This window comes from Strongylocentrotus purpuratus, unplaced genomic scaffold (genome assembly GCF_000002235.5).
Source record: "Strongylocentrotus purpuratus isolate Spur 01 unplaced genomic scaffold, Spur_5.0 spur5_scaffold_4, whole genome shotgun sequence".
NCBI lineage: Eukaryota > Metazoa > Echinodermata > Echinoidea > Camarodonta > Strongylocentrotidae > Strongylocentrotus > Strongylocentrotus purpuratus.
This window is the reverse complement of record NW_022145610.1, coordinates 26,512,358-26,656,536: the sequence shown is the minus strand read 5'-3', so window position 1 is coordinate 26,656,536 and position 144,179 is coordinate 26,512,358. Positions and strand designations below refer to the sequence as shown.

Genomic DNA, 144,179 nt, shown 5'->3' with positions numbered 1-144,179 from the left:
AAACGCCGAACATACCCCGGTGTGTGCAGCTGAATATACAATGGCGCCTTATTTTGTTTACAAGCGACAGATTCCTTTATTTTTCGTATCGCTGCATTTGTCATCAAAATAAAACAATGCGCGGGGTTTAAAGTGAGGCAATAGATTTTACATTTAGTTATAATAATCATTACTTCGAATGTTTCCAAGCTTTAAATTTTGATAATCTTGTCGAATCAAAGTTTCAACTTTACAATAATGAAAATAAAGTTAGTTTTTAAAATCAATGAATATCTACTTTAACAGGAATTCAATTTCCTAAACATTGCGCATGCCACCTATATTTATCAATGGAGGTTTTTTTTATAATAACGATACGCGCATATCGTGGACATATCGTGAGAGAATGGGAAAGCGTGTCTGTTTTTTGTTATAGGGGTGAGAAGACATGAGCCCCTGAACGCTGGCGTACTAATGGGGGGGGGGGGGGTGTTTCTTATGCGATAAAAGTGATTTACAAATGTTGCTGAAATGACATGATTTTCTGGTATTTTTTTTTCAATTCATTTTTTAAGTCATACATTTTTAGGCGTTTGTTTAGGCGAAAAATATGCTTATTTAGAAGCCTTTATGTCATGGTCTGCAAAACGGCTGGGCTCGGGGGGTTCGAGCCCCCCTCACTCTTTGAAAAATTATGTTACAGAGAAGAAAAAAAGTGACCTGCCAATGCCACAAATGGGGTATCAAAATATGCTCATCTGACCGTAATTAAATACCTAAAAACCCCGAGATTCCGGTGGCTCTGCCCCCTGGACCCCACGAAGGGCCCTAAGGCGGACCCCTGGATGCTCATCTGACCGTAATTAAATACCTAAAACTCCTGAGCTTCCGGGGGCTCTGCCCCCTGGACCCCACCAAAAGCCCTAAGGAGGGCCCCTGGATGCTCATCTAACCGTAATTAAATACTTAAAATCCCTGAGCTTCCGGGAGCTCTGCTCCCTGGACTCTCCGCCAATTAGTGACCTGCCAGTGTCACAACTAAGGTATCTAAATAAGCTTATTTACCACAATAAATCAATGTATCTACCTATTATTTGCTAGTTTTTCTAAACTACGGTACCTTCGAGAACTCTCGAGTCAATGTGAACTGGCCCACCGGCCATTCCCTCCACAGCGATGATTCCCTCATGCATGCGCATGCCCCCAGCCCCATACATCGCCTTCACGTGCGCATCGCACGTCCGCCATTCATCCTCTTTTTATTCTTGCTCTATCGTTAGAGACATCGTATACAGCTGAGTCACATTAAAATCAAGGATTTTGTCCTTTTTTGGTTGGGCTTAGCTCTTTTTACGTATTGAATTACGTCCTCATTTTAATTTACTATTAATTTGGTGGTACGGGTTCCCTAGTCACTTTTTTATTTTTGCGGCAATTTGAATTTCATTTCTGCTCCGCATATTTCCTTTTTCACGATCGTTAATACAGGCTTCGTTACGCCCCTGGTTAGGGCGTTGGGTCTGGGCGTTATACGGCCATTGGTTGGGTTGGCGAGTAATTTATTCATCGCCTTTTGTTCCAACTTAGTTCGTTTCGCTTCTTGGTTCACTGCTTCAGCAGTGCGTCCTTTTGTTGTGTTCGTGATTGTTGGATTTATTTTTCGCGCATGCGTTGGGTTTAGTTTGATATAAAAACATTTTAAATGAAACTGTAATTGGCTGGATAATTTGGTGAGCGGGGAGTTTTCGAATCTCGCTCGCTCCTTTTGTCTGGCGTTTCTCTTTGTTTACTTTGCATTTTATTTGAAACTGGTTGGCTAGAAAAATTGGTGAGCGTGGAGTTTGTTAATCTCGCTCGTTCCTTTTGTCTGGCGTTTCTCTTTGTTTACTTTTTTGTGTATTCAGGTTCGTGATGGATGCATCGGAGCCTGGTACTCGTGTTTCTCCTCCAGCTGGTGCAGCTACGGGAGGGGTGTTTGACAAGCCGACCACTCGTTTGTGTGGCGGCAGGTGAGTTAGAGAGCGCTACTATAGCGTCTCTCGGACAGGCTCGTTTATAATTACCGGCTCGATTTTGTCGGGCTCGGTAAGACAGCCAATATTGGGACCCGTGGTCCCAGCAAGGGGGGCGATCGGTTTACCGATCGTTAGCCCCCAACGCATGATAGAGAAGGACGTCATTGGTCTGCCGGCCTTTGATGTTCATGCTCTGGGGAAGAGTGTCGCCATTGCGGCCACTGACACTTGGAACCCGATCACTGGCTTTGCTCCCGCTAGTGACACGTGCAACAACTTGAGCGATTCCGCAGTCCTCGAGACTAGCTTGAATCCTCAGGGGCCGGTTTCCTCCCGTCGGGTGGAAGTCGTAAGAGACTTTCCGATTGGCCCACTTGGGTACTGTCCGTCAATCTCGAGTGTTTACTCGAGTGTATCCGCAGCACTCCGTGCCACCTTGATCACTCAATAGTAGTACACTCTTGCTTGCTCTCTCGATCCCGTCACAGTCGGGTGCTTTTGTGACAGGCAAATTATATCTGACCGCCTGCTTGGCGGTGCCGCCCGATATATCCGGACCCGGACCCGGCGGTTATCTGATATCCGATGGTTTGCCGATTCGGATCCGGTTTAAGCCATGAGTGTCTCAGTTTGCCTTTTGTGCAGCTGCAGTCACTCAGAGTGTCGTCATTAATGCGACCTCTGACACTCAGGTCTCGATCACTCGCTAGCCAGTGATGTGGGCTTTTTGAGAGATTCCGCAGCACTCTGTGCAGCCTTGGGTCCTCAGGAGTGGACTCCCTCCCGTCCAGGGTACTGTCGGTCAGTCTCGAGTGTCTACTCGAGTGAATCCGCCGCACCCCGTGCCGCCTGGATAAGTCGGGAGTAAACGTGCAACAACTTAAGCGATTCCGCAGTCCTCGAGACTAGCTTGAATCCTCAGGGGCCGGCTTCCTCCCGTCGGATGGGAGTCGTAGGAGACTTTCCGACCGTGGTACTGTCCGTCAGTCTCGAGTGTTTACTCGAGTGATCCCGCAACACAACTTGCCGCTTTGATCACTCAATGGTAGTGCCCTATTTCAAGCTCTCTCGCTCCCGTCACAGTCGGGTGCTTATGAGACGAGCAAAATATATTTATATCCGTCGCCTGCTCAGCAGTGCCGTCCGATATATCTATATCAGTTTACCGGTTTGGTAAATAACTAAAATATACGCTCTTGCTCGCTCTTTTGCTCCCGTCCGCGGGTAGGCATGGAGTATAGCCATGTCCCGGCCATGTCTCGGTCATGTCTCTTTCTGAGTCGATGTCTGCCTTGATCTGATACTAGTTGCCTGGATAGTGTTCGATATTTTTGATGGCCCCTTCTGGTACCCAGACTGATTTACATGTTGCTGATTCTCAGGTTCCTGGAGCTGCCCCTCCTATCTCAGTCTTAATGATTGGGTTACGCTCGCCCACTCGGGGCCAGGTTCTCCACATCGTTGAGTTTGAGGGTCAGGTGGGTGACTCTCAGTCACTAGTCAGCACGGCTCCCAAGCCCCGCGTGGTTTGGCAGCCGACGTACAGACTCTCTTTGAGTCTTCATTACCGGAGGCCTTCACTCTGGCTCTGCAAGGTGCGGCCCAGGCTTCTCATCTCCTTCCGCGGGAATACCTCTCATGGGGGTTTGCCAGTCCGGTGACGGGTACCTTGTGTGTAAGGAGGGTTTCCCTTCTTTGGTGATCTCCTCCCGTTCTAGTCTTAACGGGCGCCGCCCTAGGGTGGGTCAGGTATGTAGAAGTAATCGCACTTAGCTCCACCTTTAGGTCAAGCTTTGTGTCTTAGGGCTTTGTTGCGATCCAACGGCTCCCAATTTTGTTGTTGGGAGTGGCCCCGGTTTCACCCACGTCATGGTTTAATCCAGTCGTGGAACGCAAAGATCCCTGTCAAAACGGAGGCTCCCGTGTCTTGATTGATGAGCTTCTGGCGCAGTGGAGCGGGTCAGTCCCGGTCACACTGAGTTTATTTCGGGGTTTACGAAGCCTAGTATGGACGCTATTCTCGCTTCTTCTCCCGTACCTGCGGGTAAGAAGCGCAAGTGTTCTGACGTCCAGCTGCCGACTGGGTCTAGGTAGTGAAGGCTGGGTTAAGTGTTACGTCAGTTGGTGTGTTCTCTAGCCGCTCAGGCTGAGCTTCGTGGTTTCTTGATGATGTTGGTGTCTGGGGATACCAGCCACCACAAGACCCGAAAGGCATTTTGGGTTTGGGTGGAGGCTCAGCATCTGCCCCTTCCTGTGCCTAAGCTGGTAATGAGCCGGCCCTGATCACACCTGGCTTTGGGTTCGTTCAGATTTCGGGTGTTGTTACTCCGGCATCCGAGACATTTTTTGGTCCGGGTTGCCTGGAGCTGTTGGCCTTCCTCCATGGGCCGTCGGCTGGTTGGTGGGAGTTGGGCCTGTAGTTTCTGCCCTTGCGGTTGTCTGCGGCATCTGCAGCAGGGTTTTCAGTTGAGTTCGCCACTCGACAGAAGGTTGTCGACCACACGTAAGCCTTTCGCACCATGCTCTTGCATCCTCTGATGCGGTGAGGCGTGGTCTAGTGGTGACCATGCTGAGCCTATTTTAGCTCAACCTTCAAGCTTTAGCAAGGCCCTAGAGCAAGCTTCGAACGAAGTTATAGTAGGTTTGTTATGATGTTAATTGAGGCCTTCTAATGTCAGGTCTCTGACTGTGACTTAGACGGAGAGAGCTGTAGTAATTTCTAGACCTCAGCTGACCTGTTCTCCAGCCGTTCGCACTGGGCTTCGCGCAGTGTCGAAGTAGCTTGGTGGGCGACAGGGTTTACCCTGGTCTCATCGGGCTGGTCTGAAGCTCAGTTTCGCTCGTCTGGTGAAGCCGGTACCCATTTTGGTTTGGGGATCGTCTTGCCGAGTTCGGCCTCGGAAAGGCTCTGTTCGGTGGTTGGCATTTCTCCTCGGGCTTTTTGCCCGTTGGTGATGGTTAAAGAGAAAGTTGAGTTCTGGCAAGAGGTGAAAAATAATTTGTGAGCGTTATCATTCTTATTATGCAAGTGTGGAAGAACATCAGATTAGACATGTTCCCTAAAAAGCATGGATCTTCAAATGCCTTTATATTCTAATATGTCATGTAACATCGTAAAAATCCAGGGTAGGATTTTTACACCACGTGTTCGTGTAGTCCCATATACATCTTTCTGTGTACAGTGTTTGTAACTTTACCAAGACTTGGCCAAATTTCTTATCATTTTGATGATTCCAGAACCTTGCAATACACGCAAATTCTTATATGTTAGATGATTAACCTTTTCTGGTCGATTCCACACCGTTTCTTTCACAATGCAATCGCATGACCAAAACTCAACTTCATCTTTAAGCTCTCTTCTCCAGCTTCTTTTGCTAACCCTCGAAGAGAGGAGTGGGTACCTGGATCGGGACTCACCCTTCCCCTCTGTGGGTTTCGGGTTTTTCCTAAATGACGGCTATGGCTCTTCTCGCAGATGAGTTGAGTTGAGTTTATTTTATTTATACACGGTAAAAGCCCGAAACAGTTCGCAGACTGGTTTCAATCAGGGCCGTGTCGATAAAAAACAACATAATCATGACATATAAACAAAAGTAATATAACACTGACAGATTCACAACCATAACACGACAATAATAGGAAATAAGCTAAAAACACTTTACTTAATTAGAACTATATTGGTAGACCCAAAAGATAAACAATTAAATAAGTTACATATATGATCATCATAATCTGTTTGCATATTTATATATATATATAAAGTAAAAACAAAAAAAAGTTTAACAAGATTATAAATAAGTTAAAAACATATTATGTATTCATGTTAAATATTAAATAATCAAACTTTAAAACAATGAACAAAAGAAAACACACATAATGTAGAATGTGTAATAATTGTGAAATTAAGACAAATGCGTATTCCATATTAAGTAGAAGTAAAATGAAGTATGGAATAATAATAAATACTTAAGAGCATTATGAATATGGATCAGTTAAATACTACATAAATAATTGTTTTTGTTTTTAAAGAGACAAAAACAAAAAACAAAAAAGCTTTGCCATCTGTGATAGGTCTCATTGAAGCCTGGTCATTCGGCTGACCAGCCCTTGAGGGCTGTTGTGTCGCCTTTTTCGGGGGATTTATCTCTTGGACTCAGTTCCCCAGCTCATTTGGAGGGTAATCAGTGTCCGTCGCTGATGTTTGGGGCAACGGGCTCCCCGGCGAGTTTCCGTTTCTGGATGGTTTCAGTTCAGTGTTCTGGTTTCTGTCCCTTTTGCTGCGGGCATCTGTTCCCTCTCCCGCTGAGACCGGACCTGTTGTCCCAGTCTATAGGGGATTTTCTGTCATCGCCCCGCGGTGCATACTCTCTATGGCCGCTAGGCCGGTGTCGGGGATACGCTATGACGTCTGGACTCTCTGAGAGAGCCTCGCAGTTTATAATCTAGAGTCGTAGGGATTCCACGAGGACCCTTCACAACTCTCGTTAGGAGCCCGGCTCCATTTGGTGTGAAGTCCTCGGGGTCTCACACGTAGACTATGAAAGGTGTCATAGCTGGATGTTGATTTACTTGTTTGGCAAGGGTAAAGTCCTGCCGCTTTTCGTGGTTATCTTTCGGCCCTCGTCGCCTCTCATGGCTGGTTTCCGGACGGCTCGGGGGTTTTCTCCCGTTTCTTGTTGAAGTTACTGCGTTCTTTTCTGCAGTGGCCGGCTATTCCGAAGCTGGCTCCTGCTTAGAGGTTTCTGAAGGTTTTGGACGTTTTGGCAAAGCCTCTTTTTGTGCCTTTGTCTAAGACCTCACTTGACGCTGAAAACTCTTTTTATTATGACAATAGCTTCTGCACAGCAGAGGAGTACGCTCCATGCGCTGTCTACCTTCTCTGGCCATATCAAGTGGGAGAGTTGGGGAGTTCGGTTGGTCCCACGACCTTCCTCCGGACCGATGGTGGTTTTCCTCAGTCCTCTTTCGGAATTCTCGGTCGCTCAGGACAAGGTCCGGTGCCCCATCAGGGCACTCATGTTGTTCTTAGATAGGACTAAGGTTCATCGAAAGGAGGTCCAGTTGTTCCTCATTTCGCGGGAGGTCCTTTCTTCTGCGTCTCGAGAATCGATCTCCAGATGGATATTGGACGCTATTAGGGCGGCGGGTTATGAGGCCCTGTTCGCAGAGGGCAGGGCCAGTGCCCATAATTCCAGATGTAGTGGTACTTCCTGGGCAGTGTTCCAGGGAATGGGTTTGGATGACATTTTGGAGGCCACGTTTCGGCGGTCTCCCAATTCCCTAACGTCTTTTTATCTTCGGGGACATCACCTGCCTTTGTTCCCCAGTAATCTCCTTCTTGTTCAGGACATGCCTCCCGGTTCACATGTGTGCTGGTCTAGCAAATAATAGGTAGATACATTGATTTATTGTGGTAAATCAGAAAAATCAGAACTGATTTTATTATTTACTATATAAATCTATGTATCTACCTATGTCCCTCCCTCCGTCCCCTCTCCTTGCGGGCAACATGTCCAAAGCTATGTCTTTGGAGGCTCGTGAAAGAGGATGAATGGCGGACGTGCGATGCGCACGTGAAGGCGATGTATGGGGGTGGGGGCATGCGCATGCCCGAGTGTGACGTTTTCAAAGAGTTCTCGAAGGTAGCGTAGTTTAGATAAACTAGCATATAATAGGTAGATACATAGATTTATATAGTAAATAATAAAATCAGTTCTGATTTTTCTGATCTCACCGTAATTTAATGCCTAAAACCCCTGAGCTTCCGGAGGCTCAGCCCCTTGACCTCCTGCCGAGGCTCAGGCCCTGGACCCCGCGCCAATTTACGCTCTACCTGATCGTTAATGCTCCACTTTGAAAAAACGTTCCGCGGGACCTGCATGTAACGTGTTAGAGTGGTGATGCAGATTTTTCTTCTGTCATTCCCCCCCCCCCCCTCTCTCTCTCCACCCCTCTCTTTTCTGTTCCCCTTCTCCCCATTTCCCCATCCCCTCTCTCTCTCTCTCCCTTTCCCCTCTCTCACCTTCTCTCTCCCTGTCTCTCCCTTTCTCTCCCTTTCTCTCCCTTTCTCTCCCCTCTCTCTTTTTATTTGTCTCTCTCGATCACCACTTTCGGAGGTCGCAAAGCGAGTTAACTGAACATTTCTGAGAAAATCCTCTTGGTTTATGAGGTTTTAAGAATGAAGTAATCATTATGTCATTTTTACTTCTCGTTCGTAATTTTTTGCGGAGGGGGGGGGGGGGGTGGGGGTGGGGGGTGTTTTACCTTGACCCTTAAAAAAATTGCTAATGCAGCAATTACTGATACAATGTTATTTCATTTCCGTTTTGCAGGGGGATATTGCGAAGAATGCTGTGAATGTGGAGACGTCATTGGATGCCACTGCGACTCTGCCTGTCAGTCACGTGACGATTGCTGTTATGACTATACTCCACACTGCTCACAAGGTCTGCGTCAAGTACTAAACGCTTTGCATTTGTTTCCCGATATTTGATCCTGGAAACTTCAACAACAAAAAATTCTTCTCTTTTACCTTCTCTTTTTGTTTCCTTTTCTTTTTTCTTCCATCGCTCTCTCTCTCTCTCTCTCTATTTTTCATCTTTTAGTCTGTCATATTATTTTAATATATTGCACATCCTTGACAAAGCCTGGAAGAGTCAATGAAATGTTAACTTGAAATGCTGGACAATTACTGAACTTGTCAAAGGTTTTAACCAGCGTTTGTGTAGTTGTTTGTTCTAGATATTAAAGCATGTTAATTTTATAGATATTAAACAATGTGTCGACCTCATGTATGACATGTAATAATAATACAAATAATGATATTAATGACAATATTAATAGTAATAATAATGATAATAATATTAATGATAATGATAATTTTAAAAGTTAAATAATAATAATAATAGACGAGATGATTGACTTAATTAAAGCTCTGTTGTTATTGTAGAGCAATGCGTTTTCTCAAGCATTGCGTAATTTTTTCCGTGTTTGAGGTTCTAAATAATCAAGTATGGTATATCAAAAATAAAATTACAAATAAAAGTGTTGCTGCCAGAGAGATTTCTGGAGTTCGGAATTTTTATTCTTAGTGATTGATGAGTATTTTCAAAATCAGGTCGCCGTTTGATCGTACAGTGTGCATTTGGTTTTGCATTGATTGACAAATTGAGAAAAAATAATGATAATCAGGGGCGGATCCACGGGGGTCGTTAGGGGGTTTAACCCACCGTTATTTGATCAAAAAGGTTGCAAGCTCGTCATTACCTAAAATACACATGTGAAACAAGTCGAAATTTGGACTCAGTTTGCCAAGCGATTTTAAGATTATAGGTCAAGCACACGAAGGATAAGAAACATGAATTATCATAGATCACTTCTGCTTCGTTCATTATGTCCATTTCATCCAACCCCCCACCGTCATTTTCCATTTAGTAAAAGCAAACATTTAGTCGAGGTAAGCAAAAACATGAATATTCATGACACACCATGGACTATTCGGTTATTAACAGAGGGGTGCAATCGGTCATCACGTCAAAGTCCCCTAATTGCCACCAAGTATTTCATATCATTATATAGTTTAGTATGTTTCTTTTACTCACTCATGACTTATTAAATATCAATGGTGGTTTAAAGATATGTAAAAGAAATTTTAGTTGATATTTATAAACAAAGGAATTTATATTTAGCAAAGCAATCTCACATACAAAATTACTATCAAGTGTCGTCTGCTACGCCGATTGTCGCCTGCTTCGTTTAAGGCACATATTTATCGTTTGGACTGTAAGGTATACCAGGGAGATTTGTATTTTCCTGCGGTACAACGTATAGCAGAAAAATGTTGTATATGCGGATCCTTTTAATGATTACGTAATGGAAGTGGCGAGACGCCACGATTCCGCGAGGCGGTATGGTTTGAATAACTTAGGCAGACGAAAGTTATTGTATTGAGAAGGAAAGGAATGTTCACACCCAATGGCATACACCAGGTACCCTGCAATACAGTGGAACATTCTAAGAAATTGAAATTTATCTACAAAATAGACCTCTTGAATCATCTGAGACGTAATTTACCCTATTCTGATGACTTCAATGAATGTCAAGATAAAAATGGCTGCGTTTCCATCCAAAAATAAAACTAGTTTGCAATTAGAAATAGTCCATTTCTCGATAATTTCACAAAATATATTTGCCGCCGCATTCAATATGACGTCATTGACAGCTGATTGGCTAGTTTGGTAGTGACGTTGAACGAGCTATGTTTGTGCTGCATCAATATGCTCGAGTTATCCTATTCTGAATTCAGACAATCAATCGAAAAACTGATTCCTAGAAAAACAAAGAGAAACATAAACTCACATTTTCCAATTTTTCTGAGACACAATACAAGTTATAAAAATACAATATAAAGTTATAAACGATAAATGTTACGTTTTTTACAACTTAAATTGAATTGTTTTATTATCATGAAAGTTCTCTCATACTTTCAATATTTGATATTTCCATTTAAATGTTTGTATTTGTACAATGAAAAACAAAAGTGATTAACTAAATTGACATAAAAATAAATAAATTTTCTTAGATTTTTTTGTTCAAGGTCACTCATGAAAAGTTTGCTCTAATTTACAAAACCGTAATTTGATGGTTTTCTCTTAATTTTTTCATCCTGATTTTTTTAATATGTAGTTTCAGAATATGACATAATCAGAAAATTATTATATGGGTCGAATTTTCATACTTTTGGCCTTAACTCCCCTTTAATGTTTTTTTTTTTCAGTTCGTCTTTTTCAAAGCACGGATAGAGGATATAACTACGCGTCTGGTAGTGTGGAAGTTTTCGCCAACGGGAGCTGGGGTACCGTTTGTGATGATGGATGGGATCTTAAAGATGGTCATGTCGTCTGCAGAAGCATGGGGTTCCAACGGGCTTCTTATGCCTACTATAATGCCTACTTTGGACAAGGCACAGGCGGTATACATCTTGACAACGTCGACTGCTATGGACGGGAATCAAGCATTTTGAACTGCTCCCACGATGGTCTTGGAGTCCATGATTGCACTCATGCGGATGACGCAGGAGTTTACTGCAGTACTTATTCTGGTACCGAGATCTATTATCAAGCTAAATTTCTATAATATTAATATCGTGGTCATTAAGATATTTAGGTTTCAGAGATACAAGTCTCATTACAGCGCCAACAATTAATGAATCTTGTTAAAAAACTACTTTTAGTACGTTGCCCCTGCTATAAAAACCGCCATCAAACATAAAACAGGTTGGTATTTACTAGTCATCTTTAAAAGAAAATATTATATACAAAGTAAAACCATGGATGTATTAACAAAATGTCAATGTTTTTTCACATTTAAGTGATCTCAAGACTCACTTAAAAGAACTTGGTTATTTTCGTTTCAGCCGGATACTGTCAAGGGTGCTGTGACTGCGGTTTCATAGACAGTGGTACGTGTTTTTGTGACGTTTCCTGCCAGGAATATGATGACTGTTGCAGGGATTACGAGTCATTTTGCTCAGAAGGTATGTATATTAATTCACTCTTATTATATCGACTTATCCATCATTCAGCTGACACCATGTATATAGTCATATCAGTGTTAATATATATTAATTTGTTAACACGATCATACATTCATTGTCAACATTTTTAATCCTCAACCTCCTCACTTATAGTCGTGAGAAAATGGTAATATTGAAACTATATGCGAGATAATTCACAGCGATAATTTACCTTTGTTGTGCCTTTGTGTTAGTGCATCTCCGCAACGGTTCTACCTACATCGAAGGCAGAGTGGAAGTATTCTCTGACGGAGTCTGGGGGACCGTATGCGACGATTTTTGGGATATTAATGATGCTAAGGTCATCTGCAAAAGTATGGGCTTCCCAGGCGTAGAGGGTGCCTTCTCTGGTGCTGCATTTGGAGAAGGGACAGGAAACATTACTCTGGACAACGTCAACTGTACTGGAGAAGAATCAAGAATACTTTCTTGTTCGAACAACGGTCTCGGTGTCCATGATTGCTCACATGCAGATGATGCAGGAGTAAGGTGCTCTCTTACTAATGGTAAACTCCGGTTTATTTTCTCTTGAACTTAGCGTAAGAACATTAATCGGCTTTATCCCATTCATGACGATAATGATAACAAGATGAAGTTCTCTAAGAAATACTTTCTAGCAATTAATTTGTTCTAATACTGTATATACATTTTTAAAGGTGAAAATTGAAGGATAAACGAACGTACCACCAGATGTTATATCGCATTTCCTTCTGTCCCTTTAACAGATAAATTGCTTCCGCTTGACACAAGAAGATTTTATTTACTAATAAAAATATACGTGACTTATATGGATATTATCTGCAATAATGGTTTTCATTGCAGCTGAACTGGATAAGAATTTTGTTTTAAAGGTTCTTTTGAGTTAAAGGCCGACATTAAGATCATATGCCCCCGAAATGCTTTCATTTGACGTGTTCTTAGCGTATACCTTTCACATTTTTGTAATGAACATGGACAGGGATTATGATGTTATTTCAAGTAGCCAATAAAGTGTACTTTGATTAATCACTTAACAAGTAATCCGTATTGATTAGTAAAACAATATATTAATGCACGAAAGCATGAATCATGTTTGTTTTTCCAATTCTGCCTTGAAACCACACCATTCTCGGGGTGAGCCGATAAAGATATTTTAACCATAATGTCATTCTTTCCCCTTCATGTTTACCCATTTTGCCTCAATTTGTTTTTTTTTGTATAAACATAAAACGATGAAACTTTTAATTTTGAGATTATCACCATATTTACACTTTTTTTTTAAATTATTTATTTTGAATTTTCAATTTATATCCATTGAGTCATACTTCACTGGTTTACGTGTTTTGAGAATACTATACTAACCGTGTATATAGAAAAATCACTGAATATTGGACAGACGGAAACAAAATCATAATTATACTATGTGCCGTTTGTGTAACATAACTGTTCTTGGCTTATTTTGTGTTTTGTAGATGAGAATGTGTCGCTCATATATGGAAAAACGGAGTTGTTGACTTCCCCAAACTATCCTGACAATTACTACGATAACACTGTCTACAACTGGTTAATCACGGCTCCATCGGGGTATCATGTTCTTATTCGACTCTTATATATAAGCCTTTCACCATGTCGTGATCTTGTTACGATTGGTACTGGAGATTCACCAACCTCTTCGGATAGTGTTCAGCTGGCCTCCCTGTCAGGCTACGAGGAACCTTCAGACATAAGGTCCATTTGCATTTATTAAAATTCTGTTTTGCTTTGAATTGTTTCGCCGTGAATTAAACCCGGGTCCATGGCTTAGAACGACAATACCATATGTATCACTAAATCACGGAGTGGTTAATCATATCTTGACGTGGGGGGGGGGGGGGGATGGCTTGCCTTTTCATAACTTTTTCCTTTCAAGTGTCTACCAACTTTTGTGACCAAGTTTGCAAAATCGGACTATCTGTTGCGAGGTCACCCAACATTTCGTAGTCACATGTCGGGCCAAAATTTAACAAAAATTGACATTTGTATACATTATTGTTAAAAAATACTAATTTTTCTAAATTGCTCTGTAACACTACGAATTGTGTCTTTCATGCCTTTTTCTTGATCTTGTATGCTTTCTCTAAAAGCCCAGTCAATAAAGGGTTAAGGCCGAAAAATTCATTTAAATAATATCGTGCATTCAATTGATTTCTCTCATTATGTAAAAAAAAAAAAAAAAAAAAAAAAAAAAAAAAAACACCCATCAACATGATGAGAAAGAGGCGAATGCAATTCGTCACATATACAGAAATGGAGGGCCATGACCGCCCATGTCTGTGACGAACCTTGCACGTGGTATTGTATATGTTTTTCATGTTCTTTTCATGTTTGTTCTTACAGATTATACACTCCTACTGGTTGGATTCAATTTACCAGTGATGAGTCTGGCATTAGTGGCGGATTTCAGCTACAACTAAGTAGCGTGGATTCAACAGAAGGTGAGTACAAGAATTACTTTCTTGTTAAGATAGGTTCGCAATCTCCCAACACGTTACCTTATAGTCTAGGACAGAAACACATTTGCTTTATATTTTGCGTGATGAAAGCGTTTTGGCTGCTTTGTTGAATACTGGTTACACAATTTAAAGATTTATCAAATGTACATGTTTCAAATATTGCACTCACATTGTGACAAAGAACATTATTAACATAGGCGTGGTCATACGGGCGGAGCAGGATGATCGTTTTTTATTGAAAATGAACACCTAATCGCCGTCGTATTTACTATATATTAAACCCGCGTCTATAATATGGGCTAACTTTTCGTATAGCTCTGATTTACCCTTACGATATTCCATACTAAAACATACAAGGGGGGATCTCGTAAAAGCACTATATTGACTATTCTTAATGTGAGGTAAGAGGCAGAGTCATAACAAATAACCGCTTTATGGCGAGTTATGAGTGAGAACGCGGTACGTGAAAAAAATCATGCCATTTTAGGCTTCCAGCAGTTCAGGATGTGGCAGTTTACACTGAGCAATAATAGCAATGTTGCATAGACTTTATCCTTGGAAAATTGACAACGTTCTCATATATTTTGGTGTGAAATCGAGCAGTTCAACAATTTTAAACAAATTATGTTTCTAATGTCTTCAAAATTGTGTTTACTTCTTGTTAGCCCCAGCTCGTCTGGTAAACGGTAGCTACCCTAACGAGGGACGAGTTGAGGTGTACAGCAACAGCCTCGATACATGGGGCACTATCTGTGATTATGGTTGGGACACTATGGATGCTACAGTCATTTGCAGGAGCCTGGGCTACCCTGATGCAGTCAGCAGCTACGGAAGTGCATTGTTTGGAATGGGTTCTGGTCCGATTCTACTGAACGATGTCGACTGCGAAGGCGATGAAGACAACATATTTTATTGTCCATATGAGAGCGGCGATATCGACTATTGTACACACTACGAAGATGCAGGCGCCATGTGTTATCCTAACGGTGAATATTTATGTATGTAATTTAATAACGGAACAAATTAAAGCTCAGATATTATTTCATCGAAAACCCCGGTCATTTTAACTTATTTTGCATTTGTTACATCAGTAAAATGTTCCCCATCAGATGTACATTATTTATTCCTATTTGATTTTAATTTTTCTTTTATTCAAGTAGTAAATACATTTCAGAAATTCAGCGATTTAGATTTATCATGTAATCCCTGTTATGATAGAAGGGTGAGATTTGGGAGACAAAACATTTGTGTATTCAATCCTAGTTGCGTTTACTTATGCTGATGATAAAGGTCTACAAAAGATAGATAACATCTTTTTATGAAAAGACGTGCTCATTTATTTGCCTAATTCCTACTTTACCCTAGTCCGCCTCGTGAATGGCAGTAGTTCGAGCGAAGGTCGAGTTGAAGTCTACCATGACGGCATCTGGGGAACTGTTTGTGATAACTACTGGGGTAGTCCTGAGTCCCGTGTTCTCTGTCGTAGTCTTGGCTTTCCCGACGCACTTGAATCTTTACCCAACGCTTATTTTGGCGAGGGTACTGTCGACTTACTCTTAATGGTTTCATACTGCAATGGCGATGAAAACAGCATATTTGACTGCTGTCATTATGGCATTGGGTACAACTACTGTGGTCATGATGATGATGTTGGTGTCAGATGTCAACCAAATGGTATTAGCATTTTTTGTTTCATTTGTCATATGTAATTGCATATGTTGGTATAACGTGTCCTATTTAGCTTTAAGACGGACACCTGCTCCGATATTCGCTCCGCTGTTAATTACTTAATTACAATCGTATTCTGAACTTAACCCCTTACCTAACATTACACGTAACTGTATGGATATGTACGTGTTAGTTGGTGGATGTGGGTTGGTAATTAGTGTGGGCGTGTGCGGTGTGTGTGAGCCTATACGGTGGAGATTTTAATGTCAGTTATTCCTGAACAAAAATATTAAGTTGCCCCTATTAATGGGAGAAACCATTCTCGTTTTGTCACGTGGGCATGCAGCTGGAAAAGGTAGGCCTACTTCGAAATCTTCTTTATTGTACCTCGCTGTATAAGATCCGTCTTTATGTTTGTCTTTGATCTATTGTCAAAAGATGCTCGTTATTTTGGTGCTTCTTTGTCCCCAGTTGGTTTCTTGATTTTTCTCGGTTTAACAATTTTTTTGAATCCATGCATGTTACTTTGGAAATGAAATAATAAAACCAAAATAAATTGGAGGTATTTTCAAATGAGACATAACAGCTTTTACTGAATGAAATATTTTTAAGGTGGAACGGCAAACACTTACTAAATGAAAACTTTGAAAAATTGAACCGGAATTTACAATATCCATAAACGAATGTCCTAATATAAAGGCATCATAACAATAGCAATGGAGACAAGGGACAAGCACGTTATAATAAAGATCATTCTAATTTGAATGCAGAGTTTAGCCTACCTGTTTTCTGGTTGTTTCTATAGTTCGGCTGGCCGGTGGCGGGAGCTCAAATGAAGGTCGAGTAGAAGTATACCACGGTGACACATGGGGAACTGTCTGTGATAACGGATGGGGTATGGACGAGGCTCGCGTTATCTGCAAAAGTTTAGGCTATCCTGACGTGCTTCAGGCTTACGGGAACGCTTCCTTCGGACAGGGCACAGGTGACATTCTGCTTGATGAAGTCGACTGCATTGGTAACGAGTCCAGCATATTCTACTGTTACCATGGCGGCGTAGGACTCACCTTCTGTTCACATCAGGATGACGCTGGAGTTCGATGTTCAACTGGTGGTAGGCAAAACACACTATTAGTCTGTGATGATATACTTCTGACTGTTTATTCATGAATCAGTTCAATAGTATTAACTATATCACAAACTAACCTATTCTGATGAGTTGTGATGATTCACTTTTCAACGTATTTATTTTTCAATTTTAAAACAGTCAATGCTATCGTGATTAAATGTAAACTGTTGCATAATGAGACTGTATCATCTTATTAGGAAGACAGTAACCCAATGTCGAATGAGGTGCATGATGTACGTCATTTTCCCTCATTCATCGACTTTGTTTCAGTTGGCATGCTCTTTTACTTCCTCTCGTTAACTCTCCCCTCTCTCTTTCTCCACCTCCCTCTTTCCTCTCTTCTTTTAGTGACAACACCTTCTTATTTGACAGAATTTGACACCTCCACATTCACACACACCTCAGGTGAGTGAAAGTGACTGTGTGACACATACATGTTGAAGATTATATGAATGACATGAATTCAACTGCAAAAAAAAAATCTTCGAATACTTTATTATTGCATCCCCCCCCCAAAAAAAAGGTGTCTTTAAAGAGTTAAGATAATAATTCTTATTTTGAAATTTTTGCTATGAATCGTTAAACAAAACTTGTGATAATATTTACATAGACCATACGAATTTTCTGCTGACCTTATTTTGCCTTAATTGTTGTTCGGGCTGTTCAATTGTCATTGTTTTGTAATCTTTAGTTTGTATAGGCCCTCTCAGAAGGATAGATTAAATATTGAGACTCTGAGAGAGTTACCCTTCAAACATGTTAATATTATGAGTCACTGTAGAGAGACAAGGGATCAAATTTGGGATTGTCGGGTCAAAGGTCAAAGGTCATAATGATGAACTAACATGTAAGCGTAGGCTTCTCATCGTGATATTTAAAGGTAATACAAAGTTTTGGAAAATTTTGAAAATTGGGTGGATAGTGATTCTTACTATTTTTGTATATTTGGATGCCCCTGTGGATGTATGATAAGCACTAGAAAATTTAGCTCCTAAAAACACTTGAATTGAAAACTTGAATATACAAATTTACCCGTGCTCCCGGTAAATTTTGATAAATTTCAAATAGCGGCTACGGCCGTACAATGGTAGCTCAACTATGAAAATCTCAGAATATGTAGTTGTGATATATAATTTTCAAATGGGAATAGCTAATCGGTCGAATTTAGTCCCAAAAAAAAAAAAAATTTTATAGCTTAATTTATATCTTGACCTTGAGAGGGAGCTATAGTACATAAAGAGTTAATTATTCACAATTTTATAACTTTAGATTCGATTTCAACCGCGACAACGATCACTGAATATTGTAGGATCGCATATGCTTCCAATTTGTTCATTTGAACCAAATACCAAAACTTTATATTACCTTTAAAGAACATTTTGAGCCTTGATCTTAACTGAATTAATGCGGAGGCATTGTGGAGATATTACGATATATTTGCATAAAAAATGAGTATTTGATTTGTGTTCATAATAACAGAGAGTCAAGTGCGACTCAAGAGGAATACACAACTCCTAAAGGTAGAATTTAATTTCACTTTCTTTATTTGCTGATTGACATGACGTATATACTAGAGAGAATATAAAAAAAAAACACCGGATTGATGCAATATGATGTTCAGCCCTAAACGATGATTGAATTCAGTACCTTCTCATATAGCTGATGAACAAAAGATTCTCTAAATCCACAACCTTTTTTCAGATAAGGCATATTTAAAACTAAGATGCACGACTCTGGATCAAATTCCTTCCCCCAGCACTAGCGTCTAGGCATGAACCTGTTTTTTTCATAGATGAATTCCTAAAAATCATGATTTTATTTCAGATATCCCGCAGTTAGAGAAAAATTATTACAAAATATGTCACGTAATAGGTATTCAAAATTTTAAATGGTAAGGGGTTGCCTGCATGGGCAATATGCTGTTTGCTTTTCTATGATATCTTGGAAAGGTTACATCTTTAAATCTAGATTTAATTTTCAGATCGACAACTTTTTATACATACAGGCAATTTGTTTTGTTTCTTTTTGTGTTTTTTCCTTGGATTTTGGCTGTGCCAGTGAGGATATTATCATGTTTGATATCTTTATATGTGCAGCCACGCGTCTCTATAAATTGATTTCCACTTTCTTTAACAGAATTCAAAGACAATAAATATCTGCACTTTCTTCCCTTTTTTGTTCTTCTTTTTTTGTTAACAGAATGGTCGCCTGGGACAACCATTCCACCTCCAAAAGGTATACAAATACGAATAACCAGTTGTGTTAATTTTTCGTTGTATTAATAAAATATTTAGGCCGTTAATCTAGTTAATATTCGCGTATCTGATAATCACACCAGTTTATTCAAGATGTCTCGATAAAATATGTTTAAAAAGTTTAGCTTTTCTTTAAAACATGGAAATGCTTTCATGGAAAAAAGTTCTAATAGGCGTATAATGATTATCTTTTTAATTTTTAAACATTTGAAGTTTTGCACTTTCATATCATCTCGTGCACAATTATAGTTTACAAACTAGACATGTAATCGCGTCATAACGATATGCGTTCAATGACGCACGAGATACTACGTTTCAAACGAAAGAGCTTCTCTCGGACTACCCAGAGTAATTTGTAAGAAGTCTGTAGCTATGTAATAGTGGAGATAGGTAGGGCGAAATGAGAAAGGCCACCAAAACGGCCCGGAACGGACGAAATGGCGCCTGGACGGTCACGCATGAGGGATTCCAGAAAACTAAGAATTTAATGACCTTGAAGGAATGTTAGAGACTATGCCTACGAAGTTTGAAGAGAATTGGCATAGAGGAAGGGACCTAGAAAGGGCTCACAAGCACTACGTGCAAAACCAATGGGATTTGGTGCATGATGAACATGTGATGACGCGTGCTGTGGCACAAACGGCCGCCCATACTAACACAATCATGCAGAGTATAAAATGGCGTCTAAAATGTCCCCCTTGACAAATTTAAAAAATCCGGTTTCGAGAGGCCCTGCCTTTAAAAACCCAGAATACGCTTGCAAAATTTCAAGGAAATAGAAGGAGGTTAGGGGGGCGAAAAGCAGTGTGAAAAATGACGTCATAGCCGATAAGTGTTATAACTTGGCGGAAACTCAGCAAAATTTGTATAGTGACCCTTGTTCAAATGCAATTTACTCAAGTAATTCTGTAATAACATATGACATATTTGGTATCATTGGAAAGAAAACTTCATTGTGGTCAGTTAGACACCATCCTCACCTACCTACCTACCCCCCCCCCCCCCCCGCTGGATCCGCCACTGACAGAGCCTTTCTTCGTAATAATCCTGTATGCATGTGCGTTAGCTTTTCTGGTTTGGTTGGCCCATAGACCAGGATTATCCCATTCGCATTAACAAAGGAACCACTGGTTCCCGAAGGAAATGGGTGTAATTTCCCATATTCACGAAGATTATTATAGAAAGTAATAACTAGATAATAATATGAATGTATCACATTTTTTTTTGCTTCGATTTACTCTTTATCTTACTTTTCTTTTCAATCCTTTTGTAGCCTCACTGGAATGCGATTTTGAGGTTGACGAGTGTGGATGGGAGCAGGACACTTCAGACGATTTTGATTGGACCCGGCATAATGGCTCAACACCCTCATTCTCGACTGGGCCTGATGTAGATCACACTTTGGGAACTGCGTGTAAGTTTGTCAAAATGGTGAAGATTCACACGTATTGCACCTTATAAAGACTAAAAAGAACCCCAATTCGCTAAGATTATATTTTGCCACTGGTTTTTAAAGTAGATGTCTTTAGTCTGTGTTTTTGCATGCTGAACACCTCCTTGTATATAAGGCTCGAAACAGCAAACGCATTAGTACTTATTAACATGCAATTCACATGGAATTATCCTCCTATGTCAAGCGCTCTTCTCAGTTTTTACAGTAACTTAAATTTATATATATAACGGGCGTTCCCAACACAAGGATTTCTTTCCAGGTTTCCCCTCCTTCTGATTTTAGATCTTATTTTGTGACCGTACTGTCATAATTGTGTTTTTTCATTGACAAATTAATAAATCGTCGCTGTTTTCACGAAGTGACGGTGGTGAAAAAAAATTGTATTCACTTTGCGTTACGATTTTCCTCACTACCGTCACTTCGTGAAAATAGGGACAACATGTGAACTTCAGTCAATCAGCCAATAAGTTAAATCAAAGCTTTTCAAAATGTATCATATTATTCTCAGAACGCCATATTCCAAATTGATTAATTCACACATGGCTAATGTGTCGTGTGTCATGAAGACTGGAGTCTCATGACACAAACCTTAGACCTCTACCAACGTTTAAAGCAAAGACAAAGCAATTACTTTCAAGCTCGAAAGACTCATTTTACAGAAACCTTTTGTTTATATACAGTGGGCCACTACATGTATACCGAGGGATCATGGCCACAAAGTCCCGGTGATTACGCCATCATGCGATCACCCGACATCGTCGACCTCGCCAACACGGACATCAACGTCTGTTTCACTTTCTGGTATCACATGTTTGGGCTTGACATTGGAATCCTCAGCTTGTATTTCACGACGTCGGCGACGAGCATGAATCAGAACGATCTCGTGTGGGCGAAGAGCGGCGAGCAGGGGAACCGTTGGATCGAAGCAAACATACCGGTGACGGATTTCATCTCGACTTCGAAGGCCGGGTATTTCGCCTTCGAAGGCAGGACTTCCAGTTATACCGCTGACATGGCTATAGATGACATCACATTAGGATCGTGTTCTGGTATGAATTCACTTTTAATTCACTTTCATGATTTCCATTTCAAAAATAAAAATCATGGCATAAGAAGAAAGGGAACTAGACAAACGAAGGAACTTCTCTCGGACTATCCAGAGCGATTTGTAAGAATTATGTAGTTTCTGTGATAGTTGAGATAGGTAGGGCGAAAGAAAGGCCACCAAAACGACCCGAAACGGACAAAATGGCGCCTGGACGGTTACGCATGAGGGATTCCAAAGAACGGAGAATACAGTGACCTTGAAGGGATGCTAGAGACTATGGTTATGAAATTTGAAAGTAAACGGACATGAGAAAAGGGTATAACTAGTGATAACAAGCACTTCGTGCAAAACGAATGCGATTTCCTCGGCTGACGAAAATACGGAGATTGCAATTATACCAGCTCCTTAAAAGTTAATACATGACTTACAATGCTTAATGGAAGCAAAATTTCTGAGAAATGAATTAGCAGAAATAAGGTAAGATTTAAGACGATAAATTCCAGACCAAGAAAGCATACATGGTAAAATTGGCCATGCGTGTGTCATGTCATTTATTGCAATATTTCTGCACGCTAAACACTAGGGGTGTCTCACATCAGAGGCAAATGCTTACGAACGTTGCGAATTTTGGATTCACCAACTTTTAGCGATGTTTAGCGACAATGAGCATCTCATTTGAGCGAATGTTTGCGAAAGTGTTTGCAAAAGTCAGTTGGCGACAATAAGCGAATGTAAGCAAATGTTAGCAACTATTTGCCCATTCTTTGCCACTACTTGTGAATGTTTGGGACCTTTTGCTAACTCCTGGTACTCAATGGATCGGTTTTTATATAGGAACCATATGTTAACGTACTCGCTAGCATTAGCGATTCAAAAGAACTTTAGCGACACCGTCTGACAACTGTTTGCTAAGGATTACGACTGTTCGGCAAACTCTTGCCGCTGTTTGCGGGAAAATAAATTCGCAAAGAAATTTTGAACATTTTTTGCGACGGAAAAAACTGTTTGCGAACTTTCTTGCAACCTTTTACAAATCCTGGCGAATCCCCAAATACGCTACATTCGCAAGCATTCGCCGCTCATTGAGATATCCCCTTTAAAGATATTCCATTATAATTGCAAAAGAAATGCAGTAGGAGGAAGAAATTCCTGTAGAAAACCAAAATTTTCTCTCGGTTGAAAAAAAAAAAAATAAGTACCAAAATGCCCTAAAACAATTAAAACTGGCTAGGGCATGAATTTAATATGATAAATACCACATTATTTAAATTTTATCTAACAGGTGAGAATGTGACCCTCGTTATTGGTGAAACACAAAACATCACATCTCCAAACTACCCTTCAAACTACACTAACGACGCATACTACAATTGGTACATCACTGCTCCACCGGGCTACTATGTTCTCATCCACTTTCTGGATTTTAACACTGAAAGTTGCTGTGACTATCTACAAATTGGTACTGGAGATTCACCCACGTCTTATAATAGCGTTCAACTCGCTTCTCTGTCAGGGTCTTCACTACCTTCAGATATAAGGTTTGTAAAATATACCGTCAAATTCTTTCTGTATGTGTGTTATTTGCTAACATAGACCTATCTAGCTATCCACAAGTATCCACATTTCCAGGAAATGTTCGAAATACTTATTTCGGGAGACTTTGTTCAACTGTAGCCTTGTTTGAGGGACACACACTGCCACTCCAGCAAAGCAAGGGGGTCAATGCAAATACGTATTAACCTTTAGCGCTGCACTACGTGTTAATAGGCAGCATTTGCACACATGAATAGTCAATACACTTATAATACACAAATGCACACATGAATAGTCAATACACTTATAATACACAAATGCAAGTTTGACAGTAGACTTACAATTTGAATTTTTGAATTATTCTTTCTAACGTCGGTAAGTTGAACAAATTGTGTTTTACTGCTATTTAGGTGTCATCAATTGTCACTAAAGTACCGATTTTTTAGTAAAATCAGTTGATTTGTGTACAGTGGTGTTTGAAATGTGCAGAATCAATCATGCATCATGCAGTGTGGGACACACTGCATGATGTTGAAATGAAATTGTTTATGCAAAACATGGGTACATTTAACAAAAAAAGATTAAAGTACTTCCTTGTTTTTTTTTCTTCTAAATCACACGACTGGAAAGGTAAAAATTGACCAACACTTTTCCTTTTTTTTAACTTTTTTTTTTAATTCAAGTTTTTTTTCTCTTAAATTGTACAGTGGGAGTATGGTATGCATACTGTTGGCTAGATAACATGTGATCTGGCGATTGTGAGCATCCACTCATGCAAATCAGCGGTCTCTGCTAGGGTTGTGGCTTCTGTAATGCTCCCCTGATTGAAAGTGCTATGTTAAGGCCCGGTCACATATAGGGGACGCATGTGGAACGCACGGCCCGCGCATTGAACTTGTCCTTTTTTTTCTTGATATTTTGCAGTGATATTTCGAGTTGCAATACGCAGTGCACCTCGAAGCCGGATTTTTGAAAATCGGCAAGGGCGCCAATTAAGACGCCATTTATACTCTGCATGATTGCGTTAGTATGGGCGACAGTTTGTGCCACAGCACGCGTCACCACATATTCATTATGCACCAAATCCTATTGATTTTGCACGCAGTGCTTGCGAGCCCTTTCTAGGTCCCTTCCTCTATTCCAATTTCCTACATACTTCGTAGGAATAGTCTCTACTATCCCTTCAAGGCCACCGTATTCTTCGTTCTCCGGAATCCCTCATGCGTAACCGTCAAGACGCCATTTTGTCCGTTTCGGGCACTTTTGGTGGCCATTCTTTCGCCCTACCTATCTCCACTATCACAGAAGCTACATACTTCTTACAAATTACTCTGGATAGTCCGAGAGAAACCCTTTCGTTTGAAACATACAATCACGTGCGTCCTTGCACGCACATCGTTGTGACACGATTGCATGTCTCGTTTTATTGTGTATTCATCAAACTTAAGTATGCAACTTTTCCTCTACAAAAGATCAACAAATTCTATATATCTTCACTCTTGCATAGTTTTCCTTTTAATAGTTCTATAATCGTAGACGTCTGCCTCGTTTTGACCAGGGAGACGCGATGGCTTAGTGTTTTTAAAAGAGCAGTGACCTCGGGTTCGAAACCAAGTCAATGTGCCAGTGCCCTTTGGTAAATTAAGTTAGTAATCCTCATTACCAAGTTTCTCGGAGAGGACTTAAAGCCGTCGGTCCCCTGGTCGCTTACATACAGGCTTACATGTGATTTCGCAAACGTCAGGCCCAAAACAATCAAACCTACCAGAGGACGCACTCTTGTTAGTGAGTGATATTACCGTGTATCGGAATGGTGATGTCATATTGTATGTTGATCTTTGTAGATTGATGACACCCACCAGCTGGATGAAGTTCACCAGTAATTCGAATATAACCGAAAAGGGATTTCAGCTGGAAATGAGCGTTTACGAAGCAATAGAAGGTACATGTGAAAGACTTTCAAACATATCTAGTCCGCTTTGCTTTCAGGATATCCAGCTACAGGTACATTGATATTCTGGCCAGGGAGTTAAATGAATGGAGATCCCGTCCCAGAGGCCCTTTAAAATTCATCCGTGGCACCGCGCGTCTTTTGTTTACCCTACCGTAATCCCCTAATCCCCCTCCGCGACCGCACAGCTCCCTGGTAGCACTAAGTGCTCCCTTTACACCCACAGCCTAGACCAGTGAGCACAGCGGCTTATGCGTTGCTGACTTGTACTCGGAGTGAAAAATTGTGATGAAGTGACAACTTCTAACCCTCATCGGACAAATGTGCAAACATATATAGTGACACAATTTTATTTAGTTCTTTGGGGAGATAAACCTTTGGACTACGCTCCTAGATATGTACGAATTTCGGACATTTTCGTAATATGTCAATAATTAGATGTAAGAATCATGATGATGAGAACCTTGATTTCCTTGGTCGATTTCGCTGGTTCAAATGGCTATGTCTTCAGTAGAGTTATCCGAGCACGAACAAAGAATTTGATAGAAATTTGCATTGGTCATAATGTTGTGTATCCTGTATTTTATATATCATAGCTATATACAACTTCACTGAACATGACGTCATTTTTGTGGTGCCACGCATGAGTTCTAAGCTCAATGCCTCCATAATTTTACGACCGAGTGAAAAGAGAACTTAGGGAAGCAGACGACGTTTCGCAACGTTTCGTAATATTTAAAATGCCAGAGGGGATCTGTGGTCTGATAAAGGCAGCTGTTGATGGATTTGATGGCTGGAGAGGGTTTATTTCGTATTGTTAAGCCGAATTAATCCTGCATATCTTTCCTCGGGGAATTCTCTCGAGACGGTATCTCCATCCATTCAAACTCCCTGATCTAGTGGATCAATATTCCGGACTGTGAACCACAAGGCAAGGGCACTAACGTCCTTCGACAAACCATACTCTATCCAGGCGTTATCTAGTGAATGGGTACGTAGTAGGATTTATTCCTTGAATGCACCGAATTCTAAGGTTGCCGGAGCCAAAGCCGGGATGTTAATATCTGAAGTCCTTTCGAAGCACATGGGGATGTTATATCATAATTTGATTTGCGCTCAACAAGAACAGCACATTAGGCCTAGAACTTGCCATTTTAATCAAAGACCCAGACCTTAAACTAAAACTCCAAATAAAAGACAGATTTGCCACTTGTTTAGGCATTTTTTAGAACTAAGGTTCCGCTGCACTAAGTTATGAAAATTTCAACTTGTTTCAACACTTGAATTAACTATGTATTAGGAAAATTGTTTAATTGCGCATAAAGCTGTCTCAGACGGCTAAAAATGGCAAACAAGACCATCATTGTTATTGGCTGCAGTCCATGTTGCCTTAAAATACAAGATGCGACTTGGAAACAACATTGTTCCAAACAAGTTTTGGCTTACATCTGATTTTAATTTGATCCCCCCTTTGTTGTTGTTTTTTGAAAAAAAATATAGATGAGACCACGGCATGGACTTCCATCACATCTTTATTTTATACTGGTAAATATACTTAATAATAATAGTGTCTGAATTAAATTATCATGTGAACCCTAATTGTAATATAACCGTAGTAACTGTAATCTTTTAAACCTCCAATCTTCGACGTTGTGTACTTATTTTCGTAGTTGTTTTTGTTTTCTTTGTTTGGGACTTTGTTCATTTGATTTATCAGTGAGCTAGAAATAACAAAGTTCTGTTTGTTTAATGTAATGCTTGCATTTCTATAAATGTATCAAACGAATTCGTTTTCACTGGCTGCCTGCCTTAGCAACAAACACCACACTCCGTTTCGTTGAGGATCAGCCATGCATGAAGTTTTTTGTCCTTCTTTGTTTTTAGGGTAGACAGCCAGTGATATCACAAGTTAGGACTGATTACGAAAAAGAAGTCAGTAAAGTAAACATGTTCAGATTAGTTCCAAATTTACATCTTAATGTTTCAGTAAAATAAATTATTAATTGTCTTCCCCATGTTGCAGTAACGTCTGATCCCGAAACAACTCGCGACTTTGAAGGTAATTTCTGATATGATTTTACTCTTTGTTATCAGCAGTGTACAATATTTGTTATCAAGTTCACATATCATCATAGGCATTATCGCAACTCACAAACGTAAATACCCCCTCACACTTTCTTTTATACTTTGAATACCTGTGACCTCACGGTAATTGATAACTTTCGTTTCTACAATTACTTCATGATATTAATTGGAAATTGCAATGCTGGCCTAATTGTATTTTTTTACTCAACAAATATTCAAAATTAGAAGACGAGTTTGACACTTGTTTGGACATTATATTAAGAAAAGATCTACTGGTATAAATCCTACAGCCAATTTCAACACTTTTCTGGAAGCGTACGAATATTGTTCAAGTATGCATAAAGCTGTCTTACTGAGACAGCTGGATCTGAGATCGCTTGAAACAGTCTTCGAAACCACAAGTCTCTTAAGCTGTAGCTAAATTAATTGTTGATTTAGATCATCATTATGCACCCAGGAAACAAACCTTCTCCAAGACAAGTTTTGACTTACGTATGATCTTCATAAACCTTCTGTTTTATCTTATTGTTGTTTTATTGTCAAAATATAGATGAGACTACGGCATCGACCACCACAAATATTCCTACCACTTCAGGTAAAAATACTCATTATTATCAAGCAGACCAAATTGTCAACATGACTATAACTTCGCGAACGTTGGAAGTGGTACATTTCATAGATAATTAGTTGTAGTTGTTGTCTTGTGGTGTTTTATTCTTTCTGAAATTAGATGAAAGAATTCGGATTTAAATCATCAAAGCCACTGACTAAGCTTGGTATGCAACGGCCACTTTTTATTTGGAAGAAATTGCGACTTCTTTAGACGTTACAATTTGATTAATTCAAGTGTTTTGTCCACAGAAGTCGGATAAATAGTGAAAATAAATAAATCAAGAAACATTTAGTCATTTATCGTGTGCTCTATTTGCTTCGCCTGCGTTTATAGACATAGTCGGATTCTTGCCAAGTCCTTTACCGGAGATAGATCTTGATTGAGAGGCTAGAATTATTCGGTGACGTAAAGTTGCTCTTTTTCAAGAAAGTTTATCAAACCATGATTATTATTGTTTCTTATTCTTTATTTGTTCTATGTCCAATTTGTCGATGCCGAAATACTTTCCCACTACTATCAATATTCTAAGCACTTAAACTTCTTTGAAATGATAAATACATCCAAACTTATTCAATTTGTTATAGTTTCCACGTATCTATCGCACAATTTTTGTCCTCATATATATACTTCGGCCTGTATTCATGTACCATGTGAACGAACTTTCCCTAATAAACAAAAATATATAAGGGATCTGTACTATTTAAGTCCACAGTCTCTGGAAAGACAGAATTGTTCTTTAGACCACCTTCTCACTGGGAACAAGATATACTCATAGGATCTGAAAGCAGGCCAGAGTTTTAGAGTCCGTTTTGATATTGTAACATCTTAAAAGTGAGATGCTAAATACATGTAAAACTAAATACTGGTCTACGCTATCAACGACTTAGCTTAATTATACAAATACAAATACTGATTGTTTCTTTGTGTTTTGTGGATGTTTTTTCTTTCTGCGACAGAGTCATCAATTCCCTTGCCCATCATCGGCGCAGTTACATTAGTTTCTCTGCTTGTAGTTGCCATCGTCATTGTCATTTGTGTATGTCTGGTGTGCAGAAAAAAGAGGCGAATGCACATGTGAGTCATCCAAAGATGAATTAATACCTTCTTTATATTTCACATAAATATGTACACCTTATTGTCAAACAACAAATTCGTTACAAATGTTTTGAAAAGGTGAAGTATATGATTATCAACGTGAGACCAACAAAATTTGCTACATATTTCTGAATTTTAGAACACTTGAGAAAAGAGACTTTTCTTCCTTTATAATAATAAATCTCTTATCGATTCATCCACTATGATGAACAGGGAAGAAGGTCTACTTGACGATGATGTTTTCCAACCAGACTACATTGAACTTTCACCAACACCTAAGACAAAGAAAAAGAACGTCATCCACAAGAATAGAGTCTCCAGGTAAATTCAATCACACCTTGTAAAGTCTCCAGTAACAACATCAGCTATCCCTTAGTAATGTATTAATATTGTGTTTTAATATTGCAAATTGAAAAAGTTTGAGAAATAAACATATATACTCTGAAATTAATCTTCTAATTTCTATTCACCATGTTTGATCAAAAGTTTACAATGGACGATTACATGTTCTTGTGTTTTAAATAGATTAGTAAACTCATTTTTGGAATATACATCTGTCATATTGTGTCTTAAAATCCTGCTTTAAACCCAGACATACTGCTTTATTCATCAAATATGATTATGCTGGGGTCAGAATTTGAAGATCCTTCAACCACTTTCTCCATCTCTCTTAACCTAACTCTCTTTTTCTACCTCCGTTTCTAATGTTGTATTTACTTAATTGCCTTTAAAACTTCGTAAGACCTAACAAAGTTTAGAAAATTATATACATTTATTCAAATAGAATGTAATCTCTTATCGACCCCACTTGATTAAAATTTCAATATATGATTACAATATTTGAACAAATATAATCATGATAATCTTCGTTTTTCTCACAAGGCCCGTTCTCTTAGCAAATATCGAGACCCATTACGACTGGTTGAAAGCAGATTCTGAACACAGATTGATGGAGGAATATGATGTAAGTACACACTTGTTTTAAGTCTTAATTTCGTTTTGAATAAATCATCTAAACCACAGAAGTATTATCTTTTGGATTACTAATCGGACTATTACTTCTGCCACCATTCCTCTTTAATTCAATAGGATATTCAGGCGGTGGGCAGCATTGTGCGAATGGACCAGGCAACCAATGCAGAGGTGAACAAGACAAAGAATAGATTCAACAAAATACTACCGTGTAAGTATCAATGTATGTATTACTTACTATTAATTATTAATCATAGTAATACGAATGATGGTCGGATTTATCAAATCTCTTGTCTTTAAAATAACACTTCTTTTTACTGTCAAAGAAATTCATCCATTTTGATCAACTTACGGTACCGCACACTATTATACGACCTGACAACCATCCCATTTCGAAAGAATTTGCAATAGCATTAGATAATGAATATTAAAACATGTAAACCGTAATGATCGCGAGGATCTGAGCATTCATATGATTTATACAATGTAAACGTGAATGGATTTCAGGCTCTTTGAAAGAGTAAAAGCTAAATCGGCCCAGAATGCAGTGACATCAGACTAGTAAATAAATCCGAGTGTGTATGATCTGAAGCCGATTCGGGTGTCATCTTATTAGAAGAATCAAATGCACTAAAATTCTGGCTGCTGGTATTATTATCTTTATTTAGAACCGAAGTCAGAAATATGATGTTTCTTTTAATACATTTCCGTACTAATATAATTGCAATTTCTTTGTAAATCAGATCACAGGAAGATTGCGTAGTGTGCGGTGGGCTTGAATTAAATAATGAGCAAACAGAGCAATATACAAAAATGTGTGATCTTTCTTAAGCTAGCAACACTTCCCCATCGAATAAATAGCAACTGATAGGACTGTTATGTTTCGTGAAAAATTGGCAATTTCTGGAGGTGCTTGTTTAAAGTTATTAATATCACATAGTCGTATGGATAATTACAAATTAACAGTTAAATTCTATTTAGTATTCTACATAGGGCTATACGAAAAATTAGAATAACGCTTCTTCCAGGACGGTTGACGTGGTAGACTCAAATATATCATAATATATCACTCTCAACACCTTCCCTATATTTATAATCACTGACAGAAGGCAGCCCTTTAAAGTGTTCTCTTGCAAAAAATATTCATCTATGGGTTTCAGACATCTGCTTTCCAAACCATATACTCTTCCCCTATAACGATATAAGTTGGGTCTCACAAATAGTAATACTGCTCTTCGTGCGGGTCCTACATTTATTTTTACCCCAGCAGTCGCCATGTACCCATTTACACATGGATAGAGAGTGTCGAATATGGATTAATGTGTTGCCAAATGATGTTAGTGCCTGGTTGGGATTAGAACCTCAAACCTTGGATTGAGAGTCAAATAAACGAACCACTTCACCAACAACACCTCACATATGGTTTTGCTTAAGGAAGGAGATGATTACGAAATCTTAACTTCCTTTTTATTTCATTCAGATGAACACTCTCGTGTAAAGTTGATGGCACTGAAAGGCAAGTCTGAGACAGACTATATCAATGCCAACTATATACCAGGGTTCAACTCACCGAGAGAATATATCGCATGCCAAGGACCTCTACCAGAAACAACGAATGACATGTGGAGGATGATCTGGGAGAAGAAATCAACGATCATTGTCATGATGACAAAGACTGTTGAAGGAGGCAAGGTATAATGCAAGAGAGTCATATCTGTCATAGGGGGTTAGGAAATTCAATGTTGATAACAAGTTGAACTAACATTTTATAAAGAAACTCAATTTCACATCTTTATTTATGAGGTCGTCATCATTTTTAAGTTTAATGTTTCCTAGAACAAAAAGCATGAATTTGTTTGCTACATTGGTAAATCCTCCTTCGTTCTGTTTAAAAGGCTCGACGGAATAGTCAAATTAAGATCTGTATATAATCAAAATGGAATTACATATTTTTGAAGAATATGAGGATATTATCTTTGATCAAGCGCAGCTGTGCAACCATAGGGTATATTTCATAATTAGAATATAGCTCATGTAAATCATGTATTTTGTGCATAAAATCTAAATAATTATGTTTCCATCTAAGATCGTATTTGTAAATCAAAGAACAACCACATATAATCAAAATGGACCGACATTATGTTTGAATTCCGTAATATTGCATGTCGGTGTAGTGAAATTAGCAAACGTAGAAAACTGACATACTACGTTTTACAATGAAAATAGTATTTTTTTCCTTCTTTAATGAAGGAAAATTACACATTCTGTCACTTCTTTCCAACAAAAATTTAAAGCTATCGTATTGTTAGGTAGGTTCAAAATGGTGTAACTATCGGTGATCCTTCCCACTACATCTTTGCAGGACAAATGCCATCAATACTGGCCAAAAAAGAAAGGTCGTTCGGATACTTACGGTGGTAGTTTGGAGGTCTCCCTGCAATCAGAGCTTGACTATGAACATTGGATAACCAGGACGTTTATGTTGCAAAAGGTATCATGATTGTTCTCTCTTTGTCATCTGTACTCTATGCTCCACCATTTTAACAATGTGATGATGTTTATTTAAATCAATTTACATTCGAATCCGAGTCTTTGTTTTTTTAACAAGCGGGTAGGAAAACTGTCTGCGAAATTCTCCGAGATACTAGAGAACCGTTTGGATATCAAATACAATCGTGTTGTTGTGGTGGTAGTGGTGGTGGTAATTTTACCTGACTGCTTAGAAAGCATAAATGCTTGTTAGTAAGCAACCAGAGGACCAACGGATTTAGGTCCTCTCCGAGGCTTGTGTTTATGTAACGCAAGTCCAGGCAATAACAATTACAGTAACACCAGTATGATGAAGATCACCCGAAGCTGAAATATACTCCACTTTAATCCTCAAAAAATTATTTTATTTTGGTGCTCTCCCGGCCGAGGGGGATTCCACCTCTCCACCATCCTTCCCCTTGGAATTTCGGCCATGGAATGATCTGAAAAATGTTTAAATTGGCATACAGATATAGAGTATTCATAAAGAATAAACCTATGAGGTTATATATCTCAAATATCTTTCTAATGGTTATTAAATTATCGCTAAGTAACTATTTACATAAATGCTTCGCAGTACCCTTCAGTTAATATTTGTAATTATTATATCAAGACTCTAGGCGATAAAGTCATGAAAGCTCTCGCAAAATCATCTAACGTCGGCCCTTATGTAGAAGGTTTTGGGACAAGCGATAATAAATTTTGGGCTTCTCCATATAGTGTTTAAAAATATCATAGATAAAAAAAAATGTCCCCAGGAAGGATAGCTTTTCAAATGCCCTCGTATTGGAAATAATCGTGACAAGAAATAGCTGAAGTGTTTGGACCAAACTTTCATGACAGATGTGTGTTATCTTGTGTACAAATTTGTGTGTACAGTACACGTGACTGGGTCAATTTCTTATCATTCTGATGATTCCAAAACCTCACAATGCAATTATAATTAAGTTTTACCGATCGCTTCCAGTTTATTTTACAATGCAGCCGCATAGCCACAACTTCAATCAATCTTAAATTATTTGATTACTTTGTTTTTTCCATGCAATCCACAGAATAAGATGAAACGTGAAGTGATTCAGCTACAGTTCACCTCCTGGCCTGATCATGGTGTCCCCGAACAGACAAAACCTATGCTAGATTTCGTGAAGAATGTGAGAGAACGCATCCGCAACAAGTGCGTCATAAAGCCAGTTATTGTTCACTGCAGGTAATGGAATTTCCTTTTCTTCCTCAATCTCTCTTTATCTTCTTTTCTTCCGTTCTTCCATTCCTTCTCCGCGCATTTTTATTATTTTTCTTTGTTTTGGCATTCTTGCGCATCTCTCCCTTCTGTTCACGTATTCCCAGTCTATCTTTGTTTCGTCGTCTCTTCTAGCAGACTTATCCTGTTTGCTTTCTGAACTTTGCGCACTTAGCAACTGTTCTGCCCTTTTTTTTAATTTTGAAAAGCACTGGTTTTGAATTAATGTTTTATTATTTGCCAAAGACAAAGGCTTAATGCTCCCCCAAATCGATATTTAGTATTTCCTACGGTTCTTTCATCACTTTTTCTTTACGTGTCTATTTTTCGTCAACCACCTCAGTACTAATTTTATAAATAGTTAGCTCTTACAGATACAAAATCATTACCACAAATGTTATATTACACACCCTACCAAACAATATATGTACAATATATATGTATGTATGTTTATATAATTATATAACGTAGAGAGAGAGAGAGAGTTAAGTTACTTCTATTACATTGTTAATATATAGAAATAGAATGTATTTGAATGATTTCCTCTTTTATTATGTCGTCAGATATCCTGTATCAGAATAGGTATGACAGAAGCATCATTTGTTTTAGATCTTAAAATTATACTTTAAATCACACCCATTTAAAAAAAGCATTGATTCTTTTCACTAAATTACCCGCCCCTTCCCTCATCAGAAATTTTCAATTCATTTGCATAGTGCTGGTGTGGACAGAACAGGAACAATTTTCCTTTGGATTTATAAATTAAATGTTTTAATTAGATCTTTTAAAAAAAACATTGATTGTTTTCTATAATTACCCGCCCCTTTTATAGTGCTGGTGTGGGAAGAACAGGAACATACATAGCACTGGACCGTCTAACACAACACATGGAGGATAATGACTTCGTAGATGTCTGTGGAGTCGTGTGTGAGATGAGAATGCATAGGAACTACCTAGTACAGACTGAGGTGATATTTTACACATTAGTATTGCGAACTTAAAACTTAAATTTGTTGTTTTATAAAACGGGTCGGCAATATGAATGTAAGTCGAGAAATAAGCAACATACCTGATCAAAATGCCAAGAATCACACAGTCATGGGGTCGCCATTTGCATTTAATCACATTACAGTGCATATACGATGCCAAACAGTGTTGTGCGCGTCTCGTTTGAAACTACGTACAATTCGTAATACCTAAATGTTGTACGCTTCAGATATACGCATACGCACATCTCAGCCGTGCATCATGGGAACTTCTTTGCACGATAGGCGTGGTAGGAAAGTAAATGCGCGGTCACGTGGATGCTGAATTTGTCACTGGTCAGCATTTATTTCTGCAAAAGTGTCTGACTCTGAGCGTCATTTCACATAGATACCATAATTGTGCTTACTAAGACTTATAAAATGGCCAGTAGTATTTGTTTATGTTGTTGTTCTTCTTTCTTGTTCCAGTTTATTACTAAAACCTATTCTAATCCCTCAATATTTTATTTTTCAATTGCAGACGCAGTATATCTTTATTCACGACTGCCTGATGGATTACTTTTGCTCTGGTGTAGCTCCATGAAGTGGAATTCGTTCGAACATGACTGCTGCAGCTGGATTAATTCGATTAATTTGCTGACCTTAATTCGCTGTCACAAATTTTGAAAATCTGATACTACCAAAGGAAACATGAAATTATCCAAAGACCAAATTTTCCTTGGAATTGGATGTGAAATTAAGAAAATATTGACAAAAGATCTGCATAATTTGCTGTCTTTAGCGTACGTTCTGGAAAGTGTAGAACTTACCGACAGGGGTCTAGGAATCTTAATATCGAGAGAAGATGTATTCAAAATTTGAAGTAAAAAGTGATACCAACTAATTGGGTGATATTTTGCCTTGCCAATTATGCAATTATCTAAATTATTCTCGTCAGTTGCAGCGCATTCCGATCCGGCGTCGAATTTCGAGATCGCGATATCTTCGGAATTCTCGACGATAACATTCTAGTTGCAGCAACTTGTAGTCTAAAATTTTGCGTTCCATTTGAATATGATTGAACTAAATACATTGGTGTAGAAGTATGAGAAATCAGGGATCGAATATCACATTCCTAATATTTTGTTTAATATCCGCGAACTTTGGCCACCCCATCATACATTAAACCAGAGAAATAATCGTCATAATTATCGATAACATTTACTGAAATATTTTCAAGCCGAATGTTTTATCAATGTTTTGCCAAAATATCATGCTGTCGTATTAAGACAGTGTAATGACAGGTATAAATTAAAACTGAAGCAATGCTTATGGTTATTCTTAGATAACGATGGTTAGTACTTATCAGAATTGCGTTGATGGTTTTGTTTACCAACAATTGTTAGGTTTATGTAAAGAATGCAACCCAGTATTTTGGACTTGATTTGATTTAATTTGATTTGAACTCAAATATCCACAAATTATGTTCTACAATATTTAGTAGAACAAATGAATTATACAAGTAACAAAATACTGATAAGTATGTACGCATTAAAATAAGTTTACAGAGTACATTTAAGTTTGAGAATAAGACAAAATATTATATATTGCTTGATTTTAACTGACTTGCCTATCAATGTATGCTCGGTGTTGCACCCATGTGCCCAATTGTACTTTTTGAGAGACTTTACTTTTATGATTATTTGTGAGACACATTATTTTGACACGAGTAAACATCTTCACTGCTTGGAGAGAAAAAATATGATTGTTTACTTTTATTTACCTTTACACTCTATGTTAACGTAGAATAATGGCTGCTTGTATATTATGCTTTAGCTACTTAAACTGTCTTAATTAGGCGATAGGATTTTTCTTCCCCTAAACCCCTTCTACTTATACACACACACACACACACACACACCCACACCCACACCCATCGTCCCCGCTCTCCGCTCCCTTCCCCCACGATCTCTCTCCCATCACTCGTTCTCATCTCTTGATGAAACTTTTCTTATTTTCAATGTGACTAGCCCATTGATGCATACTAAGTTAATGAGCTACCTATCAAATGTATTTTAACTACGTACACATGTGTGTGCATGTGGGTGTGTGTGTGTTTGAGAATAGACCAATTAGATTTTAATTAATAGACCAATTAAATTCTACTTGATTCATTACTTTGTAATCAAATAAAAGTAGATGATGCACGTCTATGTATAGCTTTCATTTAATTTAAGAACCGTCAGTATAATTATGTAATTACCAAAGAGCATACAGCATGTAAAGTATTTGATATTGTGTCGTTAATAGGAATGTACCAGTTTAGATATTTGAACAAACCTTTATAATAGTAGTTAGCAATACTATTCGTTTTTCCTCGTTTTTCATAGCCCTATGATATATATGTTTCTTTGTAACTGTTCTATTTCGTACGTTTGCCCATTACTCAGAGTATATTAATATGATTGCATTGGATCCTTTAAATGTATCGAAGATGATATTGTTAAGACGTAACTTGGTATAAAAATTTCAATACCGAGGTTTTTTTGAAGTAGAACTTTTTTGCTTGAACTCCTCATTATTAGGGCAAATTATATGTCACGTGAGAGGGTGAATATCTAGGCAGACTGTTGATAAATCAACACATTATATTTATGATTATTGTTATTAAATAGTACTTTCCAATCTGCTAGTAGTGAATTCTGGTTGTGTCAATTATGATAGTACATGTATATGACTGTAATGGTGTTAAAAATATAACCATATCTTAATCTCTAAAATCAAATGCGTCTGTAGTTATTATTGGATTGAATGTTATTTATGTATGTAGGATTTTTCAAACAAAGACAAATAAGAGAGAGAAAGAGAGAGAACAAAAGAATGTGGGAGATACCTTAACATGGATAGTCCAAAATGATGAAACGTCTCAGTACAGACTAAAGAAATTATGTTTGAACAAATATGACCGTAATTGTAGTAAAATTGAAACTATTTTGAGCACTGAATATGAATGATATGAGCAATTTAATGCAGATGAGACGAGATGAGGTTTGGCAATTCCAAAGAAAGATGGACGATGGCAGGCGAAGGTGAAATAATACGTTGTGAATATTCAACATATTAAAGGAGCTGAAGTTTTGATAACATTTTTTTAACATTCTACCTCGATTGGGATGCTTTAATAACTCTGTAGCAACAACTTAATGTAACACTGCCTAGCTAACATTGTATAGTGCTCGAGGTATCTCTCTTTTCCTACACTCAGCAGAAAAGAAAGTGGACACTTTATTGTCCAAAATGTTTATGTAAACCCGCAATCAAATATAATAATATAACCCGCTGCAAAATCGGTCAGTTTTTGCAGGTTTAGTGTTAGGTTTAGGGTTAGGGTTTTAGGGTTAGGGTAAAATGACAAAGAATGACCGTTTTTGCAGCGGGGCCGAGTTGTCCCCAGTTCCGAGTTAGCCCAGATCCATATATATATATATATATATATATATATCAAATTGAAGGAAAGTTAATACTCTACCATCATCTTTACTATGATCAAGTTTTTAACTTTCAAGTTTGGAAAGGCACATTGGTTAAACCGTTAGAAGGTCTGATTAAGAAAATTGCAAACATTTTGAAGATGTGCATCATTCTGTAAGATATTATTGTACAACAATGAAAACAAAGAATGAGAAACGATGATAATGATTTAGCTCTGGATGTCAACTGTACTCTGTGGACTGCATGGTTTGACAAGCATGGTCAAGATGCCACTCGTGTTTTTCTTGAGTTTTTTTACTTTTTTCGTTATTTTAATTTGACTCTACAAGATGGAAATGCTCATCAACATTTGGATGGCCAGATGTCCCATTTTCGCAATTTTCCTTTAGACTAATATATTGTTAAATGGCTATGCTAAGTCACGCGTGAATGGTTTGATTCCAATTACATATCATCTTAATGAGGATTGATTTATGTTTATATTTTGACATATGAAAGATAACTTTATATTGAATATTTATTAAAAATCTTAATTACAAGTTATGTCCACTTTTTTTTTCTCTCTTTTTTTTCTGAGTGTATAATGCCATTTACCCAGATGCTATCAGAATATAGTACTAGTAACTTACCGTTTTGAAATTTACATTTTCCGCTTATGTTACCATTGTGACAAATACCAACAGAACTACACATTAGTGTGTTTCATCGAATTTTGTTAAGCGTAAATTTATTTAATTCAACAGTGTCAAATAGCAATACATGTCTTTCAAAATTTATTCTACATTCATGCAAATCAGGACATAAACCTTAAAATTTCAAATTTGTCAGATCATATCAAACTTGGTGTCGAATTAAACCTAGACCAATTTTTTTTGCAAATATGACAAAATTTAGACATTTTCACAATGCTGAGTGTTGAAATTTGCACAATCAATTAACATATTCTCGAAATCAATATTTTACACAAATTATGACGAACTTCCAAAGAAGATAAAATGTTCGATTTATATGACCTGTTTTCTCAAATATTCAAGTGATACACAATGTGTAAACAATAAAGGAATCAATGTTAGCATGAATTTCTTTTCTGCACAATGTATTATGTTTCAGTAACCTTGGAAAATTATACGCCAATAGTTTGTCATTCCTTAACGCCCAAAGCATATAATTTCAAATTATTTCTGAAGAAAAGTATTATAGATTTTAGGTATATCAAGTTTACTTTTACAAAAAAAGACATATAATTTTTGTTTGAAGAAATATATCATATGCGAATTATGATTATGATTAAATCTGTAATTCCGTATCAAAATGATATTGTGGAATGTAGAATTCAAAATTGAAATTTGAAAAATGATTCCATGACTTTCCATGACCCCTTTTTGTCTTTTCCATGACCAGACAAAGTACCATTTTTTGTATGGGTTGCGGCATATTAAATAGCGGCTTATGAATACCACGCCAAATGTCAATTCAAACTGGAAGGCTGCCATAGCCAAACACGGCCCATGCTCACGATCAATTTCCATGACTTTGGGGAACTTTTTTTTCTTCATTTTCCGTAAATTCCCATGAACTTCCAGGTTTTCCAATGACAGTGGGAACCCTTGGAATGACATCACATTGATTTTTGTTCACAAATGAATTCAACCCTGAATATATTTTTGATTTAGTTTTATATCTCAGACATTTTAAAACTAAACTGGAGATGATAAACTCACCTTCTCAGTTTGAAAATCCTATCTGCTTTGATTGTCAAGAAATATTTTTGTTTTGGTGTACAAAACAAATAGGAAAAAAATTGCATTATCTCTCTGCAACTTTTGATTTCGTATATTTCAGATCTGCATATTGGTCTAGATGATATCATCAGATAGAATAAATCATAAGGTAAAATTACTATAAATTGATATAAAATATGATACAAACGAGGTTCATAAAACAATAAAGTAATTACGAAATGAAATGGATTGAATGATTTAGTCCATCTGAGTGCCTCTCTTAGGCTTGTCAGATTCATTTTACAGAGAAATCAAAATTTTCAAAACAATTATTATTAACAAAATGTGATTTTATGAATAAACTTTGCCTAAATCATAATAGAACAAAAACTCTATAGTAGAGCTATTTCTACCACAGAAATCTAAGGCCATCTTGGAATTTCAAATCATTTACTCAATCTTTTTATTACACCGCATTTTAATAACTTTTTTACACTACATGACTTTTATACATAATGTCCCTTTGAATTTCAGAAGTCGTTCCGTAATAATCATTCCGTAAACTGTATCATTTCACATGTTGCTTCATATTTCAACTGCTTTCAAACAGATTTCCATTTAACTTGTGACACGTCAAATTTACTATACGTCAAAATACCATGGCAAGTTCGAATACAGTTGATATACTGTACATGTAGTCAAAGTTCACATAGTTTGAGCAAGGAATGTTCTGGATGAAATTAAAGGTCGTGTCCTTTTTTTATAAAATTTTCTTAACTTTAACTCTAATCCAGCCAATAACGTTATTATCCATATTTAGCAGTTTTATCTTGGCTAGCTTAGGTCATTCTAAAACTGAGTAAAAGGTAGGGTTTTTTTGTTTTTGTTAAGTAGAGCGTACATTTGTGTACGACGCTGGGCCCCTTTCATGTTAAAGTCAATTACACTTATTAAAAATTCACATTATGTTTTGTATTCATTTTCGATTCAGAAAAAGCAGCGAAAGATCATACAACTGCATTTTTAACCTTATACTAAGTAGGTTTACGGGAGTCAAATGCATTTAAAAAAAAATAATCTTTCAAATTGATTTACTCCTTTTGACGTCTATATGCTGAACAATTTTGACAATGGGTAATAATGATCACACAAATATTGATAACAAGTACAAAGAGTAACTGAATAATATGTTGATAACATGTCCTTATCAAGTACCTGTAGAACTGCATCTTTACATTTGACAGTATTTACCCTATATATCTGTTTAGACAAATATGTTACGTACATGTATGAATTCATCTGTCATTTGTTCTGCTTTTATTTAAATATTAGTACTTTGATAAATGATAACTTAATTAGATAACTATTGAAAATTGTTTTTCAGTAGTTGATTTTATCTTTTGCTATCTTTTCATTTATTTTGCTGCAGGAAGGAAAATTCTTTGTCACAGTTTAAAATCTTGTTTACTCATAACCATCCTTTGGCATTCCATATGAACCACATTTACGAGTAGATCTATGAATATGTTTTAGTTATGAGAGGATACAATAATACAAGTATATTACACGTACAGAACAGGTACTATCTAAGTCTTTGATCAAAAGTACTTTAGGTCAATGTTACAAACCAATGAGACAATCGAGCGGGATCGCTTACATATATTTTTTATCTTTCAAAAAAGCTTACTACAATCGTCATTTAGGAATGCTTGGGAACGTAATTATTCAAGATAGTTTGAGTTAAGAAACAATCAGAATTTACCACGTAAATAATATCAAATGTATCTTTATATTGATTAATATAAATACCATTCATAATGGGGGGAAAGAGAAGAATACAAGAGATATAATTGGACCTGGAATTGGCAAGTAAAATAGTACTTTTTCCATACTAGTGTTTTAGATCAGTAAAATTGAAACCTTCCACTAGGTAGACCATTGCAACATGGTAATTTCCTACTGTGATTGGGGGAGAGTAGGCTAAGAATTCCCAAAACAGACAATCAAGAAATCATAGGGTCTGAATAGAAATCAAAGAATCTTAAAGACAAAGTGGTGATAATGGTGATGATCTTAAAACTTCACTCGCTAATTCGCTTTGCTATACACTTCAGGATGCTATACACTTCATGAATGTTAAGATGAATACAAATTTTACAGTGTCAAGTTTTAATACCTTTTGTCTAATTAAATGTATATGTCTATGTCTATGCTACATCCATTTAGTCACTAGTAAATGAGAAACTTAATGTAAGGAACACAGTGAAGGGAGTTTATTTACTTTTCACGTGAGATATTATTGTAAACATCAGCACAATACCAATATGTATAGCGCATGCATATTATATAGGGCGTTATGTACATTTATATACTTTTTAATAACATGGTGATTTTGAGATAAGTCTAGTTGTGCTGATTGAAAGACCTGAATTATATAAGTTTCTAAACTAGAGGTATTTCAGAAGGTACCCTTCTCCTTTTTCTTTGTCATTTAGCTCCTAGTTTCAAGAAGACCTCGTATAAATGATTGAGGACTATCAGAACAGTTCACTTACACATAACAATACTCAAAAATGAGCTGACCAACAGCAATATGTCGTGTATATGAATTGTAAAAACCGATAATCTAATCGTGGTATCACTTACACGTATTTTGCTCTGTACTAAAAAAAATCCGAAATTTCTATTTTCCCTAAAAAAAAATGTTCAATCATTCATGCACCCTATACGTTTTTTACATTACCACTATATGAAACAAATCTATTCTGTTATCAATAAATGAGAAAAAGAAAGTTTATGACATTTTCTGTACAGAGCAAATTGGACAGGACCTCGCAAGATACGTGTCAGTGTTGTCAATTTGTGTTTCACTGATGACAACTTTTAAAATTTATAACTTTCCTTTTTTAGTCGAATATTGCTCAACTTTTAACTAATTTGTTTCTATCGTTTTTTCTACTCGTATTAATACCATATTGTTATCAAGGTGAGTTCACCTTTTAAAGAAAAAGCACAAACACTTTTATTTTTCAAAAAGAAGCATAGAAAAACTATAATCTTGAGCAACAAGTAACCTAAAACATATTTCTGACAAAACAATCTACAAAAATAGCTACAAATATTAATATTACTCTGGAAAAGAATGTCAAGTTTGCATTGCATTTTCTATTTCCTCCAAATTATCTTTAATGTCACAATCTCCAGATAGCAATAACTAAAGAAATTCATTTACTTGCTGTTTGGGATATTTTTTTAATAATTTGTACAAAAGCATGAAAAAATACTGTTGGTTAATCATATTGACTTTCAAGACATAATGGGTATTCTGAATCATTCCTGATTCCTTGTATGAGCTTATGTGCTCTCAGCAGCACCTGCTATAATATAAGGTGAATTTCATATGAAGAAAACCTGTTTTTATTGCTATGTTATTGCAGCAGGATTTATAAATGATTCGGATGTAATAACTTGCTTAAGAGTGTTTTCTATTTAGGCATTATAGAAACATGTAGATCATAAAGATGCTTATTTAATATGGTGAAGTAACTTTATATGACTTAATTATTTCCTTGTTTCATCGATGGCTATATAATTATGGATACACCTGTATAAGTATCTGAACTTTAAAAAGTATGTGTTTTTAGTACTCAGGTAGGCAGAAAGTTTTTAAAGTAGGCTACATACAGTGTACGAAATATAGAAGAGGAAAGCCCAGGTCATACCTTATGAGATCAATGAGCAGACTCATGCTCATGTGCGTTCACAGGTAATTGAAGAAAATGGGTATTTTAGCCATAATTATTACAGTCCACTGAGTGGATTTTGTTCTCAAATTACTTACGCAAAATTTTCATTGAGAAACTATGGAAACAATATTATCCGCAACAACAAATCGGATTGTCCAAGTTCACACATGGTGGAATGCAAAATAATAAAATTGAACCCATATGCATACACTTGCGCATTGTATAAACATTGGTATAACAGCATTGGATACACAAAGTACTGTACATCACAATGCACAAGTTAGTGCTTCTGCAGGACCTAACCAGTATGTTCTACGTCATATTGTGAGTCATTTCATTCTGTATGTGAGAATTGACTTTTAACAGACTGTTTCCTACTATCTCTCTTCGTTACGCTCTTGATTCGGTAATCCCCGTGGTGTTTGGAGGAGACCATTCCCACATAACCAGATGACTCAGAATGCTGTACCAGCCGCCTGGGTCCGGACGGTCCGGACGGTCCGGCTTCATCTTCTTCATGCACATCATCCAGTACAGATGTATCTATCACTACTTCTGTAATTGGAATGTAAAATTCGGCACTTTCTACCAAATCGCAATCCACTAGGGCCTTTTCTAGAGAATCATTTCGGAACTGTGGTTTTGTTTTCTTCAGCCACTCCTGTAGCATTACGAGAGTGCCCGTGGAGTCAACCGCCACGCCTCTCACATTTGTCGAAGCATATCGCATTGCCTTAGCGTGTGAAAACCCCAATTTCATGCTTAACTTTACTACTATATTATTAGGGATCTCTTCCGATAGTTCCAACAATTTCATTTCTTCCTCTGGAGTTGTCCCACATCCCTCAAAAGATACCGTTGAGAACGGACTTTAATTGACAAAGGAGGAAAAGAAAAGAAAGAAAAATATGTTACCAACCCGCATACTAATTTTTCCTCAATAAACTGCAAGGGCACTTACAAGTATGTCAACGATTAGTTATAATACATTATATGCGCGTTACGATCTGTCGGGATTCCTAAATTCCTGTACAACTTTCACAGAAAACAAAATTTGTTTAAAGCTTATGTCTGTCACTCGTCAATTACTCGAATGAACCATTTTCCTTCCAAAAATATTAAGAAGAGAGGCCACACACATTTCCCCCTTTTTTTCAAAGTGTTTGTGTCTGTATGCCAAAAGGGGAATGATGGTATGGTGTTTCCACGCATAAGTATTCAAAACGAAGATTGTAGAACTAAATGACAAAAACGAAGTGCAACATAGTAGTGTCTATGTCATAATAATTGGATGTATATCTCGCAGTGACTATAGAATATCATGATTTACCTAGAAAGTGAAAAGTCATTCTTTCATATACATTTTTCACTTGCTACTGAAAATTGTTGAACAAGTTTTTCAACTGAAAAGTCAGATTTAATAAAAAATATTTTGCAACGGTGATATAAGGAGGAATGAATTACATTTTGTCATTGGTGTGCAGATCCAAACGTAAACGCTTATTGTGCAGGGATGTTAGTCAGATACCTTTGTCTTCTTTGAAATATCCAGGGTACTACATTATAAACACCTCAATACCCTTTTTGCTTTAATAATTCTCCATGAAATTTTTACTAACCCAAATGCTAAGCAATTAAAAAAAAACTGCTCCCACTTTCTATGTCAACCTATAGCACCAATATCTGTTGTGGGAGGCTGCACTGCACTTAGTCTGCTGCACTTATAAAAGGAAACATATTATACGGAATGGCAACGACTGCTAAATAAATCATGTCCCCCCATGAAACGAATTGAAGATATATTCTTTGAAATACTCACTCCGGAGCAACCTGCTGGGGCATGGTGGGCTCAGGTTCTACAACGTAAAGTAGGGAAAGATGATTACTCATGAGTTAAATAAGAATCGTGTTGTGTACATCATAAATATATCTTTTGCGCCATGTTATCTTATAAGATACGATTTGTTTTAAATGAATAAGTGTTTACACAGTATTTATTGAACATTACTGAAGGTAAACATGCAGAACGGTGAAATCGAAATTTCCAAGATGATGATTATTGACGTATTACCGAATCCATTTACATAATGTCCATTACTATTTTAATTTTAACCCCGCTTGCAATTACTCACCAAGAATTTAATTACTTATAGTCAGAGTTAGATATATATACATATATATATATTACATTACCTTGCATCCGAACTTCGAAGAGTGAAGTCTCCAGTTTATGTGACCCTTGAAAAAGAGTTATTCTGATGTTCTTTGAACCGTACTCCTCTTTACCGAAATCCAACTCAAAGCTTGTTTTGTTAGACTTCCTTTCCCGCAACCTTGTATGAGCAATCTATAGGAATCACAGATTAAAAAAACTTGAAGGCTTTTTCTTTTTTCATTTGTTTTCATATTATATAAGATATACTAAAAAATATATAGCAAGTTATGTCCTATTAATCGCTACTGACCTCAGATAATTAGAATAACGGTATTAGTTGTATAACATATAATTATACAAGACCTCTGCCAATAAATCCCATAAAGAGTTGCGAAACGGCAACAATAATGAAAATGTTGGGAGTTTTGTCATTAGTTTTTATTCCAGTGTAATTTAACATGGAAATTATAGCTCCTGAAATGCTCTTATATATATGACAAAAGGAAAATTTAATTTCTTTATCTGGTAGCAGACGTTTGCGCAGTCCAAAGTATGCCTACACATAAACGTGCGCACTGCTATCTTATTTTGTGATCTTCAAATCCAGGATCTCATGATGCAATTATTCTTATTTATGGGGCGGTCACACATAGGAGACGCGCATTGAAAATTTAAAATTTTGGACAGTGCGCTGTCGTTCGCTAAGTGTGCGTCATCATTCGTTAATCGTTCGTCGAGCGCACTGGACCAACGCTATGAATTCGACGTCATTCGCTGTGTGCGTCGGGATTTTTTTTAGCATGCTCAAAAATGTGCATGAAGCTCGACGCATGAATGTAAACGCCAAAAGAACGCCAGATACGCGCAGAGCACACGCTATATGTACTCGTTGTAATAGTTCGGCGGCCGAGCTAGGTCTTGCAATCGAACGCCTAGTGCACACCTAGCGCATATCTAGAGCCCGTCAAACGCATGTACAGCGAACATGCAGCGAGAATGAGCGTGTTGAACGAGTGCAGAACGTGTATGTCACGTCTCTAGTGCACCCAACGTTCTTCTTGCGTCTGCCTAGCGTAGTGGGGTTCGGGGACGCCGGTTTAATTATCTTGGGTGGCATCTTAAAGAGCTCAGTTGTATACGTGTTGTTGCGCTACTTTGATACGACGACAAACGCCGCTTTTTATAGCCACATTCACGTGGCCGCTGCCGTTCGCGCGCTTGCTGCATGTGCTTCGAGCAAGCAGTGCATGCGTGGACCATTCGTCCCGCGCTAGCAACACACTATGCATTCGCTGTCAGCTCGCTAGCTTCTGACAAAAGTTGGGCGCACAACGTTGCAGTGACCTTATTTTACGATTTTCAATGAACGGACAGTGTGTCGTCTATGTGTGACCGGGTCTTTACATATGCACTTGAACTAACCTCCTCCTTAATTTCTTTTGCACCATCCGAGCATACAATCGTGAGGTCCTCATTCAGCGTGTCCATTGATACCTCGGTAGGTGGTGCCGCTTTGCAGAATTCTTGGTTCAGATGCTCGTGCTCCTCACAAATTTTCTTGTATATAAGGAGAAAGAGAACACGTTGTATATGAATGAGTCGTATCTTATTAATCCAAAATATATTTGGAGAACATTGATATTTGTTTGAAAGAACTGTTTGATTATCTGTTAGTAAAATGAACAAACAAAAAATTCAAACTGTCATGTAAAATGGAAAACTTAAGATCTATGCATGAGCTGATAAAGTTATTTCGTACAGAAGTATAACTTCCAGTGAGACACAAACATGGTGTGTGCCCTTTAAAGTTATGTAACCATTACTTATTCATGCATAGATAGATAATTAACTAAAATACGTGAACCTGTTAGAGTATTCTTGCTAAAAGCGCATAATTCTATTTACCATGATCATGGAGCATATTTCTTGTAGACTTTTCTGTGGAGAAAAAAATCCTTCTAAAAAACCTGGGCTAACTACGATCTGGTAAATTTCATGCGTCTGATATTTTCCACTATATTCCACTAATCCAGGTCATAAACCCGACATTAGGTCTTAAATCATACCTAAAATGAGGGATAAACCCGGTTTTGAAGAAGAAAATAAACACAAAGCGTCAAGTTTAAATGTGGGTACAATACGGGCCGAGTGTTTGCCCTGGGATGGATTCCAAAAATCATTGTTGTTCTCACCGATTCATTTCTTTTGTACATTTGATAGAAGAAAACCTGGAGTATGGGCTTTCTTGACCGCGGCATGATCGATGGGTGAAAAGGCAAGAACCCGAATTTCACACCTCGAAGCTTTTTCATGCTGATCCTGAACGTCGAGAAGTGACGAACATTCACCACGACTGAGTCGTCTGTAATGGTGTAGTCATCTTGAGATAGTTCTTCTCGGGTGTAGTCGGCTGAAAACAAAAGTAGATTGTGATGACAATACTTGAGTAAGTAAAGCAATTAATTCAAATGTGTCACCTCTACCCAAATGATACAAATTTGCCTTGCACAATTATAATGACAATGGTTGTGGGGGGACTTCCTATTGTACCAACAGCCTACGAAACCAACAGTGTCGTGACACTTCAGGGAAGCTGTCAAAAGGCCCGCTCGAGATCTTCAATGTTGAACTCTTGTTCGACATTGAAGGTCTCGGGAACCTTGAGATATCCTTTCAAAGGCCGAGAAGAACCGACATTATCGGTCTCGTGGGATTTAGCCATCGCTGTTCAATTCAATTTGTATTAAACAAAATATATTGACCTGTTCCGTGACTGGTGTAAAGGATTACTTCAGTTTCATCTGTTATATTGTCTAGACTCGTGCAGTGAGGCACCGTCAGCTTGACTGGCTCATCGAAGGTCAAGCCAGAAGGAGTACACTGGACTGGAGGTGATGCCTGGATTTCCTCCTCATCGCAGATCAATTCTGGGGCATGATTTGGAACCTTGACTGTGACAACTTCACACGTCTCTTCTCCAAGTGCACCAGGAGGAAGAGACACCTGTACATCTCCTTCTCCGAGTTGAATGTCGCCTCCCTCGCTGTCCATCGTCGTAAAGGAAAACGAGTCTGCTAGACCAGGTTCTTGTTGAATTGCTGTATGGGAAAATCCAGAAGGAGGCAATTTGAACTCAAATTAATAAGAATTTTACACAAAAGGAAACCTAACGTCTGAACGTAATTGTGACATTTAATACAGTTTTCCAGTCCATCTCTTAGAACTAAATACAAAGGCAAGCTACATGATCAAGTGTTGACATCTTAAACCATCAGATATGAAAATCTTGGATTATAGATATCAAAAGTCCCTGTCAAGGTACAAAAGGTTCTTCTGGATTTATTCATAGAAAATATATGTTTCTGTGTACTATGATGGTCACGTAACGATAAAGTGATGTATGGGGATAAAAATCCTTCGGAATTAACTACCACAAGTTGCAATACGCGGGGTCCTGACATAACTTATATCAAGATTTTTGTAAAAGTTATCATCATGGTGTTAATTACAACACATGTAAGTTCGATATCATGGTTTTTCTGCAAGTCAAGCCACGTTATCACATCCTGTTTTATTTGATCTTTAGATGACTGTTGAAAAAGACGAATTAAGGTTCTGAAAGAGCTTCTAAAAAAGGCAAAAAACCTAAGCATCCATCTAGGTATTAGCTCGGATATTTTCACATGTAACACCTTAATTTTTAATTCTTTAATTAAGTAAAATTTGAGATGAAGAACACTAGTCTTTACCAGTCGAGACTATTTCTGCTGGTTCGGTAAGATGCCTCGCTTGAAGAGCACGGAGGAGTTCATCTCGTTTCCCTCCTTTCTCCACCCACTTTGAAAGTAGCTCGATTGTAGCATCCCATAGCCTTTGTTTTGTTGGTGGTGATGAGCTTTGGTCAATCTGACACATGACATCTTTTGCTCGGTATTCCAACTTCGACGCCATTTTGAGCAATGGGGTCATAGTGTATATCTCCGTAGACAGTTGCTCGAGAAGGACATCGTACTTCTTTGCTGCAAAATCAATAATAATTTATAGAGACAGAGACGCACACTCAAGAGAAGAGAAGGAAAAGGATAATAGACAGAGTTGTAGATAGACCAACAGAAGAAGCAAAACAAAACAAAACAGAAAAAGGTGTTATTCATTCATTTATCAGATTTCCCCTAAGAATCATGAACGTTTTTCTCCAAACTTTCCTTAAGCTATATGTGGTACAGTTACAGGGAAATATATCTTAAATATCTTTATAATTACAAATGCAATTTTTTTTTTTTTATTCATTACAAAAGGAAAAGTGTTTTTTTTTGTTTTTTTTATTATAACCCATTTTTAATCATCTATGGCTATTAAAGGATGTTTGTATACATATAGCCATAGCTCATCGCCATTTCTAAAGTACAGTATAGATATCGGTTTTGTACTTTTCCCTGAACAAATACGTCCATATTCTGGAATTGTCTTCAGAATTTTCTTCTTTGCTTTTTCATTTCCCGTTTTCTCCCGAGACCATGACTTCAAGATTTGGAGAGCAAGGCTCCTGTGGTCTACGAGAGGAAGTGCTTTGGCTATGATGTCATGTTCCAGTCTGAGTTCCTTGCAGAGTTCCCATAGGTCCGAAACGCTTCCAACAGTGTTTGCTATGTTATGCAACTCATCCCGGGTTGGTTCACCACCGGACTCATCATCCTCGAATCCAATGTCAAAAAGGAAATCATCTTCACTGTCAAGGATGACTCCATCTTTTTGAAATCTGAAAAAAAAGACATCATTGTCATGTTAAAAATAAGGTACATAAACAATTTGGGTTCAATATTTACTACATATTCCAGAAATATTGATGATAAATAGTAATCCATGAAAATGTTGTAACATTGGTGCTTCTGCGGGGTGTTCGAGGGCACGTGCAACCCCAACACTGCCCTCCACCTCATGTTATAGAATGGGAAACATACAGGGAAAGGAAAAACAAAGAATTACAAAAACGCAGAAGGGAAGATGAGGCCTTAGAAGATGATCGAACCCCCTCCCACATTTACCCCTTATCAGTGGCCTGGTAAATTTGAATGTTATGCAATTGGTAAAACTTGTGCCGTCCTTCCCTTGATGCCAGTGCCCCCTCAGCGGCTGGTGACTCTCTTTGACACTGATATATGACGTACATTATGTTTAATATGTCGGGTCGCAGTCGATGACACATTCTATTGTAAAATAGATTAAATAAAGTAACTACAAGCTATATGTTTTGAGATTTAATGTAAGAATAAAAACGAAAAACTGTAGTGCTAACCTTGAAAGGATTCGTCGAATATGTTCATCGCTGGCTGGCGAGAAATGCTAGCAGAAAAAACATAAATCAGCTGAAGACAGGAAACGGGAAAAGAATTATTGAAAAACAAGACGAAATATTGAAAGAAACCGTTGATTTTTATAGTAAGTTGTATACTAAAGAAGATATTGATGTTAAAAATGCAGAAGATTATATTTTTTCTCAAAATATTTCATCTCTCTCTGACGATGAAAATAAAATATGTGAAGGTTTATTAACACACAGGGAATGTAAACAAGCTGTATTCGCAATGAAGAAAAACAAAACTCCAGGCTCTGACGGAATAACCGCGGAATTCTATCAGGTGTTCTGGAATGAGATCTGTGATATTTTAGTTGCCGCTCTTAATAACGAGTGTTATGCTAATGAGAAAATGTCGGATACTCAAAGGAAAGGAATAATTACTTTGATATACAAGAAAGGGGATCACCGAGAGCTGAAGAATTGGAGACCGATCACATCGCTGAATAGTGATTATAAAATAATTGCAACAGTGCTTGCAAAACGTTTTCAAAAAGTAATTGGTAAAATTATTCATGAAAATCAGTCGGGTTACATAAGAGGTCGTCTGGCGGCTTGTAATGTAAGACTTACTAAAGATATCATTGAATACATGACAAGGAACGGTAAAAACGGTGCTCTTATGATGGTAGATTTTTCTAAAGCTTTTGATGTAATTGATGTAACTTTTATAAAAAAATGCCTGAGTAAATTTAATTTTGGACCTGTTTTCCAGAAGTGGGTAACAATTTTATACACAAATATTTCAAGTTCTGTAATTGTAAATGGTTGGTTATCTGAAACTTTTAGTGTTCTGAGAGGAATACGCCAAGGGTGTCCCCTCTCGGCCTTATTGTTTGTAATGGCCGCTGAATTAATGGCAAATAAAGTGAGAGAAAATAAGGAAATCAAAGGTCTAGATATTGATGATAAAGGTATTGATCTGAAATTGCTGCAATATGCAGATGACACCTTATTTTATGCATCTGATATAAATTCTTTTGAAAATATTTTAATCGAATTAGAGGTTTTTGGCATAGTTGCAGGACCGAAGTTAAATAGAGAAAAAACTGTCTTGATTTGGATTGGAACAGCCTGTCAACGATGGTCGTTATCTTGTTTTGGCTTACATTGGACAGATGAGCCAGTAAAATACTTAGAACATTATATCGCACCTGATCTGCAGTGTGCTTTAAAGATAGATTGGGAAAATAAATTAGAAAAAATGCAAAAACTGTTAGATAACTGGAGAAAAAGAAACCTGACTTTGTTTGGAAGACTGACTATTATCAAATCACTTGCAATTAGTCAAGTTATCCATTTAATGATTGTTGATACAATACCGTCTACTTTTTTGATAAAACTTAATAGCCTGATATTTAAATTTCTTTGGAAAAGTAAATTTGAAAAGGTAAAACGATGTATTGTTACTGAGGATTATTGTGAAGGAGGAATACGAATGATTGATGTTAAAAAGCAGATGTTTAGTTTTAGGCTGAAGTGGCTTGGGATGCTTTTAGATAATACAACAGGAAATTGGAAAGACATATGTAAACATTGGTTTGACTGTTTGGGAGGGCTGCATCTACTGCTCAATTGCAATTATACTGATTATACTTAAAATCTCTTAAAACTTAGAAATGTCCCATATTTGTATATAGAAATATTACATGCATGGTACCTCATAAACAAATACACATCAGCTGAATGTCAGACACAGAAACATGTCGACGAAAATATTTTATGGTATAATCAAGATATTGTTTTTGAAAAGAAAATGTTATTTTATGAAGACTGGTATAAAAGTGGTATTATATACTTAAATGATATCTTTAAAAATGGTACTTTTGTTTCAGTAAATGAATTATTTATCCGCCTTAAAACTAGGAGAAGTAAACAATTTTTGATTTTTGACTATACAAAGTTACAAAAATCAATTCCAAAAATTTGGATAAATGATAAGCATAGGGTACCTTTGGTTTTCAAAGACCATAATTTCTCTATCCCTCATTTTGTATTTGGAAAATCAGTTAAGCCTGTTAGTCTTTTGAGTAGTAAACAGTGGTATAATATGATTAGTTTTGAACAAATTAAAATAAATAAATGTTGTTTGTATTGGGAAGATGTCTTGCAGAAGGACGTTTTAAAATGGTCCTCTGTTTTTAATAGGAATTTGATTGGGATAAAAGATTTTCGTCTACGTGAATTTAATTTCAAGCTTTTATATAATATGTTACCAGTTCGTAACAATCTGTTCAAGTGGGGTCTCTCATACGATGACCTTTGTTTAAAATGCAAAAAGACTGAAGATGTGCTTCATGCTTTCATTTCATGTAAGGCAAATGAAACCTTCTTTGCATATTTAAAGGACTTATTTCCACGTGCTTTCAATCTTAGAATAGAGATAGATATTGTTTTATTACTCAAAATGAATTCGCAAACCGAAATCGATTGGATAATGACTATTGCTTTTTGGTCGATTTATAAAATGATTATTTTTCGTAATAAGTATGGGTATGATAATAGAGATTTGAGTTTGATTTACTTGTTTAAGAGAGAAATGACTAACAGAATAGAAATAAACGAACATTTGAAAGTACAAAATATGAAATTTCCTGCCAATTTGCTTAGTTATATTTGAATAAATAACTTGTGCATTATTGATGTTCCATTGATTTGCTGAATTGTAAGCAAAATTATGTTACTGTTTGAATATTGAATAAACACCTCTAAGAGGCAAAGAGAAAAAAACAAAAAACTCTCTTGTATGAAAAATTAAGCTTGTCCAGTTGGTTCAGCAAATAAATCATTCATTTCATCAAAATACTACACTCACCTGAAATTTATTATGTTTGAAGTGTGGCATCACAATGACAATGTTGTCTTTCTCCCTCACAGTGAGTTTCACCCCCATCACATTATGACAGCCCCTAGAAAAATAAGAGTACATCAAATCAAAAATGTAAATTAGTGTTGGTGAATCAGCAAAGGGTGAAGAACAGAAAGAAATAACAAAGAGATGAAAAGCAGATACATGTAGTACAGAGGATAAAAAACACCAACAATGATGGAATGAAGAACAAGATTCTAGAAAAGGAAAAGAGAACAGTCTCATACATTTTGATTCATGAGGTGGTATCCCTTATGCAAACTTTTGAGAATAAACTTTGACCTTTGCCATAGATACCGTAAGTAATATACTGTAACATGTCAATATAAAATCTTACACTTATATTTAGGTTCTGTAACATATTCCTACAAACTGGAATAATAATCTCATTCACCTACAAAACACAAGTACATGAGTACAAAAACAGTATATGAGTACAAAAACAACACATGTACAAAATACCATATGATAATTCAATTTGAAATCCAACAGCGGACAATGTCAAGAAAAGTCGGTTACCAATTTGAACTTTAGGAGGATAGAGCTTCTTGAATAATTTTTTTTAAAATGATCACCGAGACATTCATGAGATGGATGACCGATGAAAGAGCTGCGGCCCATTTCATGAAACCTGTTATCTATAACAAATACTAAATTTCTATGACAAGTTTGCTCTCAGCCAATCAGATGCCATAATTTCAGTAGCTTATAACAATAGCTTGTAACTTGTTATTGATAACATTATTTTATGAAACAGGCCCCAGAGCAGCATTCAGCTATATGACGTACCCTATTCTGACCAAGCAGCTGAGTTCACTGAGGATACGAGATGGATGACTGGTAGGGATGATGTGTTTCAGAGCAAACTCCTGGTTACAGTCTGGAGTCTTCTTCAGAGTGGCTCTATACACAGAACTGAATGTACCTGTAAGAAAGGGGAAAAGATATCATATCTTTATCTCTCCTGCTGTATTTTAGTGTTGTATGGATACAATTAATTCCCTAGGGGCATATCAAATACTTGAATACAGTTTATTCAATCTTGATAGTTTTGCAATGTACCACTTCTGGATGAATTAAAACAAATATATATTAATAAATAAAAAAATCAATCAATCAACAAAATATTAAAAATGCAAAGCTGACCCAGACTTACATGTAGAATTTTAATTGAATTAAATTCCTTTCTTCAAAAAGATACTAGTGGGTGGGGGCTATTTTTCATGTGATCAGGTCGTGGTTCACAAGTGATAAAAAACAACAACGAGTCAAAAATAACAATACATTTTACCTAAGCTAAATAATGCCTTATTTGATGGTTAACAGTAATGTTAATGTTCAAACTTCACTTCTATTAATAGTGGTGAATATTTTCTTTAAAGCTTCTTGAGATGCATACAAATCATTTCTTCTATAAACATCACGTAAGTATTCTCACCTTCTCCTATTTTGTCAAGCACTGTGAACAACTCATCAATTTTGGGAACAGCTTTCAGCATGGTGCTTATATCTGCCCGTATTTTCTCTGAAAAGAAGAGCGAAAATGAGAGACTGAAGTCAATTTTACATCAGTAACGCCCCCTCATTGCATTAGATAAGGAGAGATGAGGTACAATATGACAAAGAAAACATAACAGGTTAAATTGTATTTTGTTTCATATTCATCATGACTTATATTATTTAAATAATTTAAATAATCGTAAACAATTTGTTATTATTGATCGACAGTCTTCTGATTTATGTAACATTGTGACTGGAATTCCTCAAGGGAGTATCCTTGGCCCCCCCCCCCCCCATTGTTTCTATTATTCATTAATGATCTTCATTATGCTTCTAGTAAATTGTCCTTTATATTATTTGCTGATGACACAAATATGTTTTTGTCTGGTAAATCTGTTCAGCAACTGAATAGGAATTTGAAAACAGAATCGGAGAAGGTTTCATGCTGGTTTTATGCTAATAAATTAAAAGTCAACATGACTAAAACTAATTATATGGTGTTTAAAGGGAGAAATATCAATTTCGATGTTGATGAATTACATGTGCAATTAAATGATAAATATTTATCCAGAGTCTGTTCAACAAAATGTTTAGGAATATATGTAGATGAAGGCTTAAACTGGAAGACACATGTTAACCACATTGCCTCCAAGATTTCAAGTGCAATAGGTATTCTTTATGTTGTGCATAAATTATTTCCTTTGCCAATCTTATGTAACCTTTATAATACATTGTTGCTTAATGTCGTATGCAAATATTGTTTGGGGCAACTGCTCAGTAACCCTTCTGAATAGACTTTAAGTTCTTCAAAAGAAAGCCATACACTTGATAACCAAATCTTCCTACCGAGCACATACTGCACCCCTATTTAAACGGATGAATATTTTAAATGTTAATTCTATATATATTATGCAGCTTGGTCAATTAATGTTCCAGCACAAACATAACAACTTGCCACCTGTCTTTGATGACCCTTTTATACTGAACTCTTCTATTCATTCATATGCTACAAGAAATGCAAATAGTTTCCATATACCCATAGCTAAGACTTCTTTTTTACAAAAACGGATACCCTTCAATGGACCTATGTTATGGAGTCATCTTCCACCTGACATCAAACATTGTTCTTCATTGTATTCATTTAAGGCTAAATTAAGATTATTAATAAGTAACCCATTCTTTACAACATTCACATATAGGTAGATGCACTCCCCCCCCCCCCCCCCTTGTCTTTGATATTTTTCTCCCTCTTCTTTCTTGTTATTGGTACCACCTCATCATTTTACCTTATATTTACTCTTAAGTTTTAATTGTATAATTTTTTTTCTTTCATTATTGGGGGTAGTCCTCGACAAATCATTTTTGATTTTTGACTACCCCTTCCACATTTGCTGATTTTTTCTTTTTAAAACATACATTGCTTCAACTGGAGTCGTTTTATATATAATGTACATGTTTTATTATTGTATTGTACATATGTATTTTATTTTATGTAGCTCCCTATGTTTTGCATTTGTGGAGAAATAAATTGAACTTCAACTTGAACTTGAACTACTCTTCTTCATGAGTACATTAGAAGTAGAACTAATTATGGTTGGAGTTTTTAATATAAATTGAAAGGCAAATTTTGGATGATTTGCACTTCTTATCCATTCACTGTGATACTACTGGGAGGTTGTTAATGTATCTTCTTTTTGGTAACGATGAATGTTCATGTATTTATAAAAATAAAAAAAATTGTGAGACAAGTTCGTTCGTTCGTGAGACAAGTAACTTACAGTACTCCTTTCATTGTTCATCTTGATATCAACATTATTCCCTGATACATAACCACTGCACATGTATGAATCTATTTTAAATTTCAAGAAAAAAAAAGAAAAAAAAATCTTTGTTCATATAATATCAACTCCAGTAAATAAAAATGCATAATAAAGAAAACTTGGGTGTTTTGAGTCTTCACTCTTCAATGATAATTACAGGTAGGAATGAATGTCCCAATCCTCCCCCCCCCCCCCAAAAAAAAGGAGTCCAAATGAGTTACCTGTCATTCTGACTGGGCCCTTGAATGATGATCTCTTCCGTTTCTTACATGTAGTCATAACCGTTGGTGTTATAGGACGTAAATCCGAATCCATCTCTCCTGCATCCACATCAACATCGAGGGCGCTTGTGGAGCTCAAGTTGTTCTTTTTGCCAAGCATGATGCTGTGAGGAGAAAGAAGGCCTGGATACATTGTCTGAACCAAAACCATAATTATCAAATCACTCTGTCTATTTAATGACTCTGTAATGCAATGTCCACTGAGACTTGCTCAGCCAGGTCATCCTATTAGTATTACCCATTTAGACCCTAACCCTAATTTCCTAAAGACCAGGGGGGGGGGCATTATGGCCCCCTCCACGATTTTTCTGATTGTTCAGGAACGCATAGATGATGGATGGCGCCCCGCCGCTCGCTGACTTTCTCTCTCTCTCTCTCTTATTCTTAGTCTTAACGACTTAACTCTTCCTCTTCTTGTAATTTATTGCTTTCTTCCTTTTCAGTGATTTCAACGCCTCCTTCTTGAACTTTGAAGTTAGATCTAATTCTTCTCCACCATCCACGATCACGAATCAATTGATCATGATGTTTAATATTTATCACAATCCGCCATGTTATTTTGTTAATTCAATAATTGTGTAACTTTGTAATGTCGGCAGCATGCATGCCATGGTACAGTGTATAACAAAGCTTAGCTTAGTATAATTGGGGCGAGGCCGAGCTACGAGGACAGTAGTAATCCATCGGACTCTGCTGGCTGCATGCCGCCGGGAGTCTCGGCGTATGGAAGTAGGAGACCGTCAAAAACATGGATATACGTCGTGTCGTAATTCGAATTGCCACACTACCTAAATAATTACGTCGTGTAGTAGATCTAGACTCTAATTTGAATTGCCACACTACCTAAATAATTACGTCGTGTCGTAATTCGAATTGCTACACGACGTAATTCCGAATTACTGCCCAACGATTTAACGTCATGACGTTAAATGAATTAACTACACGACGTTAAATAATTAAGGTCGTGTAGCAATTCAAATTACTACACGACCTAAATAATTACGTAGTGTCGTAATTCGAATTAACACACGACCTAAATAATTACGTCGTGTTGTAATTAATTACTGCTCAACGATTTAACGTCGTGTAGTTAAATCATTTAACGTCGTGTAGTTAATTAATTTAACGTCGTGTAGTTAAATCAACCAATGAGGTCTTTCGTAATATATGCGATGCGAAGATCATATTTGCGCGCCAAAAATATGTATACGATGCGCGTTCGTGCGCGCTATAGTAGTGGCCGGTCTTCGCATCGCATATATTACGAACGGTCTCATTGGTTGATATAACTACACGACGTTAAATGAATTAACTACACGACGTTAAATGATTTAACTACACGACGTTAAATCGTTGAGCAGTAATTAATTACAACACGACGTAATTATTTAGGTAGTGTAGCAATTCGAATTACTACACGACGTAATTATTTAGGTCGTGTAGTAATTTGAATTGCTACACGACCTTAATTATTTAACGTCGTGTAGTTAATTCATTTATGACGTTAAATCGTTGGGCAGTAATTCGGAATTGCGTCGTGTAGCAATTCGAATTACGACACGACGTAATTATTTAGGTAGTGTGGCAATTCAAATTACTACACGACGTAATTATTTAGGTAGTGTGGCAATTCGAATTACGACACGACGTATATCCATGTTTTTGACGGTCTCCTGCTTCCATATCGGCGAACAAGCTACGCGCTACGCGATGCCAATAACGTTTGAGCTGACGTCTTTGCTTCTCGAGACTCGACGCGCGACGTAGGAAAAAGTAGGAAAAAAAACCTGCGTTTCACACGTCTTCACACATCAAAAACTCCACAAAATTACAATTATTATATATTTATTGTTATCTGCACTTACCCTTTCATCTGATTTTGCAAAATTTGCAGTGAAAAGGTCCCTACTCCAGTTAGACTTTGTCGGCAAACGAAAAACAATCTCAATTTACAAACCTACGAATTTCCCGCGTTTGGGGTCAACCGGAAATTCATTCAGCTCGCGGTCCATTTAAATTCAGCGTCTGAAAACAAATAAAATTTGGGGCTATGGTGTCTTCAAAGAAACAAACGAGAAATGGTAGTGTAATATAGGTGATATATAGAACAAAAATGAGATCAAAGCTATAGAACTGCAATGTAATAGAAAAATGTGTCATATCATAGCAGAATAAATATCCAATATCCTTTTGAGATTATACTAGGCCTATTTCGGAAGACACAATTCTATGCCATTTAGCAAAGTTATTTTTAAACATGCTCACGCTATTCTTAAATTAAATTCTTAATGTACAAATTGAGAATATAGATAAACACATTCTAACTAATTTAATTTCAACAGCTTTTGGACAGGGTTTACTGTTTCAAAATTTCGGTAAATCGCTCATTTCAATCATTTGACGCATATTGTTAAATTTATACATAAGTATGGCCATTTTTAAAGCTAAATGTTTGTTCTTTACTGTCATGCCACATGTCGAAAGTTTTTGTCTGATATCTTAGAAAAATTGATTTTGATTTCAGAGTTTAAACAAAATTTCTTGCAATAATGATTCGTAAATAATCCATGCCTATCGCCAAACTATATAAATGAGGATAAATTTACCTTGAACATCTTCAGGGTAACCACGTAACTATGAAAGACTCTGCAAGAAAAGTGTGGGGGGGGGGCACTTTCCAGGAGTAGCGCCTCCTGCCCCAGTGGCAGGAGGTCTGATGCAATTGAGATGAAGTACTTCTTCATCGCGCCTGCAGTTTTTTGTCTTCTAATAGTCTGGGTCGTTTACATCGATATTAGGTGTAACTATGTAGGCATATTGCTCCGATTGTCTCATTTTCGCTCGCGTGAACATTGCCAGCACAAACCACTGACCTCTACCTCCTACACGAATCATCGCACATTCCCATTCACTATACGTTACGTACTAAAAGGCTGTATTGTCTGACCATTCATGAATATTCATGTTTTTGCTAAACTCGGCAAAATGTTTGCTTTTACTAAATGGAAAAATTACGGTGGGGGGTTGGATGAAATGGACAAAACGAAATAGGCAGAAGTGATCTATGATAATTCATGCTTTTTATGTTTCGTGTGCTCGACCTATAATCTTCAAATCGCTTGGTAAACTGAGTCCAAAGTTAGACTTGTTTCACATGTGTATTATAGGCAATGACGAGCTTGCAACCTATTTTGAAAAATTACGGTGGGTGAACTTTCAAAAGTCAATGAGACATGAGATCTCCAATGAAAGAGCTAGTGATAACGTACGTCGGGGTGGATGTGCTTTTCGTTTAAACAAAAAATGAAAAAAAAAAAAACGTCCATAGGCTAACATGTTAGGCTGCTGAATCTGACCATGCTCTGACGATAGGGGGCGTTGTGAAATGAGACTAAACGGAGCCATATGGGAGAATCTGTATTTCTCCATGTTCTTATCTTGAATTCGCGATGCCAGGCTTCGCTTTCTAGTGCATGAATAAATCATCGTCTGTCATCAGGTGCGTAGGTAATTTGTACCCATTATTGAGAGGAGGGGTATAGGGGTGATCCAATTGAATAAGTATATTGAAAACTTTTACATAATGATGATTGTGTAACATGTATCCTCAACAGAAATTACATCCCCCCCCCCACCTCAAAGCTTTGTAATTTTTCAAGTATGTGAAAAATTTATTTGTTCCGATTTATGTGTCATGACAATAATTCAAGCTTACATCTAAAAGCATTTAATAAAGGCTCCAGTTCAACGAGTCAATCTTTTTCATTCTTGAGTTACGAAAAACACACAAAATGAAATTTACAAAGGGTATGAATATTTAGTTCTTGTCTGTACATTAAACCAAATCCACGTTGTTTACCAATCAGAGCCAATGCAAATTATGCAACTGAAAAGGAGATTTCGCGATGATCTAGCAAGCTTTTCCAAACTAAATTTGAATTTGCTTTGTCCTCTTTGATAGTAGTATTATTATTTTTTAAATGTTAAATTGTCAAATGCTATTTTTTGCACAGTCCCACTCTCCAGAGTGTCGAAACAGTTTTGCCGCCTTTAAGGTAAATGAGCAATTACTGGGCATGTGCACAGTCATGGTTTATGGTTTGCCACCAGAAATAGAACAAATATTGCGTGCGGAAAACGGGGCATACAAGGTGATTAAGCAGTTTAATAGGGAGAACAAACAATAATTGACACAAATTATAGCATACAATAAAAAGATTAGAATGTATTATGACAATATTTTACCCGCTGCGTGTGCAAAATCTGCAAAAACACGGAATGATCTTCCAGAACCAGTCGAAGGGTCTATAGAAAGGGCATAAGAAAGTCATGCGATGTCACTACGGTGAAAAGGTGAATAGGTGAATAGGTGATCGATCGAATCGACCACCCCCGCCTTTTGGCGGCCCCCAAAAGAAAACGGGGGAGAGCGACAGAAGAAAATAGCAGAAAAGAAAGAGAAAAGAATGTTCAAAATAAGTAGAGAGAAAAAGAAATGGGATTTTTTTTTCTCTCGTTAGTCTGAGTTAAGGGTCGGCAAAGTACTGGATGGGATCGAAACCCCACCCCACCGCAAGTTTTGCGTAATCCCTCAGGGGAGGCGAATAGTCCGCGGCACTCCCTTTTTATGCGTCCTAAATAAAGTGAGGGGGGACGACGAAAGAAAGAAAAAAAAGAGAAAATCAAATAAAGGGATAGACGAAAAGGAGAGTTAGTTAGAGAGAGAGAGAGAGAGAGAGAGAGCAAAAGAGAGAGAGAGAAAAAATAAAAAAAAGAGAAGAGCATGAATAAATATGTACATACATATTACATTGCCAATGAGTGGGCTCGACATGTCCCTACGAAGACTTTGGACGAAAGTAGAATAGTACAAAAATTCAGTAGGCCTAATAAGAATTTTGATGCCTAACGAAATGAAATGGGCTTTGTGGAGTCCAACGAGAAAATTCTAATTTCTATCGCTCGGACGGCCTTCTTGAAGATTTAAATATTAAAAAAAACTTATGAGCGCCCGGGGTTCCGCCCTGGACCCCAAACAGGGGCTCTATCCCTAAAGCACCACCTAAGGCGCCCCTGGACCCCATTCGTACAGACAGAAGTGATCTTCCAATACAACATTTTTGTTCTATATAATTGTCATTGAGAGAGAGAGAGAGAGAGAGAGCGTTCGTGTGTGCGTATGTGTTTTCGTGCGTGAGTGTGTGAGAGAGAATCGATTTCCAACGAAAAAACAAACAATTGGGGCCCTTTTAGGGGCAGTGCAAATTTCGAAGTATAGTCCTATATAAGAGTTTCTATTTTGAAAGCTATAAAATAATTGCTAAAACTCGAGAGCGTCCAGGGTCTCTGTCCCTAGGATCACCGGCAGGGCTCTAAGCAGGGCTCCCACTTAGCCGAGTTGGAGCCTCGAGTTGTGGCGAACTGGCTCGATCTTATGGCAAGCCGTTTTATCATTAAAACATATTTCTTGATATCAAAAAACATTTTTTACGTTGTAAAGCAATAGTAATTCTTAATATCAAGAATTGAATTCGAATTGAGTGACCGGTTTTACCAAACCCATTTTCCCCAATAGAATGTATCTTGATAATCAGACAGGCGATCGGTTCGTAAAAGTCATGGGGTTCCTGACTGACCTAAAGGTTTATAATTATCATTGCAGCATGATTTCGTTTTAGAATCTGAGACAAAGTTACCGGATCCCTTTAAGGTGGCTCTTGGACAAAGGGTCCTATGTAGTTAATTTGCAACGTCTTCTCGGTTTCCGTTACGTTCCAAGCGATTGCCGATACCCAAGTGATGACCTTTTCCTGGCGCTGATGAAATATTTCATAATCTTCCTGGCTGAGCCCCCTCAAAATATCACGCCACTGTAAATACTGCTTTTATTTGTTTAAACTTAAAATCTTGTTCACGTTTTAGGGTTAGTTTATAGGTCTTGTTTGAGATACTCATCGATCAAACGCATGTACGTGTCATAGTATCGCTGGTCTAGCACTGCTAGACAAGCGTTTTCAAACGGGTAGGATTGCCGCGGGATAAGTTTAGCCACATATAAAAAATATTTTAGAATAACGACGATTTCGTAGAACACCGAATATTATCAACCTCGCTGAGAAATTGAAAAATCTCTTCCTCGCTCGCTACACTCCCTGGCATAATTTGGAAACAGGACGATTTCAGGCGGCGAAGTGTTGCAATGCCTCCATATTCGGGCAACGAGCTGATCGACAGCGAGGTCCCTGAATATATTATATATCTTTTATATCGAAAATACATTTTTACCGCTGGTTCGCCTCACTAGCTCGCAACATTTAGAAACGGAACAATATTATTCTTGGCAACGAGATGCCCGAATATCTTCATATTCATGTAATTTTGGCGGCAAGGTACCGGCATACATCCTTTTATATCATAATCTAGTATGTAAATTGGGATTGGAGTGACGCGAATTTCATTTTTTATACTTCTGAAATAGGTCCCGTGACTAGAGTATGAGCTATAAAATTGTAATGAACTGTATTTGTTTTTCCTCCCCCTTCTAGGTACCAATCAGAGTATAAGATAAGCATTCGTCAGCCAAGTGTCAATGGCCTTTTATGACGTGTGTCTCTCAACGGAACACGAACTATTTTTATATGATTATGTTGCGTCAAACTTCTCGGTCATTTTATGCCGCGAAAAAAGATAACAACGAAGTTGCTCTCTTCGTCATTTCGTTACCACGATGTTCTCCATCTCATATTGCTAATATTTTGTAAAGAAGTCCAAGATTAAGGGCAGCTGTTAGTTCTTCCATCATTAAGGACCAGCCGGGGTAAGAATGACACAAGTTCGTTATACTTCTTTAAAACAAATTACGATAAATTGGTCTTTGATTTTTCGTGCGATTTTGGGGGCATCGTAGGAGGCTACGGGCCACAATGTTTTTGTACAGAGTCTGCTCGGAGATTGTACGGCAATCATGCGATTTCAGTGCAGTAGCCAGGCAGTCATCGCAGCCTCTGCACGGAAATCGCACGGAGTCCGTACAGCTTCCGTACATACGCTGCGCGGAGAACATACGGTGACCGTGCAGCCGCCGTGCCATTTTTGAGTGTCCGAAGCCCCAGTATATATGCACGTTCGGCGCGAGGCCTTCGCGCGATGCGCGAGCGGGGATTGTGCAATGCCAACTACGACATATCTACGGGCTACGGGCTTACGATTTTTCAAATTTGTATAACTTCTCGCGCAACAAAATCGTAGAGGTCCGCCGCCCCCTGCCTCCGCACGGAGGCCACACGAAAAAGGGGATACGGGCAGGATACGGGCTCCTTAGACTAATCGCAGGCCAAATGTAATCCAGGCATTTTTGCGGCTGGTCTTCGGCATATTTTCACGAAGTGACGGTAGTGAGGAAAATCGTAACGCAAAGTGAATGCAATTTTTTTCACTACCGTCACTTCGTGAAAACAGCGACGGACTATAGTCAATCAGTCATAAGGAGCCGTACGACATCGCACGGAAGTTGCAAGGAGGACATGCGAATCTTAGGAGTTGGCCTTCGAGCCGACCGTAGCTGCGGACACACCCAGGGGACACACCCGTGCAGAATGACACACGGCGGGTTGTGACCATAATTTTGTTAGGCCAATTGCAAATGAGGCGTCATTAATTTTGCCTGATCTGGGACTGCATGCATAAGCGATGGCGGCTTGGCTTTTGGCGCTATGTGACAGTGATTTACTGTACAAAAACTGAATGCAAAATAAAAAGTACAAGTAGTACATTAATGTAAATTAATGGTAGCATTTGACTCCTATGATATTAGACAGACTTTTCCCCATCAGCTGTGTGAATATCAGTAGACGCAGATATTTCTTTGGTAAATAAAACAGTTTACAACAATACTCTGCAAAAAATCCCCAGATACTTCGTCTATTTGTAAAAAAAAAAGATTTTGGTTTTAAGTATAACTTTCAAAAAAGATAGTCTAGCCGATTGCGTATAACGTCCGTGACTAGTTGTTGTTTCCGTGTTCGTGTACATCATTACAATGTTGTTCAAAGCTTTGGAATGAGCAATATGAACAATTACTATTTAGTTTATGACAGCCTTATTGACTGTGTTCATATTTTTTCCAGATAGAGACGATGGATCTCTTTGACGCAGTCAATCAAGGAAACGAACAAGAGGTGCAGAAATTTCTCACGCAGTCAAGTGCTGGTATAAACGAAGTCGACGAACAAGGTTTCACGGCATTACATTATGCAGTTAAAAAGTAAGATTTAAAGTGAGATTTATCCATTCAATCATCAGTTCATTAATTTAGATGCTGTATGCACACTAAGCCATAAGGGTGCAATAGGGGTGCAGATTTTCATCCACCTACGGGTCTTTGGTAGAGGGTGCTGCTATTCTTGCAGAATTGTACCTTTATTTCTTAGTGTGTGCATGGGAGAGTAAGACAGAAGGTAAATTGCGAATATACAGCATGGGGCATGAAACCGAAAGAAATTTTGATTTAGCAATATTTTAAGGAGATTGGTTTGAGGACCAACAGATATTTCGATATTATGGCGAATAAGATTTAAATTCCTTTTCTTGTTTCCCTTAAGCTAACGTATTGGACAAATACTTTCTAAGAATCAACAAGTTGCAATTTCAACAGCCTTTTCCACCCCTTCTAAAATGTTACACTGACATGGTAATTAATCCAAATATAATTTCTGAATGCAATACAAGAGATTATTAAAATTGCCCTAGAGACGTTATCTAGTTTATGCGATTGTGTTTTCAATGGAATGGCTGTATCTATTCATACACGATATGCGATACCATGAACATGATGAACAAATCTTCTTTTTTTAGTTGTATTTAAACGGTTCCATTATTATATCAGTACATTTGATGTACGAGAGATACAGTAACGAATACTGCGCATAATATCCACCAGAGGGGATGCTGAAGTGCTGTTATTACCCTGGCTAAGCCAAGCTACCATAAGGTGCTCAAAGCATTTAAGGAACAAATATTACCAGGTACCAATTTACTACACCTGCGATTTTTCAAATTTTCGAGCCCCCCCCCCCCAAAAAAAAAAAAAATTGTGTTCACTACCCCCCCCCCTATTAATTTTCCTATTACATGTATCTTGTTTATGAAAGTAAATACGTACATTATGTTATATGTCGTTTATTAGATGTTTAGACTTTTACCATTAGTAACAAAATTTAAAAAAAAGACTTCTCATAATTATAAAAAGAGAGATGGAGAGACAGAGACAGAGACAAAGAGAGAAATAGAGAGAGAGAGAGAGAGAGAGAGAGAGAGAAAGAGGGAGGGATGGGAGGGAGGGGGAGGGAACGAAAGAAGAAGGGAAAATAAAAAATATAGTAATTACAGGTATGCGTAAACACAATCGCGTGGCTTGGCATATTGCCCGGTTGCCAAAGAGATTTTATTAGGCGGCGATCGCCATGTAATGTAAAACTTACTTCTTTTTTTTAACTCAATCGATTTGACATGAATGATGTTGTAAAGCGTTTGGAAATTCAGACCAATGCATGTCAAGCATGTATATTATAAAGTTATGCAGTTCTCAACAAAAAACATCATCGTTCTCCAGTGTGACCTTCATTTTCCTCAAGCGAGGTTTTTTATTACCATTATATATTTACATTAATAAAAATTACTCAATGATCGAATGAAAAAAAAACATTGGCTAAAGATTGTAGTTTATTCAATATTCTTCCAGCTTTGTATTATTTTCTTTGCTAACACATTCATAATGTTAAAAACAATCTTAGCAACGACTTTAAAAAAATAAAAAATATGCGGGTAATTAACAGAACCATTAACAATATTTTAACGTGACAATTATTAATTGCATATTACGCATAATTTTAATATTAGTCAGGAGAGTATATTTCTTGTTTCCTATGTCCTAATCTACAACTTATATATTTTGGTTTATTGTTCTATTTGGCATAGGTGAAATATCAAGTTACATATTATTTTTCAAAAAATTATCACTTCCTTGCAATACAACAAAAAGTGAAACGTTGAATAAGCTTTTCCGTATTAAAGCGTTGCATACATTATTATTTATATTTTGCCATTTATATACATTTTCTTTTGAGGCTACAATCCTATGAATCATCTCGAAATGGAATTGTTTAATTTTATTATTACGAATTTGCTTTAATTTAAATAAAAATACATCTTTCCAAACAAAGTCATGATATAAATCTAGAAAGGAATTCGAAATATAAATGACAATTGGTTTTCTTGCCGTCTTCCGTATTCACAAACGATAGAAATCTTTCACTTTCATAATAAAAACATTTACTTTATCCAATTTTTACAAGATTCGAAATATCACATTCATCTTTGAAATCATCGACAACACTTAATCTACCTCACCAACACTGCGGAATTGCTTTCTTTAATTTTGTATATTTAAAATCAAATAAAAGCTGATGTTCGATCACTTTTTTTTGTTAATGTAGAGTCATTCCAAATACTATTTGTAATCAAATTATGAATTTTCAATAAACCGGCATCTTGCCATTCTCGAGAAAATAATTTTTTTTGTTAAAGGAAATGTTACTTTTTTCCCCAAATAATTTCATTTGGAATATTTCTTACTTTAAACATATCAATGAATCTTATTTCTGACCGAGTACAAAAAAAGATCTTCACCAAATTCTGGCAAATTATGTTTAGTGCATAATAATTTTTTTTTTTTTAAATAAATATATTGCAATTAAACTATGAGCAAAGTGGCTTACCCCCTATTTCATTTGACCAGTATCTAAACATATTTTTTTCTAATTATAGCCATTATCATTAAAGAAACGAGATATCAATGTCAAACGGAGTGAAGATTTTTCACTACCGACATCGGTCATATTCTAACTACATTACCTTTTTTTAATAGTTTTTTTTTGGAACAAAACAATAGTCTATTCAATATCTGTAAAACACATTTTGGTACTGGTACAACAGTTGCGGTATGCACAATTTGTGACGCCGCTAACATTTTCAAAATAATTATTCTACCATAAAAAGTAAGATCTCTCATTTTTCATATATGTAATACGTTTCGAATTTCATCAATTTTTACTTTTCAGTTTAAATCTTGTAATATTTTCTTATTTCCGAATAAATATACTCCTACATGTTTAACAGGTTGAACCGTATACATAATCATTATCATGAAAAAAAATCATCTACAATATCCAGTTTCATAAATACTGTCTTATTCCAATTTAACGGCTTTCGGACCTGCATAGTCTCCAAAATCATTAATTTAATTCATAACATATTGTACATCATTAACATAATTCACACATAATATCGTATCATATGCATATTGGGAAATGTTTAAACTGTCGATACCTAAATCAACATTGAATAAATAAATCCCTTTAATGGTTTTAGTTTGTCCTTTTTTTACATGCTAATATTTCCACTACTATGATAAAAAAAAGTTCTGCCGATAATGGGCAACCTTGGCGAACTTCTCTTTCAATAATAAACTTTTTTTGAAATCCATCCATTATTAATCACACGAGCAATGACGTCAGTATAAAGGGTCTTTATCCGGGTGATAAAAGATTCTTTAAAATTGAATTTGAGTAATACATGAAATAGGAAAAAATGGAATACATTGTCAAATGCTATTTTTTTAATCCAAAATGAATATAATCCCTGAACTATTGGATGTCTTTAAATAAACAATCACATCTTGTACTCACCGTATGTTTTCTGCTGCGGATCTTTTCTCTATGAAACCTCTTTGATCAGTTTAAATGATAATTATTTATGAAACAATCAAAAGTGTTTTAGACAGTAGGCCTACTCTTGACGCAATTTTATAATCAGTATTTAATAACGAAATAGGTCTCCAATTGCCTGGATAACCCCTAGTCCCCTTCATAAATAACAATGTTATTAGACCCTGCCTTTGGGAAGAGGGTTATTTTTGGCTTTGTTACCCCTCATTTTAACTTGCAATAACCAAAGCTTTAATTCTAACCAACAAACTTGTAAAACTCCGCACTACCATCACTTCCAGGGGCATTATCATTGTTCATGCATTGTAATGAGTCTTCACATTCCTTTTCACTTAGTAACCCTACACACTTAAATGGCTCTTCATCAGTCAGAGTACTAACAATTAAATCTTTAAAATATTAATAAACATAAACACTCGTGAATTCATTAACATACACTTTTTCAAAATATCTATGAATTTCCTGTGAAACCTTTTCATCATCCCTTATAATTTTTCCATTTAAAATGTAAACTTTCTATTTCCCTTTTCTGCCCATTGCGCTTTTTCAACTGTCACAAATATTTACTTGCCTTCTCATCCTTTTCAATCTATTTTGACCTCGATCTTACAAACGCCCCTTTACATGTATGTGTATAATATATATCTATTTTCTTCTGTGCTTCATTTATCTTACCAATAATATCTTCATTTGAATCCCTGTCTAACTGTTCAAGGTAGCCAAAATTCTCCACTTAGTTTTAATAAAAGCACGTATTAAATCAATTTTCGGGTTTCTGTTAATTAAAATTGCGACACCTTTCGAATGATTGGATCCATTATTAAACAAACGTGTACCCGTCCACTCGTTGCAAATAATCCTTTCTAAAGGCCGTGAGACCAAAACGTTTCTTGCCAAAAAATAATATTGTATTTTCGATGTTTAAGCCACAAAATTATTTTATTCCTTTTTAACTTTTCACGAAGAGCTTTAGCGTTCACAGATATGACATGAACAAATGGATTCATATTATTGATATAAATTCTACGTGTTCATATTTTAATATAAAGTAACCTAATTTCTATTCTTTAGTTTATACAAATGCCCTTTTATATCTAACCATGTAAAATGTATGTCCAGGGTCATGCAATATAATACAGATAACGTCCTATTTCCATTTCCGATATTAAATCAGATGGCTAAATTATTTCTTTTTGTAGGAGAGAATTTTAGTTTCGTTTTCTCCGATCTTCTCGATTCCCGGGTAATTTTCGATTGCAGGGGTTATGATAATTTAGGCGTTTGCTTTCATTATCTCCAACTGAAATGTGACAGAATAAAGGCCGTGAAGACACTCGTTTTCTTATCTACCTCATAATAAAGATGCTTATCATGGCCATTCTGGTTAGTAAGATGTGATGAACGAAATCTTTTTATTTGAGTTTATCAAATATATCGAAATTCCTTCTTCATGGATTATTGTTAAAACAAATATCCTATGAATGATAAGATGCTCATTTAACATGTTAGACATGTTAGATTTATGATGAAACGAAATGACTATTAATATGACATGGATGAGATATCACTCAAATTCAGTAGGTAGATATATTTCAAAATACGTGAGAATACACACGTCTGCGTCGTATAGTGTTTGTTTTTGTTGTTGTTTGTTTACTAATTCCTTCGTGTAATACTTCATATCCCTATCCCCGAGTTCTGTTTAGAATAATAGTGCAAAATATTTCGTAATGATCATGATCTTTATTGTATTTTTATGGTGTCAAAGGTCATAAATATATCTCAGACACAAACTCGTGTGTATTTTAAGATAAGATAAAGTAGCTTGTTATTCATTTTCAGCGCGATAATGTATTCAGTTAGTAATCGGTATTTTAAAAGCTTCGACTTATTTTGTGTGCGCCTCAGTTGAAGTGTTTCTTTACATTCAAACATCAAAATAAAGTTATGAAAACAAATACAATTGAGGTACAACCGTACAATGTCATCAATACAAAACACATATTTTTCCTCGTAAACGTAAATTCCTCTTGAACAGTAAAATATACTTTCTACCAAACGACAGCACCTATTGGTGAATGTATGTTTAAGAGATATCGGATTGTAGATACGTTCGCTGCTTACGTCATATATGAGAAAAGATACTCTTCCAATTAAAAATGAGGAATTTCAAGAGAGTGAATATGATCTACTGCTTTATAGTCTTCATTTGTAAAACTTTAAATCATATCTTTGGAATATACAGTGTGACCCAGGAAAAACGAAACCGAGAATTATCGATGTTTTATCATAACTTAATCACAATTATAATGAATAAATGACACATATTTGTAAAGCTTAGATCCTCCTCTTTCATTTGATGTAACTCATAGTTCACGCATGAGTGATTAAAAGCAATTTGAAGGAAGGAAACCAAAAAGTCATTTGGCGGGTGGTATCTGAATTTCGAAGAAAAATTCACATTTCTAGAAAGTTTATTTTCTGCCCTTTCATATGACACCTCAATCAGGAAAAATGAGCTAGGAAAAGCAAAATCATGTTTGTTTAAAGTAATGCTTGCATTTCCCGTATTTAACGAAACGAGTTCGTTTTCACTGGCTGCTTGCCGTCGCAACAAACGGAATTGACAAAAGACTTCACTCCGTTTCGTTGACGATCAGCCATAGATGAAAAACTTAATGCATGGCTGATTTTTCTGAATTTTCTAGAAATGTGATTTTTCTCTTTGAAATTCAGATACCCCCCCCCCCCCCCCGCCGAATGACTTTTTGGTTCCCTCTCTTCAAATCCATTTGAAAATTGCATCATATGTGTTGCATAAAATGAAAGAGGAGGACCTAAGCTTTCCAAATATGTGACATTCAGTAATCAAATTATGATTAATTTATGATAAAACATCGATAATTCTCGGTTTCGTTTTTTTCTGGGTCGCACTGTATTTCCCAAGTTGAGTACAATCGAATACAAGATTTTATTTACTTATCCTTGTTTTAAGGCGTACTGACAAGTCGTTAACAAACAAAAAATGTCCCTATTCAAAGGGGTCTTTAAGATAAAATGTTCCAGAACTAAACCAGTATGCGTAAAACAGAGACTGCGTATGCAAAACAACATTTTTGTTATGCCATATTTGCTTATGACAAAAATTATCTTGTAAGGATCATTTTTACTTTTACAAGTATATTTTTTTCACATATTTCCAGGCTTGTAATATTTAAGTTTAATAAGTAAAAATAAGGAAGTTACAATTTCTGGACATCTATTAAAGGTGAAATTCAAAGAAATCACAAATATGTCAACTAATGTATCACTAGAAACTGATAAGCTAACGGATGGCCATCGTACAAGTTTTTGGTCAACTGCATTACGGGTGATTTATAAAAAAAAAACTATAAATACAACCACCTCCATAGCAGCTGGTATATACGAGAGATTCGCCGGTAAAATAACGATATTTTAATGACGTCACTATATGGACCAATACTGCCCAAGCAGACGACATCCCATAAAGAATGAACATAGTTGCAAAGCTATTATTTGTCAACTTTACTATGTTACTCGTCATTCTACTTTAAATCCCTTATTTATCCCGAAACCCAAGACTGAATTTAAAAAACGATCTTTTTCTTTCATCGCTCCAAGCATCTATAACAATCTACCGACTCATATTCGCACGGCAACTTCACTCCAAAATCCAAATGTTCAAAAACCAAATTAAATCACTCCCTCCCTGCACGCACTGGTACCTAATGTTATATCATGACTTATTACAGTTAGTTGTGTTTGTTCTGCTTGTTTGTAGTTGTGTAGTCTGTAGTAGTTTTATTTCTTACCTTTTACCCTTTTGATTTTATGTCTGTTCTTTATGGCATGTGTATTTGTATTTTGTATTGTATCAATAATATCTTAAATGTTTAATATTTCAGGCCTTATGTTCATTTTGATCTAGTTTTAAGTTGTTTTAGTTCTCTTATGGTATGTTGTTTATATAATGACTTCGTTTTCTACAAAGTATTCTATTTTTTGTAAATCTTTGTATGTACAGGGCTCTTTTGTAAAGCAGGCCTCTGGCACTGAAAAGACTAACCTGTTTTTAAATAAAACTGAATAAATAAATAAATAAATAAATAAATTATAATGAGTTTAGTGTATAAAAATGTAATGGCATGTCAAACAATTCAAAAGAGGATATGACACGATTCTGATAACTAAAATATTTTGCTTGTAAGTAGACAGGATAGGGGTTAATTAACAATCAAAGAAACCAGACTTTCAAATTGAAAAACCCCCGGAATGATATTAAGGACGGCATTTGTTCCCTCTTGAAACGCCGAACATACCCCGGTGTGTGCAGCTGAATATACAATGGCGTCTTATTTTGTTTACAAGCGACAGATTCCTTTATTTTTGTATCGCTGCATTGGTCATCAAAATAAAACCATGCGCGGGGTTTAGAGTGAGGCAATATATTATACATTTAGCCTGACGGAAGTGAAGTAAGAGAAAGAACTCAAGAGAAGATGAAAACACAGGCACTGAAAATGTTTGAGAAGTCATGGGACATCGTCTGCTTGTGCAAATCATGTCCATACTGTGATCCCACACATCTCAACAGCGTTCGGAGAGCTCTTCAGGTGCTATGCCGGGGCGTTTGTAATTTATAATAATCATTACTTCGAATGTTTCCAAGCATTGAATTTTGATAGCTTTGTCGAATCAAAGTTTCAACTTTGCAATAATGAAAATAAAGTTAGTTTTTAAAATCAATGAATACCTATTTTAATAATTTATGGTTTTCTATGCCACCATATCTTCCTTGGACCACTTTTTTGCTGTTACCCATTTGTACTTTGAAAATATGTCTTTTTTCAAAAGGTGTTACTATGGCATTACACAAGATATGCCATATCTTTTCATGCAATCTTGGAGTCCTTTTTTTTAAAATCTCCACTCAGTATTTTTTAAGGGCTTGAGAATTGACCCAAGAATGGCGATACAGTGGTTATTTCTGTGAAGAAAGACACGCGTATTACGCTTTTTTGAAAAACAGCTTTGTGCATAATTTTGCCTCTATAATTCATATATTTTAGCATTATATTAATTAGTAATTGGTTATATTTTCTGAGTAACATGTTGTCCAATCGTCAGAAACAAAAAAATCATACATGGATACAAACTATACAAAAATATGTGCCCACATTCCGATCATAAATTTTGTCCGGAATTTCCTGTAGTGTCCGTAACGGTGTCATTCCTGCTATATGAAAATGTTTTCAAGGTTCTTATATACTTTGCTTTGTGTAACTACCCCACCTTTTTCACCTTTTTTAGGTCAGCCATGGGCATAATTTTTTTTTTTTATATAATTAAAAAAAAAAAAAAAAGGGGGGGGTTTAGGGGGGTTTTAGGGGGGTTTACACACATAAAAATACCAAAGAGGGGGGTGCAACCCCACCCCCCCCCCCCCCCTCCCCTGCGTACACGCCTGTATAACGCACTGTAGATTTTCATTGTTTCTTTTAAGAAATCATTTTCTTTGTTTAGTTCTCTCTCCCCATATATCGAGGTTAAAAGGGATATTCCCTTTCGAGAAGCATTCTTTTTCCCCCAAGGAAATGCTGTGTACTCCTTTCCACTTCTATTATCCATTTCACTGTAGCCCTTACGCCTGCACCTTTGGATTCAAATTAATAAATTCTTTTAAATTTTTCCTTTACTGACCTCTAGTTCATTCTTGTTTATATATCATTCTTATTTCCATCAATCTTGATTTTTTTTAAGAATCTCCAACTATTTTTTCCATGTATCTCATTTCTTATCTTCTTCTTAAGCATTTTCTCCTACAAAATTTCTGCGTAAACTCCCGGATCTTTATTTTCAACAATGTCCACTTTTCAGAGGGAGTATGTTTTTTTTTCTCGAAGCATGTTTATAATATGACGAACAATATTTCGATATTTCGCATCACTGGAAATTCTTGTGTTTATCATCCTGTAACCTGGACCAGATTTATTATCTTTTATTCTAATTTTTGAGGGACATTGCATTATAGTAGGCTGTGTCGGCACGTATTGCTGGTCTAATATCTGCTTTGATCACCCTAACTTAAACGCACTCGTTTACAAGCCAATGGTCGAGTCCTGATGCTATTTGTAGAGATTGTATACTGAGTGGGTTTGTTCTTCTCCAATTATCACATATCACGGATTTAGAATTCAGTAATAAATATTTATAATATATAGGCAGCTTAACCACCCCATAATAAAGGAACATTGGAATCAGTAACATAAACGAAGTGTTCAGTATTAAAGGTAGTATATCCCATTTGCACCAAACATCAAATTATGTAGAACTTTGCAGGAATTAGGAATATGTCACGTATGTCTTATCTGTGAATTGTAAACTTTAGCAGTGTCCTAGTATTCAAATTATGCAAGGAAAACCGTTTACCCTCTAGACTTCACTGTCAGACACTATTGGGTAACTGACTGGCTTCTTTTTATATTTGGTAATAACATAAATAAAATGAGCTGTAAAGGGTACATGAGCATTTGTCTACATCAATAACCCAATTCTTGTAATGGCCAAAATTAAACTGATTGAATCTTTACGCAGCACAAAACGTGTGACCATTCAGCACAAGGGTATGAAAATTATACTTTTTAATTAAACGACCGCGATTGCTGAATTCGATTCGACAACTAACGGTCAATATTTTCCCTAAATTATCAACTCCTTTTTTTCTGAAGGAAGTTCCAAATTAGCATTATTTTTCAAATGCTGTTGAAATTTAATATTTTCATTTTTTTTGGCCTGCAAATGGGACATAGTACCTTTAAATTTCAAAACAAATAGATAACTCAAAGGGTACTTGTCTGTATTATTGACATAATACGAAATGTTCATAGAAAATATATTAATACACATGATATACGGGAGATTATGAACGTTCAATGTATCAATTCAATAAAATGTATGGCTATATATTAGTCATAAACTCAAACCTAAAGCGGACGTCATTAACGCGAAAGTCTCAATTAGCTTCAAATATACGACGTTAAATCAAATAGAAATACAGAAAATATCATAAATTTCCAATAAAATACAGCATAAGGAAATAATACTTCCTTACAATTTGGCTCCATAAAACACGTCTTAGAGGGAAACGTAGGCCACATGTCACTGTATGTCTCTTCGATGCCATGCTCCCCTCTCTTTGAATTTGTGTAGCAGAATAAGCTGCCTGCTATGCTACAAACCCTAAAATCTAAAGGGGTGTTGGCTACACCCAAACGAATATATCTGAACAAAAGTCTGCAGTTTCTTGCATACCCTGACTATTGAAACGCAGGCCTATATTAATTGAAACACACAATCAGCTGCTATACATAACTTGCACTGACTACTCTGGTAGCAAACAAAATATTTCACATAGACAAATAAAACTGCCTTAATATGAAAAAGAATCTTACGATATCGCTTTCATAACTAACAATATTTTTTTTCTTTTCTTTTTCAAATTTACTTCTGTACCTTGTAGGCCTATCGTAATGCACATTTATGACAAGTTCCAATCTCCTTCTATCAATTTCAGACTATAATCAGTTTGATTTACATCGTTTCTAATAAGATTGTGCTGTATATTCCTAATCAAATCTGTTCCTACTTTTTTCTGGGTGGGAGCATACACATATTGATAAGAGTATAATGTATGGTATCAATATTTACTTTGAGAAACAACATTCTACTATATATCATTATTTCAATTGTTTTGTTTTTCTTAACATGAATAGTATCTAAATCAAATTTCTAATCTAAAAGTATGGCAACTCACGACAAATGATTAGACACGTGAAAAAAATAACATGATCCAAGGGGATAGAGCAATGTCGATCTGGCGCTGCTCAGTGGCTGCCGGGCCCACGATCAATTGGGCAAAAAGAATTTCCATTTTCGGTTTAATAAAATTTGGAGTGGGCTTTAAATGATTATTATTATTATTATTATTATAATTATTTTATTTTGTTTTAAGCCCGTGGGCTTTTAACCTAATAAAGTGACAGACTGAGCAATTCCCTACAAGATAAGTCGATATGGAGAAATGTTAGACAATTCGATTCGGAACGAAATGTCATTACCAGTACTTTAAAATAACCCCGATAACATGTGGAGGTGTCGTGGTATAGTCATTCTTTTGCATCTCAATACAAGGGTGGACGGTTCGAATCCCAACCCGGCACTCAAGTCCTTTAGTGCAATAATTCATGTTTGCCACTCTCCACCCAGGTATAACTGGGAACTCGATATACTAAAGCGCTACATATTCAGATGTATAGTCAATTGACTATGAAGACCGGGGTTATAATGTTGGAGCGCCGGGGGCGTCACGGCGTCACGGATATGCGCGCTATACACGAAGTCCGCCACTATTCCGTATTTATAGATTCTCTTGAGTTTAACAATTATTGTCAAAATACACCTTTTATAGATTATTTGGAATATAATGATATATGACGCATAACTATTTTTGTTTTCCAGTAAAAACCTATGGATGGTTGAAACTTTATGCAAAAATGATGCAGGGGTCAATGAACGCACAACAGAAGGCCTTCTCAAGACACCACTGTACATGGCAGCAGATGCGGGTAACCTAGAAATGGTCAAATGTCTTGTCCAAAGTCAAGCTTCCATAGATTTACCAAGCGACAGTAACAGTTGGTACAAGGAAAATGGACAGACCCCTCTTCATCGTGCGGCGTACAAGGGTCATCTAAACATCGTTGAGTTCCTGGTGAATGAATGTGATGCTGACGTGAACATCGTAGATACAGATGGTTCGACACCACTGCACCTAGCAGCTTTTCTTGGACGGAAGGATGTTGCCTCATTTCTTACCAGTAAAGGGGCCGATGTCGACAAAGAAGATTCTTCTGGATCAACACCTCTTAACTGCGCCTCAGACAGGGGTTACTTAGCAACAGTTTCATTCCTTCTTCAAAAAGGAGCTCAGCTGGGTCAGAGAGATGCAAACGGGCTGACGGCATTGCATCGCGCAGCAAGAAATGGCAATACTAACGTTATGAACCATCTACTGGACAGTGGGGCTGACATTGAGCAGGAAGATAAGAAGGGACGGACATCACTTCATATTGCGGCTAGGCGTGGACAGAAAAGCTGTGCCTCCCTGCTACTTGACAGAGGAGCCAACATAAATCAGACAGACAAGAGCGGCCAAACACCTCTCAACCATGCAGCGGATAAAGGTCACCTCGAAATGATAAAAGCTCTACTGGACAACGGTGCAGAGATAAACCACAAAGATGAGGCTGAGGAAACGTCACTGCATGTTACATCGAAGAAAGGGCATCCGGATATTCTGAGATACCTCTTAGCTCATGGAGCTAAACCTGGCATCCAAAACAGCAATGGCCACACCGCTCTTGACTGCGCCAGCGATGATCATATTCGACGAATCCTTTCAAGGTTAGCACGACAGTGTTCCATTTATTATACACTGTTGGTCATAATGGTGGCATATTTATTATTTCCCCAGTTTAGGGAAGGATTTTAAAAAAATTATTTATTTCTAATAGATCTAGATAATGGCATACATTCTCAGATTTTATTGAATATTAATTTGCGACTGTTTGTTTTGCGTGACTGCTTAATCATATGTGTGCTACTATGCTAATCATAGTAGGAAAAATTCCTCTGTGTGGCAATGCCTTAAACCATAATGCATGGCCCTACAGAGGAATTTTTCCTGTTGCGGGCCGGGGGAAAATGCAATTAATTTTTGACAATTTATTGCATTTCCTTCGTTTTGGGGGATTTGTGGGGGCGGCCGCGTACTCTAGCAAACACTGCGTACAGTCATGATTCAGGGGCTAAGCAATGGCCTCGTTACTGTGAGGTCCCAGGATAAAAATCGTGTCGATCAGCTATATAATAGTGCCCTTTTGTGAGGCATTAATCCTCATTACTATCAATTATAATTTAAGTACGTAGGTTCCCTAGCTGATTAGCATAGTAGCACACATATGATGTTGCAGTCACGCAAAACAAACACTCACAAATTAATATTCAATAAAATCTGAGAATGTATGCCATTATCTAGATCTATTAGAAATAAATAATTTTTTAAAAATCCTTCCCTAAACTGGGGTAAAAGTAATTATTCCACCATTATGACCAACAGTGTAGAAATATATGTCAAAACATTAGCTTCTACTTACTTTTTTTTTCGCAAAATAGTAATATGAGACAATTTTTTAAAATAATGTATTTAATCAATTGTGACCCGACATTATAAACATAATGTTAATCAGTGTCAAAGAGAGTCACCAGCCGTTGAGGGGGGGGGGGCACTGGCACTGGCAGCATCAGGGAAAGGACGGGACAGGTTTTACCAATTGCATAACATTGACATTTACCAGGCAACTAATATGTGGGAAAGGGTTCTATCATATTCTAAGGCCTCATCTCCCCTTCTGAGTTTTTTCTTCTCTTTTTATCCTTTCCCCAATATTTTGCCACTCGATTGCATGAGGCGGAGGGGAGGAATGGGGATGGCACGTGCCTGCGAGCCTGAAGAGGCGCCACTGTCATAGACCATTATTTTTTATGTTTATGTATTATTACTTATCATCTAGAATTTTAGTAAAATACTGTACCCGAAAATGATTGTTTACTTAATTTGGAACATATGACAATCATGTCTTTTTTCAGATTTCAAAAAGATGGAGTCATCCTTGACAGTGAAGATGATTTCCTTTTTGACAGTGGATTCGAGGATGATGAGTCCGGTGGTGAACCAACCCGAGATGAGTTGCAAAACATAGCAAACACTGTTGGAAGTATTTTGGACCTCTGGGAACTCTGCAAGGAGCTCAGAATGGAGAACGACATCATAGCCAAAGCACTTCCTGTCGTCGTACACTACACTAGCCTTGCTCTTCAAATCTTGAAATCATGGTCTCGGGAAAAAACGGGAAATGAAAAAGCAAAGAAGAAAATTCTGAAGACAATTCCAGAATATCAACGTATTCCTTCAGGGAAAAGTATATTACCAATATATACTGTATTTTAACAATTCTCTTTTATCATGATGATGGGCTATGGCAATATGTATACACTCAGCCTTTCCCATAAATGATTTATAAATGGGCTGTGATAAAAACTTAATAACAATTTTATTTTTGTAATGAATTTTCTTAAAACCCAGCTAAAACGTTACCAAACGAAAATAACGGTCTCTTTGCATTTGCAATTATAAAAGTGTTTAATACCATCTTTAAGCTTTACGCAAACAAAGCAACAATTTCATAGTGTCACATAGCTTAGGGCTGGTTATGGGATAACGTTTATGACTCTTTATGAAATCTGACAAATTAATGAACAACACCTTCCCCTCTTCCCCTTTTTTCTGTTGGTCTATCTACCACTCTGTCTTTATCCTTTTTCCCTCTCTTCCGCTCTCTCCTGTCTGCGTGTGTGATTTTGCAGGAAAGAAGTACGATGTCCTTCTCGAGCAACTGTCTACGGAAATATACACTATGCCCATATTGCTCAATATGGCGTCGAAGTTGAAATACCAAGCAAAGGATGTCATTCGTCAGATTGAACAAAGCTCATCACAACCAACAAAACAAAGGCTATGGGATGCTACAGTCGTGCTGCTTTCAAAGTGGGTGGAGGGAGGGGGAAAACGAGATGAACTCCTTCGTGCTCTTCAAGTGAGGCATCTTACCGAACCGGCAGAAGTAGTCTCGACTGGTAAAGTTTGCTCCATCTAAAAAATGTACTTAATAGACTAAGGTTTAGTCATGGAAGATTCAAATATTCAACGTGATCAAATTATGTGTGAGGGCGATGCTAGGTTTCTACATGTTGAGTATTCAAACTGATACTCAGATGCTTATAAGTTACAAAGGTGTTTTTCTTCTGTGGAAGTTTTTTCAGAATACACTTCGTTTTTGTTTTAACAGTCCTCTAAATATCTTATAACGCAGGATATGGTAATGTGATTTGACTTGCTCCCCATAATGAAAACCATGATAGCGAACTTTAATACATCTGTTGTAATTAATACCATGATGGTAACTTTTACAAAAATCTCGATATTTCAGCGACCCACGTTTTGTAACTTATGGTACATTAAATCCCAATACATCACTTTATCATTACATGACCTTCGTATTATGCAGAAACGTATATTGTGTGAAAAGATCCAGAAGAACCTTTGTACCTCGAAAAGGATCTTTACTAGCTATCGTCAAAAATGTTCATATCTGATGGTTTAAGATGTCAACATTTGATGATGTAGCTTGCCTTTGAATTTAGTTATGAGAGATGGACTGGAAAACTGTATTATATGTCACAAATACGTTAAGACATTACAATTCCTTTCGTGAAATTTCTTTATATTCGACTTCTAACTTCCTCCTTCTGGATTCCCCATACAGCAATTCAACAAGAACCTGGTCTAGCAGACTCGTTTTCCTTTACAACGATTGACAGCGAGGGCGGAGACATTCAACTGGGAGAAGGAGATGTACAGGTGTCTCTTCCACCTGGTGCACTTGGAGAAGAGACGCGTGAAGTTGTCACTGTCAAGGTTCCAAACCATGCTCCAGACGTGACCTGTCATGAGGATGAAGTCCAAGCATCACCGCCAGTCCTGTGCACTCCTTCTGGCTTGACCTTCGATGAGCCAGTCAAACTGACCTTACCTCACTGCACGAGTCTAGACAAGATAACAGATGAAACTGAAGTAATCCTTTACACCAGTCACGGAACAGGTCAATATTTGTTTGTTTAATAAAAATCTAATTGAACATCAATGATAAATCCCTTATAATTATGTCGACAATGTCGGTTCGCCTACGCCTTCTAAAGAAATATCATAAGGTTCTCGAGGCCTTTAATGTCGAATTATTTCGTGGGCGGTTGGTCTAGTGGGAAGTCCCCCACCACCATTGTCATGATAGTGCAATGCAAATGTGTATTTTTGGGGTAACTGAAAGGTGCACATTGGAATTAATTGCGTTACTTTCTCAAGTATTGTCATCATATTCTACTCTTGTTTACAGCCGACTACGCTCGAGAAGTACTATCCCGAGAAGACTATACCATTACAGATGACTCAGTCGTGGTAAATGTCCGTCACTTCTCATTGTTCAAGATCGGCATGAAAAAGCTTCGAGGGTTGAAATTGGGGTTATTGCCTCTTCACCCATTGATCATGCCGCGGTCAAGAAAGCCCTTACTCCAAGTCTTCTTCTATCACATGTACAAAAGAAATGAATCGGTAAGAACAACACTGATTAATTGAACCCATTCCAGCGCAAACACTCAGCCCGTACTCTACTAAAATTGAAGGTAGCTTGGGTATATTTTTTTTCTTTTTTTTTCCTTCAAATTCAGATGTAACTAATAAAGTAAGCATAAGGTTTATTTTTCCTTTCGTTAAGCGTAATTTTAGACGCAATGTCGGGTTTTGGGCCTGGAGTAGTAGAATACGGGTCAATGTGTTGATCCACGAATAAATACAATACGGATGTAACATACGGTTCTAAGACACCTACCCCCTGGACATCCAACCCCCAGATAACCACCCCAGTCAAATACCCCCTAGGAAAACTACCCCTAGGAAAACTACCCCCTAGGGCAACCACCCTCTAGGACGACTACCCCCGGGACAACTACTCCCTGAACAACTACATTGTACCCCCAGACAACTACCCCCTAGGAAAACTACCCCGGACAACTACCCCTAGGACAATTACCCTCGGACAACTACCCCCCGGATAACTATCCCCAGACAACTACCCCTACGACGACCAACCTCTAGGACAACTACCCCCTTGACGACTCTCCTAGGGAGTAGTTGTCCTGGGGGTAGTTGTCCGGGGGTAGTTGTCCTAGGGGTAGTTGTTCTAGGGGAAAGTTGTCTGGGGATAGTTGTCCAGGGGTAGTTGTCCTAGAGGGTGGTTGTCCTAGGGGGGACAGTAGGTTGTCCTAGGAGGGTAGTTTACTAGGGATGGTTATCCGGGGGTGGATGTCTGGGGGGGGGGGGTAGGTGTACGGATACGGTAACATACATGTACCAGGTGTGAGTTAGCACAAGTCCCCAATGCCTAAGCAGATCCACAAATGGATGGATTCAAGTTTGTTCATTTAGAATGATTTTTATTTCTCCCCAGGAAATTCTATAAGAAAGATGCTACATGAACATGATATATAGGATTATCCTCTTTTGGAAAGAATAGTTTAACAAGCCCTGGTATTTCAGTTAATTCTCTGTCTGTGCATGCATAAGTAGTGATTTCAGAATTTTAATTGGCACACTCCATACTTGTATCACACTGGATGTTGTACTTCTGAACGAAATGACCTTCATGAGCTCATGCATAGATCTGTATTTGAGCCATAATGAAGATTACGGTGTCACAACATATACGGTACGATTAAAGATAAACTCCAGTACTGGTAAAACAACAACAAAAAATTCCCACAGAATCAAACGAAACTTACACTGAATGTTCAAGATTACAAATAAATGACATGTGCCAAACAATTTTGGAAGAAAATGTATACTGGCTGAGTAATGAGCATAGAAAGACAAGGAAATCAAGGTAGTACTAGCCCCGACACCATGTGTGTTGTCCCATATATAGCTTTCTATGTGAGTTCTTGTTACTTTACCAAGACTCGGTCAAATTTATTATGATTTTGATGACTCCAGAACCTTGCAGTGCACACCGATACTTACATGCTACATGATCAACTGTTTCTGATCCTTTCCACACCTTTTCTTTCACAATGCAATCGCATTACCAGTACTAAAGTTTATCTTTAATGAAACCAGGTTCTGAAATGAGGCACATTAGGATTTTATTTTATTTTATTTTAGTTTGAAATTATATTGTGTCCTTTTTACTTATAGATAGTAAGACAGCTTTATCAAATAAATATCCATGAAACCTAGATCATTATGTTCTCCAATAATGATTTTGGTTAAATATGGTATGAACCATTCATATACAAAATGTCCTCTTTCTCGTTATATACAAGAAAATTTATAAGGAGCATGAGCAGCTGAACCAAGAATTCTGCAAAGCGGCACCACCTACCGAAATATCAATGGACACGCTGAACGAGGACCTCAGGATCGTGTGCTCTTACGATACAAAAGAAATAGAGGAGAAGGTTAGTTCGACTTAGGTTTATATAGACAAAGCTGTACTAATGATCGGCATTTATCATGTAATTTTTAAGTCAAATTATCTTTCTAGATATACAAGTATATGTTGTTGGTGTGTGTCCCAAATAATAATAGCAGCATCGTCATATCTTGATCACAAAATAAGAAAACAGTGCGCACGGATTTGTGTAGGCATACATTGGACTGTGCAAACATGTGCTACCAGATAAACTAATCCTTGCCAAATATATACGAACATTTCAGGTTAAACTACACTGGAATAAAACGAATGTAAAGACCTCCCAAATTGTCATTATTGTTACCGGTACTCAACGCTTTATGAAACTTAATGAAATTTGATGGATTTATTGGCAGAGGTTTTGTGAAAATAAATGATGCAAATATCATTATTCGAATTATCTGAGGTCAGTGGCAACTTACGGGACATATTATATAATATGTACAAAATATTAAAAGAAGATACCCCTATGTAATCTGTGATTCGTATAGATTGCTCACACAAGGCTGCGGGGAAGGAAGTCTAACAATACAAGCTTTGAGTTGGAATTCACCAAGGAGGATTACGGTTCAAAGAACATCACAATAACTCTTTTTCAAGGGTCAAATAAACTGGAGACTAAAAGGTTCACAGTTGAGATGAAAGGTAATTTAATATTTATCTACCTATGACTATGAGTAACTAAATTATTATTAATTGATTACGATTGCGGTTAAAAGTCAAATAATAATCAACATTGTTTAATGGATCATGTATCATAGCAATAGTTCTCATCTTGGAAAATTTAAATTGCATTGTTCTTCATGTTTACCTTCAGTAATGTTGAAATGAATCCTGTGTAAACATTTCATTTCAAACGTATAATATCCTATAAGACATCATGAAGCAAAATATATATTTATGATTTATACAATACGATTCTAATTTGACTCATGAGTAATCATCTCTCCCTACTTTACGTTGTAGAACCTGAGCCCACCATACCTCAGCAGGTTGCTACCGAGTGAGTATTTCAAAGATAATACGTTCGATCCCTTGGTTTCATTGGGGACATGATCTATTCGGCAGTTGTGGGCATTTCGTATAAAATGTTTTACCTTTTGTAAGTGCAGTAATCCAACTGGCAATGCAGCCTTCCTTAACAAATATTGGTGCTAGATTACATGGAAACTGGGAACAATTTTGTTGTAATTGTTTGGCCATTGGGCTCGTCAAATTTCATGGAGAATTCAGGAGCAAAAATAGGATTGAGGTTGGTACCTTAGATATGTTAAACAAGAAAAGGAGATTGCAGTAAATAACTTTCATGCACATTAAGCGTGTGCTTTCGGATTGTCTCACCCGTGGAAATATAAATTATTCCTTCTTATCGACGCAGATATTTAGGCTATAAAACCGCTTTTGCAACATATTAGGATTAAGTCCAATAAGCTGTTGACTTTTTTTCAACAGTTTTCAAGAGCAAGTGAAAAAAACATTTTGAAAGTTTTAAGTCGGAAGTAATTTATTATTCGTTGAGTCTGGTAAATCATGATATTCTGGTCACTGTAATGTGAGCATCCCACTATAATGACATAAACGATGTAATCTTGCAATTCGTTTAAGTCATTTAGTGTAACAACCTTTGTGTAGGATAGGCCTACTTGTGCGTGAACATCATTCCCCTTCCGGGATACATACAACAATACGTTGAAAAGGGGGAAATGTGTGTGACATCTATTCTTAATATTTTTGCAAGAAAAAATGGTTCATTCAAGTGACATTGACGAGACGTAATATTTCAACAAGTCAAAGTAACAATAATAACTGTCTTGCTTGATTTTATTTCCTGTGAAATTTTCCAGGAGTAGAGCGAGGGAGCCCGATCGATCGCTAATTATAAGGGGATTACTTTATTATAATGAATATTTGAAATATCTGTTGGTGCCTATGGTAAAGATTATGTTGAAAAATTAATATGCTGTTGGTAACGTATTTTTTTTTCTTCTTTTCTTTTCTCCTTTATCATTTAAAGTCGAGTCTTAACGACATCTTTTGAGGGCTGTGAGACAACTAACGAGGAAGAAATTAAATTGGTGGAACTATCTGAAGAGATCCCTGATGATTTAGTAGTAAAGTTAAGCATAAAGTTGAAGTTTTCAAACACTAAGGCAAACCGATTTAATGGCATAAATAAGGCACGCACAGGAAGTGATAGCCCGGGCACTCTTATGATGCTACAAGAGTGGCTAAGGAAAACAAAACCACATAAGCGAAATGAAACGCTAGAGCAGGCTCTAATGTATTGCGATTTGGCATCATATGTCGAAACATACATTCCAATTACAGAAGTAATCCCATCTGTATCAGATGATGTGGATGAAGAAGATGAAGCCGAACGGTCTACACTCACGCGGCTGGTACAGCAACCTGGTTTGGAAAGACCAATTTCATCTGGTTTGGGAATGGTCTCATTCAAGAATAGGCATTACCGACTCGACCGCACTACTAAGAGTCAGAGAGACAGTAGGAAACAGTCTGTTAACGGTCGCTTCTCTCTTACAGATTGAAATTACTCACAATATGACGTACAATTTGCCAGTGAGGTACTGCACAAGCTGTTTTTGTGATGTATTGTAAGTTGTCATACCAACGTTTATACATTGTACATATGAAGGTTTATTTACTATTTTTGCACTCCATCCTGTCTGAACTCCGTTTTTACTAATTATTTTCCATACTGTTTAGATGGTTTCTCAATGAAAACAGTGCGTATTTAATTCGATGACATTATTCACTCCTTGCGTTGTAATAAAATGGCATTAAATACCCATTTTGTTCAATTACCTTTGAATGCCTAGGAGTAGAATAAAATCGGAGGGGATATGACCTGGGTTTGTATATAGACTACTTAAATAACCTTCTACTTTCATGAAAACTAAAAACACATAATTTGTTCAAAGTCCAGATATACAGGTAGGCTATATTTATAAACAGCCATTGATAAAGCAATACATAGATGCTTCCTCAGCACCTGCTTCCCCTATGACTTAATATCTCGCTGATGATACCAGACACATCATCAATCTTCACCGGCATCATTTGCCATTAAATATATCTACCGGGTATACCTATTATTGATTTTAACAACAAATTCAGTTGTTCAGTGTTTGATTGAATCAAATGGTAATTTTCTATTGTTTACGTATAGTGGTGCAGAAGGATGCTTTAGAGGATTCCGGTTTCTTTCTACAAAATTAATGATCATGCTGATGCAATTCATTAGATTATTGATAAATTGTTTATGGCTACATTATAACGTGCTCAGGTAATTGCAGTTGTGTCTCGGTATGTTTATCCTTCAATATATGTATTGTCTTTGTTTAAACAGGGGATTTTTAATGGAAGTTGGTAGTTTCGCATATGATCATATACTCGATCAGGTTTTCGATCCGTAAACCTTTCTTCATTTTTTATAAAGTTTGACAGTGGCTGATCCAGGGGGGGGGGGCCGGGGGCCCTGCCCCCCCCCCCCGGAGGAAAAGTGTAAAAACAAGTTAATTTTACCCTTTTTTTTAGATGCCCCCCCTCCCCCTGGTGCTCAAGGGGGGAGGGGGTGGGGGTGCGATTTTTAATATTTTAAACTCACTCCCCCCCCCCTCACTGAGCGAATTATCGGTCGGCTGTTTCGCCACTAAATATTTTCACATGAATTTGGCCCCCGCCCCTGTAGTTTGATATGATGCATTTCCGAGCTTCTTTAGTTCTTTGTAGATGGGAGAGAGCTTCTTTCTAGGACTTCCAACTGAAAGATGTTCTGTTTTAGTTTTACACAGTCAGAGGATGGGTAGTGGCTTGTTTCTCATTACCCTATATTATGCCTTTGAAAATATATGTCCTTTTTACTTCGTCATAAGTTAAAGTTCTATTACCTTACTTATGATATATATCTTCAGTATACATGTATCCTTTTTATGTCATGATTATTCTGCCTGGCCATTCTGGTAGTGTATGTAAAGTAGTCATTGCTTGTAGGAAGCTTATTAGTTCCTGACCAAATTTGTTCTATGTACTGCAGCCTTAAATTATGTTACTGTCATCTTTTACATAGTCAGAGAATTTCATGAGCGGGTTATTTTCATCTGTCTTTAAGACAATTTTAACAATTTACATATGAGACAGAAAATCATGTCCGTGTTGATGACCTTCCTGTTACTACATTTACAAGTATCTCAATTGTAAGTGTAGATGGTATATAACGTTGACACATAATATTGAATATTAATTCTTTCTGTGCACTACAAATTCACGTGTCTTTTACTTATCATTCCCAGTGTGTATATCTACTATGTTGTAATAGGTAGGCCAACCAGGGGCGGCGATCCGGGGGGGGGGGGCCTCAATTTGTTTAGGGGGGATCGTCGTCCCCCCTGGAAAATTTGAAAAAGTGCACACACAAAAAATGTATATCAAAATACTGACTAAAGACTGCAACACACTTTTAGGCTCTGGAGGGCCCAAGAGTTCACATATGGAAACGTTTACTACGTATTTGTCTCATAAAAGAATTTTACCACGAACTGACTCCCACACGGTGTTGAGTGCTCAGGGGTCACAGGCCACTGGCTTCATCGGGCAGGTAGTTCCATTATGTGAATGGGTAAATTAACTATTACAAAATGAGGGGACACATTACATTGTACAATAGGGACACACATTGTTTTTATTGTGCAGAACATACTTTTTTATTGACTTACTTATTGCATGAAACTATAAAACCAAAATGAAATTTGCGTTCTGGCAATTGGAGTACAAAGAATGATAGCAGGTGAATGAAATGCTTCAACAGCAACACAAACACCTGGGAAGCTAGGAAGCATCCATAAATTTGAATAATTTAGTTGATAAATGACTCCGCATGTGGACGTTTGTTGGAGCAGAAAGCAGTAGATTCTTAACAACACGAACCCATTTAACAGAATGTCGGAACGTAAATTAAATTCGGCGCGGTTGGAAAATGCATCTTTCTACCCTGTGACATTAATGTTACGATCCAGTAAATTATAACAGTTTAATGGCTCTTATTTTAAAATTACTCATTATATAGAAACCACAACTTCAGTGGTATCAGAAAAAATATGTTATATCTTACAAATAATTAAAAAAAGATGTATAAACATTGTGAAAGTGTCGCATTTTACAATAAAAGACACCAATTTAGCGAAGATGACGTCATTAGTGCGCTTGCATCAGGGAATTCAAGGTTAAAAGGTCAATTCAGACGCTGATAAGTTATTGGTCGAGCCTTTTTGTTTCCTTTATTCCGATAAAATTATACAATCAATCAAAACAAGTTTGATACCAGAAGAAAGCTAACGATTATTATTTTCATTAACCGCTTGCCCCAAAGTCTCTTGACCACAGTGAAACGAGTGAGAGCTTGCGAGAGCGGCCAAAGTGTGATTGAAACTCGCTATTTGCTCTTCTCCAACGCAAAAAGAGACGACATTGTGCTGGATAAATGTATTTTTTCCGACAAAAGTACAGAAAATTTGCATATGGTCTTTTTATATTATACTTTATGAAATGTTACCCGAGTGACTTCCGGGCGCCCCAATGCTGGAAAGAAAAGCACATTTGGGAAAACTTCACTTTTCCATGGAAAAATGCTTATTTGTTCTATGCACGCAAGTCAGATTGAGCGGATGATACAACGTTTCCATATGCGTTAAGAATAATAAAAATGCAAAAATCTTCTCGCTCGGTCGCTACGGTCCTGGACCCCAACAGGGGCCCTAAGGCGGGCTCCCTAAATGCCTAAAACCCCTAAGTTTCATGGGGCTCCGCCTCTTGACCCCCGCCGGGGCTTTGCCTTTGAACCCTACGCCAAATACGTTCCATTGCTTCGCTCGCTTTGCTCTACCTGGTTGTAAATCCTCTAGCCCCGCCCCCTCCCCAATTGTTTTTGCTCATCACGCCACTGGCCCCTCTCGTTCACTATGATCCCTCGTCCCTCGCATTTCGCCCCCCCCCCCCCGGTCATGTAAAGAAATCGCTGCCCCCTGAGGCTAACTATACTGTAGTTTACAGTACTAACATATGTTTCCACTATATCTACAATCCATTATCTATACGCCGTTATACCAAAGTTGGTATAGGAAAAGGTATACGTATCTTCTTGCATGATGCAGTTGTTGTTAGTTATATTTTTGGCGTTCAGTCAAATTTGACTATTTACGCCTAGTCTAGTTCTTAAAGGGATGGTAATATCTTTCAGATGAGAGAAAATGGTGCCAAGGTAGTGATTTCAATGCTAGATGTTCAATTAAAGGTAATCTGAAAGTTTAAGTGAAAACGGACCATTATTGATGATAACAATCGGGAAAAACTGATCTGATCGATTCCTAAATTCTCCCAACTATATTATTGTAATTTAATTACATTTTAGGTAAATTCCAAACATTAAAGTGTATCATGGAAAACGGTTGGAAAATTTCAAAAATTGGTTGGGAGAATTGGCTTATGCCGAAAGGGTGGGTCGCGTCGGGGCGCGTTGACTTGAACGCGACCTTTGGTCCAAATTCAATAAATATTTTTAAAAGGCCAAATAAAAATAACATCCATTTCTTTGTATGTATAGAATTCTTTTTTGATGTTAACTAGTCATGCTTAACAGTCTTTACAAATGAAATAAAAAATAAATAAATAAATAACGGAGTAGGCCTACCACCTTAATGCACCCTTTCGGAATAAGCGGGCGGGGTGGGGGGGGGGGGGGGGGCTTTCTGAATTCCATACATAGAAAGAAATGGATATTATTTTTCGTTAATTTAATAAATAAACGCCTGATATGCAAGACTAAGTAAACACCTTTATTAGACATCTTAGATATCACAGTAAATTATTTGATTGTGTTTCTTGTTATTTATTGGTTTAATTCTTATAAACGCCTAACCTGCAAGACTACGTAAAAACTAGTTTGATTTAATTTTTAATCTGTTTCTATTTTGATTATTTGAATTTAAACGACCTAAATTTCTATTCCTTAAATTCTATTATAAACGACTGATGTGGAAGACTGGTCAACGCACCCTTTCGGCCAAACCGGGGGGGGGGGGGGGCTTTGGACGAATGGTCGCGTTCGACGCGACGCGACATTCCCAATGCACCCTTTCGGACAAGTTTTGGACCAATGGTCGCGTTCATGTCAACGCGACGCGACGCTACCCTACCCACCCTTTCGGCATAAGCCGGGAGAATTTACTGTTATAGGGGGTTGCACATTGACGCCTTCAAAGAAATCCATAAACATCTTTGTGGTTTGAGAATTTTTTCAGGACTTTTGCATTTTTAGAGAGTTAGTACAAGGAATAGTATCATTTCAAACAAAAAGTACGCAGTGTTTAAACCTTCAAAATGTTACCGATTCACTTCAATTCGCGTCAAGGTAGTCGAGTCGTAATAATTCCTAGTTTGGAAACTCTGTTCGCCTGTGCTTCGCTGGTCCACTGCTGGGGTCTGTATCGTCCCGGCTAACCCTTGCATGATACAGCTTACATCTGTTGTTTGTCTATAGTTTATCTATCATGAACAGTGCTCCCATTTGATTTGGTATACATGCACTTGTTTGTGTTTTCTGGGCCTTGAACCTGTTCATGACGATGAAGTATAAATTTCAAGCCCCCCCCCCCCCCCGGGTCGGAATGACCGCATGCGTGTTACCAAAATGTCCGGTAAAGGGGTACTTTTCACGCACCAAAGTCCGTCTCGTAGTACACAAAAATTGACTTTACACACCGGACTTAGAGGGTGTTTTCAAAAGGAGGGAACACGCATATGCGTACCCTAAATAACACTGAGTGGGGTGGGGGGGGGGGCGGGAGTTCAAGAAAGACAACACAATATTTTGTTATTTTATTTCTTGTTCATGTTGTGTACTCTGTATTTTTAAGCTAATATCTTTCCTGTGCATTTTACGTGGACAGGTTTATGTTTGCACTTTGATATTTTGTCATGACCTGCCAACATGTTTCTATCACATTGGCTAGGTTGAAACACTCTTATTTTAGGTACAAATATTGCAGTCACCATTATTCTATCGATGGTTTGCGATATAACTAGGATGATTTGGTTGTTTTAGGTTGTTTAGCCTTAAAGATAGTATGTCCCATTTGCAGGCCGAAATATAATACTAGTTTAGAACTTCCCTCAAAACGAAAGGGCTTGAAAATGTCTTTTAGTGGAAAAATAACGCCATTAGTGGTCGAATCGACTTAAATGATTGCAATCACTTAAGTAATAGTCTAATTTTCAGACCCTTGTACCGAATGGTCGTACGTTTTGTGCTGCACAAAGATTCAATCAGTTTAATTTTGGCCATTACAAGAAATGGGTCGTTGATTTAGACAAATGCTCATGAACCCTTTTAGACAGCTCATTTTATATATATGTTTATTACCAAAGAAAAAAAGGTCAGTCAGTCACTCAATAGTGTCTGACAGTGAAGTCTAGAAAGTAAACGGGTTTCCTGGCATAATTCGAATACTATAGGACACTGCTAACGTTTGAATTTCACAGATATAGACATACGTGACATGTTCATAATTCCTGCAAAGCTCTACAGAATTTGATGTTGGCTGCAAATGGGACATAGTACCTTTAAGGAAAATAGTGGTTGCATGTATATGATTGTTTATAGTACGTGGGAAGGGATTATCATTATAGTAGTGTTGTATTTTGTGGTGTTAAGGATGCTATGCCAATCAAATTAATTTCTTAAAGGTCAATTCCAAACTCTGATTAATGTAACATGTACATGAATGGTATAATCCATAATAATAGTATCAACTTGCCTTTTAGTTGTAATCATTGCTTAAGACTATTACACAACTGATCAAATCGTGTTTGCATATTACCCATACATGTCGTCTAACCGTTACAAGTGTTTTAGTCGCAAAGTTAAACCGTACATATATTTAGCCATTAGGGCCTATATATATTCTGTTTAGGGCCATTAAATTCAGTAGGCAATTAATTGTTTGCTCCAAAGTGTAAACGAGATTATCCTAGTTTTAAATACCAAATGAAAAGAAGTTGTAAGGAGAAAAGATGTTATCACGCCTTAATGCTATGTGTTATGTCGCCCTCTGTGATAAACTGTTTTTCATAGGTTTATGGTAAAGAGTTGATTGCGCCCCCTTTCGGCCGGCACCGTTTGTGTAAGCATGTCTAAATAAATGGCCCTGAAAACTCTAAATTATTGTGGCTGCTAGTCTTATTTTCTTTAATGACGTATGAGGAATCAGGAATCAATCAAAATACCCATGATGTCTTGAAAGTCAATAGGATTAACCAACAGTATTTTGTTCACGCTTTTTTACAATTTATTCAAAGTTGCTCGCAAACGGAAAATTCATTGTACATCGCTATCTATAATTATTGCTAAGTGCATATTGTTAATACGGGTTGAAGCATCCTTGAAATAAGATTGTTCAAGTTCATTTAATTATAAAATGGATGCAAAAGCTTGAGCTGTAGGCTGCTTAGGCAAAGAATGATTTTACATTAAAGATAATGTGGAGGGAATATAAAGCATAAACGGAAAGCAAGGATGACGAAAAGGGAATATCAAACATATTATGCGACCTTTGATATCCTTTTCCAGTATGATACACATTATATGATAGCGTTTATAGGGACAGTTGAGTTCTTGCTTAAGATCGCAAATGCCTTCAAAGTGCATGATTGTTGCTTTTATTCTTATTTATGAAATTTCGAGTGCCCTTGTAGGACCCCAAATTGCTATGAAGGTAATTTTAGACTCCAAAATGTGTGTAATTTAGATCAAATTCGATGATACTGATTTAGCCCCACTTTCAAAGAAATACGGTGACCGTTAATCAATTGATTAATCAATAGTAACAATACACGGGCCGGCTGGTTGTGCGTACTATAACCAACACGAAAAAGCCAACAAAAAGTAAATATTGACATTGGCTGGCATAAAACGTTTAAGGCGCTATTTCGTTTTTTCAACAGCTGGTTCAAAATTATCGAATATTTGTGGGGTCCAACAAATATTATAAATGCCTTAGTTCATGGATATTCTGGCCGTCTCTGAACCGATTTTGATCAAAGATGATTTAGTCATTTCAATTGTATGCTCTTTCAAATTTGACACTCAGTTTTTCTTTATCTCACAAACAACTTTATTTTGTGTGGCGCCTTCTATACCAAAACTCAACTATCCCTTTAAAGGTACTATGTCCCATTTGCAGGCCCCCAAAAATTAAAAGGTTACATTCCAACGGCATTTGAAAGATAATACTAATTTAAAACTTCCCCAACTAAAAGGGGGGCTTGAAAATGTCTTTAAGTGGGAAAATAACGAATATTAGCTGTTGAATCGACTTAGAGCCAGTAATTAATAGTCTGATTTTCAGACCATTGTACACTCTAAATGAAAACTGCTCAATGTTGAGTAAAATGGTACTCTTTTAAGTAGTCAAAAGGGAACCGCTCAACTTTTGAGTAAACTTTACTCAGCATGTGTTGAGTAACAAATCTACCTATCTGTTGAGGTACTATGTCCCATTTGCAGGCCCCCAAAAATTAAAAGGTTACATTCCAACGGCATTTGAAAGATAATACTAATTTAAAACTTCCCCAACTAAAAGGGGGGCTTGAAAATGTCTTTAAGTGGGAAAATAACGAATATTAGCTGTTGAATCGACTTAGAGCCAGTAATTAATAGTCTGATTTTCAGACCATTGTACACTCTAAATGAAAACTGCTCAATGTTGAGTAAAATGGTACTCTTTTAAGTAGTCAAAAGGGAACCGCTCAACTTTTGAGTAAACTTTACTCAGCATGTGTTGAGTAACAAATCTACCTATCTGTTGAGTAAAAATATTACTCAATAAAAGACTAAATCTCTACTCAGTTTGAATGAGTCAACCTTTACTCAATATTTACTCCGTTGTTGAGCGGTTCCCTTTTTTACTCAGCATCTGGGTAGAAACGTACTCAACTCATGTCGACTAAGAAACTGCTCATGAGTTGAGCCAAATCTTACTCAATTAACGAGTACATGTTTTGACTCAAATTGTTTGAGCGATTTTTTGCTCAAATATTGAGTATGATGTTTTCTGGGTAACGCTTAGTTGCTCAATCAATATTGAGTAAAAACATGTACTAAGTTATTAAGTACATCTTTTTACTCAATACTGATTAAAACAAAGGTGGATTCAACTAGGGTAGGGTTGTAACTTTTTGACTAAGGGTTTAACTAAACCGCTGATTAATATTGTTCTTTTTTAACAGCTGTTAAGTAACCATTATTTGTCAATAGAGAATATAAACCATAGATTTGCCTGATTTCTAAATTTAGCATTGATTTGAAGTTCTTCACTCACACACTATGCAAATAACATAAAGTCAACGACATTTTAAATTCAGTAACAAAATTTGTGGACTTTAATTTCCCAAATCAGTTTGAATCACAGTGTAAACATACATGAAATTAAAAACCTCTTTTGTCTACATCTTTTCTTTCTCGCTTCCTCACTTTGAATTCATAATATTGTTGAGGTAGATGTTCCCCTTTTCCTTCGTATTTTTGCTTTTGTTTTACATTCGGTATATACAAAATTTAGGATAAACATGTGACATAATACGTGTACTTATAATTATGTAAACGATACTGTTCTAAATTCTACTCTCGTTTTTGGAATGCAACTTATATCAATGTGCAATTCAGTAATATGTAACTGCGACGCATGATTCAATAAAAATACCATACCATACCATACCAAAAGTATGTAGTTTAAACATTTCAATTTAAAAAAATGTTACTTTATATCGCCACATCATTCAAGTTTTTGGCATCAATTCTATGTGTTAAATACCAGTAACATAATTTGTGGACTTTAATTTCCAAAATCAGTTTGAACCACAGTGAAAACTCAAAGTTCTCTCATCATACATGATATTAACAAGTATACGTGTTTAATACAAATACAATAAAGTAGGCTAGCTATTACCGGTCACTAAATTAATGCATGCACGCTCGCCCTTATAGAATTGCCCAAGTTCACAATCAAATTAATGACATCGACAGTGACAACAATAATTTCACAATGTTGATCAACACAGTGTCCTTGAAACTTGACTAAATATCACACGGTAGCTCTTTTAATATCATAATGAGGATTTCTTACCTAGAAATGTCGGTTGGAGCTGTTCCAAGCTCGATCCATGAGCTCAGAATTTCTTCCCAATGTGTCACATCTATCTCAGTTATTTTGCATCCACTATGAACATGACAGACAAAGAAAGCAGACAAAACATACAGTTCCTCAGGTAAACAAAGGAACATCCCTTCACTGCTATTATGTAGAAAGGTGAATATGCATGTGACACCTGTTCTACACATATACTGTATATTTTGTCCGCTTTCTTTGTCAGTCATATTCATATTGATCTCTCTGCACGCGCACATGCATGCACGAGACAGCTAATACACAACCGTAGTTTACTCAAAATTGACACAAACGAAGTTCTTACTCAATGTTGAGTCATTGATTTACTCTTTATCGAAGGTAACAAATTACTCGGGTGACGAGTACCACTAAAATTAAGGTCTTACTCCAGCTCGAGTACTGAATTGCTCATTTTGTTACTCAACTTGTTTTACTCGGCACAATTTACTCGCTGACATATGGGCCAAATTTATTATGACTTTGATGACTCCACAAACTTGCAGTGCACACCAATACTTACATGCTACATGATTAACTTTTTCTGATCCATTCCACACCTTTTCTTTAACAATGCAATCGCGTTACTATAACTCACCTTTATCTTTAACTACGATGACCTATTGCTGGTTGTAGAAATAAAAAAAGGTACTTCGAACAGCATGCAATGTGAGCTAGGCAGCGTTACATTTAGTTATCGAAGCATCCCTATCGAGGTAGAATGCCAAAGAACGCTATCAAAATTTCAGCACCTTTGGTACACGTATGTTGAATATTAATTCACCTTGTGTTATTTCCCCTTTGCCTGTCATCGTCCATATTTCTATGGAATTTCAAAATCTCATCTCATCTCATATGGAATTATTTGCCCTTTCAAACGTTTGTATTCATTACTCAAAATAATTTAAATTTCACTACAATTGCGGTGATATTTTCTAATAATTTCTGTATTAAGACTTTTCATCATTTTTTTGCCAGCCAAATAAAGTATATCCCACATTCTTTGTCACTCTCTCTCTCTCTCTCTTATTCGTCTTTGTTTGAAAAATTCCGTTAATATGAATAACATTAATCCCAATAATACTTACAGACGCATTTGATTTTATAGATTAAGAGCTGGTTATATATTAATAGAATACATATACTATCATAATTGCCACTACAAAAATCATTACCAATGGTCAGATATAACGATAATGAACGTCAATTTAAATTTACATTTTGTATCGATTTATCAACAGTTTATCTCGATATTCACTCTCTCTCTCTCTCACTCTTGTGGCATGTAAAGTTGCACTAATGATATGAAGTTCAAGCAAATAAGAAGTCCTACTTAAAAAAAGGAAAGAAATAAACCCACGGGCATTAATATATGTATCCAAGTCACGTATTAACAATGATCATGTAAGGTACATTTAATGGATGCCATGCAGTCATATTCTTGTTGGGGGGGGGAGGGGGGGAACCGACACTTAGGATTTTAAAAAAGAATCAAGTATTAAAGGATTAATTCACACACACGCACCAACATTAACACAAACATGTGCCAAGCTAAAATGATATTTGAAAGGTGGGTTCATTTCTTTGGTATGGTATAATTATAAAATTCTTCATGAAAAGGTGGGAGAGAAAGAGTGATGGGAGGGGAGGGGGAGGGGAGGGGAGCGATGGATGTGTGTGTGTGTGGGGGGGGGGGGGGAGGAGGACAAATCATATCGACTAATTTAGACCGTGTAAGTATTTGAAGCATATATACAAAGCAGCCATTATTATATATATTAACATAGAGCGTGAAGGTAAATAAAAGTATACACTCTTTTTTTCTCTACAAACAGTGAAGACGTTTTTTCGTGTCAAATATATCTCACACATAAACATGAAAGGGAAGTTTCTCAACATTTTCCATTTGGCGTCTGGGTTCACCATCGAGAATACAATGAAGGACAAGTCCAATTATAATGGGTTGTATTATTTACATAAACCTAGCCATTCCTAGGCAACAACGCGATTTTAATAATTACTAACCAGCGTTATCTAAGAATTAAGCATTGTTCGATTTAATTGGACTAGAAACATTTAACATAATCATTTGATACCATTTGTTATTGCACTGTTAAAATATGCATAATGATACATGTATTTAGGCATTACATTCATTAAATGTTCGGCTTGAAACAAGGATTGAAATTAACTTGATTTTTGTTGTTGTCAGTACTGTCATTACTAGATATACATGTAACTATAACTTTTGTCTGGTTTAATGGATAATTAATCCAGCTGTAGCAGTCATGTTAGAAGCAATTCCACTTCATGGAGCTACATCAGAGTGAAAGAAATCAACCAGGCAGTCATGAATAAAGATATACTGCGTCTGCAATTGAAAAGAAAAAAATATAGAGGGGTTAGAATATGGTTACCGACTGAACTGGAACAAGAACGATGAAAAACGACAACGTAGAAAATAATACTGGCCGTTTATGAATCTTAGTTAACACAGTATCATTTATGATAGTTAAAGGGCAAGTCCACTTAAAAAAAAAAACCTACTTTCAATAGAAGCAGAAATTCAAACGAACCAATCAAAAAAAGTCTGAGCAAAATCGGATAACTAATAAGAAAATTATGAATTTTTAATGATATGAAAATTTTTTAAAATCACAAGACAAATTGGCAACTCACTCATGAGTCTGTGACGTTATGTCCTCATTATCCATTAATTATTTTCTTTCCTTATCTTCTTCTCAACCCCACATGCAGCTCATCATTTAGTATTATTTATGTACCCTCGATCTCTCACTTCTTTTTGCCATTGTCTACTTTTTGTATTATGACCGTGTTCTTCTATCTTTGTCGTGTAAAGTAATGTCTTCTCCCTTTCTCGTCTCTGTTGGCATCCCCCTTTTTCTTTTCCCTATTTTGTAGTTCCTTTTGTAGTTACAGATTATTTAATTTAATTACTCATTATTCCTAAGTTTCATTTCAAGTGTTCACACTTGTACAAGCATTGCCTTTTAGTGGACCCCTCTGTTTCCAACATGTATTTCTTAAATTTGTTTTAAATGCTTATAATTGATTTGTAATGTTTTGTTGGAAACATGAATAAATTTGAAATCTTGAAATCTTGAATATAAATTTCCTATTTTCCCCCTGAGAATCACATTTCTTCACACTAGCATCCAAGTTAGATTGATAGTAATGTGTTTTTTTGTGGATGCACTAATATAGAATAATGTGTTTCCAGTTAAATCGTGATAAATGTGAATTTTGATAAACTACATGTATTTCTATAAAAATCAATAATTATGAATATACAGTATTCAGAAAATAGTATCAATTCTTCAAAGTTCGTAAAAGATTTTGTGAAATGTAGTGCACGCAATATGATACAAATCATATAACCAGGGCAAAGGCATGGGGAAAATCAAGTTTTGGTGGATAAAAGGGAAATTAATGGGATTAAACTATAGTGAGGATATGTCGTCACAAAATGATAACTAAATTGGCAATTTGTGTAGTGATTTCCGTTGTTCCATATTTTTTCAAAAATTCATAACTTTGTTATTAGTTATCCGATTTTGCTCAAATTTTGTTTGATTGGTTTGCCTGATTTTTCTGCTTCTATTGAAAGTAAGTTATTTTTGGAGTGGACTTGGACTTTAAGGCCTCTGCACACCAAACACGACACACGGCAAAATGAAACGACACCACGATATTCACGAATTTAAAAAAAAATCACTCTTACGCAAACCTAAAGGCACCGTGCAAACCAACCGTATGCGAAACGGCATCAATTTAAAATGCCACGCACGATGTTTTTTAGCCATTTCGCAAAATCGCCCAGCTAGCAATTTTTGCAGTACGACAAAATGATATTTTGGCTGTCAACCAATCAGCGCAGAGGATTTCCGATGACATCATATTTGTCTATGTTTGGTAATGGATTGTCAGAAACTTTTTTTCTCTCACGCTCAAATCTCTATCGGATTTCACGTGTAATTTTTGTATTGCACCGCACAAAAACTACCATACAGACATGGCCCTGGGAAGCGGGGGTACTGGGGGTGCTGCAGCACCCCCTGCAAAAAAAATCTGGTATGATATATTTAATGTATATCACTATATGAGTCGTTGCGATGTCCGATGTCCGATGTGTAAAGTTAATACGGGCTGGATTGTTGTGTACTACGAGCCGGACTTTGGTGCGTGAAAAGTACCCCTTTACCGGACATTTTGGGAACACGCATGGTATCCATCCGTTCACGGAGTGGGGGGGGGGGTGGGGTCTGGCTCCACTGACCGCCTCTATACATAGACTGAAGACAAGTACGTCGTATGGGATGCCGGTAGTGTGTGGAGGGATTGGGTCGGTTCGGCCGAACAGAGATGAATGAGATGCTACGAGATTTTTCACTCTTTCCGTCTTCATCATATCCACTTCCGCTGCAATACTACACCCCGTTATTGTAAAGATTGTAAGAACTGAGATATGTCGCGCATTAGCGATATGCACAGCACTTGGTTAATTCACAATTTACTGAAGAATGACCACGACAAGTCTCGTCCATTATTAGATTGTGACTAACCTGCGTACAGTGCATATTCATGAATGTACCCGCGATCATGAATTATTTGTAAATTATTACCTCAGTCTGTACTAGGTAGTTCCTATGCATTCTCATCTCACACACGACTCCACAGACATCTACAAAGTCATTATCCTCCATGTGTTGTGTTAGACGGTCCAGTGCTATGTATGTTCCTGTTCTTCCAACACCAGCACTATAAAAACGAATTGAAAAAAATTGTAATGAGGGAAGGGGCGGGTAAAAGTGAGAAAAAAAAACATAGTTGTTTTTATAGATTTGATTTAAATTGTCAATCTGTAGATCCAAAGCAAACACTGCATACTGTGATACCTATTCTGATGAAGGCTATCCGAGGACATAATAAAAGAGAAAAACATTCAAATATATTCTATGAATAGACAATGTAATAGAAGTATCTTATCTCTCTCTCTTTCTCTCTCTCTCTCTCTATATATATATATATATATATACATATATATGCATATGTTTATATATATATACATTTATATATATTTAGTACAATATTGTCTGATAATAAGGTGTGTAATATAACATCTTTGGGACTACTAAATGGGGTCATATTTTATTAAATTGTATACAATATGATCACGAGAGAAAATTTAACTCCCTTGCGGTCCAAAATGGATATTGCACACCCATCCAGTAAATATTTATTATCCATAGCCTTTATTATACGTTGTTATAAAATCAAAGGTAATCGCGATCGAGATCATAGTTACCTTCTCTTTGTTTTCCTTTTTTTTTCTCGAGCAGCTAGGTTTGCACGTTAAATGCTCGAGGCTAAGACAATGCTATTTTTTTCTTCAAAATTTGCGTTTTTAAAACTAAAAAAAGGAGCACAACAGTTGCTTAGTGCGCAAAGATCAGAAAATAAATAGGATAAGTCTGCTAGACAAGATGACGAAACAAAGAACAGACTTGGAAAGAGCGGAAAAGGAAAAAGGAGAACGGAAGAAAATGAGCGCGCGAGAGAGAAGGGATTAGAGAGGAAGAGAGAGAGAGGGGGAGAGAGAGAGGGGGAAGAGAGAGAGAGGGAGAGAGAGAGAGAGCGAGAAAGGGGGGGGACATGTATCATAATGAACGTTATTACCTGCAGTGAACAACAACAGGCTTTATGACGCACTTCTTGCGGATGTGTTCTCTCACATTCTTCACGAAGTCTAACATAGGTTTTGTCTGTTCGGGGACACCATGATCAGGCCAGGAAGTGAACTGTAGCTGGATCACTTCACGTTTCATCTTATTCTGTATATTACATAGAGCAAAAATAAAGTAATAGAATAATTCAAGATCGAGTTAAGGTCGAGCTATGCGATTGCATTGTGAAATAAACTGGGAGCGATTGGTATGAGGTTAATAAGTGCTGTGAGGATTTAGAACCATCAAATAATAATAATAATAGCCTAATAGTCCACTCCAAATTTTATTAAACCGAAACGGAAATTCTTTTTGCCCAATTGATCGTGAGCCCGGCAGCCACTGAGCAGCGCCAGATCGACGTTGCTCTATCCCTTATTGTTGAACGCCAAACAAGGTAGCAACAACTACCATCTTTTAACGTCTTTTGGTATGACGCGGCCGGGGTTCGAACCCACGACCTCCCGGTTGTGAGGCGGACGCTCTACTGAAATTGACCCAGTCTTGCTGAAACTCACAAGACTACACATACATGTGGCACGAAGGTCTGGTCCATACACTTCAGCTATTACTTCTCATAATTATTTTCCACATTTGAAAAGCCATTCTTTTTCAGGGAACATTTTTATCTAAGATAACAAGAAGCTCAGAACTTATTTTTTACTAGTCCAGGAACCTTCTCTGTAAAAGCCCCCTATTCCTCACCGCGATACGTATAAGAATTTGTTTAGGGAGCGCTAGTTTTCATGACTTTATTACCTAGAGTCTTACGCATCTTTTGATACCAAATTTATGAATATTGACTAGAGGGTACTGCGCAACGTTTAAAATCGCCGAGCGCACATTTCCCCCACAATGTATAAAATGCATAATTGTCACTTCGCAGATATGCGAATAATTACTTAGCGATGGTTTAAACACCATTCGAGATACATGAGACATGAAATCTCATAGGTTTTTTCTTTATGAGATACTCTATCTGTATGCCAATTTTCAGAAGCGTACAATGACCAAGCAGGGGGGGGGGGTACATCCCCTCGGCTTTGAGATACCAAAATAACACAGCTTTTTTAAAGGATTTAAGTATAGTATACTTCAACTTCGAATGCTCTTCATCATACTGCTGTTATTGTCATTGTTTGGACTAAACACAATCGTTACAAATGTTCCTTTAGTAACTCATGGAATTGTTGTAGACAGATTTCCTCCCCGAATGTTAAGTCAGAGGCTCAATGTTCACCGATTTAAATGAACATCATCACATTATTAAAATGATGTATCATAGAGCTAAGATGACAAAGAGAGTACCATCATTTTACCTTTCGCAACATGAACGTCCTGGTTATCCAATGTTCATAGTCGAGCTCTGATTGCAGGGAGACCTCTAAACTACCACCACATGTAACCGAATTACCTTTTCTTTTTGGCCAGTATTGATGGCATTTGTCCTGTAAAAATGGAATAGTATACATGTAGATCACCGATAGTTCAACCTCTCTGAAAATACCTTGGAATTTGTGTTAGAAAGGAGTGACAAAATGTGTAATTTTACTTCATAAATGAGAAAAGAAATACCATTTTCATTGTAAAAAATATTGACAGTTCTCTATACATGCTCATTTCGCTACATCGACAAGCAATATTACAAAATTTAAACAAACTGTCGGCCTATTTTGGGTGATATATTGCTTTACTTTGATTTACACTCAAATTTACACTCAAGGAAACAGAATTGTTTAGATGTTACGCACAAAAAATGATTTACATGAGTCATAAACTAATTATGCAATAAACTCTACAACTTAGCTCGAACAAAGATGTCATCTTTATATTCCTAAACATATGTTAGTCCATTTGGATTATACTCATATTATTACAGCCTTTAAACAGAACTAAGGATGGTTTACAGATGTAACCGGTAATGTCATGCATTTTGTTCTAGGAAACATTAAACAAAAGATAATGACGACCTGATGGATAAACATGCCAAACAGAGGTTCTAAATAAAATGCTGATTTGCCTTGTTAGCAAACGTTGAATTTTTTAACCCCCTATGATAAATATGGCAATCTTGCATTACCTTGCCTCCTTCAACAGTCTGTGTCATCATGACAATGATCGTTGATTTCTTCTCCCAGATCATCCTCCACATGTCATTCGTTGTTTCTGGTAGAGGTCCTTGGCATGCGATATATTCTCTCGGTGAGTTGAACCCTGGTATATAGTTAGCATTAATGTAGTCTGTCTCAGACTTGCCTTTCAGTGCCATCAACTTTACACGAGAGTGTTCATCTGAATGGAATGAAAAGACATTACGATTTCGTTATCCTCTCCTTTCTCAAGCAAAACCATATTTGAGGTGCTGTTGATATAGTGGTTCGTTTATTTGATTCTTAATCCAAGGTTGAGGTTTCATATCGCAACCAGACATTAACGTCATTTGGAAATACATTAATCAACATTTGACAATCTCTATTCAAGTGTAAATGGCAATCGATATGCCTATAATAACTTAAGGGCCCATATGAAAAGCAGTATCAATACTGACGAGGCTACCCTGGGTAAATAAGACCCAATCAATATCAATTTAGTGGAAGAGTCTAGGGTTTGCTAATTTGATTTCTGAAAGCCATAGATGAATATTTTTGCAATAGCACAAATATTCTAGCCTTCTGTAAGTGGGTATAGAAATAGGGAAGGTATTGAGAATTGTATTATGATGAATTTGAGTCAAATTCTGGAAGATGAATTATCCTAATGTTTTGTATAGACCCTTTGTAGAATACTGAATATTGGTTAACTTTCGAGTAATAGTTTATCCGTACGACTATCTGATATCCGTTTAGACAACCACCTCCAGAAATTGCCAATTTTTTTCACGAGACATAATAGGACTATCAATTGTTAGTTATTCGATTTGCAGTTACTCGTCATTAGTGTTCATATAGCTCCGTTTAGTCTCATTTGACAACGCCCCTATCGTCAGAGTCAGCAGCCAAACATGTTAGCCTATGGACTTTTACCAAAGAAATCGTTAAAAATTCATTTTTTTTTTTGTTTAAACGAAAAGCACATCCACCCCGACGTACGTTAACACTAGCTCTTTCATTGTAACCCCCGTGTCCCATTGACTTTTGAAAGTTCACCCACCGTAATTTGTGTAAAATAGGTCGCAAGCTCGCCATTGCATATATAACGCATGTGCAGAGATGCCAACCTTCATCAACACAAAAAAGTATTCTTAAGAGCAAAAAAAACCCAGTATTTTCGAAAAAAATCGCCCAATCGAGCAGCTTTAATAAAAAAAGGCAGTACCATGTATCGTAAATATCTGTGCATAAGACGCATCTCTATTTTTTGCCGACTTTTTTTTTTTTGCCAGGTCCGTATGAAAAAAACATGCGGGGAAGGACTTTCATTTAACTGCGAGGTGCAGTTGAAGGCGCCGATTTGTGCTTATGAACTTGTCACAAATAATATTAACACTGTCGTTATTAAAATAATGTGTAAGATCATTAATGCAAACCGTTCATGAATATTCATGTTTTTGCTAAACTCGGCAAAATGTTTGCTTTTACTAAATGGAAAAATTACGGTGGGGGGTTGGATGAAATGGACATAATGAACATAGCAGAAGTGATAATTGATAATTCATGCTTCTTATCCTTCGTGTGCTTGACCTATAATCTTACAATCACTTGGCAGACTGAGTCCAAAGTTCGACTTGTTTCACATGTGTATTATAGGCAATGGCGAGCTTGCAACCTATTTTGAAAAATTACGGTGGGTGAACTTTCAAAAGTCAATGAGACATGAGGGCTCCAATGAAAGAGCTAGTGATAACGTACGTCGGGGTGGATGTGCTTTTCGTTTAAACAAAAAATGATTTTTTAACGATTTTTTTAAAAAAATCGTCCATAGGCTAACATGTATGGCTGCTGACTCTGACGATAGGGGCGTTGTGAAATGAGACTAAACGGAGCTATATGGATTCTGGGCCGATTTAGCTTTTATTCTTCCTAGGAAGCCTGGAATGAATTTAACTTTAGATTCTATTAATCATATGAGTGTTCAGATCCTCGATCAATAAGATCAATCAATCAATCTTTTTCAGATCGCATAATGCCGATGCCTAGATTTCATTTGCCCCGACGCCGTACGATAAATTAATCTACAATTTTTCGTGCGATTTTTAGGGCATCGTAGGAGCTAGCAAGGGGCTACGATGTTTGTCTTTACATTATCTACCAGTATCGTGCCATGTCTTGTATTGGCCCTCGGCGGCGGGCCGGCCAATCCGAAAAGAGGACTGCTTGGAGGTTGAACGGAAATCGTGCAATAGCAGTGCAGTAGCCGTGCAGTCTTCGCAGCCTCCGCAAGGAAATCATACGGAGCCGGTGCAGTTTCCGTGTAGAGGTTGCGCGAGAAGGCGCGGGATTCGTGCAGCCGCCATAACGTTTTTTTTTCCCCTATGTTCACCGATAAATCGTGCGTTTGCTGCACGATCAGCGCGAGGCCTCCGCGAGTGCCCGTGCGGGAATCGTGCAATGCCACGTACGACATGTACCCGGGATACGGGCTTTTTCAAATTGTTATAATTTCCCGCAAAACAAAATCGTAGAGGCCATGGAGCCGGTGAATCCATACGAATATCTCACGGCCGCCTCCTGCCTCCGCACGAAAAAGGGGATACGGGCAGTATACGGGCTCCGTAGACTAATCGTAGGCCAAATACATTTGGCCTGAATTGTAAGCCCGTAGCCTGTAGACATGTCGCTGGTGGCATTGAACATTCCCCGCACGGGCATCGCGCGGAGGACTCGCGCTGATCGTTCAGCAGGGCGCGCCTGCACGGTCATCGCGCCTTCTCCGCGCAAACTTTGCACGAAAGCTGCACTGGTTCCGTACGATTTCTGTGCGGAGGCTGCGGAGACTGCACGGCTACTGCACTGAAATTTCTCGATTTTCGTACAATCTCCGAGCAGCCTCTGTACAAATTTGCCCCGGCCTGTTCCCTAGAGCCAATACAAGAAATGGCACAATGCTCGTAGATAATGTAAACACAAACATCGTAGCCCGTAGCCTCCTACAATATCCCTAAAATCACACGAAAATCGTAGACCAATTTAGCGGACAGCGCCTGGGGCAAATGTAAATTGAGCATACTAGAGTGCGGTAGGCTTTAGTTATCACAACGGGTTAATTTCTTAGTGTGTTACGTTAGTTTGACAGTAAACCGTTGTTTTAGCTTTAGACAAGAGCATTGATTAATCCGACCATCATTCGTATTGCTTTGATTACTAATTGTAAGTAGTAAATACATAGATACTCACACGGTAGTATTTTGTTGAATCTATTCTTTGTCTTGTTCATCTCTGCAATGGTTGCCTGATCCATTCGCACAATGCTGCCCACTGCCTGAATATTCTGTTGAATTAAAGAGGAACGGTGACAGTAGAAAAAGACTGATTAATAATCTATAAGATCATAGTTCTAATTATGTACTTATGCAATTTAGATGATTTATTCACAATGAAATGATGTATACAATTTAATACTCGAAATATGAGTGTACTTACATCATATTCCTTCATTAATCCATTTTCAGAATCTGCTTTCAACCAGTCGTAATGGGTGTCAATATCTGTTAAGAGAATGGGCCTTGTAAGAAAAACAAAAGCTATTAAATTTAGATTTGTTCAGACATTTAATCAGTTATCGAAATTTTAGCAATAAACATTAAACTTGTGATTTAAAGCAAGTTGGGGTAAAACAAGGAGTTGCATCTGCCGTGCTATACATTCTATTTCAAATAACATTTCACTGGAATATTCATTGAAAGAGAATGAATATAGAATTTCTAAACTCTGTAAGATATTATACATTTTTAAGGCAATTAAGTAAATACAACATTAAAAACGGAGGTAGTAAAATAGAGTGAGGTTAAGAGATGGAGATAGTGGTTGCAGATTCTTGTCATTTTGACCCAAGCATAACCATATTAAATTAAAAAAGCATTATTTCTTGGTATAAAGACACAATTATGAAAGATGAAAATGTAATATATTTATATTCCTAAAAACGAGTTTACTAGTCTATTCAAAATAGATAAACATTTAGCTTTTCATTGTTAACTTGTGATCAAACTTAATAGATAGAAATCTAAAGATCAATTTCAGAGTATATATTTCTCAGACTACTTTAAGGGAAGTTTGGAATATTAAATCCTTCGCTAAGGGGGAGTTGATCTTATTACCAAAAAGAAGAAGAAAAGATTTCAATTGTTGTCAAGATGTGGTTGTGTACAAAGCGAAATTCGTAAGTGAAAATTGAGGAAAATCTTTCTTTTACCTGGAGACTCTATTCTTGTGGATGACGTTCTTTTTCTTTGTCTTAGGTTTCGGTGAAAGCTCAATGTAGTCTGGTAGGAAAACATCATCTTCAATTAGAGCTTCTTCGCTGTTTATCGAGAGAGTGTATACATCGATAAAAGATTAATTACAATGAAGGAAGAAAAGCCTTTTTTTCTATTGTTCATGAAGAAGTACTTAAATCTGATGGTCTTAAATCGATAATCATAAACATGTACTTCACCTCTTCAAAACATTTGTAACGAATTTGTTGTTTCACACTTAATAAGTGTGTATATTTATGTAAATTTATGTAAAATATAGAGAAGGCATGGATTCATCTTTGGATTACTCACACGTGCCTTCGCCTCTTTCTTCTGTACACCACTACACATGCACAGATGACAATGGCAATTACAAGCAGAGAACCTATTGTAGCTGCGATGATGATAGGCAAGGGAATTGATGACTCTGTCGCAGAAATATCTACAAAACACGAATAACCAATCAGTATTTGTATACTAATTTAAGCAAATTCATTGATAATGTAGAATGTTTCGTTTTACATGAAGTAAGCATGAATTTGCAACAATTTTGCCAGCTCTGACTTTCAGGATGTTACAATATCAAAACCAGGCGCGTACGCAGGGGGGGGGGGGTGTTTGGGGGGTTAAACCCCCCCCCCCTTTGGTATTTTTATGTGTGTAAACCCCCCTAAAAAATCCCTAACCCCCCCCCCCCCCCCCCCCCCCCCCCCCCCCCCCCTTTTGGTTTTTTTTTTTTTTTTTTTAATTATTAAAAAAAAAAAAAAAAAAAAAAAAAAAAAATACCTCCATGGCTGACCTAAGAAAGGTGACCTTACCCCCCCCCCCCCCAACGGAGCAAAATGTCAATTTTTCAAATTTCGAGACCAAAAAAAAAAAAAATTGTCCTCTTACCCCCCTTAGGGGGTTGGGTGCAGGGAGTGAGGAGAGCTTTGACGCTTCATTAAATTATTAGAGAAAGAAGACGATTCGATGTACCATTCTCGACTCTTAATCCTTGTATTATCCTTGTAATTCATTTTCGCCCATCTCGCGCGAAGCGCGGAAGCTTTCACGTTTTATTAAATTATTAGAGAACTAGATGATTCGTTGTATCGTGTCCTCGTCTGAGAGCAATTCCCCCGCCATCCCGCGCGAAGCACGGAAGCTTTGAAGGTTCAATAAATTATTACTCTTAATCCTTGTCTATAATTTTGCCCATCTCTCGCGAAGCGCGGAAGCTTTCACGTTTCATTAAATTATTAGAGAAAGAAGACGATTCGTTGTATCGTGTCCTTGTCTGAATTCAGTTTCCCCGCGCGGAAGCTTTGTATTTCAATAAATTATTACTCTTAATCCTTGTCTGTAATTTTGCCCATCTCTCGCGAAGCGCGGAAGCTTTACCGTTTTATTAAATTATTAGAAAAGGAAGACGATTCGTTGTATCGTGTCTTTGTCTGAATTCAGTTCCCCCCATATACGATTGTCTCATTTATTTCGTATATATGTATGTATTATGAAAATGAGATAGCAAAATGTGTATATTGATGGTCATCTTGCGAGTAATAACCATGAACTACTCTCATCGGGCTCTCATCATTATTATTTTTTTTTTTTGATGGTGAATTATTGGGGGATGATTGTACAGGCCATCCCCCCCCCCACCTGAATTTTTTTTTTTTTTTTTTTTTTTGGGGGGGGGGGGATATATCCCCCCATCCCCCCGGGATCGACACCCATGATCATAACATTAAACGATTATCATTTGGAAACTTCCTATGGCTCCAAATCACGTGGATATAAATATTAATTTTCTCATTTGACATTGCTATTAATTTTCGGATTTCTCTCAATCGACTTCAAATTGGAGACAGCTTTACGCTCGGGCTTTTAGACTCTGTGTAATGTGTGTGTGTAATTGGTTTTATTTTACAGACGTGTATCAATCAGATATTATTATCTACGTCTGGGGACCGACCTTTAAACGTCACTATCCAAATTACTGTTATTTCAATTTCACTATTTATCCGACTTCTGTGGACCTCAACAAAATAATTGGCTTAATATTCAAATTGTAACATCTAATGAAATCGCAATTTCTTCAACTACAAAAATGCAATGGCTTTTTAAACTTAGTAAGTGGCTATATGACGATTTCAATCCAAAGTGTTTGTCTAATTTCAGAAAGAACGAAAGAAATAAGTATCAAACAATCACAAAGACAACAACAACTACAACAAAATATCTTTGAAACGTAAACCTGCGAGGTTTGTTAATGATGTAGACAGTGCACATATATGCCTACCTGGAGTAGTAAACAAAGCTGTGGTGGTCCATGTCGTGGTCTCATCTATATTTTGACAATAATAAGAATAATAAGATGAAACAGAAGGTTTATGAAGATCAGAAGTCAAAACTTGTTTTCGAGAAGGTTTGTTTCCTGGGTGCATCTTGGTGATCTAAATCAACAATTAATTGGGCTACAACCCACAGAATTGGCGGTCTCTTAAGCCCGTTTTGAGAGATCTGAGACACCTTGCATAATCAAACAATATTCGTACTCTCCCAGAAAAGTGTTGAAATGAGCTGTAAGATTTTTACCAGAGAATTTTTTCTTGAAATACTGTCCAAAATTATTTAATGAGAGAAAAGAGGCTTTTCTTCCTTTATTATATGACAACGTTGAATTACAAATTAACAAGAAATTAATTTAAAAATGTAAGAAGTAAGGAAGTAAAGTCATTTTTACTTCGTTTCGTTGTTGGTAAAACATCTGTCGCATTCGCAGTTGTATTGTCTGTTGATACATGTGATGTAAAGAACACCCAAACAAACAGACAAAGATTAAAAAAAAATATACCCACATACAGAATGTTAAACACATACAAGATAGAAAATGCGTCAGTTATAACTCCACCTGTTTAAGACAATACATTGATATTACTGTATTCTTAATCTTTATCAAATAACAAGAAATTCGATTCTTCATGACAGAAAAAGAAAAATTTTAAATGCAATAAAGAAAGAAGGTTCATATTAATCGCAAGAATAGACACTTTCTTATCAGACTTTCAGACCATTATTATCATTGGAATGGGGTAAAGGTGATATATATTTCACTAAATTATCATTTACGCTAAGAAACTGTTTTTGGAAAGAACTTTTCCAAATATTAGCTTTTTTTGTCGGCCATGTTCAGTGTACTACTCCTTTTGGGCGAGCTTTTCCTATTTGGTATAATTCTGAGGTGAAAATTGGAGGAAAGGGTATACTTTTAAAAAGATGGTGGGATAAAGGTATTCAATTTATAATAAAGTTATTAGATGATTAAGGACATATGTTAGTAAGAGAAATTTTTTTATTTTTTTAAATTCAATCAAAATACAGTTTCTTCATTTATTACGCACTTTGTCAAATTATTAAATGCAAATACAAGTCCCAATTGGAAATTTGCAACAGTTCGGTACTTTCCGTACAGACTTTTAGATAGGATACGATATTTGAATAAAGATTTTGTGAGTAATAAAGCAAATCGACACGGTTCTGATCCCGGGGCCTCGCAGCTACGAGGCCATTGCTTTGTCACTGAACCATCAATGTACGCAGCAGGGGGCTAGGGTAGGGGGGCAGTTCACACAAATAAAACAAATTAAAAAGAACATGCAATAAATTATCAATAATGTATTGAAATTCCCCCCGGTCCGCAACAGAAAAAAATATTCTGTGTGCCCATGCCTTGAGCTACAATGCATGGCCGTACAGAGGATTTTTGTAATAGTAGTATTATCTTTATTTGTATTATTATTATTATTATTAGAAGAAAATACGACGTTACCTAAACATGACTTGATTCATGTGATCTTCAACATGTATGTGTCACCCTCACTGATTGCTACGCCGACATTTACTCCGCAAAACGCGACAATTGCTCCGCGACATTTGCTCCGACGTCAATTGCTACGCCGACACTTGCTCCGCCCACATTTGCTCCGCCCACATTTGCTCCGCCCACAATTGCTCCGCCGACAGATGCTCAGCCGACAATTGCTCCACCGACAATTGCTCCACCGACATGGCTCTGCCGCCAATTGCTCCGCATGAAGCGATAAATGCTCCGGTGACAAATGCTCCTCGAACGACAGTTGCTCCTCCGACATTTGCTCCGCATGAAGCGCACGTGCTCCGGTGACATTTGCTCCGATGACATTTGCTCCAATGACATTTGCTCCGCCGACAATTGCTCCTCCGACATTTGCTCCGCATGAAGCGACAACTGCTCTGCGACATTTGCTACGCGACATTTGCTCCGACGAGGGGAGGGATCAAAATAAGCTTTGAAGGGCACTTATACGTAAAGAAGAAAACCCATTCAGACGGGAAAATTAGATGGCAGCCTTTCTGCTTATTCTCATTTATACAAATTATTCTGTTGCAGTTTGATGTTAGTTCTTCATGATAAGCCAATTGCTCTTCTTCCGGTGGTTCCGTGAGTCCCTTAAAGTCAGTGAAATCAAAGTACTCGAATGAGACGGGGTGTTTTACACACTAATATATATATATGTATATATATATATATCTTCAGGGGCGTACGCAGGGGGGGGGGGGGTTGGGGGGTTCAAACCCCCCCCCCCCTTTGGTATTTTTATGTGTGTAAAGCCCCCTAAAAAAACCTAAACCCCCCCCCCCCTTTGGATTTTTTTTTTTTTTATTATTATTATTTAGAAAAAAAAAAAAAAAAAAATATGCCCACGGCTAACCTAAAACAGGTGACCTTACCCCTCCCCCCCCCCCCAACGAAGAAAAATGTCAAATTTTTAAATTTCGAGACCAAAAAAAAAAAAAAAAATGTCCGATTTTTTTTTAATCAAACATTATGGTGAATAGCAAAAAAATGAGTGAGCATTTATTGCGCTAATTCTCGCTACCCCAAATAGCGATTCTGCCGAGATCCGGGGAAAATCCTGAAAACGCGCATTGCATTATGGGATAGCTTTTCGACATTACAGCTTCCTGTGCAGGCGTTCGTGATCACAACCCTCTCTTTCACGGTAGAGTTTAACGGCCTTTTGTGCTAAAGTCACTAATTCTGCCCGAAGCTTTCCATTGCATATTATAATCTGTACAAATTACACTGATTGGCATCGATTTTAGCGTGCGTGAAAACTCTGCACAGCGAACACAGGCGCTAGCGCCAGCGGGATGGGACTCTATACCGGAAGTTGTAGTGACGACCCGAGAGAGTGAAAATTACCTCGTCTCGCGAATTTCGAGATTTTCGTACCTATTTAGGGTAGCGAGAATTGCCAGAGGAGCATTCATGTCTTCCACGAGGCCGCACTTTTGGATCAGAGAGCAATTTTATTGTCGGCGGAGCATAATTGTCCTTTACGGGGTACTTTTGGGGAGGAGCAACAATTGTCGTAGTAGCCTTTTTATTTTACGGGGCACTTTCTTACGGAGCAAATGTCGGCGGAACAATTGTCGGCGGAGCAAATTTCACCGGATCAAGTCATTCAAGTGTCGCTTAAGGCAGAGCAAATGTCGGCGGAGCAACCATCGACGGAAAAACTGTCGGCGGAGCAACTGTCGTTCGAGGAGCATTTGTCACCGGAGCAATTGTCGCGTTTAGCAGAGCAATTGTCGGCGGAGCAAATGTCGGCGGAGCAATTGTCGGCGGAGCAAATGTCGGCGGGAGCAAATGTCGGCGGAGAAAATGTCGGCGGAGCTATTGTTGGCGGAACAAATGTCGAGGAGCAAATGTGGCGGAGCAATTGTCACGTTTTGAGGAGTAAATGTCGGCGGAGCAATCGTCGGCGGAGCAATTGTCGGGTTACCGCGGATCCAGGGGGCAACTGGCCCTGTCCCCTATCCCCCCCCCCCCCCGCAACAAGAGAGAGAGAGAGAGAAAGAGAGAAGGGAAAGGGAAAGATGAGAAAAAGGGAAAGAAAGAAGAGGAAGAAAAAAGATAAAGGGGAAAAGAAGGAGATCGGGGGAACCGAAAGGGCCTCGGCTCCCAGCTTTTACCAACAAGTTGCCCTTGCCTCTCCCCCCCCCCCCCCACCCCCGCCCAAAAAAGGGGGAGGAATGGAAAGGGAAAGAGGAGAGCTAAAAGGGAACAAAAACAGGAAGAAGAAAAGAAAAGGGTAAAAAGAAGGGGGAACAGTTGCGATTAATCCCGCCAAAAACGTGTGGATCTGAGGGGAGTGGGCGAAAGGCCCTTGCCTCCCCCAATAAAACTTAAAAAAGAGAGAAGGAAGGGAAGGGAAAGAAAAAAATATAAAGAATAAAGGTAGGGGGTCAGTTGCGATTTTCCCGCCAACAAGGTGTAGATCGGGGGGGCACTGGCGTACTGATGGGGGAGGGAGCTTTGGGGAGACAGATGCCCCCAAATATAATTCAAACGTGGTTTATTTATAATTCGATACCGGTGATTTACAAATGTTGCTGAAATGACAACAATTTTCCGAAATTTTTCCTCAATCTTTAGTAAATTATAGTATGCGTTTGTTGGAAAATGTCAAATTCCTAAAGAAAGAAAACAAAAAAAGTAACCTGCCTTTCTCACAAAATAATGAGGTGTCAAAATTAACTCATCTGACCGTAATTAAATGCCTAAAACCCCTGATCTTCCGGGGCTCCGCCCCCTCGAACCCGCCAGGGGCCCTAAAGCAGGCTCCTTCATGCTTCTCTGACCGTTATAAAATGCCTAAAACCCCTGAGCTTCCGGGGTTCCGCCCCCTCGAACCCTCCAAGGGGCCCTAAAGCAGGCCCCTGCATGCTTGTCTGACCGTTATAAAATGCCTAAAACCCCTGAGCTTCTGGGGGCTCCGCTTCGTGGACCCCATGCCAATTAGTGGCCTGCTAGTGTCACAAATAAGGTATCAACATATTATGCTCACCTGACCGTTAGTAAATGCCTAAACCCCCTGAACTTCTGGGGGCTCCACCCCTTGATCCCCACACCATTTGGTGTCCTGCCGGTGTCACAAATAAGGTTTCAAAATATGCTCATCCGACTGTTATTTATTGCCCAAAACCCCTGAACTTCTGGGGGCTCGATCCACCCCTTGATCCCCTAGGCACCACGCCAATTTACGCTACGCTCTACCTGGTCGTAAATACCACCCCTACCCCACCCCCACAAAAAAAGAGAAACGTTCAGCGGGGCCTGCATGTAAGAATAGGGTGATGCGGATTTGTTTTGTTTACCCCGCCCCCCCCAAAAAAAAAAAACACAAACAAAACAAAACAAACAAATGTAAGTCCCCCCCCCCCCCCTAAGAAATCCTGGATCCGCGCCTGGACGATGATAAAGTACATTAAGACAACGATGTTGTTAATTATAGAGATAACAGTATTGATCAATACTATGATGATGATGATGGTGGTGGTAGTGAACATAAAAGATCATGACTATGATGATATTATTCCAAGTTTACTCTCCACCCAGGTGTTAAATGGGTACCCGGTAGGATGCGACCGTCATTGTTGGTCAAACAGTTTTTGAGCGTCATGTAATGCCTGGCTTGAATGCTCCCCAGGGAGTGGAGATTGTGCACACATTGTGTGCGGGCAAGCACTGAATCCAGTGACCGGGGTAATAGTATATTTTGTAAAGCGCTTAGAGACATTTGTATTACGCGCTATATAAAAATTAAATGTTATTATTAATATTATTCTGTTCTTATTTTCATCTCGAGACACCGTCCTGTTTATTTGAGATACTGAAATAACGTCAGGCCAAAGGGGAAAAATATTTGTGTGACAGGATGAAGTTTTTTTTAGCAAGAGGACCCGAGAAAGATTAAAATACAGTAATCACCCTTCTCGTTTTTGCTCGACACTGTAGCTTAATTCACACTTTTGTAGTTTTAGAAGGTAGACTGATTCCTAGAGCAAAGTTTGTTCGTCGGTTTGTTATGGAAATGAACCAATAAAGATAACTGAAAAAAAATTACACTTTGAAATGTTATTGGTGATCGAATGGAGATGCGAAGCCTGAGTTGAAGAGTAAGAGGTTTGAAGAAACCTTACCTGCACAGTGTGTACCAGTGTACCCAGTTGCACAGGTGCACGTCAATGTAGACGAATCACAAGTTCCTCCGTTCAGGCAATCCGTATCCGCGGCACAGGCACCTATATCGAGACATTCATAATTGTGAAGATTTATGTGATTGTTTTTGTTCAACTTCTTTTAAAGGCAATGAGGACGATGATATAGAACTTGAAGACCATGATAGTGTTAATAGTAGTGATAACAGTAATGATCAATACTATGGTGATGATGGTGGTGATGACAAATAATTAGGACTATAATGTCATTATTCCAAGTTTATTCTTCTGTGCAAACTTTAAACTCAAGTCACCATCATGTTTATTTGAGATATTGAAATGATGTCAGGCTAAAGGGACAAAGTTTTTGTGTGACAGCAAGGAGTTTTTGTTAGCAAATATATTAAAATAAAGGCGAGTTCTGGTTTAAAAAAAAAAAAAAAATGAATTCCCACAGAATTAAACGAAAATTACACTGAATGTTCAAGATTACGAATAAATGTAATTTGCCAGACAATTTTGGAAGAAAATGTATACTGGCTGAGTAATGAGCATAGAAAGATTAGGAAATCAAGGTTAGTAGTCCCGACACCATTTGTGTAGTCCCATATACATCTTTCTGTGTACAGTGCTTGCTACTTTACCAAGACGGGGCCAAATTTATTATGATTTTGATGACTCCAGAACTTTCCAGTACACACTAATACTTACATGCTACATGATCAAAATTTTCTGAACCATTCCACACCTGTTCTATCACAATGCAATCGTATGACCAAAACTCACCTTTATCTTTAAGATACAGTAATCACCCTTCTCGTTTTTGTTCAACACTTTAGCTTGATACACACTTTTGTAATTTTGGAAGATTCTTAAAGCAAGGTTTCTTCGGCAGTTCGTTATGGGAATGTACTAATAAAGGCAACTGAACTAAATTTACACCTTGACTTTTTGTATAGGTGATCGAATGGAGATGTGCAGCCTGAGTTGAAAAATAGGAGATTTGAAGAAACCTTACCCGTTCCACAGTTTGTACCAGAGTACCCAGTTGCACAGTTGCACATCAATGTAGTCGAATCACAAGTTCCTCCGTTTAGGCAATCCGTGTCATCGGCACAGGCACCTATAACGGGTTATTATAATTGTGAAGACTTATGTGATGGTTTGTATTCAAGTTATTTTAAAGAAACCCGGTAACTTTGTCTCAGGTTCTGAAAAAATATCCTGGATATAGTTAATGCTGCAAAGAACATTTCAAATCTTATGGTCAGTCAGGAACCCCATGACTTTTACAAGCCGATCGCCTGTCTGATTAACAAGATATTTATGATTGGAACAGTTGCCCAGGTGCATGTCGATGTAGTCGAATCACAAGTTCCTCCGTTCAGGCAGTCCGTGTCCGCGGCACAGGCACCTCTATCGAGACATTCATAATTGTGAAGATTTATGTGATTGTTTTTATTTACGCTCTTTTAAATACAATGAGGACGATGATGAAGTACATTAAGACATTGATGTTGTTAATTATAGAGATAACAGTATTGACCAATACTATGATGAAAGTGGTGGTGATGGTGATGATAAATGATCATGACTATGATGTCATTATTCCAAGTTTACTCTTCAGTTTTAATTTTCATCTCGAGACACCGTCCTAATTATTTGAGATATTGAAATAACGTCAGGCCAAAGGGGCAAAATATTTGTGTGACAGGAAGAAGTTTATTTTAGAAAGAAGACCCGAGGAAGATTAAAATACATTAATCACCCTTCTCGTTTTTGCTCGGCACTGTAGCTTGATTCACACTTTTGTAATTTTAGAAGATAGATGATTCTTAGAGCAAAGTTTCTTTATTGGTTCGTTATGGGAATGAACTAATAAAGGTAACTGAAATAGATTTACACTTTGACTTTTTATTGGTGACCGAATGGAGATGCGAGGCCTAAGTTGAAATGTAGGAGTTTGAAGAAATCTTACCAGTTTCACAGCGAGTACCAGAGTACCCAGATGAACAGATGCACATCAATGTAGTTGAATCACAAGTTCCTCCGTGCAGGCAATCCGTGTCATCGACACAGGCACCTGTAACGAGTCATGTATAATTGTGTACATTTATGTGATTGTTTTTATTCAACTTCTTTTAAAGGCAATGTGAAGGATAATATATAATACACAGACAGGCGCGTACGCAGGATTTTTTCAAGGGGGGGGGGGGGGGAGGGGGGGGGGGTTAACATTTATATAAATCGGGCCGAAAATTTCGCAACGACTCAGCCAGCCGCTGAATAAGCGGGGGGGGGGGGGGGGGGGGGGGGGTAAGAGGTCACTTTTTTTTTTTTTTTTTGGTCAAAAAAAAATCGGAACGACTCAGCCGACCGCTAAATAAGCGGGGGGGGGGGGGGGGGGGTAAGAGGACACTTTTTTTTTTTTTTTTTTTTTTGGTCTCGAAATTTAAAAATTTGACATTTTGCTCCGTTGGGGGGGGGTAAGGTCAGCTTTTTTAGGTCAACCATGGGAATATTTTTTTTTTTTTTTTTTTTTTTTTTTTAATAAAAAAAAAAAAAACAAAATCCAAAAGGGGGGGGGGTTTAGAGAAATTTAGGGGGGTTTACACACAAAAAATTACCAAAGGGGGGGGTTAACCCCCCAAACCCCCCCCCCCCCCTGTGTACGCGCCTGCTTACAGAACATGATGGTGTTAAAAGTAGTGATAACAGTAATGATCAATACTATGGTGATGATGGTGGTGATGATTATTTGAGATAATGAAATGATGTCAGGCCAAAGGGACAAAGTATTTGTGTGACAGCAAGGAGTTTTTGTAAGCAAATATATTAAAATAAAGGTGAGTTCTGGTAAAAAAATTAAAAAAATGAATTCCCACAGAATCAAACGTAAATTACACTGAATGTTCAATATTAGAAATAAATGTAATTTGCCAAACAATTTTGGAAGAAAATGAATACCGATTGAGGAAATCAAGGTTTGTAGCCCCGACATGATTTGTATAGTCCCATATACATCTTTCTATGTACAGTGCTTGTTACTTTACCAAGATGGGGCCAAATTTATTATGATTTTGATGACTCCAAAACTTTCCATTACACACCCATACTTTACATGATCAAAATTTTCTGAACCATTCCACACCTGTTCTTTCACAATGCAATCGTGTGACCAGAACTCACCTTATCTTTAAAATACAGTAATCACCCTTTTCGTTTTTGTTCAACACTTTAGCTTGATACACACTTTTGTAATTTTGGAAGATTCTTAAAGCAAGGTTTCTTCGGCAGTTTGTTATGCGAATGTACTAATAAAGGCCGCTAAACTAAATTTACACCTTGACTTTTTGTATAGGTGATCGAATGGAGATGTGCAGCCTGAGTTGAAAAATAGGAGATTTGAAGAAACCTTACCCGTTCCACAGTTTGTACCCGTGTACCATGTTGCACAGTTGCACATCAATGTAGTCAAATCACAAGTTCCTCCGTGCAGGCAATCCGTGTCATCGGCACAGGCACCTATAACGAGTTATTAAAATTGTGAAGACTTATGTGATGGTTTTTATTCAAGTTATTTAAAAGAAACCCGGTAACTTTGTCTCAGGTTCTGACAAATTAAGGCAATGATGTTGTTAATTATAGAGATAACAGTATTGACCAATACTATGTTGATAGTGGTGGTGGTGGTGATAATAAATGATCATGACTATGATGTCATTATTCCAAGTTTACTCTTCTGTTCTAATTTTCAACTCGAGACACCGTCCTGTTCATTTGAGATATTGAAATAACGTCAGGCCAAAGGGGCAAACTATTTGTGTGACAGCATGGTTGTTTTTTAGCAAGAAGACCCGAAGGAGAATAATATACAGTAATCACCCTTTTCGTTTTTGTTAACACTGTAGTTTGATTCACACTTTGTAATTTTGGAAGATTCTTCAAGCAAAGTTTGTTCGTGAGTTCGTCGTGGGAACGAAGCCTGAGTTAAGGGTAAGAGGTTTGAAGAAATACCTGTTCCACAGTGTGTACCCGTGTACCCAGTTGCACAGGTGCACATCAATGTAGTCGCATCACAAGTTCCTCCGTACAGGCAGTCCAAGTCCACGGCACAGGCACCTATAACGAGCAATTTAAAATTGTGAAAACTTATGTGATGGTTTGTAATCAACATCTTTTAAAGACAATGAGGATGACTAAAAAGAATATGAACACGGTGATGTAGATATTTGTAGACATAACAGTATTGATAACGACTATGATGTTGATAAAAAATATTAACGATGATGTTTTATTTTAGTGCCTCTAATGAGTTGTTTATATACATTCAAACATCAAAATTAAGTTGTGAGAACAAATACAATTGACGCACAATGTTTTTAATATAAATCACTTATTTCTTCTCAACTATACAATATTTTGCTACTTTTCATCTAAAGTGCTTGTAACAGTTTCGTTGGCAACCTCTGGTCTGGCTGTTTAAGCTCCTGATTTACCACAATTCTGTTTTTGATTTCTCTTTCAAATACGTTTATATTAAATCCATACTTATTCCAGGTGACTAACATTTTGTATATACACCAGAATGCGATCGTTGTTACAAAAGTTTCTTGGATGAAAATTACATTTGCTTTTTGACATTTAAACCATTGAAATACTTGACTTCTTTTGTCTTTGTTTCTAAGCCCGCGGGCATTTAAACTAATAAAGTGACAGACTGACATTTTATGGAATAGAGTGATAGTGGGTTACAAAACACTCTTTAACATAAAACAACTGAAGACATGACATTCATTTCTTCCTAGATTTTGTTTTTGTACTTCGCTGTTTCCTTTTCTGACTGTTAGTGCTACCTGATCTTAGACGATGCCTGAAAAGTTCAGTGACTCTACTGATATATCAGAGTACTGCGATTCATTGATGTTGTGTCGAACTCGCACCGCTGTGTCGCTGTACGAAGCTCCATGTGTGATTTCTGGTGATGGAAGCGTCTCGTTGCTAGGTGTAAGGGTACTTGATGAATCCTGTTGCGAAATGCGTGTAGTGGCTGCGAGTCGCGTAACCTTCGCTTGCGAATCTTTGCTGCATGGAAGCCGATTTCGAGTACGAGTATGCTTCAAAGGATTGCTCTCGTCGTCCCCGTCGTTGGTAGAATCGTCGCTCGATGTATGCGATCGTCGGAGGGGCCGAGGACAGCGCTTTCTGTTGCTGTAGATATTGCGTTATCGTACTTTTTTGTGCACCAGCAGAAGACTAGCGATGATGGTGATGATGATGACAATAATGTGATTATACAACATTTAATCTTCTGTTCTAATTTTCAACTCGAGTCGCCGTATAGCTCTTTTAGGAAAAAGAGACAAGACACTTGTGTGACAGCATGGCGTTTTTAAAGCGACAGGACACGAGGTAGACTTAAATACAGTTACCAACATTCTGTTGTTGTTCTACACTGTAGGTCTATTAACACTTCGCAATTTTGGAAAATAGAATCATTCTGAAATTAAGGTTTGTTCGTCTGTTTGTCCTATAAATGATCTAAAAAAAAGGCCACTGAACTCAGTTTACACCGTGACTTTTCATTGGTCATTGAATGGAGATGCGAAGCCTGAGTTTAAATGTAGAAGGTTTGAAGAAATTTTACCTGTTTCACAAGTTGTACCAGAGTACCCAGTTGCACAGGTGCACATCAATGTAGTCGAATCACAAGTTCCTCCGTGCTGGCACTCCGAGTTATCGGCACAAGCACCTATAACGAATTGTTATAATTTAGAAGACTTGTGTGATGTTTTGTATTCAAGTTTTTTTAAGGACAACGAGGACAAATTAAAACTAGACATGCAATCGTGTCATAACGATATGCGTGGAGATAGGTAGGGCGAAAGAAAGGCCATCAAAACGGCCGGGAACGGACAAAATGGCGCCTTGACGGTCACGCATGATGGATTTTTGAAGAATTCAGTGACCTTGAAGGAATGTTAGAGACTACGTCTAGGAAGTTTGCAGGGAATCGAAACAGAGAAAGGGACCTAGAAAGTGCTCGCAAGCACTGCGCGCAAAACCAATGGGATTTGGTGCATGATGAACATGTGGTGACGCGTGCTGTGGCACATACAAGCAGCCGCCCATACTAACACAATCATAAATCGGCGTCTTAATCGGCCCCTTTGACGATTTTCAAAAATCCAGCTTCAAAGTACACTGCGTATTGGAATTCGGAATATCAATAGGGTGATCACACAACAGCAATCAGTTGGTAGAAATAGCAATGTTTTGTGATGGGTGTATCGACCGAATCTCGATACATTGTACGAACCGTCCTGAGGACGAGTTAGTCTAGTTTTGGAGTTGAAGATCGAAGCTCGAAATAATGAAGATCAGCCTCTGAAATCTAACCACTTTGTGTTGTGTAATCTGTTGTTGTGGAACAAAGGACCTGGGGACAACGGGTAGAGGAAACCACTCGTAACAAATGGGGGCTCGGCCAGGTATATAAAGTGGAAAGTATGATTTTCAGGTGATTTTTGTTATCATATTAGCGCTGGCATGTTGCATTACATTGCGTGCGACGAGTTTCATACACGTTACTTATGAGTGGACTGTTCGGTGTGTACTTTGTGTGTGTGTTGTCGATGTCTATTCGTTAAGATGATATCGTCGGCCACCGCTGGGGTAGCCGTTTCAGGTTCGAGCATTCGTGGTGTGTGTGGTGAGAAAAACGTTGTTGTCTTCTCATGTTTCTGCATGGATTTGCAGGGTTTCACTGAGGGTTATAACAGTCAGGTTGTCTAGATTTCTCGGATATTGTAGAATCTAGGTGTTGTAAGGTTGGCTGGGGATTATAACAGCCAGGCTCTAGTTCTTTCTAGGTTATTTAGGAGGCTAGGTTTTTTGCATGATGGCTAGCGAGTTCTCGTTGGGAGAGTTTGTTAGGGATCCGTCTGCGGAGCGATTAAGCTCATTGACTAAAGTTGAATTGTTAGATGCAGTAGCTCATTAGGAGGTTGTTGGCATTAAATGTTACATGCTGAAGTCGGACATTTTGAACAAGATTGTCGAGTTTCTGGTTGCCGAAGAGGTTTTGTCTTCAGAGGCGGCGGACAGTATGAATGTGACTCCTCCAAGGTCTCGGTCTCCTGAATTAAATTCTCAGGCTACATGTAGGTCTTCAGTTTCTGATGAAGTGAGGATAAAGGAGCTAGAATTAGAGAGGGCGAGAGAAGAGTTTGAGAGGGAGAAACTTGTTGCCGTAAACAGAAAAGAAAGCAGAAATGCTGATAGGCATTTTGACGTTGCGAAGCATGTCAGAATAGTCCCTCCATTCGAAGAGGAAGGGGTGGAAAAGTACTTTCCACACTTTGAGAAATCAGTAGCTCAAAGCATGGGGTGGCCTAGGGAAATGTGGGCTCACCTGATTCAGAGTAAGTTTAGCGGTAAGGCTAGGGATGCCTACTTAGCAATGTCGATGGCCGACGTGTCGGATTACGATAAAGTAAAATCGAGCGTGCTAAAAGCTTACGAACTTGTACCCGAAGCGTACAGACAGCGATTTCGCAAAGCGCGAAAGGAAGAATCGCAAACTCATATGGAGTTTTCAAAACAAAAAGAGCAATTGTTTGACAGATGGAGCTCATCTCTCCATGTAGATCATGATTATGATAAATTGCGTGAAATTCTTCTACTTGAGGAATTCAAGCGTAGCGTGCGACTGGATGTTCGTATACATCTCGAGGAGCAGTGCGTCGATTCGCTGGATGAAGCAGCAAGAATTGCGGATGATTACGTGCTCACGCACAAAATCTCAAATAAAGTGAGCGTAGAACCTAAGAAAAATGGAAACTGGAGCAAAAGAAAACTAGTTCATCACAAAATGAAGTAAAACCGCAGTCCCAGCAAGGACAGGTAACAGAGGAAAGAATGTGCTATGCTTGCAAACAGTATGGGCACATAAAGTCAAAGTGTCCTTCACTTCAGGCTAAGAAACAGGAATCAAGTGCACATCCTAATGCATTCGTACAAACTGTGTCAAACTCACGAAGTGGAATTATTCCAGCGAACATAGAAAAAATTCAGAAAGAGTATGAACCGTTTGTGTCTGTAGGATATGTTTCTGTACCAAAGAGTGATGTAGCAAGAAAAGTGAAAGTTTTGCGGGATACTGGTGCTTCTCAGTCCTTGATTTTGGAAAGTGCGTTGCCCTTTTGTGGTACTTCTTCTGTTGGTGCTAGTGTTTTGCTCAAAGGCATTGGAGACGGCTTTGTGGAGGCACCCCTTCATGTGGTAGACTTGGAGTCAGACCTTGTTTCTAGTATGGTGAAGATGGCAGTTAGACCATCACTTCCTGTGGAATAGAGTCGTGTCATGTCCAGTAGTGAGTTTGAGTCCTTGTGAAAGTTCTGAGACAGATGAGTTGGTTGCAGAATTTCCTGTAGTGTTCCCAGGAATCCCAGCATGTGCTGTAACTCGTTCAATGGCTAAGAAAGTTGAGTCAGAGAAGAAGTCTAATGAAATAGATGTTGACTTAGGAGATTCTTTCTTTTGTCATTTGGTTGAGGATGAGTCTGATTCCAATGTGAATGAGAGTGCGAGAGAGGTTCATAGTGTAGAAAATAGGGAAAAATCTGAACCACTATCTTTGAAAAAGAGTAAGTTGCTAAAGGAGCAACAGACAGATCCTCAGTTGATTTCTTTGAATGAGAGAGCTGTTTCTGAGGAGGAGGCATTGAATGTGCCTGTTTGTTATTACAAGAAAGCAGGTGTGCTAATGAGAAAGTGGAGGCCAGCAGATGTCCCTGCAGATGAGGTGTGGAAAGAAGTCCACCAAATTGTAGTCCCTTCTACATACAGGCAGGACATAATTAGCCTTGCTCATGAAGATCCACTTGCAGGTCATTTAGGGGTTCACAAAACCCAGGAGAAAATTCTTTCTCATTTCTTTTGGCCAGGTGTGCAAAAAGATGTTGTAAGAAGTTGCTACGCATGTCAAGTTGTAGGTAAACCGAATCAGAAAATACAGGCAGCACCATTGAAGCCAATACCGGCGTTCGATGAGCCATTTTCTAGGATCATAGTAGATTGTGTAGGTCCTCTGCCAAAGACAAAGGCAGGTAATGAATACTTATTGACGATAATGTGCGGTGCGACGAGATATACTCAAGCGATACCACTAAGGCGCATTACAGCTAATAATGTAACAAAGGCATTAGTGAAATTTTTCACTACTATAGGGCTACCAAATACTGTACAATCTGATCAAGGGTCAAATTTTATGTCTAGGGTGTTCAATCAGGTGTTGAAGGAACTTGGCGTAAAACATGTAGTTTTGGGTGCATACCACCCAGAGTCCCAGGGAGCACTGGAGAGATTCCACCAGACTTTGAAGAATATGTTGAAAACTTATTGTATGGAGTCAGAGAAACAAGGGGATGAGAGAGTTCCCTCGTTGTTATTTGCTGTGCGAGATGCTGTGCAAGAGTCGCTTGGGTTCAGTTCTTTTGAGTTGGTATACAGTCACTCAGTACATGGACCATTGAAGTTGCTGAAAGAGAGACTGTTGTGTGATGATGCACAAACAAATGTGTTGGAATATGTGAGTACTTTCCGTGAGAGAATGCATAAGGCGTGGGAGGTTGCCAGACAGAATTTGTCAGATTCTCAGGAGAAGATGATGTCATGGTATGACAAGAAATCCAAAGAGAGGAATTTCGAGGTAGGAGATGAAATCTTGGTCTTACTGCTGATAGTTGGTCATTCTCTGCAGGCTAGATTTTCTGGGCCATACACTATTGCTGAGAATCTACGTTGTCAATACTCCAGATAGGCAGAAGAAGAGACGTGTGTGTCATGTGAATATGCTTAAGCCATATCTCCGAAGAGATGACGAGAGTAAAGCACAACCAGTGTTGGGTGCTGTTGGATGTGACTCAAAGTGTGAAGTTGAGAAAGAAGTGTGCAAGATTGAAAGAGAGAACCCATGTGTGAAATTGAAAAATTCAGAGGTTCTAGCACACATCGATAACAAACTAACCCACTTGTCTGTGAAGGAGAGGAGTGATGTGAAAGAGCTGTTGAGTAAATATCCACAATTATTTGCTGATGTTCCCTCTCGTACTGATGCTGTTGAGCATGATGTTGATGTGGGTGATACAACCCCAATCAAAACAGGCACCATATCGTGCAAACCCAACAAAACTGAAAACTCTTGAAAAGGAAATCGACTGCGAGAGTGCTTTCAACCAGGCAAAAGCCCTCTTATCTACCAATCCGGTACTGATGGCTCCGGATTTCAACCAGCCGTTCAGCACGATGGTGGATGCGAGTGATGTGGGTGCTGGAGCAGTTTTTTACTCAAGCAGACGCTGGAGGTATCGACAGACCCATATCATGCTTCTCAAAGAAATTCAGTGCAAGTCAAAAGAACTATTCTACTGTGGAAAAAGAAACATTGGCTTTGATACTTGCACTTGAACATTTCGACGTGTATGTCAGTGTATCTCATCATCCAGTGAGGGTATGAACTGATCATAATCCCACGACATTCCTCAACAGAATGAAAAACAAGAACCAAAGACTGACGCGATGGAGTTTGCTGCTCCAAGAATACAACTTGGACATTCTACATGTGCCAGGAAAGGACAATGTTATTGCGAACGCTTTATCTTGTGGGTGATCTTTAGACAGAAGTGACAAACTAATTGATATATTCACAAGGAAAAGTGAACAACCCTTGTGTGAACCATATTTCTTGAACAGTTGAACACTTACAGTGAAGCATCATTCTTGAACAGTTAAAACATTGGTAAATTCAATTTTAACTTTGATGGTTTCTTTAATAATCACAAAGCATTGTGAACATAGACTGATTGAACTCATTGAAACTGTTTATTGGACTCAAAGAAAAATGTGTTTTTCTTATGTTTGCTTTCCAGATGTCTGTAAAACAGTGTTATACAGTGCGTCCCAGAAAAAACGAAACCGAGAAGTATCGATGTTCTATCATAACTTAATCACAACTATTATTAATGAATGATACATATTTGGAAAGCTTAGAGTCTCCTCTTTCATGTGACGCTACTCAGATGATGCATATTTTACGCATGAGGGCTTAAAAGCAATTTGAAGGAAGTAAACCAAAAAGACATTTGGCGGGCGGTATCTGAATTTCGAAGAAAAATTCACATTTCTAGAAAGTTGAGTTTCTGCCCTTTCATATGACACCTCAATCAGGAAAAATGAGCAAGGAGTTCTGTTCGTTTAAAGTAGTGCTTGCATTTCCATAATTTTATTAAACGAATTCGTTTTCACTGGCTGCCCGCCGTATCAATAAACGAAATTAACAAAAGACTTAACTCCGTTTCGTTGACAATCAGCCGTAGACGAGAGTCTTCCTGCATGGCTGATTGTCAACGAAACGGAGTTAAGTCTTTTGTCAAATCTGCTTTTTGCTACGGCAGGCACCCAGTGAAAACGAATTCGTTTGTTAAAATTATGAAAATGTAAGGGCTACTTTAAACAAACAGAACTTTCTTATTCCTCGCTCATTTTTCCTGATTGAGGTGTCATATGAAAGGACAGAAACTCAACTTTCTAGAAATGTGAATTTTTCTTCGAAATTCAGATACCGCCCGCCAAATGTCTTTTCGGTTTACTTCCTTCAAATTGCTTTTACTCACTCATGCAAAAATATGCATCATTTGAGTAGCATCAACTAAAAGAGGAGACTCTAAGCTTTCCAAATATGTATCATTCATTAATTATGGTTGTGATTAAGTTATGATAAAACATCGATACTTCTCGGTTTCGTTTTTTCTGGGACGCACTGTATGTATGTATGTGATATGCGATCGTTGACGAATTTGAACATGCATGATAATATTAGTGTGTTATAACCCTTTTGGTACAAACACAAGGAGCTAGAAAGACTGGTAAGTTATCATTTTGTCTGTTCATGTATATATATGAAAACAGAAAAAGTAAATTGATTTATATGTTTTATCCAAGGCAGGATAAATATTGAAAGAAAGAATTTTTGAACAAAAAAGGATTTTGGTGTTTTACCATATCTTTGGTTATGGATATAAAGTAATCAAAAATATTCCTGAAGATATTCAATACTCAACCAACACAGATGATATAGTTTTGCACTACAACGCAAAACTTCAGATTAATAGTAACATGTTTCTACATCTGACGTGAAGGCTATATTACATTGTCTTTCAGACAGGTTTAATGTTGCTGAAGTTTGCTTAATATTATTTTTATGCAAAGAAATATGTTTAGATTCAAAATTGCGAAGAAGCATGAAGAATTATTAATTTTGATAGGTCATTTAAGGTGAACTTCTCTGCGATCTGAATTGTATTCGTTTCATGTTTAGTACAAATGACTTCTGATATATGCAAGAGTCAGTGATAAATATGATAGAGCAGGATGCTACAAAAATGGTTAATGTTTTTACTTATAGCTGTTCATACTCAATTTTATTGTATGAACAAAAAAACACTAGACAACGCTGTGATACAATTTGCATGCTGGTACTGTATAGTTTTACAAGCTGACTTGTTTATCAGATTTCTAAATCTACAAAGACCTCATACTTATAAATACTTTTAGGTTTTTGTATTCTTACAACAGTTGCTGAAACAACATTCAGTTGAAAAAGAAATGTTTTTATAGCACTACTCCTACTTGTATAAGTGCTAATTTATGAGGGGGTGTGATGGGTGTATCGACCGAATCTAGATACATCGTACGGACCGTCCTGAGGACGAGTTAGTCTAGTTTTGGAGTTGAAGATCGAAGCTCGAAATAATGAAGATCAGCCTCTGAAATCTAACCACTTTGTGTTGTGTAATCTGTTGTTGTGGAACAAAGGACCTGGGGACAACGGGTAGAGGAAACCACTCGTAACAGTTTGAAAATTTATTTAAAAAAAACTAAACAATATTTTTAATGTTTTATTTCACATATATTTCAAGCATACCTTTAACTACAATTCTGTGTAGTTTCATTGTTATAGACATGTGGGAAATATGTTAAATTATTTATTTAGAATATTTTCTTTTCAGCCATGTGTGACATGGCCCGCTGATCGCCCATTGACTCGCATTGTTATTCTGCGTGGTAAAAATGCACCTCAATGTATAAGACTCCCCTACAAAAAATGCAATATTCTCATGTATTTCACTCATTGAATCAAATTGTTGTTTACACTCAAGGTAGCCACAACTGTACTAGGGTTACCAAACTTTTTGTTACTCTGAAATTCAGTCCCTGTGGAATGTTATGGCCTGTTGAATGGTTTCTCGGAAAATCATCATAAATCCTCAAATCTGACATCTTTTAAAAATACAAATATATTGTGATGTAGCTGAAAGTCTGCAAATTCATATCATATGATCTATTTTTCTAAAAAAATTGTGAAACATATAAGGAAATAGCTGTGACGGTGATCCAAGTAATTTCCATCGGCATATGTTATTGGCATTGCAAAAATATTTGGAATTTAAGGTTAATATTTGGTGTAAATATGATCTATGAATATATGACTTAAAAAATGCCCCCAAAATGAACGGTTTGACTTTCCGAATTTGCATAATGAGTGCGCGAATATATAATTAGCTGAAAAGACCTAATTTGCATGAATATTCATGACTTTTTAATATTTCAAATGAAATATATTTCCATACCTGTCTGATATACATAGGTTTCACTGATGTATCATGTTCGGTTTTGATTTGATTACATATGCGCATATTAATTAGGCGGACTTAGTTATTTTCACAACTTTTTCATTCTGCAGATTCGCAATAATGGCAAAAATGACTTGTTTTGTTGGCTTCTGTTTTCAAAACGGTAAAAGGTATATGAATTTTCATTTTTGTATTTTTTACCACGAAGATGATTAGTGTCTGATAAGTTAATTTAAATTTGTGTCCAAGAAAGTGATGAATTAAGTTGTCAACTTTGTCGAATTTGCCATTTTTGCCAATTTGACCATTTCTGGCAGGTTTTTCGGTAATTTTGCGATATCAAAAAAATCACAACGCATTGACCAATTTCAATTCTGTTTTTTGTTTTTTGAAGCTTTCATAAAGCTTGATCATTTGCAATCATCAGATAACATGTGTTTCTTGTACTTATTTTTGGTGTGCTATACCTAATATCAATGCGAAATTTCAAGGGGAAAAGGGACGGGACGGGGGCGAAAAGCAGTCTGAAAATGACGTCATGGCCGATAGGTGTTAATTGGGCGGATTCTCAGCAGAATTCGTATAGTGACCCTTTTCAAATTTGATTTACTCAAAATTTTCGGGGTGAATATATACCGTATTTGGTATCATTCGAAAGGGCAATTCTTTGCAGGGAGTACGTTTGACACCATTGTCATCTGCGTGCAATGTCTAGTGAGCATTAAACTGACTTATACGTAATGTATAATAAAAACATAATTTTGGGCAATTATTTTACGCTGACATCATCAAATTTTAACAAACTTTGCAGAAAGTTGTCACGTGCTTGGATACATGTGTATGCCAATTTCATTGACGTAGGTATAAGGATCGTAATTTTAGAGCAAGTTGAAGTTATTTCGCAATTTCTTGAAAAAAGCGAATTTGGAGGGCAATTTTCACAAATTGGTCAGTGTTTGGGTATATAATTTTTCATTTGGCTGGAAAGGGCATATCTTTAAGTATCTAAATCCAAAAAAATTGTACGGGTTTGGTCAGAAACGATGAAGATACGGCCGTAAAAGGAAAGCCAATTCCCAGAAAATTAGAGTGCGATATTAATTGTTCGCATTTTCATTGGAACTTTAAATTCAGCATGGCTTTGAGCAATTATGAGATAAAGATACTGCAAGAAATTGGGACGAAACGTAAATGTTATGAGAAAGTTATGGCAATTTTAAAATTTGAGGGGTCCATTTTTCAACAATTTTTTTTGACGGAGTCAGTTTCGGATTTGAATTTGAAGTACGAATATGGCATTTTGAAGGTTAGGTTATGCGTCGAAGGTGTAGGAACATATCCATGCCTATGAAACGGACATGAAGAAAGGCATAACTAGTGATGAGAAGCACTGCGTGCAAAACGGATGTGATATGCAGAAGAGAAAAAGAAGAATATTAATGGGGCATAATGTGAACGAACACAAGGCAATGACGATATTCGTACATTACAAACTATGAAGAATCCCGATATTACTCAATATATGATACCATACATTTTTCATACCTGTATTACACAAAGCTCCCATGAATCCCGCAGCACATGTACATGCACTGTTTTCACATACACCTCCGTTCTGACATGGGTTGGCACCAGAACAGTCAACTACAGAGAAGAAAGAAAATATCCTAAAATTAAGGACAATCTTTACATTCATCGTTCTCGACCGAGCCATTCCAAAAGCTGAAATTTTAGAATAGTGTACTTAAGATTGCCAAATTAGAAAGCTGGTATACATTTTCACCGTTTTTATGGATATCTCAGGAGGGAGGGGGGGGGAGTTACAATTTTAAAAATGTATTAAGAGATTAAAGTCACGGTTTTAGTGTTTTTCATGAAATTAATCTTGTTAATCCTGTTAGTACATAGAGATATAAATCAATATAGTACTAGAAATTCAAACAAACTTTATGTTCCTTCATTTCGCTATAATTTATCAAGAACAGTAATAAAATATAAAGGATCCATTATTTGGAATAACTTACCAGATTCTCTCAAAGCATGTCCGACATTGTCTAGTTTTAAGCGTAATTTTAAACACTAACAAATATCAAGTTACAATATACTTGTTTAACTTTTATTAATTCTGCCTGTCCTTGTATGTGTGTATGTATGTCTCAGTTAATTTTATGTCTATATTGTCAATATTTTGCTTTTAGATACTGAAGATTTTACTTTTGGGGTTGTAGAAAAAAGGGACAAGCCTAGATAGGCCAATGGCCTTTTCTGGTACCTCACATCCGTACTCCACCCATTAATCATTTTTAGTGTTACTGTTGTTGTTGTATTTGTTCTTATCATATTTTATATATATTGCATTTTGTATAATTGTATTTTGAATGTTATAATGCTGTAAGTTTTTTGTTGGATGTAAAATAAACTGAACTTGAACTTGAACTTGAACTTGAAGTATTAGGTATACATTACTATTATTGAAAGCAAATTATTATTTGACAAAATATGAAGAATCCCGATAGCAGTTAATTATAATACCATACATTTTTCATACCTGTGTTACACAAAGCTCCCATGAATCCCGCAGCACATGTACATGCACTGTTTTCACATACACCTCCGTTCTGACATGGGTTGGCACCAGAACAGTCAACTACAGAGAAGAAAGAAAATATCCTAAAATTGAGGACAATCTTTACATTCATGGTTCTCGGTCGAGCCATTCCAAAAGCTTAAAATTTTAGAATACTGTACTTAAGATTGCCAAATTAGAAAGTAGGTAGACATTTTCACTATTTTTATGGATATCTCAGGAGGGAGGGGGGGAGTTACAATAACAATTTTTAAATGTATTAAGAGATTAAAGTTACGGTATGAGTGTATTTCATGACATTAATCTTGTTAGTATTAGGTATACATTAATATTCTTAAAAGCAAATTATTATTTGACAAAATATAAAGAATCCCGATAGCACTTAATTATAATACCATACATTTTTCATACCTGTATTACACAAAGCTCCCATGAATCCCGCAGCACATGTACATGCATTGATTTCACATACACCTTCGTTCAGACATGGGTTGGCACCAGAACAGTCAACTACAGAGAAGAAAGAAAATATCCTAAATTTGAGGACAATCTTTACATTCATTGTTCTCGACCGAGCCATTCCAAAAGCTTTAATTTTAGAATAGTATACTTAAGATTGCCAAATTAGAAAGTAGGTAGACATTCTTACCGTTTTTATGGATATCTCAGGAGGGAGGGGGGGGGGAGTTACAATAACAATTTTTTAATGTATTAAGAGATTAAAGTCACGGTATGAGTGTATTACATGACATTAATCTTGTTAGTATTAGGTATACATTATGGTGATGATGGTGGTGATGATAAATAATTAGGACTATAATGTCATTATTCCAAGTTTATTCTTCTGTGCAAACTTTAAACTCAAGTCACCATCCTGTTTATTTGAGATATTGAAATGATGTCAGGCCAAAGGGACAAATAATAATAATAATACTCAGTTCTTTTATAGCGCATAACACATTACAGGATAGCATGTCCCTATGCGCTTCAAATAGAAAGAAAAGAATTACAAGAAAAAGTCATACAAATTAGAAAATCCACTTAGAAGCAAGGAAGCACATGTAGTGTTTGTGTGACAGCAAGGAGTTTTTGTTAGCAAATATAATAAAGATAAAGGTGAGTTCTGGTAAAAAAAAGAAAAGAAAATGAATTCCCACAGAATCAAACGAAAATTACACTGAATGTCCAAGATTACAAATAAATGTAATTTGCCAAACAATTTTGGAAGAAAATGTATACCGGCTGAGTAATGAGCATAGAAAGATTAGGAAATCAAGGTTAGTAGCCCGAACACCATTTGTGTAGTCCCATATACATCTTTCTGTGTACAGTGCTTGTTACTTTACCAAGACTGGGCCAAATTTATTTTGATTTTGATGACTCCAGAACTTTGCAGTACACACCTACACTTACATGCTACATGATCAACATTTTCTGATCAATTCCACACCTCTTTTGTCACAATGCAATCGTATGACCAGAACTCACCTTTATCTTTAAGATACAGTAATCACCCTTCCCCGATTTTGTTCAACACTTTAGCTTGATTCACACTTTTGTAATTTTGGAAGAAAAAGCAAAGTTTGTTCGGCAGTTTGTTATGGGAATGTACTAATAAAGGCCACTGAACTAAATTTACACCTTGACTTTTTGTGTGGGTGATCGAATGAAGATGTGCAGCTTGAGTTGAAAAGTAGGAGGTTTGAAAAAACCTTACCCGTTCCACAGTTTGTACCAGTGAACCCAGTTGCACAGGTGCACATCAATGTAGTCGAACCACAAGTTCCTCCGTTTAGGCAATCCGTGTCATCGGCACAGGCACCTATAATGGGTTATTATATATGTGATGGTTTGTATTCAAGCTATTTTAAAGGGACCCGGTAACTTTGTCTCAGATTCTGAAAAAATATCCTGGATTTAGCTCAAGCTGCAAAGATCATTATAAATCTTAAGGTCAGTCAGAAACCCCATGACTTTTACAAGCCGATCGCCTGTCTGATTATCAAGATATTTATGATTGGAACAGTTGCACAGGTGCACGTCCATGTAGACGAATTACAAGTTCCTCCGTTCAGGCAACCCGTATCCGCGGCACAGGCACCTATAGCGAGCCATTCATAATTGTGAAGATTTAGTAATTGGTTTTTGTTTACGAGCTTTTAAATACAATGAGGATGATGATAAAGAACATTAAAACGATGATAAAGAATATAAAGACGAAGATGTTGTTATTTATAGAGATAACAGTATGGATCACTATTATGATGATGGTGGTGTTGGTGGTGATGATGATAAATGATAATGACTATGATGTCATTATTATAAGTTTGCTCTTCTGTTCTAATTTTCAACTCGAGACACTGTCCTGTTCATTTGAGATATTGAAATAACGTCAGGCCAAAGTGGCAAACTATTTGTGTGCAGCATGGTTTATTTTTAGCAAGAAGACCCGAGGGAGAATAAAATACAGTAATCACCCTTCTCGTTTTTGATCGACACTGTAGCTTTATTCACACTTTGTAATTTTAGAAGACTGATTCTTCAAGCAAAGTCTGTTCGTAAGTTCGTCATGGGAATGAAGCCTGAGTTAAGGGTAGGAGGTTTGAAGAAATATTACCTGTTCCACAGTGTGTACCCGTGTACCCAGTTGCACAGGTGCACGTCAATGTAGTCGAATTACAAGTTCCTCCGTAAAGGCAGTCCGAGTCCATGAAACAGGCACCTATAACGAGACATTCAAAATTGTGAAAACTTATGTGATGGTTTGTAATCAAGATCTTTTAAAGACAACGAGGATTACCAAAAAGAATATGAACACGGTGATGTAGATATTTGTAGACATAACAGTATTGATACCGACTATGATGTTGATAAAAATATTAACGATGATGGGGTTTTTTGTGGGCCTCTAATGAGGTGGTTATTTACATTCAAACATCAAAATAAAGTTGTGAGAACAAATACAATTGATGCACAATTTTATCAATAGAAATCTTTTTTTGTCTTCAACTATACAATATTTTGCTACTTTTCATCTAAAGTGCTTGTAACAGTTTCTTTGGCAACCTCTGGTCTGGCTTTATAAGCTCCTGATTTACAACAATTCTGTTTTTGATTTCTCTTTCAAATACGTATCTTAGTTTGAAACGGTTTTCATTAAATCCATACCTATTCCGGGTGACTAACATTTCGTATATACACCAGAATGCGATCGTTGTTACAACGTCTATCTCTCTGTCAATATTAATCTGAAGTAAACAGGAGATATCCATTACAAAATCAATATTAAAAGTGTACTTCACAACATGTTTGATATCATCAAAGAAATTCTTATTCTGTTCACATTCGATAAACACATGCCCTATATCCTCTATGACATGGCACTTGGGACAGTATCTGTCGTCTTCTTATCCCCATGTGTAAAGATTGTTTCTAACAGGTAGTATATTGTACAGCAATTTCCATTGTAGATGTTAAATTTCTTTTGAACACGGAAGACCAGTCAATATTTCTTTGTAGTATATTTCCCCCAAAAGACAGAACCTGTTGTTGTTGAATGTACGTTTAAAAGATATCAGATTGTAGAAACGTTTGCTGCTTACGTCACTGATAGGTAAGGACACTGTTCCAAATTTAAAAAAATAATTCTAAGAGAGTGAGTATTATATCTTATATGATTGAACCAGTATGATATACTGGTTCAATTTCTTCCTTTGTAAGATCACTGAACCATATCTTTGGAATAGCTTTCTTCAATTTAGTATAATCGAATAAAAGATTTTGCTTGCTTTTTTTTGTCTCAAGGCGTACTGACAGGTCTTTAATAGACAAAAATGTCTTTCTTCAAAGAGGTCCTTTAAATAAATAATTTCACAACCAAACCAATCTGCGTAAAACAAAGACTTCGTATTAAAACAACATCCTTGTTATGCCATACTATTTGCCTATGAAAAAATGCATCTTGTACAGAATAATTTTCCTGCAAGGTTCTTAAAATTAAAGCTATGTTGTAATTTTGATAATGATGTAGACAGTGCACATATAGGCCTACCTGGAGAAGTAATAAAAACTGTGGTGGTCCATGTCGTGGTCTCATCTATATTTTGACAATAAAGAATAATAAGATAAAACAGAAGGTTTGTGAAGATCAGGAGTAAGTCCAAACTTGTCTTTTAATGTAGATGGTTTGTTTCCTGGGTGCATCTTGATGATCTAAATCAACAATTAACTGGGCTACAGCCCACACAAATGGCGGTCTCTTAAGCCCGTTTTGAGAGATCTGAGACACCTTGCATAATCAAACAATATTCGTACTCTCCCAGAAAAGTGTTGAAATTAGCTGTAATATTTTTACCAGATAATTTTTTCTTGAAATACTGTCCAAAATTATTTAATGAGAAAAAAGAGGCTTTTCTTCCTTTATTATAATGACGACGTTGAATTACAAATTAACAAGAAATTAATTTTTTTTAAATGTAAGTAAGGAAGTAAAGTCAATATTTACTTTGTATTGTTGTTGGTGAAACATCTGTCGCATTCGCAGTTGTATTGTCTGTTGATACATGTGATGCAAAGAACACCCAAACAAACAGACAAAGACAAAAATACCCACAAACAGAATGTTAAACACATACAAGATATAAAATGCGTCAGTTATAACTCCACCTGTGAATATATTGATATTAATACATTGATATTACTGTGTTCTTAATCTTTATCAAATAACAAGAAATTCGATTCTTCATGACAAAAAAGAAAGATTTTAAATGCAATACAGAAACAAGGTTCATATTAATTGCAAGAATGTACGCTTTCTTACGACCATTATTATCATTGGAATGGGGTAAAGATGATATATATTTCACTAAATTATTATTTACGCTAAGAAACTGTTTTTTGGAAAGAACTTTTCCAAATATTTGCTTTTTTTGTCCGCCATGTTCAGTGTACTACTCCTTTTTAGCAAGCTATTCTGAGGTGAATATTGGAGGAAAGGGTATATTTTTAAAAGGATGGTGGGATAAAGGTATTCAATTTATAAACGATTAATTAGATGATCAAGGACATATTTTAGTAAGAGAAAAAAAATCAATCAAAATAAAGTTTCTTCATTTATTACGCACTTTGTCAAATCATTAAATGCAAATACAAGTCCCAATTGGAAAGTTGCAATATGAAAGTAAATGGGCCATTATGCCCTGCACATATGTCATGCTTGTTGAAAGATAAAACAAGGATGTAGACATATATATATATATATATATCAAATCATGTTAAAAGAAAAGGACGATCATTTGAATGTATAATAGATTGCATGCAGATGGTTTATTATTTGATAATAAATATATGCAATATTATTTCAGGGTTATGTTTCGCTGTACAATACATACAACAGTTTGGTACTTTCAGTACAGACTTTGAGATAGGATACGATATTTGAATTAAGATCTTGTGAGTAATAAAGCACATCGACACGGTTTTGATCCTGGGGCCTCACAGCTACGAGGCCATTACTTTGCCACTGAACCATGACTGTACGCAGCAGGGGGCTAGGGTAGGGGGCAGTTCCGACAAAAAAACAAAAAAAATGCAATAAATTATCAATAATTCATTGAAATTCCCCCCCCCCCCCCCGGTCCCCAACAGAAAAAATCTTGTGTGTGGCTATGTCTTGAGCTATAATTCATAGCCGAACAGAGGATTTTTTTATTAGTAGTATTATCATTTGTTTTATTATTATTATCATTATCATTATTATTATTCCCAATAAACATAACGCTAAAAAATAACCTCTTTTGGGAGTGTATTTTAAGTGATTTTAAAGTATGGTGCCTTTTGAACTAAATTTGAACGTTATCGACACGTGCCCTCATTTAAAAAAAAATACTCCTGTTCACGTTTTCATCCCACCTAAAAAACCACTAATTTATCACGCGACTGGACTAACGTGAGTCCACTTTCCTCTGTAAATCAAGTGTTTATGACCAAATAACCACTTGCCCCAGCAACGAGTTTTGTATCCGTTAACCGAAGGTGGTGGTAAATACGTAATTATTTGGTCTTTTAAGAACTTTTATCGATTGGTCTCACAGGTTATCCAAGGTTGATGGTAATAATCACGTTACTTACACCGGCTAATCGTCTTATTGTTCTGTCTGTGAATCTCTGGTTGTATTAAATGAGTAATTCTGAGGTGCCTTACGCACCTCTTTTGAATGGTTTCAAAGTTACCACAACTTTCTTGGTGATATCACGTGGCTCAAGCTGATTACTAATCTAAGCTGTAAATCCTTGAAATTCAGGTGTGAAAAGTAAGTAATTCTTAGGTGTCTTAAAACACCTTTTTAAATGGTAGGCAAAGTTGCCATAAGTTCCGCGGTAAAGATCTCGTGACTCAAACGGATTATTAATCTAAGCTGGGCATCCGTGATTTTTAGGTGTGAAAAATAAGTAATTCTTAGGTGTCTGAAAACACCTTTTTAAATGGTGGTCAAAGTTACAATAAGTTCCGTGGTGATGATCTCGTAACTCAAACTGATTATTAATCTTAGGTGTGAATCTGTGATTTTTTAGGTGTGAACAATGAGTTATTCTTGGGTGTCTTGATGGTTTCACAATTACCATTTAAGTTCCATGGTGAAAGTCCGGTGACTGTTGGCATATTTCTATTTGCACCAGTTGATAACTGATTGTTGGCATATTTTCATTGCACCAGTTGATAACTGATCTGTGTGCATATTTCCAGTTGAACCAGTAATGTTGATGACTGACTGTTGGCATATTTCCAGTTGAACCAGTTAATTGACACCAATTAATTTGCATATTGAATATGGGGTGCGTGCAGATCTATGTTTTTTAACAAATTATCTGAATTTACAGCATATTTCTTAATTACTGATGATTTAGTTATATGCAATTCATTTCGAAAATACTACACATATCAATTACCAGAATTACACCTCCTTAGATCCTGTCCATCGGTACAAATTATAACTATCAGCTCCATTGTATCTAGAAATGAGGGATCTACAGTAGATATGAAGCTACAAGAGACCAACGATCGCCTGTATGGTCTCAAGGCAAAGCATGGATGGCTCTACATAGACAACGTAAACATCAACTCCAAGTACCATAATGGATATGATGGTGTCCATTTAAACGATGAGGGTGTGAATATGTTTGCACGGAATCTCATCGGCCACGTACGAGGTATCCGTCAGCCTCGTTATCGGGAGACTTCGGTTGGTCTTTGCCCTGCCTTTGACCAGCATTTCCCAGAGCTAACAACTAAATATGATTATGGTCGCTATGATCCCCTACCACATCAGAGTCCGGCTCATCAGTATCCTCTCTACAGTGATGCAGTGAAGCGTAACGATTACCATCGGCAAGGCTCCTCCAGCACATACTTTGGATGTTACAACTGTGGTGAATACAACCACTCTCGATCAACATGCCGATATGATACAGTAATACAATGTCACAAGTGTTATAACTTATACATCAAATTTAGCATAATGGCCAAGGAGTGTGCGCCGATAATAACACTTTTCTGTTAGATGTAGATCATATTAATATTCTTGATTTCAAGCAAATGTCTGAATCTTCTTTTACACGTTGTGATGACAACAATAAAGAAGGCACTAATGACAATTGTGCAACTATAGACCTATATCTTTTTTTAATACCCATATTATCAACAGTTTTAGAGAGAATGGTCTTTAATCAAATTTATGATTACTTGAATACCAATATACATTGTTGAGCACTTACCAATCAGGATTTCGACCCAATCATTCTACAACTACTGCTCTACTAAATGTAACAGATGACTGGTTAACTAGCATAGATGATGGGCAAATTGTATGTGCGGTTATGCTAGATCTGAAAAGGGCTATTGATACCGTTGACTATGTGTTACTATTGAGAAAATGATGTATGTACGGGTTGGATGAACCATCACAGATATGGTTTTCAAATTATTTACATGGTTGAGTGCAGTCTACGTCTGTTAACATATAATGTCAGATTTGTTGCCAGTTGAATGTGGAATCCCCCAAGGATCCACCTTAGGACCTCTGCTTTTTATATTACATGTTAATGATCTGCCCCGTGGCCTCAGCCACTGTAAAGTTAGCATGTATGCGGATGATACGGTAATATATTGCTCGGCAAATGATACTAAAGAATTAAGTAACTAAGAAGATAAATGAAGATCTAGAATATGTTAAAAAGTGATTGATACAAAACAAATTAAATTTGAATATAAAGAAAACTGAATGCATTTCATTCGGTACGAAACAACGTCTGGATAAAGTTAATGATACTGATTTAAACATTACTATAATATAGTATATAAAGCAGTATATATTATATACTGCTTTGTTAACTCGAGTTAGTAAGTGTAGACACCTTGGGGTAATTTTAGATGAAAGGTTATCATGGCAGGAACATACAATACTATTCGTAAAAAAGCAAGTAACGGATTATATATGCTCAACTCTATAAGAAATATAGTAAATGAATATGAAATGAAATTGATTTATAATTCACTAGTATTGTCTCACTTAAATTATTGTGATGTAGTATGGGGCGGATGTGGAAGTACACATAAAAATATATTACAAACAATTCAGAATAGAGCAGCACGAGTAATTAATAGGTCTTCTTGGTATTCCTCATCAGATGAAAATTTAACAAGACTAAATTGGAAAACACTTGAAGATAACAGACAAAATAATGTAGCAATTGTTGTGTATGATATAGTCCCAAAACAAGCTCCTGAATATTTAGTAGACAGGTTTATACTTGCTGATCATACATACAATACACGTGCAAGTCTGTATAATGTGAAACAATAAGACCTAAGACTGAGACTATGAAAATATCTTTTGAATATAGAGGGGCCTTAACATGGAATAACTTGCCACATGATGTACAAGGTGCTAACTCGTTAAATATTTGTAAGGAAAAGCTGACGTAATACGAAATAAGTGTGTGTGGAGGGGGTAACTTTTAAAATTATTTATGTAATATTTAACAGATCCATATTCATATGTTCTTATATTCCATACTTCATTTTACTTCTACACAATATGGAATACGCATCTGTCCTAATTTTAAAAGTTTAATATGTGTAATATATAATTTTTGTACATGTAATATGTGTTTTCTTTTGTTTTTGTTTTAAAGTTTCTACTTATGTAATATTTAACATAAATACATACATATGTTCTTAACTTGTTTAATATCTTGTTACACTTCGTTTTGTTTTTACTATATTTATATACACCAACAGATTTTGATGATCATAACTAATTTCAATTGTTTATCTTTTAGGCCTATCAATAATGTCTTAGTTAACTTAAGTGTTTTTAGCTTATCTTCTATATATTGTTGCGTTATGGTTGTAAATGTGTCAGTGTAATATTACTTTTGTTTATATGTCATGATTATGTTGTTTTTTTATCAACACGGCCCTGATTGCAACCAGTCTGCGAACCGCTGTTTCGGGCTTTTACCGTGTATAAATAAAATAAACTCAACTCAACTCAAACTCAAACTCAGTTATTAGGAAATTTCGCTACTTTGTTTGAATTACATTTCATTAAACATGAACATGGGAAACATAAACTATGAACTAAAATAGTTTCAATGAAATACAAGTATATGAAAAAAATTAGATTAATTAAATTATGTAAGTCAACTTATTACCAATTCTTTTACATTGGAAATACAGACGTACCAGTATTGAAGTGTTGTTGCCGTTCAACTGGTTGGAAGTTTTACCAACTGGTTCTAGTGGCTCAGCTAGACCAGTTGAATTCTAACTGGCCTGGATCAACTGGCTCATTTAGCCCATTTGAATTTCCAGGGTTACCAGTTGGCATTAACTGGTTCATCAACTGGACCAGTTGCAACTATTTTCTTCTCGGATGTTTGCACCCACCCCCTCTAATTCAAAACTGCTTCCGGCGCGCCTGGACGTAATTATGGAAGATCCAAAATACGATGTTCAGAAACGGGATGAGAACGTCATTATTTTGGTTCATTTATTGTTTAACATTTGCGTAATTATTGGGTTAAACGCGGGTTACAGTAACATATTTCCTCTTCGACGTAAATTTCACGTGAATGAAGAACATGATTCATTTCAAGTCAGCCTCGTAATATTCACGTGAATTTCACGCAGATATTTTGACTAAAACTATCACTAACGCTTCACGTGTTTCTGTGACGCGATTCTAAAACTTCTAAAGAATGTGATAATTTCGTTTATGAGCATGTATTTTCATAACCAAACAAAAAAGGGAGTATTAGGTTTACAAACCATGGTCTCCAAAATAGGGATAATCACGTTAATATAATGGTGATATTCCTCTGACATTTGCGTGATTTAGTGTACGTGTGTTATAAGTGACCTAGTGCAACACAATCACGTAAATGTCAAGTGTTTGAAGAACGTTAATTTATTCAAGTCGATACCTTGATATTGACGTGATTTTCAAGCGAATTTGTTTAAAGGGTTATTAAGAAAATACGACGTTACCTAAAACATGACTTGATTCATGTGATCTTTAACATGTATGTGTCACCTTCACTCAGGCGCGGATCCAGGGGGCTCTACCTCATCGTAAATACCACCCCCACCCCCACCCCCACCTCCACCCCCACCCCCACCCCAACATACTTAGAGAAACTTTCAGCGGGGCGTGCATGTAAGAAGGGATGATGCGGATCTTTTTTTCGTTCCCCCCCCCCCAACAAAACAAAACAAAACAACAACAAAAAAAACAACAAAAAAAACACGTTTTTGCTCATTTCGCCACTGCCGGTGTCACCATTACGTACCAATATTTTGCTCGCATAATTTCAAGTTTGGCTAACCCCCCCCCCCCCCCCAAGAAATCCTGGATCCGCGCCTGGACAGTGATCAAGTACATTAAGACAATGATGTTGTTAATTATAGAG

The 144,179-nt window shown here is 37.2% G+C and overlaps 5 protein-coding genes across 5 annotated transcripts; 2 read left to right on the top strand and 3 right to left on the bottom strand.

The window, feature by feature from the left end:
* Positions 1-7,503: 7,503 nt before the first annotated feature.
* On the top strand, positions 7,504-22,878 carry LOC105447534 (deleted in malignant brain tumors 1 protein-like). The gene is made up of 13 exons (XM_030997267.1): positions 7,504-7,531; positions 8,327-8,389; positions 10,771-11,094; positions 11,763-12,074; positions 13,020-13,275; positions 13,924-14,021; positions 14,705-15,025; positions 15,405-15,713; positions 16,513-16,821; positions 17,185-17,241; positions 20,365-20,505; positions 21,225-21,585; positions 22,875-22,878. Exons 1-13 carry the CDS (start codon positions 7,504-7,506, stop codon positions 22,876-22,878), a joined length of 2,583 nt encoding a protein of 860 aa, XP_030853127.1.
* Positions 22,879-27,715: 4,837 nt separating this feature from the next.
* On the top strand, positions 27,716-36,065 carry LOC592545 (receptor-type tyrosine-protein phosphatase eta). The gene is made up of 10 exons (XM_030997062.1): positions 27,716-27,756; positions 28,731-28,848; positions 29,083-29,190; positions 29,752-29,833; positions 29,959-30,052; positions 31,322-31,533; positions 32,204-32,332; positions 33,423-33,577; positions 34,443-34,578; positions 35,117-36,065. The coding sequence occupies exons 2-10, from the start codon at positions 28,841-28,843 to the stop codon at positions 35,177-35,179; spliced, it is 987 nt and encodes a 328-aa protein (XP_030852922.1). The 5' UTR covers positions 27,716-27,756; positions 28,731-28,840; the 3' UTR covers positions 35,180-36,065.
* A 7,654-nt stretch (positions 36,066-43,719) lies between these two features.
* Positions 43,720-49,976, bottom strand: LOC100892969. The gene is made up of 7 exons (XM_030997988.1): positions 49,439-49,976; positions 48,452-48,787; positions 47,882-48,099; positions 47,112-47,246; positions 45,728-45,881; positions 45,354-45,390; positions 43,720-44,403 (listed from the first exon to the last, which is right to left on the bottom strand). Exons 1-7 carry the CDS (start codon positions 49,656-49,658, stop codon positions 43,869-43,871), a joined length of 1,635 nt encoding a protein of 544 aa, XP_030853848.1. The 5' UTR covers positions 49,659-49,976; the 3' UTR covers positions 43,720-43,868.
* Positions 49,977-50,266: 290 nt separating this feature from the next.
* LOC105436566 (cell division cycle 7-related protein kinase-like) lies at positions 50,267-59,536 on the bottom strand. The gene is made up of 7 exons (XM_030997989.1): positions 59,381-59,536; positions 57,456-57,619; positions 55,353-55,439; positions 54,704-54,839; positions 53,861-53,954; positions 50,986-51,055; positions 50,267-50,448 (listed from the first exon to the last, which is right to left on the bottom strand). The coding sequence occupies exons 1-7, from the start codon at positions 59,386-59,388 to the stop codon at positions 50,336-50,338; spliced, it is 672 nt and encodes a 223-aa protein (XP_030853849.1). The 5' UTR covers positions 59,389-59,536; the 3' UTR covers positions 50,267-50,335.
* Positions 59,537-99,066: 39,530 nt separating this feature from the next.
* LOC105441908 (receptor-type tyrosine-protein phosphatase O-like) lies at positions 99,067-107,868 on the bottom strand. Its single transcript, XM_030997266.1, has 5 exons — positions 107,836-107,868; positions 104,583-104,794; positions 102,456-102,613; positions 101,402-101,537; positions 99,067-99,129 (listed from the first exon to the last, which is right to left on the bottom strand). Exons 2-5 carry the CDS (start codon positions 104,769-104,771, stop codon positions 99,067-99,069), a joined length of 546 nt encoding a protein of 181 aa, XP_030853126.1. The 5' UTR covers positions 104,772-104,794; positions 107,836-107,868.
* Positions 107,869-144,179: the final 36,311 nt, after the last annotated feature.

Bases quoted from the DNA above. Each gene is read 5' to 3' on its own strand.
- LOC105447534 (XM_030997267.1), top strand. From the start codon at position 7,504: ATGTCCAAAGCTATGTCTTTGGAGGCTC. The intron at 8,390-10,770 runs GTCAGTCACGTG...TTTTTTTTTCAG, and splicing joins ATGCCACTGCGACTCTGCCT to TTCGTCTTTTTCAAAGCACG. The intron at 20,506-21,224 runs GTAAGTTTGTCA...GTTTATATACAG, and splicing joins TCACACTTTGGGAACTGCGT to TGGGCCACTACATGTATACC.
- LOC105441908 (XM_030997266.1), bottom strand. From the start codon at position 104,771: ATGGCACTGAAAGGCAAGTCTGAGACAGACTACATTAATGCTAACTAT. The intron at 102,614-104,582 runs GTAATGCAAGAT...CTATGTAATATA, and splicing joins AGACTGTTGAAGGAGGCAAG to CAGAATAAGATGAAACGTGA. The intron at 101,538-102,455 runs GTAATAACGTTC...TCGTTTTTATAG, and splicing joins CCTGTTGTTGTTCACTGCAG to TGCTGGTGTTGGAAGAACAG.
- LOC105436566 (XM_030997989.1), bottom strand. The intron at 54,840-55,352 runs GTGAGAATACTT...CCTTTCTTACAG, and splicing joins GCTTGACAAAATAGGAGAAG to GTACATTCAGTTCTGTGTAT. The intron at 51,056-53,860 runs GTGAGTGTAGTA...TCCTGTCTTCAG, and splicing joins TCAAACATAATAAATTTCAG to CTGATTTATGTTTTTTCTGC.
- LOC592545 (XM_030997062.1), top strand. The intron at 31,534-32,203 runs GTATAATGCAAG...ACATCTTTGCAG, and splicing joins AGACTGTTGAAGGAGGCAAG to GACAAATGCCATCAATACTG. The intron at 33,578-34,442 runs GTAATGGAATTT...CCCCTTTTATAG, and splicing joins CCAGTTATTGTTCACTGCAG to TGCTGGTGTGGGAAGAACAG.
- LOC100892969 (XM_030997988.1), bottom strand. From the start codon at position 49,658: ATGACCCCATTGCTCAAAATGGCGTCGAAGTTGGAATACCGAGCAAAA. The intron at 48,788-49,438 runs GTAAAGACTAGT...TTTCCCATACAG, and splicing joins AGCAGAAATAGTCTCGACTG to CAATTCAACAAGAACCTGGT. The intron at 47,247-47,881 runs GTGAGAACAACA...CTTATATACAAG, and splicing joins TGTACAAAAGAAATGAATCG to AAAATTTGTGAGGAGCACGA.